A 121,173-nucleotide genomic window follows, 5' to 3' on the forward strand; every position below is an offset into this window, starting at 1 on the left:
TCTTTTTTTTTACTTCTGGCAGGTTCCTTTAGTTTATGACCAGAAGAAAGCCATCAGGACCATTACTGTTTGATAGTAAATTGAAAGTACAGCTCGTAGAAACCGTAGAAAAGTAAGGTAGAGTCGAGAGAATATAGTAGACGAACAAGAGAAAATTATTATTACTTAAGAGATGGATGATAACCAGAATAATCAGCTACCTCCTACAGTTGTTGTAGATCATGATCTTGTTTCTCGTACTATGTACAATTATGCCAAGCACACTCTGACTAGGGTGAATCGAGTATTATGCGACCCACTATTGCTGCAAATGATTTCGAACTAAAGTCGAACACTATGCAGATGATTCTACATTTTGTTCAGTTCGATGGTTTGCAAGAAGAAGATCCAAATACTCATTTGGCTATTTTTTTAGAAATCTACGATACTTTCAAAATTAATGGCGTCACTAATGACACCATTTAGTTCGATGGTTTGCAAGACGAAGATCCAAATACTCATTTGGCTAATTTTTTAGAAATCTATGATACTTTCAAAATTAATGGCGTCACTGACGACACCATTCGCCTACGGTTATTCCCTTTCTCGTTGAGAAACAAAGCTAAACAGTGATTGAACTCTTTACCACGAGGTTCCATCACTACATGGGATCAAATGACCGAAAAATTCCTACTGAAGTACTTCCCACCGACTAAGACAACCAAGTTGAGGAACGACATCTCTTCCTTTATGCAGATCGATTTAGAAACTCTATATGATGCATGGGAGAGGTACAAGGATTTATTGAGAATGTGCCCTTACCACGGGTTACCCTTATAGTTACAGGTTCAAACCTTCTACAACGGTTTGAATCCCTCAACTAAATAGTTGATCGATGTAGCAGCCGATGGTACACTGCAAAATAAAACACCTGAAGTGACTTATGAGTTTATAGAAGAGATGACACTAGATAATTATCAGTGGCAAGTCATTAAGACGAAATTGATGAAAGCAGCCAGAGTTTTCAACTTAGATGAAGTCACCATGTTATCAAATCAAGTATAACTTTTAAATAAAATAATTGATTGTTTATATGTTTCTATGCAGGTACATCTGGTGATGCAATGCGATACCAATGGAGGAGGAATGAATAATCCAGAATGTTTACCCTTCGCTCCTAGCACAGAAAACGAACAAATCAATTATATGGGTAATAATTTTAGGCATTAAAATAACTCTTATAGTAATAATTATAATGCAGGTTGGAGGAACCATCCCAATTTCTCTTGGGGTGGTCAAGGAAATCAAAGAGCACAAGCCCTTCCAAGCTTCCAACAATTAACTTATCAGCAAGAGAAAAAGCCAAACCTTGAAGAGATATTGACCAAGTTTATCTCGGTGTCAAAAACACTGAAGTAACACTTAAAAATGAACAAGCATCGATTCAAGGACTCAAGAACCAAATAGGTCAACTTGCTAAGTTAATCTCAGAAAGACCACAAGGTAGTTTGTGTAGCAATACCGAAAGTAACCCAATGGAGCAGAGTCTTGCAATTACTGTTCGAAATGAAGAAGGGTTAGTTGAATCTGAACTAGAACTGAGGTAAGAAATTATGGTAAATAACGATAAGGTTGAGGTAGGCCACAAAGAGCAAAAGTCGGTTGCCAAAGAGTATAAACCTCGAGTTATGTATCCTAACGCGGCGAAGAGAGACCACACGAATGAATAATTTGGTAAATTTCTCAAACTCCTGAAAAAATTACATATTAACTTACCGTTTGTTGAAGCTCTTTTGCTGATACCCAATTATGTCAAATTTTTAAAGGAGTTGTTGGCAAACAAAAGAAAGTTAGATGATTCTTCGACTGTAGAACTCAATGTAGTTTGCTCAGCCATCTTACAAAACAAACTACCCAACAAACTGAAAGATCCAAGGAGTTTAACTATTCCTTATTTAATTGGTAGTTTGAATATAGATAATACTTTGGCTGATTTAGGGGCTAGTATTAATGTCATGCCCTATAAAATGTTAAAACAACTTGGTCTTGGGAAACCCAAACAAACTAGGATGAGTATTCAATTAGCGAATAGAACCGTTAGATATCCTAGGGGTGTTATTGAAGATTTCCTTGTTAAAATCGATAAATTCATATTCCCCGTTGACTTTGTTGTGTTAGACATGGATGAGGGTAGTAAGGTACCTTTAATTTTAGGCCGCCCCTTTTTAGCAACTGATAGAACAATAATTGATGTTAGTACGAGTGAGTTAGTACTTCGTGTAGGTGATGAGTCGATTACTCTTCAAGCTCATAATTCTGTTAGAACATCTAGTGATCGATATAATTTTAAATCTTCTGTTAATGTTAGTGGCTATGTGGCTTAACCTTCTTTGCAGGAAACCCCTTGAAAAAAACGTAATGGAGCCATGTTTCAGTCAATACGATAGAAACAAAAGGATTTACGATGAATGAATGTTACAAATTGATGAATTAGATGAATGGCGGATACATGTCAAGGAGAAACCGAAAAAACACAATGAAGAGCCAAAGAGACACCATGATGAACATATGAATGGAACAAACTAATTTAAGGTTGGGGCAAGACACTGCTAGACAAAACAGACCCACGAATCTCTCATTCAGAGCTTGATGCAAACAGATCAAACCTATTTACAGTATTGAACGTTTTCCCCTACGACACAGTCGAGGTAACTCATTCTAAATTTGACACATTCAAGGTAAAGAATGCTCGACTCAAACCTTATTTTGGTCATAGAACTGTTAACGAGAAAAATGAGCTTCGGCTCGGCGAACCACCGTAACTGTATGCGTACGAGGTAAGTCGAGCTTAGAATTTAAATGAATGCTTCTCGGGAGGTAACCTGAGTGTTAAATTTTGATAATTCTTGTAGTTTCATTGCATACTTATTTAAAATCTTAAATTTAAAAAATGTGTGTTTTTGACCCACACGGCCTGGACACACGGGCGTGTCCTAGGCCATGTGCACAATGGGGCATTTGACAGTGAGTTACACGGCCGGCGACATGCCATGTGACCCACACGGCCTGGACACATGGGCGTTTCCTTGGCAGTGTAGATCCTGGGACTTAAATTTTGAAAAATTTGAAGGTTACACGGCCTAAAATGATCCACACGGCCGTGTGGCACACACAGCTTGGACATATGGGCGTGTCCTAGGCCGTGTGAAACCTGGAGCTAATTTTTTTAGTGTTAAATCAAGTCAGAAAGTTACACGGGCATGACACATGACCGTGTAACCCACACGACCTCTCACACGGGCGTGGGAGAAGCGAAGAAGATCACACACGGCCTGAACACACAGTCGTGTGAAGACTGGGCTTAATTTTTAATTACACACGGGCTGAAAACACCCCCACACGATCGTGTGGCCTAAACCCTAATATTTCTTTCCCAATTTGTCTTTTTCTTCTTCCTCAAACAAGCCACCCCCTTTCCCTCTCATCACCCACCTCCTCTCACTTCCCTCCATAATTGGCAAACCCCGCCCCCACCCACACACGACACCTCCTCCCACATACGACCCTCCGTCGTAACCCAGGCCACCATCTTCCATCTATCTTTCCTTTTTACCCTTTTCTTTATTTTATTTTTTATTTATTTATTTTTTATTATTTATTATATTATTTATTATTATTTTACTGATTTTTTTGATGATTTATTTATTTATTTTGTTTTATTATTCTTATGCTTAGATATTAATTTTATTTTAATTTATTTCTTTCATTTAGTTATATTTCTTTTATTTTTAGTATTTTTTGACTATTATTCTTAATATTACCTTTAATTTATTGGTATTTTTGAGTTTATTTCTTTTCTTTTCTTTTTATCTTTATTTTTGTTTTTGTTTTTGTTTTAGTTGCTTTATTTTTATTTTCTTAGACTTATTACATTTATTAGACTTATTTTTCTTTTTCTTTTTATGGTTGCTTCTAATTGAGTTGTAATCTCTTACTCTTCTTCATTATTTGTGTTTATTTTCTTCTTAGCTTGCACAGAATCATGCACTTCACTTTCAATTATCTACAATTCCGCTTTTCACCATTCTGGCGATTTCATCCAATATTCAGGGTAATTTTAGCTTTCTCCCTTTCTTATGATATTCTGCTTATACTGTGATTATATCTGTTTGTACATTGAAGACAATGTGCATCTTAAGTGTAGGGAGGTTATTTATATAATTATTAGAAAATCCCTAAATTATGTCTTGTATTTAAATAATTTTCTCACACTTCCATTAGAACGAATTTTTGTTGATGTGTTTTGGATTAATGTGTAGATATTTGTGTATTGGTTTATTTAAACTTTAAGACATGAGAGAATCAAGCATGATAAGTTATTTTTCAGAAATTAAAATTTTTTAGGTTATTTCCCTAAATTGAAGTATTATCTTAAAGTTTGAGATTTGCAAGTTTGACATCAAAAAAAATGATTTTTTTTGTGAGATTTTGAGTCTTTAGAGCATACATTTTTGTTGCTCGGTTTATTATTGGTTATGAGTGTGTCAATCTTATTTGTTATTCTAGAACTTGTTTCGATTATGTATGTCGAGACCACACCTTTGATTTGATATACTGAGATGATAAATGCACTTAGATTTTAACCCACTTATCCCATAAAAAGCCAACCTTCATAATTAACCCTTAGTGAACCTCGTTGAGCCTAACACACTGTTTCTTGACTTACCCATTAATTTTAACCCATAACTCATTTTTTTGTTGAGATTTTTTCCCGGTCTATTGACTTCTTCTTTTTTGTCGAGATTTGATTTGGCTAGTTGCTTAACTATGTTATTCTGTTTGATTTGTTGAATTATTTCCGATTGTTTTAAATAAAAAAATGGAAAAAAAAAATATTGATTATTATTTAGTTCTATGTTGATTGAGCTTGAACAGTTAAATTCATATTTTGAGGAGAAGCTCGTTTTTGTTCTTGAATAGTTCTTGATTTATGCTTGTTTTTAATTTAGCATTTGTTTGTTTTTTTTCTAGTTTGGTAATTTATCAATTCGATCTCGATTATAATCAACTTTTCTTACCTTTCCACACCCTTAACCTAAGCACCGTTACAATCTTTTAAATATCTTTTGATTTGTGTATCATCTCATTTTATAGTGGTGGAGATTTGATTTTCATGCAAGCCTATGGTAATGACCTTTCTTGTTTGACTATCGAGTGCTTATTCGTGAACCTTAAACACTTTGAGTGATTTGAGTGAATCTTTAGTGAGGATGTCTATTCTTGTCGATTTTGAATTAAAGGTAATTACTTAGATAAGGGAAAACACATATGTTTTCATGTTTAAAAATGTTAGCTTGGATTGTTTGAGACTTTAGTGCTCTTTTAGTTGAATTGCCAATGCGTGATTATTTGTGAATTATTTTGAGACATTATTGATGGGAATTACAAGTTGAGAAAAATTAATTTTAATGTGAGTGAGGATTTTGCTTGAAGACAAGCAAACGCTTAAGTGTGGGGATATTTTATGAGCTATAAAAGTAACATATTTTAATCTCATTCCTAATGCATTTTTGGATGATTAATTATGCAAATTAGTGAATTTGATGCTCCTAATCCTTTAAATTCATGTTTCTATACTTAGGAGAGCATTTGGAAGCAAAAAGAGTAAAAAACGAGCCAAAATCGAACAAAAAGAATTGTTTTCAAGATCCACGTGACCTAAGCATTTCCACACGGGCTAGACATACGCCCATGTGCCAACCTGTGTCGATTTCACACCCTACTTCCCAAATACGCAAAAAAAAACCCAAATTTTAGGCTTTCTGAGCATTCTAAAGTCTATAAATACCTATTAGAAGAAGACATAAGGGGCCAAGAAAAGAAGATCGAAGAAAACACTCGAAGAACACCATCAGAATCAACTCGGAAGCAGATCTTCGTCGAGATCGAAAATCTCCTTTTAATTTCTTTTGAAGTTTTATTGAGTTTCTTTATGTCTTGTGGCTATTCTAACTTTGAGATGTTTTCATTCAGGATTATGACCTAATTCCCTAGATACCTAAGGAGGATGAAACCTATGATGAATCATTTTATTTAGTTTATGTTTTTACGCGATAAATACTTGATTATTATTCTCAATTATGTATGTTTATTTCTTGTTTTAATATTTCTGAGATATTAATTCATGTTTAATGTGCTTATTTTAGTGAAGCAAAAGTCTTTGTTTAAGAGTAGATCTAGCATAATTGAGTGGAGTTGCATGCAATCCTAGAAATAAGATGACATAAATCTACCTAATTAGAGTCAAATCTAATAGGGGAATCCATAGATCGAGTTAATGCGACGATAGGGGTTTTAATTAGAAAGAGGTTTCAATTAAAAAACCTAAAGTTAGTTGTTCTTACTCTCGAAAGAGATATTAACATAATTTAGGGATTTCTACGGATCAAGACACAAGTGAATAAATCGTTTAATTCAGATTCAAAACAATAGGTGAAGTCCAGGTGGATTCTTTCTTGGGTATTGTCTATCTCATTGGTTAATATTTGATTATTTCCTTGGTTCATTCTCTGTTGTGTTCATAGTTAAATTATTTTAGTAAATTTAGATTAAAACACATCTCTCCAAATTGTCGGCTAAATAATAGAAAAATGGTAATTACTAGTACTTTTAGTTCTTGTGGATACGATATTCCCTACTCACCATAACTATATTATTGTTTGATAGGTCTGTTTGCATTTTTCGTATTTATAGTTAGTTTAGTGACCATCAATGGTTTATTTCTTAAGAACCACAACCTTGGGTTAAAAATAAAATTATATAACAAACATATAATTTCACATCCATTCTCATATATAACTCAAAACATGTATAAGATCTAAAGAATGTCACTTTCTATGTAATTGAATCATTCAAGAAGAAGATAAATCTATTTTGATTATATGTTTATACTTACAGATAGAACACTACTTGCCTTTGATATCAATTGTTGGAAAAACGAGTTTGGAAAATGCAGCGAAAAAATTTTTAAGGAAAAAATAGAGTTCTAATTTTTTTTTCTAAACTAGAACTTTGTTGTGATATCTAAAATAATAAACACTTAATCAAAATTTTACCTTTTCGATTCGTCTAAGATGAATGCTTCGATTGAGTAGTCTTCTCCGCTATCCTCAAGCTCACGTCTGTCAAGTGTGGGCTCGCTTTGAATAAGGAAATTCTCCATAAAATCACCAGTGGGGTAATTTCGTAATTTCTTTAAACTTTTGGGTCAAGTTTTAAATAAAAAATTATCTCTAAAAATCTTCTAAAATAATTTCTTTAGAAAATTTTCTCTCTACAACTTTCTCTTGAATTCAAGTATGTGAAAAATAATGACCCGTGACTCTCTTTATATAGAAGAGTTTAAAGAGTTCAACTATAATTAAACTTAATCACTTCAATATTAAATTAATATAATACTTATCAAGATAAATATTAGATTAAATTTAATATTAAATCTATTAAATTAATAGAATATTTATCTACAAGATAAATATTAAATTAAATTTAAAATTAAGATAATCACTTTAATATTAAATTAATAAAATATTATAAAAATAAATATTTAATTTAATATTAAATCTATTAAAATAATATTATTTTTAGAATAGTTAATTTGAAATCAAATTATCCAAGAGAGCCCCAATATGAGTGATTCCTCTACAGCTCAACCACCGAAGGACCACCCACTGACAACCGGAATGTTACTGTCGCCAGTACCGTCGTGTCTAGTGGTGCCCTCACAGATGCGACACCCTCACGAATCCTCAAGTCGGTTCGGTCTAGGCTAGTGATAGCTCGACCGGTTCAGTCTAGCCATCGGTTAGACCGTTAGTCCGGTTTCACATACTAGGCCCGGTTCGACCAAATTTTGGATATCGATTTCATTTTTGGGTTCTTGGGCCCAATATTTGATTTCAGGTCAAATTTTCAAGTTCAATTACTCATTGGGTCAATTGTCTAACTTGAAAATTAATTTCTAAAAATATTATACTAATTTAATTTTTACTTGATTAATTTTCCCAAAAATCACTAAGATTTTTCAAAATTAATTTTTTTTTAAATTCTTTAATCAAATTCTCTAGTTGAACAATTCTCACAACCGCCTAATTTAATTCCACATCGAATAAATCGACTCAATTAAATTTTTTCCAAAGTCATAGAATTTTATTCTAATTTAAATGCAGCCCGGTCGAGCTTTTATTAAGCTAGCGGAGGGTCTAATCGGGCTTATACATTAGGCTCAAGCAATTGCATTTATATCCAGAAGCATCGTTTCGATAATTCACAATTTACTTAATCCTGGAGTCAGTCCACAATAAGTACCATGAATGAAAACTCCTTATTGTATACTCTTTACGAAAACAATTTATCCAACTGCTTTGTCTAATGACCTCATCATGTATGTGTTACCCTCATATGATATCCTTGAATCATTTGAGTTAAATCTGTTCACTCAATACAATCTTATTTTATCTCATTGTCAACATTGTGTCTTCTTAATGATTAATATAATCAATGTTAACAAATGACTGTGAGAAATTTCTTTTTTGAGAACAAGCTACTCATGGTCACATTCCATATTTTTAAATCTATACAATGTCAATGATAAGATATTATTAACTCTTTAACCGAGCTATAAATTCCATTGTTTTTAGTAAAGTCATGTCATGCACAAGTTATGTACCCAACATACTGGTTATGGGTTCGATCATTTTTAGAGCATAAGCCTCCATTTATATCAAAGCACATGAGTTACATATGCATGGTCAGTGGCTAACTCAGGATTTAGGTAAATCACACTATGAACATCACAAGTGAATTAATTCACAAATGAAATTAGAATAAATTCATCTTGGGACCAGTCCAATGTATTATTCTTCTAATGAATACATTTATGTCTTGAACCGTGGAGTCAACTACTTCGATAGTCAAGACTAGTCATCTCCCTAATTGGAATTGTAGATGACATAATAATCCTTTTAAATATTTCAATCAAATGCTCACTTTGATTCTTTTACGGGATTACGGACTCGTTTAGATTATCTACTGAAGTAAGTTATTTTTTCACAATGTAAATGTTCTTATAATGCCACTTATTATCAGTTTGAACTTGGACAATCAATGAGCTAATGTTTGCTATCACAATTTCGCTATGCATGCAAAACATGAAAGACAAACACAAAATACATAATAGTGAAATGTGAAATTAACTTTATTTCTTTATTCATCGTTCAAATACATAGAAAATAATTACATGTTTAATATAATATGGGTACATTTCCCAACATATACAACCAAGCACTATAAGTAAATGCCTTTTCCATTCCTTGAAATTAGTCCCATTAAGCATGGGTATAGAATTTGTATTAGCAGATATTGTGACAGTAGAAGATGAACTAGCTAAATATATAACAAAATAGATAAAAACAAGCTCACATGAATTGTAACAGCCCGATTTCGACTATAATCGGACATAGTGGTTTCGGGACCACAAGTCTGAGTCAAAAAAATATTTTAATATTATTTTTTGTGTTTATTACGTGTGAATTTCCTAGTGTGAAAATTTCGTGCTTTAATTTCGTTGTTTGAGTGTCCGATTAAATAAAAGGATTAAATCGCGTAAAATAAAAATTTAATGGTTATTTCTAAAAGGGCTGAATAGTGGTTTTTCTTTTAATATGGAGGTTTTATTTTGCAATTTGACCATTAAAAAGATAGTGGACGACATTATGTGTATAATATATAGTTTTTATATTATTTATAAAGGTTATAATATATATTATATTATAATATTATAATTAAACAAATAAAAGTCACTATCATCTTTTATTTCATTATCATCTAACCGAAACTAAGAAAAGAAAAGAAAAGAAAAGAAGAACAACCAAGCTATTCGGCCATCTTTGAAGCTTGATTTAAGGTATGTTTGGTTTCGGTTTTTGATGATTTTTACGTTTTTGTGATCGTTGCTTCGTGTTATATTTAGCCCATGCTTTAATTTTAGAATTTGATGGTGATTTTGAGACATGCCATTTATGAATACTTGAGCTTGGTAATAGTTGATGATGAAATATGAAAGATATGTGATAGATTATAATGTTTGTTCTTGAATTTTTGATGAATTTGATTATTTTGGGTTAATTTGTAAGAAAATATTTAATTGAGGGACTAAAAGGTGAAATAAATGACATGCAAGGACCTATATGAGTCTAGGGAATATTCGGCCAAAATATAGTGTGGTCAATTTGGAATATTTTGTGTTTTGTACAATTTGGACTAAATTGTAAAAATGTTAAATATCAGGGGTAAAATGGTAAATTTCCCATTTATGTGTTGTTGGACAAAATTGAATGAAATTATGTTTGAATGAGTTCAATTTGAATGTGTTTAGATCAAGAATTAAAGCAATCGGACTTGGATCGGGGGAAGACTAAAGTCGTTGACTAATTGTTCCGTTTCGATTATCGTTGTCCGAGGTAAGTTCATAAGCAAATAGACGTTGTAAATTTTAGATAAATATTAATTTTATATGCTGAACTGAAATATGCAAAATATATATATGTGGTAGCCGAATGTGTATATGTTTAAGAAGCAGGGATAGATGTGAAGGTGATTTGTTGATATTTAGCACTGAGTGTGCGAGTATGAAATAGCTACGGCTATATGATTAGCACTAAGTGTGCAAATTAAATGATGAGGTTGAATAACGAGCACTAAGTATGCAAAATTAAATAATGATGTTAAATAACGGGCACTAAGTGTGCGAAACCGAGATCAATTTGGTTAAGTGAGAGAAGAGCACTAATGGTGCAACTTTATTAATGCTTCGATAAATTATTTAGTACAAATTGTACTGATCCGATGAATGATAAATGTGACACAGATGTATATGTCGGTATAAGTATGTAATATTTAATTAATATATGCTATCAAATTTAGTTGGTTATGTCAATTGGGATACAAAAGTATGTGTATGTGTAAAAAGCCTATATATATATTCGGCCAAAGGGTAAGTATATGTGTGAAGCCATAACTATGTTTTATATGCATTTATATATGAATGAGTACATTCGGTAAAGAGTGGTATATGATTTGAATACTGAAAAAATAACTATGTTATTACTTAATGTATATTCACCAAGCTGAAATTGGTTCATAGTTATATATTTGATATATATAAGATTTGCAAGCTCGAATGTGCATATATGAATATGATTGCATTATTCGGCTTGTTATTGAATTTTTAATGCCATTGAATTGTTTAATTGCTTATGACTTACTAAGTTATGATAGCTTATTATGTATATATGTGTCCTTCAGTTTTATAGATTTTGGAATCTAGTTATGGGCTCGGGGATCGTCAGCGTAGTCAATCACACTATCGTCCGTCCACCGGTACCTATAAAAGTTAAATTTAAAATCTATGGCATGTATAGGCTATACTACCCCTTTTGAATATATTTTTAATGAAGTGTATATATATAATAAGCCATGCTAAAATGGCTTGTTTTTTTTGACATGAATGGTTTCATGCTTTGATTAAATATTATGGTTGATGATTTGGCTATGTTTCTTAAATGTTTGAGACTAATATAAGTGATGTTATGCTTTGGAGGATTTTGAATTTTGATAATTATGAATATTGATTGTGATAGACAAGTAAAGTTGATTGATATGATACGGTATAAGTATAAGCTATGTTTGAAATCATGGATGGAAATATTTTAATTTTCGGTAATTGAGATTGAATTTGAATTATCATTTACTATGTGAAAGTTGTATATTTATTTACTATGAATATAGAGTAGTTGAAATTGGTAAATTGCATAATGAGCATTGCTTATGGAATTGGTCTTGTAAATGACCTTTGAAACATTAAGGATAAATAATACATAGTAAATATATATATATATATATATAGGATCGGTCTTGGTATGTTATGCATGGAATTGTTTGAGTATTGATGAATTTGACATTTGGTTAAAGCATAAGTATTTAAGCTTAATTGTTTTCGAATAAAGCTTGGGAAATTGGTCATATGAATAGTTATTTTATTTATTTGATGAATAAATATTTGTATGCAATTTGATAAGTAGTTTTGAGTGTATGAATAATAATAAGTGAATATACTATGAAATTAGACAAATGCTTATAGCATATTCAGCCCAATGTTTTTATTTGTTTGTATTTATAAGGGTTGATATAGGTACATATGTTAAAATATAATGATTACATGTAAAATAGGTAAAATTTTAAATATGAGTTTTATATACACATTTGTGTCATTGTTGTTTGTAATTGATTTGTTAGTCGAGTAGGTGAAATGAGGTATGACCAAAAGTGGTGTTTGAAATATTCTGCATAATTTTTAATTATGAGTTATGTGTTTACGAATTTGTTCGATGCATGATATGAAATGACTTGTAATAGGTTGATATTACCTTTTTGATTTAAGACTTAGTTGGTTTAGTAGGTTGAACATGTGTATATATATGATTATTCGAATTTGAATTTGGTTCGGTAATACCTCGTAACCCTATTTTCGGCGACGATTACGGGTTAGGGGTGTTACATGAATATTCATAAGTAAACAATAAATTCAAAATAATGGTTAATCTCATCTCAAGATACCGAACACAACATTAATATCAAGTCTTTGGACAGTAATATTAATAGTAAGCGATACTTTCGTTGTAGCAATCAAACATTGACAATAAATTATGTCAAAAAATGAATCAATCTTTGGACTAACTTATTGCTCACATACAGTACCTTATAATTATCACATATTTATGTTGGATCACCGGTATCTAAGATTTGAAGCATAAGTTCGCTAAACTCCTGCACATACTCCCTCACAGTGCCTTGTTGCACAAGCCGACGCAACTTTGCCCGAGCTTCATCCTCGGCATACTCTGGGTAAAACTGTGCTTTGAACTCACATCGAAACTCCTCCCAAGTTTCGATTTCGGTCCCACCACGTCTCACATCAGTGGACCTACGACGCCACCATAACAAAACAACGTCAGATAAATATATCGCAGCAGTAGTTACCTTAGTGACATCCTCTGTGATGCCTTTGGCACGGAAGTATTGCTCGATTCCCTATAGAAAGTTGTCCACATCTCTTGCGGACCTTGTTCCCTTGAACTCCTTGGGCTTGGGAACATCAATATTGGGCTTGGGTGCGACAGCAGCTAACCCACCATTGCCCAAAGCAGCCTTGTAGATTGTGAGTTCACCCTTGAGCTCCGCAATCTCCCCTTTCAAGGCCGCCACCATAGTCTTAATGGCATCATCTCTACCCGTCAACTGTTCCACATTGTCCAACACATACACTTTGAGCTGCTCCTGCATGGACTGCAATCCATCATGGAGCCTATCATCGACATCATCAATCCTCTCCTTGATATCCCCTACGGAATTCTCGAGAGTGACGACACGATCCTCTACAGCTGACAATATGTCCCTCAAGCGACTAGCTTTCCTAGCCCTCCCACGGGTCTCCATTCCCTCAACATTCCCAGCAACATCTTTCGACATCTTTCACGGACTTAGAATTTTTCCACGCGATCCGTGCGGCCTTAGGCTGTTTCTTTGCTTAAAAACGCCTAAGTCAGCCTAACTCGCAATGATAACGGATTCAACAGTAAAAACACCTAAGTCAGCTTAATCTCGCAATGATAAAGGATTCAACAGAATTCCCTCAAGGCACCCACGAAGAACAGCAGAAGAACGAAGTAAGAACGAACTTTGAAAGATGAACAAAAGCAAGAACGCTTGGGAGAAAAGTTTGAGTGAACACTCTCAAAATTCTTATTAACAACTGAATGCATTACAATGAGCAAAGAGGTCTCTATTTATAGTTGAGCCTCAAAGTACATTAAGGGCTACAATTAAAAGTTGTATACAATTAGAACTCTAAGATACAATTAGAAGCTGTATACAATTAGAACTCTAAGATTACATAATCATATCTTCTTGGATCACTTTCCATATTTATCAGGCTCTTGAGATGGGCTTTTAATCTCTCCAGGCAACGGGCCAGTTTGGTTGGGCCAAATGACCTCCCTCAAACATGGTGGATCGCACAAGTTTGTCATGGTTGCGTGCTCCCATGCACAACCCATGACATATACATAAAGTAAAATTAAAAAACCAAAGCAATTCTTATGAATTGCACCAAAGTAATTCATACCAAACCAATTCTTCGAATCATATATATATATATATATATATATATTGAATTCAATCAACATCAATTCTAACATATGTGGAATTTAATCGAAAATTACCAAAATCAATGAGAATTGAAATCACCAAAATTAAAAATTGAAAAACGAACCCTAAATTTTTAACATAAATTTAAAAGATTTAATATGTGTATGATCGAAAACACCAAATCCAAATATCAAATCCATAAAATAATAGAGAATCAATTCATTCTCAATTATTCAACATGGCAAGGTTCAAATACCACTTGTTAGAATCGAAAATAATATCTTATATAAAACTTAATAAACCATAAATAAGGATTTGTCATGTCAAATCATCAAGAATAAATCTAAATGCGAAACGCATCAATTCATGAATTTCTTGAAATCTTCTAATCTTATAGTTTTGATCTTCCAAATTAGCACACAAGTAATTTTGAAAAGGTGGCTATCTCTTTTTAAAATGGGATATTAGAAAAGTTATGTATGTGTAATTAGGGAATCATAACTCTAATATATAACTTTTACACATTAACCCTAGTTTCTAATCAACCAATCATCAATTAGAAATTAATTACTAGAGTATATACACATTTTGACTCATACTTTATTTAATAACTAAAGCCCAATAAACATTAACCAAATTAGACCACTGTTAATTTAGGCTAATCTTTAATGATAGTAAATAATAACATGTAATTACAATTATTATATATGTGATGTTCATATCTTTTAACATTTTTTTCAATTCAAACATTTTTTTTAATATTCTTCATGTCCATTTTATGAGCCATGTTCGAGGTTTGTAACTACTCCTCCTAAGATTGGAAGTTAAATGACAAGATTAAAGAATCTTAAAACACTATTATTCCGTAAAAAGAAACTGAGCTTTCAAACTAGCAACATGGTAGTTTAAGAATCCAATTATATTAGAAATGGAGGTGACACTACTCATAGCACCCAAACCAAAACCCTATAAACACGAAATACAAAACAAGCACTGCATTTGCATCATCCCCACTTAACAATAAAACGATTGACGGTCAATGAATCGAATCCCTTCTGGCCAAACCAAATAAATCAATAAATAAAGGCAAAAGCATAAGAGAGATCCACCCATACAGACTTCCTTTATTTTTATTTTATTTTCCTGTGATTCTATGAACAAAGCAAAGTGGGTTGTGGAAGGAGTGGTTGTTTTGGGTTTCATGGATAAGGGGACTCTAAACTAGAGTGAGAGTTAGAGTTAAGAGTTAGTGCCTTATTGGACTTTTACACATTTATTGGAAAATAATGCATTTCTTTTGCTTTATTTGTAGTGTAATGGAGTGGAGTTCATATTATTACAAGTTTTTAAATTTTATTGGATTTCATTTTTTAAATTTTAAGAATTTGTTTATACAAATTGTTTAAAATTTTTCTTATGGTCTTTCTCCAACACTTCAATAGAAAGATAAAATACGTTTAAGTGTGCTCAAACCTACGTCTTTCTATATAGACAATATTGTTAATGCCAACCAAACTATGACTCAATCGACCTAAATTTTAAGAATTATTTAAGCTCATTCAATTAAGTTTGTGCATATGTTTATGTTCTAATTTGATTTGGGTCAGAATTGGATATTAAAAAGTTTTCAAGTCTAAACTAAAATTTAACTTATTTCGATGATATGTTTCATTGATCATGTTGGTAATTAAACATTTACAAATTTTATATTAATATTCATATTTTTAATGAAATTTAAATTAAAATATATCTTTATTATTTAAATCGAATCTTGATGAAATCAGGTAAAAGTTCATTACCCAAAGTTGCTAATAAAAATATCTAAGCTTATTCACCTCGTGAAAATTAAGTTTTGAGTCTCGTACCTAATTTCAAACTCAATTACAAAAGTTTTGTAAGTTTTGAGTCTCGTATCTAATTTCAAACTCAATTACAAAAGTAAGTTTTGAGTCTCCAACCCAATTTCAAACCCAATTACTTATTTACGAACTTGTGTTAAATTAAAAATTATCATACTAGTTAAAGATAAAAATATATATTAAAAATTTTAAATTCAAATAAAAATCAAATAATATAAGCACATGTATCTATATAATCTATACTATAAATAGAGTGGCTCGTTGAGTTAGTATCACGAGTTACTCTTACTTTAAAAAGTAATTAATATTATTATAAGAGTATTTTTTTCATATTTTTATATAACTTTCGAATAAAACAACTTTAAAACATTATTTAAGAATTGAACACAAGACCAAATTCATATAAAAAACTTTTACCACTCCACTAATAATCATTTTAATATATTTTTATAAATATATTTTTTAATATAAAATATTTTTGTTCGCCCAAATCATGGGTGTGATAAAATCTATTATTATTTAAGTATTTCATTGAGTTGGCATCACCCTTAACCAGATCATTAACTCAATTATGAAATTACGAAATATTTTCTAATTAATTATAATTAATATTATTACAATAACACTTTTATCTTTTATACTTTTATATTATTTTAAATAAAAATTACAAATTCAATAATCAAACATATTTACAATAGTATTGAAATATAAGTTTGTTATACTCCAACTATATTCATTATTGAATAAATTTTATTTTCTTTCACCCATATTGTAGGTGTGACCATTTAAATTTAATAACACAAATATGATAATATCTTATTTTGTAATTTTATCATGAATATTAACGGAATTGAAAAAATATTATATTATACTTTTTTAAATAAAAATCTACAAATAATATAACCAAAATACAAATACAATAAAAGAAAATCAAACTAGTATAATAATTTAGACTAAAACCTAATAACCAAACATATATACTACCAGCACATAGTCTTTGACCAATAACCTCCGTGGCAAGCCTTTGACCATGTCTTTGCATTTTCTTGTCTATAAGAAGGCCGTATCTCATTCAGAAGTGTGCCAACCTAAGAGCGAGTAAATACTCGAGAAGAGAGAGAGAAGATTATGGGAGGCCAAACGCCATACGCAGCTTTGAGGAATATGTTGAACAAAGTGAAACCATACCTGTCAATGGTGTCTCTGCAGTTTGGATATGCAGGGATGTTCATAATCTCCATGGTTTCTTTGAAGCATGGCATGAGCAATTTCATCCTTGCTACTTATCGTCATCTTGCTGCCACCATTATCATTGCACCCTTTGCTTTTCTTCTTGAAAGGTTCCCCCTTCTTCTTCCTCTCATTTTCTTAGATCACACATTGTGTTTACAATTTAGTATATATTATCCTCTTTGAGCACTCACCGCTCCCGAAAGGCTTTATTATCAGAAAAACTCCTATATGTAGAGGTCCTGATTGGTTTAAGTGTTCAGGAACAAGTGAGTTTCCTGCCAATATCACTAGATTGTGAGCATGGCGCGATGTGATGTTGTCCAGTAAAATGAGAATACCCTCTCACTCATCTCACACCACATTCAAAATATTCATTTCTTAAACCCCTAAACTTAATTATCACTGCTTTACATACTTCTTTCTGCAGGAAAATAAGGCCAAAGATGACCCTCCCTATCTTCCTCATGATTGTCATTCTTGGTTTCCTCGAGTAATTCTCTAAAACTCTCTTCTTTCTTTGTATCTCCATATATGTAAATACCTGCATACACACATATACACATATATATGGTTTCTGATCATGAAACTTATTAATCTCCGATCCGAAAGGGCTTTACACATTCATGCAAAGATGATGATTTTTCTTCGTTTAGCATATATTTATATACGATACAATGGAAAAGAAAATGGTATATTGTCAACTGCAAACCAAGAATGCAAAGGTGTAATCGATGTTGTTGATTTGATGAAACAGGCCAGTGCTTGACCAGAATTTATACTTTTTGGGAATGAAGTACACATCAGCAACATATGTGTCGGCTTTCCTTAACATAATTCCTGCTGTTACCTTCACAATGGCAATGATTTGTAGGTGAAATATTCAAACCAATATCCTCCACCTTAAATAGTTTTCAAAGTTCCATTATCTTTGTTCTTTTTCCATTTAGTTTTTTGTATATCCACACACTTGGTATTGGTACTGTCAATAGGATATTGAAGGCATTTATCGTTTTTTAGGTTAGAGAAAATCAATGTGAAGAAGATACGAAGTATGGCAAAGATTATTGGAACTGCAATCACAGTCATGGGAGCAATGGTGATGAATTTGTACAAAGGTCCCATTATTGACTTTGTCAAGTCCGGAGGAGCTATACACCATGGAACTACCACTGAATCTGCAGATAAACACGGGGTTGCCGGTACAATAATGCTTCTTGGAAGCGTCTTTTGCGGGTCAAGCTTCTTTATTTTGCAAGTGAGTCAAAACATTCTAAAAAAAAGAAAGTTGATTAAACTTATTTATGAGCTAATATTGGGTTATGATTTCTGGTTCAGTCCTTCACATTGAAGAAGTATCCTGCGGAACTCTCTCTTACAGCTTGGATATGTTTCATGGGAATGTTGGAAGGTGCAGGAGTGTCCCTGGTTATGGTCCGTGACCTGAGTCCCTGGAAAATAGGCTGGGACTCAAGGCTTCTTGCTGCAACTTACTCTGTAAGTGTCCCATAAAAAACCAAGCAGACACAAGTATACTTGACCATTTTAACATAAATTTGTGATTGATTAGGGAGTAGTGTGCTCTGGAATCACGTTTTACGTGAAAGGAGTCATGATCCGGAAACGAGGACCGGTATTTGTAACATCTTTTAGTCCTCTATGTATGATCATCACTGCTGCACTAGGGGCCACTATTTTAGCAGAAAAACTCCACCTTGGAAGGTATTGAGTTTTGATCTCAAGAACCATTGGATGACTATTAGAGATACCTAATGCAGATAGTGACAGAATGCATTGTGAAGTAGCTTTTTTTGTGGCTTTAGTAACCATTAAACAAAATAGATGTCTTGTTCATCTAGTGGATTCTGCATTGGTTTTCCTTCTGATTGCTCATTTTTGGTTGATTTCAGCATACTTGGAGCCATTATTATAGTCTTAGGGCTTTACACTGTGGTGTGGGGTAAAAGCAAAGATGGGAAAAACACAGAAACTGATGAGAAAAGCAATGGCCTGCAAGAATTGCCACTTACAAACAATGATAAAACAATCAGTGTTGATGTGGGCATTGGTGGAGCTGACAAAATAGTTAACATTCCAACTTCAAAGAACCCTTTTTAGCACTCCCAAGGGATAGAAAATACTATGTAAACCATCCCATCTCTCTCCATCTCAGAGACAAGTATTTTTTAGCTTACTTATCATCTTTTTGCTTGTACTCTATGGTCTTCAAGTTTGTGAAGTAAAAACCATGATGAACCGTTGCAGTTTGCCTATATTTTTGTACAAATATTCTCCTTCCCTACTTCTTTTCTTTAGCTTAAATGTTAAATATGTAAAAAAACCAATCATGAGATGATTGTTATCATATACTCGTTTTAACTTGTTTGTTAATATAAGACATTGCCATTATTATTTTAGATTTTTTTCTGTGTGTACTAATAAACTGATTAATAATAAAGTCCTGAGAATAATATGATTATTCTTAAAAGGTCCTCCTTCAAGTATTATGTGGGTTTGGATAATGATAATGCATTGATACTAATGTGTAGTTAATTGATGACAAAGTGTTGTTATTGACATAGGGATGTCAAAATTGATAAAATTGATACACGAGTATGTGTTAGAGAACAACACAATGGACTGACCCGCTATGAGTATGGTTCTTGGATTATTATGTAATAGTGACAACATTACTCATAGTGATAACTATGTATATGATCCTCAGACTTGAGATCATCATTATCTTAACATAGTGAGTTGTATATTTTGACATAGTCAAACGTCTACCATAACAGATTATACTATAAAGACTGATGTTGGGTATGTCGCAATCTATGTAGAAGGATATGGTTGGTTAAGATAAGATTTGTCCCCCCTACATAATAGGAGCAATATCTTAGGCCTCTTGATAGAGTGAAACTAGAAATGCATTGTCATGCTAGAATAAGTTGATATGAGATATCATACTTATTTGTTTATAGTATACTCAGAATATCAAGAAATATGATATTGGACTATGCAAATGTGATTATTCCATGACTTGTGTCCAATTTAGATATTAAGGATAAAATGATATAATACATGAAAAGATTATCATAGAAAGGTTATGTCGAATCATAAGTCCTTGTAACTTGGGTAGTAATGATGCATTGCTATATGCCACTCATTGCTTGTAGTATTAGAAACGTTCTAGTATTACTACTAACGTTACAAGAACCTACAGGGTCACACCCTATAGTTGAAGCAAAGAGAATCCAAATACATTTGGTATTGTATTTAGTTGTCACATGAATTAAATTAATTTAGTTTGATAGTTAAATATTGAACACATTATATGTAGAAACTTGTTGTACATAAATAGAGAATATAAATAAAATTAATATATGAATTTGATTCATACAAAATATTAATTGTATATAGTTTACCAAATTATTAATATAAATATTTATAATAATTAATTTCGGTCAAAATATAAAAGACATGGAAATTGATATTCTTTAGGAAAGCATATAATTTCTTTTTCTGATTTTCCATCTATTTCTCTAATAATAAGGGAATAATCTCATTTTATTTCTGATATGTGATATCAAAGAAAATAAAAGGAATATAATCCCTTAGTGTATTAGGTCTTGCAATCATTTTTTTCATGTATCAAAAGGTCTTGCAACCGTTTTTTTTTCTCTCTGAAAAGTTCAAGAAAATTTTGTTGTTCGTTCTTTGACTGGGTGGATTACGTAGAGGTCGAGACGTTATTGTTGCAGCTTGGGATTGATACCGTTCAAAGGAATCATATCAACAACGTTGTTCGTCGCTCTTCCAGTTTTGAAAAGGTATTGTTTCGACCATTATTTCAACTCAATTCATTCCTCATACATGGATCCATAGTTGATGATTGCCGAAATAATTTTTTCGCTGCACCACGTGTAACAGCCTAATTTTTAGTAGTATCAGAAACATTGATTTGGGATCACTAAATCCAACAAGTAAGCTTGAAAATTTAATAAATTAATAATTATGGGTCAAGTGTGAATTTAGAAGAACTTTTGAATTAGTGAATTTTGTGATTTAGTGAATTTTGTGATTTAAAAAGAATTTAATTGGTAAATTGGGTTTAAAAAGAGGTATCGAGACCTCGAAACCTTAAGTCAAGCCATAAATAGTTTTATAAATATTTATGGAGTGTCATTGAGTTAGTATAAAAGTTTCGTTAGAAAATTTTAACGTTTGGATAGTCAATTAATTAAAAATGACTAAATTGAAAATAGTGAAAATTTTGTTAAATTGTGATTAAATAGTTTAAGTGACTAATAAAGAAGGATTTAAAAGGCAATTAGGCCTAAAGTATATGGGCTAGACGGTTTGGGCAAGAAAATCAGCAAGAAAATCAGGAGAAATAAGGGCAAAATTGGAAATTTTACAAATTAAACATATAAAATAAAGACAAAATTGAAAAATCTAGAGATATCATCATTTTTCTTCAGCAAAAACACCATAGGAGAGAGTTTTCAAGTTTGTTTTTCATATTTTTCATCATATCGGGAATCTGAAGATAAATGTGGAAAAGAGAAAGTATCAAAATAGTCTCTAAACTTTTACAAATCCTACAAATTGGCCCAGGTAAGTTCATACGGCTGAACTTTTATGATTAATTGTTAATGTGAGAATGATATATTGTATCAATTTGTATATTGTTGTTGAATTATGATTATGGTAAAAATGAGAAAAAAATGAGATTGTTAGTTCAAATTAAGGGATACGCAGGATTGTATACATACGTTCGGTAATCAGTGATGAATTGACGAATAAGTCCATGGTGAATCCATGGTAAATTGTGAAAAGTAGGTATGGTGCTTCGGTGAAGAAAACCATACTGAGTTGCGAAAAGTAGGTATGGTGTTTCAGTGAAGGAAACCATACTGAGTTAAAGCATTGTAGAAGATTCAAGCAAATCGTGGCATCGGGCAAATGATGTACTCAAATCCGTAAGACGATCCTTAATTTGACAAGTATTTATAAGTGCAATTAAAGCTAAATGTTGGAATATAAGTTGATATTTGATATTGAGCTCAATTGAGTAAATTCATTGTTTGAGATTGTGGTTGGCAGGAAATGTTGTATTATACTTTGAAATTTCATGAATGCTATGGTATGTTATTTTATATGAATGTTATTAAACTGAGATAATTGTGAAAATATAAATGTTTGAATAAAAGTTCTAATTTAGTGAAACATTGGATTGAGTACTTTCGTTCAGTGACTCATACGCATTGACGAAAAAGACCATGGTTGGACCATGGCAAAATGTGATATGTGATTTCCGTATAAGACCATATCCTAGATATCGCATCGGTGTGATATATGCTTCCATGTAAGACCATGGCTAGGCTATGGCTTCGGTGTGTGATATGTTATTATGTGCAATACCATAGTTATACTATGGCATTTTAAAAAATGAAGTACTCAAGTCCATAACCGTTTCCTAAATTGATTAAGAAAAGGAAGAATTAGTGAAATTATATATTGTATAATTGTTAAAAGATGTTCGGTAAGAATTATTTTCTATGCCTATGAACTTACTAAGCTTACATAAGCTTACTCCTGTGTGATTAATGTTCTCTGTAGATTGATGTGAAATCGGTGGATCGGATCAACACATCAGGGCAAACTATCCAGATTACTTCGGTAAATTTTATTGTGCATCTTAAGGTTTATATGGAATGTATAGGGTTTAATTGAAAGAAAGTGAAGGTGTTATAAACTTAATTATCAACATTTTCTACTAAAACAGTTTTGGACAGCAGCATTGACATGATTTTCAAAATCACCAAAATGGTGGAAATTGAATTAAAAGCTGAGTGTGATATTAAATTAAACCTGAATGAGTCTATTTTCACATTAAAGAAATAGAGTAAGCAAAAGAGTTGTATATTTTAGATATTTGAATTTTAGTGAGACAGGGTCAAAATAGTTTTTGAAATCCCTATTTTGACTTTAGAAAATCATTAAAATTGTACAGAAAGAATTGGAAGTTATAATTTATATGTAAAGATTCTTTAGTGAGTATATTTTCAATAGAAACAAACATGAATGTTATCTGAATTCTGTAAAATGAGATAATTAATTTTTAGTGAAAAGGGTCAGAGCTGTCGAATAATGAAACAGAGGAGAATTTAAAGAATAAACTGTACTAATTGGCTAAACCAAAAATTATGAAAATTTTATGGTAAGAAGATATATGAGTCTAGTTTTAGGGAAAATTTATGGATCTAAATTTTGAGTTTCGTAACTTGATTTATAATTAAATTAGTGATTGTTGCACAGGTGGACAGTTTTATTATGAATAGTGAAATGAATTGTTTTGATTTGTTTTAGTATTCAGAAAATTATTAATGTTCTCGGTTTGGACCCGAACCATTTCTATTGCATGATTTAGGGTCTTGAGATTCCTTTTTAGGGACATATTGAATGAACGTGAGTGAATTAATTTTAAAAGAAAATTTTTATGCTCCGAACTAGTAAGTTAAGTTAGGTAATACCTCGTGCTCGACTCCAACAAGGGTCTCGGGTATGGGGTGTTACACCATGGGGCATACCGGAAGTCCAACATTAAATTCATCAGATGCTATAACAAAAAGGATTTATGTGAAAACCAAACTATATGAATCAAACAACTAAACTTGTTCCAAGCATCTCAAATAATCAAGGGTCGTCATTTATTCAAATGCATTGGAAACACTTAGCAAAAATCAAATTCTGGCACAAAAGCCCAATCTTATGTGTAAGTGCTTTGAAATAGTTGTGGAGCGGAAAAAAAAAGTACTAACTAAAATATACCTATGCTTGGGCCATTAATTCATTCTTTTTAAGGTTTAGAGAAATGAGTTATAGCTTTTTGTCGAAGAATAAAAATTTTGCGGGTTTCTTTCAATACGAGAGTATTTTTAGAATAATTGCTCGCTTTTGAAAAAAAATGATACCTAATGACTTAGATCTTGGGTTATAGCTTTTGAAGAGTTCATATGGCTACTCGGACCAACAAATGTCACAAAGTAGTCAAATGATAAGTATCAAAGAAATTGGTGAAGGTTTTCGCGCATCTACACTCCAAACTTTTTAACCATGGTGGCATGGACAACCCACAGAGAACACATGGAAAGTTATATTAGTTGCTCTGATAAATTGTTAGGGTTGATTTGTTTTGGAATCAAGTACGAGTCATTTTTTTTTTGAATGCATAATGTTAAGCTTATGTTTGTTGTTAGATTGGTTGACGTGTAATGTGATGTAAATTTTACTATTCTTAAATAATTTTTTTTTCAATTGAGTGTCTTATATACATGTGATATAAATAATAATTTGTGCCTTATTATTTTTTCAAGAATATCTACGTAAACCCTAAAATTGAAACCAAATAAATGAAAATGAATTGTATAATTAAATGAAACTAAAACCAAAAAACAAAGATGAAGTTGAATCATACCAATTGGTGCATCTCTATTTAAACAAAAAAATGTTTGAGTTTATCTAATTAAGTTGCACAATTTAACATTCATCTTTGAAATGACTAAACCCTAAACCTTAAAGCTAATACTTTTCTTTAGCTTAAATTGTCTTCTCCTTGTACAATTAAATGATACTCTAGTTGTTCCTTTATCAGGTACTTTTCCATTGACCTTAAAGCTAGTGCCTTCTTCTTGAATGTTTTCGTTTTGCTTGCATAGTAGGATACTAGGATTAGGCTTTTATTTAATTTCTGCAAATAGTATTGCTATATATATAACATTTTTAGTTTTTGCATTGACGAGGAGTTCAAGTTGATGAAATAATTGTGAATTTGTATACTCAACTTTGGAATTGAGTAATATATTTTTATTATGCTTTTGCTTTGTTTATGTATGTTCCCTAAGGAAAATGGAAGTTAAGTATTGTTTGTTTGGGTTATTGCAGCTTATGCTTCTGTTGAGTGTTTGTTTTGCTGTTCCCTTCTCAAAGTGGCTCATATACATATATATAAGGCACAGCTCGCTGATATGATGTGCTAGGGGTGACTAGGCGCTATGCGTGGTGACACATTATCCTTCTAGGGGTTACACGTGACCCAGATACTCCCCAGAGGATATGGGCGAGTAGGGTAAGGCCATGTGATCTGTTGTAATTCGCTGTAGCAGATTAAACTAGCTTTCGTACTTAAGGAGCTTGAATATGAGCAACTCCATTATGTTTTAGTTAGTGTAACACCCCTTACCCGAGACCGTCACCGGAATCTAGTACGAGATGTTATCCAATTTAACTTACCAATTCGGAGCATAAAAAAAATTGCTTTTAAAATTAAATTCACTGTTCACAACAAAACTGTCTACCTGCGTGACTTTCACTAATTTAATTATAACTCGAGTTACAGAACTCAAAATTTAAATCCGTAAATTTTCCCTGAAACTAGACTCATATTACTACTTACCATAAAATTTTCAGAATTTTTGACTTGGCCAATTAGTACAGTTTATTCATTAAAGTATCCCCTGTTTCACAGCTCTACAGATCTGCCTCTCGGCACTAAAAATCAATTATCTCTTTGTACAGAATACATATAAGGTTATAGTTTTTTTCTTTTGAAAATAGACTCACTAAGAAATCTACACATATAAATTATGATCCATAATTCTTTCTGTACAATTTATAATGATTTTCTAAAGTTAGAACAGGGGACTTCAAAAACCATTCTGACCCTGTCTCACTAAAATTCAAATATCTCAAAATACAGAATTCCTTTTCCTACATCGTTTCTTTCATATAAAAATAGACTTGATAAGCTTTAATTCCATATATAAGTCACTCTCTAATTCCATTTCTACTATTTATGGTGAATTTTTACATTCACGTCACTGCTGCTGTCAAAGAAACTGCTTCTTTGAATTAGTTACCATTTACACATACATAATACCAAAACATAATCTTTACTAACCATTTCAATAGCTAATCTTAGCCATATCATTTGATCATGCTCAAAATGATTAAGACTCTATACATGCCATAGTTCAAACATTTTGAAAAGCACATAATACCGAGATGGCTATGATAGTGTGATACGAGTCCGACGGTCCACTATTCGATCAAGTTCAAATCACTATAAAACAAAGGAAAGAAAGAGATGTAAGCTATAAATAGCTTAGTAAGTTACATGTAAACAATAATTACTCATTTAATAATTAACACTTTTAACATATAACTAATCAAAACATTTCTTAGCAATTTCAATCACTTACACATGCACAATCTTACCAATTCACTTGCATATACATTTTCACACTTAACATTTCATATTCACTTTAATTCATTATTAATCCCGTTGAACAGTTGGAATATACACGGATACGTAGAGATTTAGCACATAAGTGCCATTAATCGATATGTAGCCGGTTACCACCGATATGTAGCCGGTTACCATCGAAATGTAGTGAAGCTACCACCGATCAATAACACCTGAAATGTCCACGGCCCTGCTCACACAAGTCGTCAGTGTCTCGCAACACATGCTAGATCACCCAAGACCGGACTCACTGTAACACTGTAACATCAGTAACATCGGTCTCTAGTGACATGTCACTTGTATCCAATTCTATTCCTAAGTTCAACCGGAATTTACACTTAACACTTTATTACTTGAATAATTCATGAACAATTTTCCTTCCACATTCAAAATTAATTCACATATCAAATATAATTCACAATTTATACAAATATAACTATTATTTACATATAACTTACCTCGGATGCAAAACGACTATTTTTGTAATTTAGTCGATAACTTTCTCTTTTCCCGATCACTTCCACTATTTCTTCTTTCTTGATCTATATTAACACAATTTAATACATTTTATCAACATTTCATTCAAATACAATTCATACACAACATTTTGGCAAATTTACATTTTTCCCCGAAACTTTTCAAAAATTCCACTTTTGTCCCTAAGCTCGTAAAAATAAAATTCACTAAATTTTTAAATTTCAAACTTCACTAAATCATATTTCATGCTCATAACAGCCCTCCATTTCACAAAATCACAACTTTATGCACACTTTACCATCTTTCACAATTTAGCCCTTTTTCAACATTTCCATCAAAATTCATCTAGTAAAACTTGTAATTAACACTTCAAACATTCATTATCTAACATCACTAATCAATTTACAATTATATCATGAATGGGTAAATTTTCAAACTTTAATTTCATTTAAATTAAATAGTAGAAACATGAAATTCAAGCTTCAATAAGCATAAAAATACGAAAATAATTAAAAACGGGGTAAGAAATCACTTACAATTGAGCTTAGGAAGTTCAAGAACCCTAGCTATGGTGACATGAATTTTTTGGCAGCAAACGTCTGATTTTAAGAAGATGAACACTTGTTTTCATCTTTATTTTGTCTTTATTCAATTTGGACAAAATGCCCTTGACCCATTACTTAGATATTTTTCTAGAAATACCCTTTTGTGTCCATAACACTAATTTATGGTCTAATTGCCACATAAACACTTCCAATTTCATGCAATAATTCAATTAAGTCATTTAATCACTAATTAGACACACTTTGCATTTTTTTCAATTTAGTCCTAAAAATTCAATTAAGCACTAAAGCATTAAAATTTCCTATCCATATTTTCACACAATATTTCAATCAATCAGTAACTAATAAAAATTTATAAAATTAAACTATTTCACTTCGGATTTGTGGTTACGAAACCACTATTCCGATTAGGCCCTATTTCGGGCTATCACAGTTAGTTTTTCTATTTTATCTTTAATTCAATAAAAAAATGTTAATTGAGTCATTTTATGACCTTAAGAGGCCAAATGAGGCCTAAAGGTAGGTTAACATACTTAGTAAGTATGCAAGACACCATTCAAAGGCATAGGCTCGAGGTTGATCGTCATGTTGCAACACGAAAGTCCAATGTTGCAACATAGAGAACAGAGTGCCAATATTCCAAGATTGCCTTTGTTGTCACGACACACCCCTGAAGCTGAACCTGAGGCTAAGCAAAATACCTTCGATGTTGCGACACTGGAACTAGATGTCATGACACCGTCCCTGGACAAAAAATATTTACGAGCTGAGGGCGTTTTGATCCACAGAATATATTTTTACGTAAAAACACCAGCCGACCTAGGGTTGATGACAATGACCAACACTAACTCTATAAATAGACTTTTTAGACACTTGTTTATGGATAACTATTATAGTTTAAAATTTTCCTTGTAATTTAGTTTTCAGTTTTCAATTTCTTTAGGCTTTAGGTTTATTTCCATTGGTTTTGTTCGTGTTCAACGAAGAATCTGATTTGTGGATTCAACCAACTCTCTGTGGATTCTGTGCTTTCATCAATCAATATAATCAGGGTTCTCTTAAACCTTATTCTTGATTTGTTCTTTATGTTTATTCTATTTATCAAGTTTATTGTGTTTATGGATGAGGAACTAATCCTCTTAAAGGGATTAGTCAGTAGAGGTGTGATTAACTAATTGCTATGTAGGGTTTTCTTAACAAATCAGCTGTTTGGGAGAGGAAAAACTTAAACCCTAAGCCTGACAAACCTAAGAAGTCATTTAGGTGGGAATTAACCCAAAATTGGTATGACCTATCTTTAAACCCTTTAACCCCAAATCTGTTCGGACTGTGAGGTCGAGAGATAAGTAGTTTTCGCTAACTCGTTAGTTTAGTGGAAGATCAAAAGATCCTGCTAGGGTAACGACTAGTTGATTGAATAAAACCTCGAAATAGGAATTAGTTATGACCACCGAAATGAGCTAATCACCCATGCTTAGATTTGATTTAGTTTAAAGATTAGGTTTTCCGTTGTCATTATTTTATGCATGTTATTTCTTTTATTAGATTTATAGATAATTTCTCTATTTTTATGTTCATCATAATATAATTTATTTAAAGTACTAATTAGAACTATTCTCATTTAGTTTAATATTAATTTAGTACTCGCCTCCCTTGGGTACGATTCTCGGAGTACTCACCTACTTCGTTGTAACTATATTACAACCTAACCCATATACTTGCGAACAACACCTTAATTCCATACATTTAGTTGCAGTATTCACACTCTAGACGTTAGTACATCCGGAGGCTACCACCATGCAAGTGGATAAAACACGTAACGTGCAAGCTCTTGAGGAGCTAGCCAAGTTGGTAACGAGCAAGGCCCTGGCTAGCTGGACCGTACTTGGCCAACTAAGATGAGTGGTGAACACATGTTTCGGGTGAGTATGGTTTACATGGCATGCTCTATATTAGTTGTATAACAATTTGTCCCCTATCTTGTCGAGTGAGAGCTATAAAGTGACTCTTCTAAGACACACTTGCATAAATGAGCCTTGTGATTGAAACTTGTTGTATAGTTTTGGTGCAAATCTTGTCACATATGCTTTGTTATACGGTAGTAAAATAAAGTTGTGTGTAGCTTATTGGTCTTATTTTTTGGAAAAATGAACCATTTTTTGAATCTTTCTTCTTTAAATGATACATGCTTAACACTAGTTTCCCACTCGTTGTTTGAAATTTACCTAAAAGTTTGCGGGATATCACCGACGAGAAGAAGAGTCTTCGTTTATAGGTAACAACCTTCATACTCTCAACTATTATTTCCATTTTCATCTATCATAGTTAGATGTAGAAATGGTTTGGGTGGTCAAAGTGGTGTCGTACCCAGAAGTGGATATCACGATTCCTCAAGCAATTTTGAGCCTTGGGGACTTCTTTGAAAGGTAGATATTACAATACCCAAAGAAGATATCGCGATACCACTGAAGGGAGTCTCCAATTTTCAATATTGTTGGAGGTATCACGATTCCAAGGGTTAGTTATTGTAATACCCTTTCCTTCAGTGTCGTTCTCGCTCGTTTTCGACCTCCAACAAATCCATACACCACTCAATCACACGTTAGGCCTCCCAATGGCACTATTGGCTAATTTGGGTCAAAAAATGGGAAAAAATGAGATATTTTCACTTATTAACTAACGATTCAAAAGTAACAAAAAAGTTACGCTAAAGATGCTATTTTGCTCAAGGAAAAGCTCCTTAAGTATGTGGAAGAGCCTAATTTTCCACATCAATTTTTGGTAGATAAACTCCCCCACACTTAACCCTTTATTTGTCCTCAAGAAAATACACAAAACATGCAATAGAAAAGACAATCCTTGGACTAAATTAGGCAATTAAGTTACATAGCAGCAAAACATCAAACTCTTACAAGAATTACCTCACATGCAACTTAAGAATGATAGCTAGCTAATTTGTTTATTCCTAATGCAAACATTATTAGTTCAGTAAGTTAAAGTGTCAATAGATGTAGAGGTAATTTAAATGAACATATGTATAAATGTTATCCACCAAAATAAATTATACGGATAGCTCAAAAATATTTAACAAGAATTGATCATGTTCGTTCGACTGAATGATAACTATTTACAAATTAAAGCGTTGGTGACTTATTCGGGTCCCAAAAGTCTTCTAGGCTTGTAGCGTTCTGAGACTTGGGATGGTTCAAAGTTCAAACAATGGATACTCAAAATGGGTTCAAGCACTAAAATCGATTGAGCACATGACATTATTCCCTACTCGTCCCCAATGTATTTACGAGTTCACCTCCTTATGTATCCTTCTCTCACCTACCTTATTTCTTCAAAATGTTAGAAGGTATTACGTGAAATTAATACGTCCAAAATTTGCAAATGTGAACCAAAAGATTTAATGTTTGAGCCTACTTTGATTTAGCTCTGGTTTTCTTTATTTGCATTCTTTCGTTCACCCTATTTTTTAACGTACTAATTCACATAATCCTTTCATTTTCTTTTTGCACACACTAAGCCACCATAATGTCTCTACCTATTCCTCAATATCTATGGTTCAACGTCCATTACATAATGCATTTAAAGAACGGGACAGAGAAGGCTTGTGTACTAAACTCATTTAGCTCAAGGCTTAAGATTAAGGCTTACAAGAAAAAGGGTACTTGAGGCTCAAAGATATAGAAACTAGGGTATATAGCAATAGGTAAGCTTTTAGGCTCTAGGCTATATCAAACAATGCCTAAGGTCTTTCCCGAATAAATCACCTAGAACCAATTCTTTTAAGCACACATCTACTTAAACAAACAATTAGCAATTCAAATTATTTATTTGCAAGGATCTGTATATTTTATTCATTCTACGATACATTTTATACATTTTCATTTTGGTTATTGCCTCTAGTCTGTCATACATATTAACCAATTGAACTCATTAGTCTACAATTAAGAGTAAAAAATTATCTAATATCATTCAAATTTTACAAGTTTGGCAATTCTATATACTCATTTGATATCTAACTACTAACTTATTACCTAATTTTAGTCCAAGCACTAAGCAATAACAAAAACAAATATATATATATATATTTGGTTATTTTAAGGTGTCTATTGAGGACTTTTCATTGCCAAAAATGCCCCTACACGGGCCTTGGGTGATTAGCGGATGACTAGTCGCGTAGTGCACATTAAAATAACTAATTTATGAAACAATTTTTAAAGTCTAGTTTTACTGCAAGCATACAGGTCAGTTGTAACGTTTATAGTGTTACAATGAAACACCAAAGTATTTCAAGGATCGAACCCAAAGGAAGAGGCGATTGAGAAATAACTAGCATACACAATAGAAGTTAAGTGGCTACTAATAAGATTTTATATTATAGCGATTCATAAAAGATAAGTTTGTAATAAAATTAAATATTCTAATCTAAGGACTAAATTGCAAGAAATGTAAACTAAATGGATTATCTAGAAATTAACTAATGGGGGTTGGTTGACTTCGGTGTGGTTCACCAAACCTCAGACGAGGGACATAAATTGGGTAAATTACAAAGTGGCTCTATTTTATCTTCCGATCTCAATTTTACCGACTTAGACTGATTAGGTCCAATTTATCTTCCGATCTCGCCAGTTAATCTAGGACTAACGAATGAGTGCGGGACAAGATTACCTTCCAATCTCACTTTTTCTTAATATTCCCTTAGGTGCGTCACTACCTAAGTTCTTAGTTCTATTCATATTAGTCCAATTTGTTACGATTTAGTCATTTGTCTAAAGATTTTAGTTTATTCACATATTCATCAACCAACCTCATTAAGGATTTAGCTACACATGCTCAAAATCAAGAAAATAAACATAACAATAGAAAACAAATAAGTCATAAAAGTAAAACTTAAGAAAACATAAAAGTTAATATTTTTATGCAAGAAAACTTAAATAACATGAAGCCAAAAGCATTTAATAAAGAAATCTAGAGCAATAAATATAAAAGGAATAAGCTTTAATAGATTTGAAGTGAAATAAATTGAAATGCATTAAACTAATGCTTAAATAGTCTTGAAAACAAATTATAAGGGCTAGAAATGTAAATAAACTTTAGCTATAGCGTTAACTAACTTAACTAACATAATTAACATAAAAAACAAGAAGTAAATGCAAGAAAATAAACTCTAATCTAAGGTGGAAGAAGAGAAAAATAAAAACCCTAGAAAAGTGCAGAGAAAACCTAAAGAAAACTAAACCTAAAACTAAGCTAAATGTGTCTCTCTCCTCCTCAGCAATTTTTGGTTGTTTTAAAGAGTGTTTTGATGACTTTTCGGTGTTAAAATTGCTACTACATAGGCCTTGTGTGATTGGTATGTTGGATAGATACAGCTTGCCATTTTTGTCCAAGTTTGTCCCTTTGACGAAAGTGATATCGCGATACCCAGAAGAGGATATCACGATATCTCGGGCAGTGTTGAACTTGGGGGTTTTCTTTGAGAGGTGGATGTCATGATACCAAGTAGGACGTCACAATACCACTGAAAGGTATCATTGGTCTTCTATACTATCTGGGAGGTCACGATTCCAAGGGTTGGATATCGCAATACCCTTGCCCTTGACGTTGTTTTCACTCGTTTTTTTACCTCCGACACATCCCTACATCACTAAAACACACATTAGACCTCCCAATGGCACTATCAACCAATATGGGTCAAAAAATCTCCTTAAGTGTGTCGAAAAATTCTGATTTGCCACATCGATTTATGGCAAATCAGTAGACCAGGTGGACAAAAACTAGCCTTTTTGTCCAAGTTTGTGCCCTAAAAAAAGTGATATCGCGATACCCAAAAGTGGATATCGTGATTCCTTGGGCAGTTTCGACCCTTGAGGTCTTCTTGGAAAGGTGGATATCGCGATACCCAAAGAGAATATCGCGATACCACTAAAGTGAGTTTTCAATTTTCAATATTGTTAGAGATATCGCAATCCCAAGGGTTGGATATCTTGATATCGTTTCCTTCGATGCTGTTCTCACGCGTTTTTGACCTCCAACAAGTCCCTGCACCACTCAATCACACGTTAAGCCTCCCAATAGCACTATTGGTCAATTTGGGTCACAAAATGTGCAAAAATAAGACATTTTCACTTATTAAATAAAGATTCAAAAGTAACGAAAAACTACGTTAAAGACTCTATTTTGCTCAAGGAAAATATCCTTAAGTATGTCGGAAGAGCCTAATTTTCCACATCAATTTGTGGCAGATCAATGCTCATTTATTACCCCAATAATAAAGGCATTTGATATATTCTTCTAGTGACTCTTCCTCCATTTGTTTAACTAACAAAAGGCCCATCGGAGTGCTCATTATCATCCTGTGAGCATGAAACCTTCCCAACATATATCCAAGTGATGTGAAACTTCATATGGAACCTTACGGTAAAGAAAAATATCAATCATTTGCACTCCCTCTCAAAGCTATGGAAAAGGTTTTACATTTTTCTACTTCCGTGGCACCTAAAACATTCATGTAATCAATGTATAACATCAAATGTGCCTGCGGGTCTCTTTTCCCCTCAAAAACTTCCTTTGGGACCCTAAACTTTGGAGGTAAGCCTACAGTCTCAATTTCTTAGGCTAAAGGGTTATTGGAACAAAAAATCCAATCCATATCCTACACGTCGAGATGTAATGCCTGAACATCCCAACATAAAGCATCCACTTCTTACTGCCAAGGTCTTGCACGCACACCATAACCCTCCCCCTGCAAGGGTACAATGTTATTGTGGTGGTCCGACTACATTTTCCTCAACACTTCTTCATTTTGCCTAAACTACTCCTAATGAAAGATTTGTTGTCACTCATACCTCATATTTTGTTGTAGCATTTAACTGCTCCTGATGAAAGAATTGCTTAAACTTTTATCTGGTCCTACAAATTCGTAAGTTATTGAGAGGTCTCTTGATCAGAAGGGTTGGTGGTTTCTTGATCGGAGGGGAAATTTAAGTTGAAAGTTTAATGGGTATCCTATTGGCTTGAGTTACCTAGATTCTCCGGTCGATTGGCAAATCAACTAGTCAAAAAATCAAACTCTCGCGAGAGGTCTTCAGTCTCGTCTCTCACATTATTGTGTGGAGATGGTTGGGCTGAGAATCTCTCTTTCGGGTGAGCTATGTCAACTTTTACTCTCTTTTTTTTATGGCCAAAAGTAAGTCCACACTCACCGCACCAATTATTGAGTGTTTTTTTTTTTGTTCCCTTCTCAGAGTGGCTCATCTACATATATATAAGGCATGGTCCGCTGATGTGACGTGCTAGGGGTGATTAAGTGCCATGCGTGGTGACACGTTATCCCTCCTAGAGGTTGCATGTGTTACAGATACTCCTAGAGGATATGGGCGAGCAGGGTAAGACCATGCAAGTGTTGAGCACACATAACGGGCGAGCTCTTGAGGAGCTAGCCAGGTTGGTAACAAGCAAGGCCCTAGCTAGCTAGATCGTACCTCGCCAACTAGGATAAGTGTTAGAATTAAGTGACCTAAATCCTTATTTAAATTAAATACTGTGGTAAAATAAAATAAAAGTAAAATCCCTATAGAATTATACTTCTTTTATTTTATTTTAGAATAAGGTTTTTTAAACCTTATTAAACTTCATCTATTTGATATTATTAGAATAAGGAGTTTCACTCCTATTAGAATAAGGTTTACAAGCCTATAAATAGGCATAGTCTACTCATCTTGTAATTAATTCGAATTCGACATAGTGAATTTTCTTCTTCTCTGCCCGTGGTTTTTTCCCGAAAGGGTTTCCACGTAAAATATGTGTGTTCTTTATTTTTCTATTTCTTTTTCTTTGCGATATATTGTCATTACCGACATTGTATTTTTCTCAAATTGGTACCCGAGCTTCCGGGTTGTTCATCTCAAATTACGGTAATGACGTCTTTGAAGTACAAAATTTCGTTGTTGGATCGCAACACCAGATTTACGTTGTGACAAATAAAGATGCAAGCAGTTCTTGCACAGATGGACTTAGAGGAAGCCCTGCTAGGGGTAGATAAGATGCCTTCAACATTGACAGAGGAAGAGAAAAAATGCAAGGATCGAAAGGCGTTAACATAGTTACATCTGCATTTGTCTAACGAAATTTTACAGGATGTGATGAAGGAAAAGACCGCCGTTGGATTATGGAAAAGGTTGGAACAAATATGTATGTCGAAAATTCTAACTAGCAAGCTGCATATGAAGCAACGTCTTTATGCTCATCGTTTTGAGAAAGGTGCATCTGTGCACGAACACTTAACAGTGTTTAAAGAAATTATCTCAAACTTAGAGGCCATGGAGGTTCAGTATGATAAGGAAGATCTAGGGTTGATTCTACTTTATTCATTGCCCCCGTCTTATTCAACCTTTAGAGATACGATTTTATATAGCCGTGAGTCTCTCACAGTTGATGAGGTTTATGATTCTTTAACCTCGTATGATAAGATGAAGCATATTACGTTTAAAATCGACTCTCAGGGAGAGGGTCTTATTGGTCGTGGGAGACAAGATCAGAATGTTGATGATGATCGTGGAAGGACACATGAACAGAATCTTCGCAGTAAATCTAAGGGTAGATCGAAGTCTTTAAACAGAGGTAAAACTTCTAACTTCTGCAAGAAGAAAGGGCACATTAAATCTGAGTGCTATAAGCTACAGAATAATATCAAAAGGGAGGCTGCGAATCAAAATGGAAAACAACTAGAAAATTCTGGTAAAGCTGATGTTGTAGAAGACTACAGCGATGGTGAACTTCTAGTTGCTTCTATCAATAATTCTAAAGCGAGCAAGGAGTGGATACTTTATTCGGGTTGCACCTTCCACATGAGTCCCAATCGAGATTGGTTTACAACTTACGAAACAGTGTTTGAAGGTCTTATTTTGATGGGAAATAATGCTTCATGTAGAATTGAAGGTGTTGGAACAATTAGAGTTAAGATGTTTGATGGAGTCGTCAGAACACTTAGTGACGTACGACATGTTCCAGAATTAAAGAGAAATTTAATTTCGTTGAATACTCTTGATTCAAAAGGGTATAAATACACAGCTAAAAGTGGGGTTTTGAAGATTTTCAAAGGATCCCTCATTGTGATGAAAGGGTAGAGAAAGACTGCCAAGTTATATGTTTTGCAGGGCTCTACTATTACTGGTGATGCAGCTGTCTCATCCTCTTCCTTGTCAGATGATGATATTACTAAACTTTGGCATATGCGCCTAGGGCATATGAGTGAGAATGGTATGGCAGAATTGAGAAAAAGAGGACTTCTTGATAGGCAAGGAATTTACAAACTGAAGTTCTGTGAGCACTGCATTTTTGGGAAGCAAAAGAGAGTTCAATTCACCAGAGGAATCCATAACACGAAGGGAACATTGGAGTATATTCATTCTGATCTCTGAGGGCCATCTAGAGTGCCTTCGAGAGGTGGAGCTAATTATATGCTAACTTTTATTGATGATTTTTCCAGAAAAGTGTGGGCGTTCTTCCTGAAGCAGAAAAGCGATGTGTTTTTCACATTTAAGTCTTGGAAAACCATGATTAAAAAACAGACGGGAAAGCAAATAAAATACCTCCACACAGACAATGGCTTAGAGTTCTGTTTTGATGAGTTTAATAAATTGTGCAAGTCAGAAGGGATCATGAGACACTTGACAGTTCGTCATACTCCACAGCAAAACGGTGTTGCAGAATGAATGAACAGAACAATCATGGAGAAGGTTCGATGTATGTTGTCAAATGCCAACTTACCAAAGTCATTTTAGGCCGAAGCAGCCTCTACTGCATGTTTTTTGATCAACCGATCTCCATCCGTTGCTATTGAGAAAAAGACTCCACAAGAGGTATGGTCTGGTAATCCTGCTGACTATTCTGATTTAAAGATTTTTAGTTGTTCTGCGTATACTCATGTTGATAATGGAAAATTGGAACCAAGATCTATTAAATGTGTTTTTCTTTGTTATAAAACTGGTGTAAAAGGGTATAAGTTATTGTGTCCTGAAAATAGAAAAGTTGTGATTAGCAGAGATGTTGTTTTTGATGAAACTGCTATGCTACCTAACTTATCTCTTAAAGACTCTTCCAATAAAGAAAATCAAAAGTAGGTGGAGCATCAAATTAATCTAGAATCTACAACAGAGTCGACTACTAAAGCTAGTACAAAAATTCAAAATAGACTTGCTTCTTCAGCACAATACTCTATTGCCAAAAATAGAACTAGAAGAGAAATTAAACCTCCAACGAAGTATGCCGAGGCTGATCTAGTTGCTTATGCTTTAAATGTGGCTGAAGATATAGATGAAAACTAAGAGCCATCTAATTATTCTGAGGCGGTTAGTTGTGAAGACTCAAAAAAATAGATGTTTGCTATGCAAAAGGAGATGGAATCACTACACAAAAATAAAACATGGGATCTTGTGAAACTTCCTAAAGGTAAAAAGGTTGTTCGTTGTAAATGGGTGTTTAAGAAGAAAGAAGGGACTCCAAGAGTTGAAGAACCCAGATATAAAGCAAAGCTTGTTGCAAAGGGTTACAGTCAAATTCCAGGAGTGGACTTCACAGATGTGTTCTCTCCAGTTGTGAAGCATAGTTCAATTCGAGCTTTGCTTGGTATTATGGCCATGCATGATTTGGAGCTTGAGCAGTTAGATGTAAAAACTGCATTTTTGCATGGAGAACTTGAGGAGGATATTTACATGCAACAACCAGAGGGTTTTACAGTCTCAAATAAAGTGGACTATGTTTGCTTGCTGAAAAAATCTCTTTACGGTTTGAAACAATCACCAATACAGTGGTATAAGAAGTTTGATTCCTTTATGACTTCTCATGATTTTAAAAGAAGTAGTTTTGACAGTTGTGTTTACTTTAAGAAAAACAGTGATGGTTCTTTTATGTATCTACTCCTTTATGTTGATGACATGTTGATAGTAGCGAAAGATAAATGAGAGATAAGAAATGTCAAAACCCAACTAAATGAAGAATTTGATATGAAAGACTTAGGACCAACAAAGAAGATACTTGGTGTGGAGATTCTTAGAGATAGAAAAGAAAGTAAATTGTACCTAAGTTAGAAGGGGTACATTGAGAAAGTTCTTTGTAGATTCAATATGCAGAATGCTAAGCCTGTTAGTACTCCTTTAGCAGTCCATTTCAGACTGCCATCGGCTTTGTCTCCACAATCAGATGATGAGATTGAGTACATGTCACATGTTCCATACTCTAGTGCATTAGGATATCTCATGTATGCCATGGTTTGTTCACGTCCAGATTTATCATATGCAGTTAGTGCAGTTAGCAGATACATGGAGAATCCCGGTAAAGAACATTGGAAAGCAGTTCAGTGAATTTTAAGATACTTACGAGGTACTACCGATGTTTGCTTACAGTGTGGAAGAACTAGAGATGGAGTCATTGGGTATGTTGATGCTGATTTTGCTGGAGACCTCGATAGAAGAAGATCTCTCACAGGTTATGTCTTTACAATCGGATGTTGTGCAATCAGTTGGAAAGCCACTTTGCAAACTACAGTTGCTTTGTCTACCACTGAAGCTGAGTACATGGCGATTACTGAGGCTTGTAAAGAAGCTATTTGGTTGAAGGGACTCTTTAGTGAACTCAATGAAGACCTTCAAATCAATACAGTATTTTGTGATAGTCAGAGTGCCATCTTCCTTACAAAAGATCAAATGTTTCATGAGAGAACAAAACACATTGATGTTCGGTATCATTTTGTTCGTGATATTATTGCTCGTGGTGATATTGTTGTGAGCAAAATTAGTACTCATGAAAATCCTGCAGATATGATGACTAAGTCACTTCCTATAACCAAGTTTGAGCACTGGTTAAACTTTGTTGGTGTTCATTGTTGAAAATAAACCCTTAGGGGGTTTTATGGAAGAGGTGGAGAAACTTGTTCGTTGAGAGTTCGCGATGAAGAACTTGTTCATTAAGATTCCGTGTCAAGGTGGAAATTGTTAGAATTAAGTGACCCAAATCCTTATTTAAATTAAATACTGTGGTAAAATAAAATAAAAGTAAAATCCCTATAGAATTATACTTCTTTTATTTTATTTTAGAATAAGGTTTTTTAAACCTTATTAAACTTCATCTATTTGATATTATTAGAATAAGGAGTTTCACTCCTATTAGAATAAGGTTTACAAGCCTATAAATAGGCATAGTCTACTCCTCTGTTAATTAATTCGAATTCGACATAGTGAATTTTCTTCTCCTCTGCCCGTGGTTTTTTCCCGAAAGGGTTTCCACGTAAAATCTGTGTGTTCTTTATTTTTCTATTTCTTTTTCTTTGCGATATATTGTCATTACCGACATTATATTTTTCTCAATAAGTGGCGAGCACAAGTGTCGGGCGAGCAAAGTTTACGCGGCATGCTTTATATTAGTTGTATAACATCTTCAAATTTTCCTAAATATGCCTCAGATTGTGGATTGATTGTTCCTGATGGGAGCTATGTTATTATTGCTAGCCACTATGTCCAGTGCAGCTATGAATTCGAATGTTGACATTCATGAGGTCGGATAGGTTTGACATAAGATTTTAATACGTACAAGGGAATTTCTTTCCTCTTCTTATTTCCACCATACAGTTGAAGCTGAACTAGCAACAAGGACTCTTTATTATTTACAGAAACGTTTAGGAATGTAATATTTGCAATTTTTGCATTATAGCTTTCATATGGGCCCTTTTCCAATTTTATTTTACAGCAGACCATCTTTTCCCTTCCCATTTTTCTTCCATTCCTTCTCGTTTCACTAATCTTCATAACAAAATAATTATTAAATCTTTTTAATAAATTTGCAAAAATAAATTTCATAACGATTAAATTATTTTCAAGTATCATAAAACTCAAAAACATGTGTCTACATGCCTTTGACAAATTACAAAAAAATTTTAGTACTCCAAGTCTTAACAAATGTATCTAAACTTATAGTTTTTAGGCTAGGTCTCGAGATCCAATAATGTAAGTCTTAAGACTTTGCAAGTTAGTAGTTAAAGTTCTATTTAGAGAGATTAAATCTTGAGACCTGACGCAAGTTAGTAGTCAAAGTTCTATTTAGAGAGATTAAATCTTGAGACCTAACAGCCATGTCTCGCAACTTAAGCTTGCAAGTCTCGAGACTAGTAAAGTCAATAGCCAAAGTTCCATTTTAAGGAGCATATTCTTGAGACTTGTTCATCAAGGATCGAGACTTGCACAAAAAATCTTGAGATCGTCTTATGAGTCTCGAGACTTAGTTTTTTCTAACAGTTATCTTTAACTAAATCTCAAGACTTAACCATGTAGAATGCATTTAATGCACAAAATCAATGCTCCCAACGACTAAAAACTTCCTCCAATTAACTCCAAATCTTTCCAAAAGATCACTCAAATGAAGGACAAAAATAAGCTTACAAAGTTTATTGTGCAAAAATCCAAATCTTTCATTATTATGTACAGACATTAGTAAGTTTATTTGCTATTCTTTCTTTTTAATATTTAATTGTAGTTGTGAAAGTTAAAAATTGTAAATTTACTTTTGAGAGGTCTTTTATTCTCTCTCAATTTGTGAGAAATTACTTAACATTCGAAATAATGTATTGTAAAAGTTATGCCTTCTTCTGGAAAATCCTTAGTGGAAGTGCACAATTGAAGTCGAAACAATCTAAATTCTTGGTATTTTTGTTTTGAGCCTTCATTTTTAAAATATTTTTAAACACTAATTCACCCTTGTTGGGATAATTTGAATAATTATCAACATCAAACATGGGATGGTAAATACAATTTATCCATTAAATGGTACAAATGCAACCGTATCTATTCACAACATTTACATTTCACACCCACGACTTAAATAACCATGCATCACTACAGTTCAGATAGACCTTTTTTTTTTTTTTTTGGTCAATAACTTTCTTTCTCTGCTATAGAACAGTTTAATTCATTCATAGCACCCTCATTACAACTTTGCCAGTTGTGTGAATGCCCATTGCAGCAAGTTTCACTATAGTACGGCTCTTATATAACCTGTCCAAGTCACAGAAAAACTGATTAACAAAAGTTTAATTCATTAGATTAGAAACTAAATACGGACATGGTTAAAGCCTAGCACACCGTGTTTAAATTCTCGACTCTAAATCTAGTGGCACCTAAGAGGATCTGTCGGGTACCAATCTTCCATAACCTAAATATATACAACTTTGCAGTAAAAAGAAAAGATTTCTAAGCTATTGATGGTTTGGTAGTAAAGGCAAACTTAGAGATCCCAGTTCTATGCTGTAGTATAATAGGTGATAATTTTGTTCAAACAGTACTTCAATAAATTGCGTGAATTTAACTCACAAGATAACTAATCAAATGTTTCTGCAAGGAGTTTACATGGTTTATATATAAAAGGCATAGTTGTTTCAACAAATAACAATACTTGCTAAGGTATAAAAAATAGTAAAGATGTGTACGTGTGAGGAGCCATTTATATCTTTCACCTGCTACAAATCAAAGCAGGTGCCATAAATTATCAGAACTGATTTAATCATCCATGCAAAATGTATATTGGACTTTGATCTTCCTAAAAGAGGATCCATAAGCATTGCTACTAGGATCAAGGTTCAACGATGTACACAAAGTTTACACAAGCCTATCCTCTCAAAAAAATAAGGACAAGCATGCCATTCTTTTTTACGTTGAGGGCATGGAATGCGATTTACAAGTACACAAAACAAAGAAGGAACAGCAGAACGTACCCAGCCAATGTAAGTCCCCAAGTTGACAACACATAGAACATCTTTCCAGCATGCCAAATGCTCAAAACCTTCTCCAATTTGCTGACACCTTCTAATGCTTTCAGCATAGCTGCTTATAAATCTCATCATAGTAAGTAAATGCTATATGATACTCACAATTGGTTAGAAGAATAGGGCAAGAGGCATGCTAATTAGTTACAAACTCAATGGAAATCAATGCTATCTGCTGAAATTCATCAGCGAGTTTCAAAATGTCAGGCAACATACTCGTAAAACAAAAAACAACTTTTCAAGTGTCTAAACACTAAGGTTACCAAACATGTAAAGTGGAAGACACATCTGGAAATTGAACACATAATTATAGTATGAAGCAAACTTACTTTTCTGCAGTTCTTCAGGGGTCAAAGTCTGCAATATCAGGATCACAAAACAAACATAAGAACACGGTAAATATAGTAAATTATGAATGGAGAAAAGCCAAACAAGTAGCTAAAAACCTGAGCTTTAGGGTTCGACAAAAGGCATTTTGCCATAAAGTTAGCAACACCATCCACAACATGCTCTTCGCTAACAACAATGTAATTCTCATCGTCAATTCCACTCCACTCTTCAACATTGCTTGGAACCATTTCATCAGTTACCCATACCCACCAACTTGGTTCTTTTTGGTCAACGTTAATCAGAACTTCAGCTGAATGTATATCATCTCCTAATTAAGAAAAAAACAGATTACCTGATCAATCAATGCATACATTCCTAATATAAAAGGAGAAATTTACCCCACCAGATGAGGTCATAATTTATAAGTCCAATTATGAATTCCTAAACATTGACAGGTGCAAATAGTTTATATAAAAATGATGAGAAAAGTAGCATTACTCTGCCATAATTTATTCTATTAAACAATTACAATTAAATTAAGAGATTTAGTATATAAGAACCTGCAGCTTCCTTGAATGGAAACTCAATTTTAATATCGGATTCATTAAGAGATTTGAGTCGGGTCAAAAAGTCCCTAGAATCTACGGTAGATACCAACCGAGCATAAAGCTGCAATTAATTTCAGAAATTAGAACGAAAAAAGAATTAACGCGCACACAGAAAAAAAACCCCTAAAAGATTGAAATTTACATACGTTAGGAGGACAATCGTTTAACAGAACAGGAGATTCAGATAAATTATTGAGAAGTTTGAGGTTCTGTTCCAGTTGATTCCTTAAACGCCGATTTTCGGATTTTAGGGTTTCCAATTCTTTTTGAAGCTCGGAATTGTGAAGATTGTGGGGAGCATCATGGTGATGGTGGAGGTGGTGGCTACATTCCAAGGCGGTCCATGCGACGTCGGCGACTTCGAGGACGGTCTTGGCAACTTCCACAGCTTCATGGCCGCCCATTGATGAAGGTAAAAAATGGAACTTTTCTTCGGGGACTTGAGATATGGAGGAAGAGAGGGGTTGGATGTTGTCGTTTTCACGTTTACGTGTCCCAAATTGCCGTTTCTGCTAAGACCGTCAACCGGTTTCGTTTAAAGCGTTGTTACTTGCTTTGACTCTCTCAGACACAACACCCAATACATTTCACTTTTGCTTCTCATCTTCTATAATTGAATTATTTTCGTTTTTTTACTTGAAAATAGTAAATTTTTTATTATTTATTAGTTAAAAAGTCTTCTCTCCTTCTCAATTTTGAAATTTAATAAATTAATTTTTTTTCTAAAAATAAGTAATTAAGGATAATTAATCACTAAAATTAATATATTTTATTAATTATACATAATTTTAATTGATATGATAATAAATTTAGCCCTCGATATTTATATATTTTGTTAATTTATTCTAAAAATCAATAAATTTAGCCTTAACATTTAATATCGTAAGCTAAATTTTTTAAATAGTGACTAAATTAATTGAATGCATAAATTATGAGATCTAAATTTATTATTATACTAGTCAAATTTATGTAAAATTGACGAAAAAACATTAATATTGTGACTAATATTGTGAGGTCTTTTACTTATTTATTATTGTGTGTTTTAAAAGTTTTTATTATTATTTAAAACTTTCTACATCATATGCCATCTTATATACCCAAGTGTTTCTTAAATCAATTTTTCGATTTTTCTCTATAACGGTTATCCTCTTATTGAGATGGGAAAAAAGACATGTAGGTCATGATATGTAGCAACAATAGAATATTCTCTTAAAACTGCGTTTGTTGTAATATGGAAATTAATTTACATGACAATAGAAGCATTCCTTATTTAAAAGATGTTGATTTTATCACGATAGTCAAATTGAGAATTTTACTTTCATTTCATACTTCATCTTTGCTCCTGTTGAATGATGGAGATCCAAACTTATATGTTTCATCCCTCATGGGATAAAGTGACAATAATACTAAAAGAGGTAGCATTACTGACAAATTTTCTAATAGACAGCTGTCCAATAACGAGAAATTTTGAGTTTAATTAATGCAGGTCCTTGTTGCAACGTTTGGAATAGGTAATATGCTTTTGATTACAAAGGGTTTTGAGTTAAGTTGGACTAATTGAAAAGGTGATTCGGGCATCTCCCACAGCGTGTCACACCATAAGTTTCAACATAATGCTAGAGCTTGTGTACTTTGATTGATTGAAGGTGTCCTGATGCTAGGAAAGTTTGGCTACTTAGTACATACAATGTTACTCCAGCCTTAATAGAAGTACTCCCCATAGCATTAACATTCATCAGATCAGAGATGGTACAGGAATAACTGACTGCAATTCCAGCTAAAGTATCCAAAGCCTCCACCACATAGGATAGATAAATGGCGGGCAGTCCATTATCAGTCCCATTAAAACAAGTACAGGACAAAGGAAAGACAAGGTTCTTCCCCACAGCAAGAACAGAAGGATCGGAAATGGAGTTAGCCTCCCTAATCTCATCAGCTGACTCCAAACCAGCATAAATCGAGTCAGCAATGGATGAAAGCGTGTCCTGTGGGCGATAAACTTTTCTTGTAGAGTTTCGGATAAGCTTTGTTTGTGAGCCACAGAAAAAAAAAATCAAGCTGAAAGCCGTGACATATAAAAACCAACATGAAATATACGAAGTAAATAAAAATAAAATAAAATCCTGGAAAAGCAGAAAAAAGAGAATGGCCTCCTCAGTCTGGTGCCTCTACATTTCACCATGTTTGAAAAAGAAAGGTGTACCAGACGAGCACTGCTATTGCTACATACACTCTTTTGTGTATACTTTTTTTATTTTTGGTTACCCCATTGATTTCATGATAATATGTTGACCAGGAGGAGGAGGATTACTACATTTTCCCCTAAATAGTAATACCCAGAGAGTGCAGCGCCTGCAAATGCAACTGCAAAATCAAGAATTAATGAAGGAAGACGATGGCCATGCAACTTCAACAAGAAGAAGACAATTTATACTTCAGGCGCCTCTTATTGCTTTTTCTTTTCCCCAATTAATTATGTCTACTGCTATTGCAGTCGCAGAGATTGGTAACTCTGTTCATTATATTACTTGTTTCTTTTTTCAATTTTAATTTGTTCTTAGTTTTGATCTTATCTTGTTTCTCTCTCTTTCAGATGTGCCACAAGATTTCCGAGTTTATACTGATGAAGTGAATAAGTTCAAGATTTTCATTCCGCAAGGTCAGTGACTCTTTCCTATATCCATTTCAATGTTTGTAAAATGAAATGATTACTTGTTGCTGTTGTAGATTGGCAAGTGGGAGCTGGTGAACCCAATAATTTCAAGTCCATTACTGCTTTCTATCCAGAAGAAGAAGCCAACTCAAATGGTAATGAATGCTAATCTCGCTCACATGCACTCATTTCCTATATCCATTTCTAGGTTTGCGATTGCATATGCAACAAACTAAAATTGATTGCTTCAGTTAGCGTTGCCATCACGGGGCTTGGTCCCGATTTTACTCGAATGGAATCCTTCGGTAAAGTTGATGCTTTTGCAGACACTCTGGTACGGTTTTTCTTTTCTTCTTGTTTTAGTTATGGAGCTTTTGCTTAACCATGCATTGTTAACTGCTTTTTTCCGTTAGGTTAGTGGACTGGACAGAAGTTGGCAAAGGCCCCCTGGTGTGGCTGCAAAACTCATTGACTGCAAAGCATCTAATGGTATATATATATATATATATATATCACTATTATTATTGCAAGACCATCCTCTTCCTCCACCATGAAAGCATACTTATTCCATGCCAATGAAGTTTAGTAGGATGATGATAAGAAAAAGAAAACTTACTTTAAAAAAGAGAAATTATAAAAGATCATTTTATGTGATGAAAAAAATTAGGGGGTGAAATTTCAGAGATCAAATTTTTAACTACACTTTGTTTCTCTACTTGATTAATTAACTTGTTTTGTTTATCCGTTTATCAGGCTTCTATTATATTGAGTATACACTGCAAAACCCAGGAGAAAGTAGAAGACATTTGTTTTCAGCTATTGGAATGGCATCCAATGGTTGGTATAACAGACTATATACTGTCACTGGACAGGTGAGCTTGCATCAAATATAACACATACATACGATTCAGTTGCTTCCATACCTTCGCTGATCATTTGTTCCTATATACACATGTATGTACGTGTGTTTATATGTGTATCATTTTCCGCATGCAGTTTGTGGAAGAAGAAGCAGAGAAATATGGTTCAAGAATTGAGAAGGTTGGTAGCTTTAATCAAACTATATAGAATGCTACAAGTTTTTGAATCTTCAGTATCTGGTGCATGGTTAACCCAAACTAACCTCGGTGCAGCAACATGATGATTATTGTTGTTTTTACCATAATATAATAATATAAAACTGATGATCTCGTGCCTTAAATTCGTCTTTCAGGCAGTATCATCCTTCAGATTTATTTGACGCAACTCTTGCTGGAAACCAAGCCACTCTCTATTTATTTCTACAGAGAGATCCTCTAAAGTCGGAATATATCAGCCATTTATAAGTCATATTTTGAGAGAGAGAGCTTACATGATCAGGCATTGTCAACGAATGAGATCTGATCAATTCGTACTTTTCTTACCGCATGAGATTTGATAAATTTTTGGTGAAACCAAAAGAACTTTTTCTTTTCGGTAAGAAATCACGAAAATTCAATTTTAATAACGCGTTATCAAACCAAATACTACCCTAAAACATAGATGGCATATTTTTTATTTGATACTTGATTTTAAGGTTTAATTTGATACTTGAATTTGACTTGGCGTCAAGGTTTTTTAACTAAAATACACATGTCAAAAGTTTATTGGGTCACATGATGTCATTTGGTTCGGGAACTAAATTGAACCTTGAAATCAATCTCAAGTACCAAATTAAGAAGAAGAAAAAAACCTCAAATACCAAATTGAGTTTTGAAGTAAAAAACGGATACCAAACTTACCTAGTGGAATTTTAAGCTTTGCTTTGATAGAGTAGAAAAAAAAATTGAAAAGATGAAAAATTGGAAGGGTGAAAAGTAAAAAGATGGAAAATATAAACTTTTTTCCATATTTGATAAGAAAAGAGTATACACGGTGGATTTGAAACCAGATATTTAGCACCTACTGTCCAATTTGTTTTTAGTTAAAAGCTTTAAAAGATCAATCCTATGTCTTAAAAACTTCTGTAACCAATATATTTGATATTACATTTTTAAGCAACATCCTCTGGTGAACCAGAAAGACCAGACCCGATAGGTTCAAAACGAGCAATTCTCTTATGCTGTTCCCCACTAGTATTGTAGCAATAACAAAGACTAGACCTAGCAAAAATTTAATGAACAGAAAAGAAGGCTACTCCCCATTAATTGCACTGAATGAGTAGAAATCAAGTAAATTAACTTACTAGTGCAATTTGAAAGCTCACGGCACATACTGTAATGCAATCATGGCCAAAGTTACATACAATACACAACTGGGACAGGTCAAAAAGTAAGAAACCTTCGAAACAAGGAGGAGCAAACTTACAAGGAGAAGGGTGGGATTAATTTGATAAGCAAAAAAATCATAAGTGCAGTAGGAACAGCAGCAACCAAATTCACCAAAGTTGAAGCATCAGATGTACTTCCGATAGGGGCACCTGCTGGGGCAAGTCCAGGAAGTGACCCAGTAGATGGCACTGTCTTAGGCACAGTTGTTGTGGAACCACCATCTGACTGGGGTGCAGGTGCCGGGGCGAAAGCCGAATCCCGTGTTACATGAGTAGGTGGGGCTAGAAGGGGAGGAAATTGCTGCGGTCCTGCATTATTTAATGGGAATTTAAAATCAGTCAAGAAGCATTCTACGACCATCTGGAAATATTTGTGAAATCAAAACATGAAACTGCTCATGTTCAGCTCCTCAAGATTTGAAGCCGTAAGTGTTGTCATAGAAGCTGAAACTTTCATTTCTTTTAAAAAAGCACCAGCAATGAAGGTAACAAACTGATGAATAAACAAATCATTATTTGTATTTGTAGATGCTAGACAAAAAAAATCTGATAATCAGCACCAGATAAGAACTTCACATTGCATTAGATTGGGGGGAAGTTCAAATCTGTGAGTCACCCTAAAACTAAACAATTTCTTGTCTTGGAGCGTTTTGGAATCAGAAGGTTTTACAAACTCATACCTGGACATCGGGGTTGAAGAGATGATGACAACCTGCAGAACACAGACAAGGTTTAACACAGATGATTGCTCGAACCGTCAATAAAAGCAAGTAAAAGCTGTAGTATACCAAGTGATAATGGTTCCATTAGCATAACCACCATAAGCACAAGAAGTAACATTGCATCCAGCACTACTTTGTTGCACTGTAACATTCCCCAGCTTAAGATTGCTGCTTTTACATTGCATACTTGAACAAGAAACAGCCAATGAAGACGGCATACAGTACAGACTGTACGATACAATCAGTACTGTTAGATTTAGGGAAAAAGAATAATCACAAGCAGTAAAGTCAATCATACAACTAATAAGCTAAGAAAAAGCTCGATTACTTGCGACTCCCGGGCCCACAACTGCACTGGACACAGTGGCTGGCAGTAATAGCATAGCTCCCATTAGGAACAATCATTCCATAATCTGAGGCATATCTAGGAAAATTTGAAGCACAAGCTGCAAGAACCCAAACAAACAACACTTAACTTCCATTGCCTTAGGAAACAGGCATAAACAAAGCAAAAGCATAAAAATATACTACTCAATTCCACCAACTTGTACTCATCAATGCGAAAACTATATGTTAGAGTTGTGTGACTCAAATTCTAAGAGATTACTTGCAAGTCAAGTCAAACAAAATATATCTGCTTGTAATCATTCAAATTCAACATAGTAAATTTTCTTCGCCCGTATTTTTTTTCCGAAAGGGTTTCCAACTAAAAAAAATCTTTATATTATTTATTTTTATTTCTATCTTCTTTGCCATATATTATCATTACCGACTTCTTTGCCATATATTATCATTACCGACGTTCTACTTTCTGTACGCAAGACAAAAACATACAGGAAGAAGGCACTAGGTTAAAATGATTAGAGCATTGCAGAATTCACCAAAACAAGGCAATGGAAAAGTACCTGATAAAGGAACAGCTAGAATATCACCGGCCTTAATAGAAGTACTCCCCATCGCATTAACATTCATCAAATCAGTGATGGTAGTGGAATAACTGGCTGCAATTCCAGCTAAAGTATCCACAGCCTTCACCACATAGGACAGATAAATGGCGGGCAGTCCATTATCAGTCCCATTAAAACAAGTACAGGGCAAAGGAACGACAAGGTTCTCCCCCACATCAAGAACAGAAGGATCAGAAATGGAGTTAGCCTCCTTAATCTGATCAGCTGACACCAAACCAGCATAAATCGAGTCAGCAATGGATGAAAGTGTGTCCTGTGGGCGAGTTTTGTACTTAGTGGAAACGGATTTTCGAATTCCATCAACGCAGGAACAGAGGATAGGTATCTTGAGGAAGAGGTTGGAAGGAAGGATGTGGTTTTCGACGTCAGGGTAAGAGATATCGATGGCGTTAGCTGTTAGGATGGAAATGGGGTCAACCTGGAAGAGGGAAGCAACCTCCGCCACTTTCAAATCAGTGTAGAGATTGTATCCCAGCAAGGCGTTGCAGGAATCGGAGTTTGAACAGGGTTCGATGGTTGATTTTGAAGTTACCAAAGCTACATTGGAGAAAATCATGAAGCATAGGGCAACATAGGAGGAGAAAGAAGTGGGATTTCGGTTAGGCATTGTAAGGTTGCTGGATTCGAGGGGATTCTTTGCTTGTTCCTCTTCGGTTAAGAGCAGGGTAAAACAGAGTGGTGGAAGAATGTAAAAGAACCGATTGAGCTTTGCTTTGCTGCTCAAAGTCACAAGATGCGGTTCTTTCCTTCAGTATGAAACGAGAATTTCGAACAAATAAAAGAGGTTCTTGATCCAATCTAAGGATGGAATGGGGTGGAGTTGAAGGTTGCTAGGGTTTGTTCAGCTGGGTTTTAAGTTTTACCCTCCACTCTCAACAAAAACAGCACCACTCTTTAAACTTGAGAAAAAGAAAGAGTTACAGTAAACAATGTAGCAACTTGAAGGTAAGTTTCAGAATGTTTGGGTTTGGGTTTCTTTGGCGTAAAATGGCTGACAGCAAAGACGAAGTAGAGAGAGAGTGTGTGCGCGTGGAGATGAAGGGGACAAATTTGGAATGAAGTGAACACACACAACACAAGTCAGATTCTCGATCTTGGAGTCTTCAAACTTTATTACCTTTTATACCGTTAAAGACTAATTTGTCCCTATCCTTTTTTTAATTTTAAAATTACTTTATAATGATATTTTACTTTTTAGGGTAAACTTATAAAATATCATTAAATTATTGCTTTTGTTCTATTTTGGTCATTGAACTATTAATTTTTTCAATTTAGTCACTGGACTTTTCTAAATCAAATAATTTGGTCACTCAAAGCAAATTTGGACCTTTTTATTGGTCTAAATAATAAAAATTTAGCCCTTCAATATTTACATATTATATCAATTTGATCCTAAATATAAAATATTCAACAATTTTAGCCCTTAATATTTACAAAATTTGTCATTTTAGTTTGAATTCTAAGAAATAATAAATTTAGCCCTCAAGATTTATAAAATTTGTCAATTTAGTTTTAATTCTAAAATATTCAATAAATTAAATTTTGGTCCTTTACAAAATTAATAATTTAAACTTCTTAACCTATAAATATTAGCTTTAGTTTTCAAAATTTTATAATATTATCCTACTCCAATATAAAATTTTAACATCGTCTTTCAGGTAGTCTATTTTATGCACCCCATTTACCAACCCAACACATGGAGAAGGAGAAAAAAGAATGAAAAGAACACCATATACTAATGATATTTAAAAGGTTACAATTGATGAAGCAAAATTGATTACAAATATCTGATAGAGGCTACAACAACCAACAGCCAACTTATAATAAGAACATCACCAAACGACAAAATGCAATACCCAAAATAGAAAAAAAAGTGTAAGCTCAAGTTGCCATCTTTAGCTTCAAAAAGACATAAAATTATGGGAAATTGATTGTTTAGTTATAGATAAAGTTATGTGAATTTTTTAGAATTCCAATTAAAATGATAAATTTTGTAAACATTGAGGGCTAAATTTGTTGAATGTTTTATATTTAATATCAAATTGATATAATGTATAAACATTGGAGGGCTAAATTTGTTGTTAGATAATAAAAAGTTAAAATCACTTTGAGTGACCAAAATATTTTTATTTTATAAAATTTAATGATTAAATCGAAAAATAATAATCAATGACTAAAATAGAAGAAATACAATAGTTTAGTGACCATTTTATAGTATTACGTTATTTTCTAATGATATGTGTAAAATATATAATCCAAACATTCTGTAAAGATGAAAACAATTCAATTAACTCAACACAAGTGGATATTGAGGTCCTAATGACTACTTTTTAAAATTTCTTTTAAGGATCTTGTACTTGACATGATGGAACAAAACGATTATGTGCCAAATTCATTAATACTTTTTAATGGTGAAGTTGACACCGATAGGCATTAACTTTAGGTAGAGTTAAATTGATCGATCCCATTCTCATATCCTATAAATCCAGTGGTTTCATTAGGAAAAAATGTAAAAATAAAAAATAAAAAATCATTCAAAATACAACTCTCTTAAAATCTTCTCTTCCATAGTCTTATTACAAACATTCCAATAGGCGTAAAGGTTCAGTAACTTATTTAGTGCACATTATTCATAATACATAAGCTAGTGGTATGGTAGATAATGTTATCTTATTGTTGTTTTCACAGTTATTAAATAGATTTTACATATGATTTAAAGAAGATATATTTTTGTGTATGGTTGTCATTGTAGTAAGTTGATATTAATGTTGTGGGTATCATTATTACTATGAAACGTTGAATTTGTTACAAATGTATTATTTCATTGTTGAATATGTTTTATGTATGGTACAAGGAAATTATATTATTGTATGACTGTCATTATAGTAAGTTAGCGATAAGACTGTTAGAATTATTGTTATTAAGATTTGTTCAAATTGTTAGAATTTTTTATAATATTTGACATGTATTATTTGGTAGGTTCAAGATAGCGGATCGATTCTTGACACAATTTTTTTTTTAATGGAGACATGTATTCAACTAATGATGAAGTCATATTCTAATCAGATAGACATTCAACATGACTTTTAATACTTCCTTGGAGAGCATAAACATAAGGATCTTTAGGAAAATGCAAGCTAAAGTATTAAGTACATATCCATCATGAAGTATAGATTTCCAATGTCCAGTAGAAGAGAGTATAAATATATTGAGATGGATCTTAATGATAATGAAGATGTTGAGACAATAGCGTCTAGGCATCGGGAAAGCGAGGATGTTGATGTGGAGTTGTTAATGGAGGTTGAAGATATGCTCAATATTGGGTATTATCAAATTACATGGTCGATTTGCCTATCCCAGTGCCTACATATCGACTGAATGTTTCATCATGTTTAAAAAACCCTAGATCCATCAATAACTGAAATAGATTAGTAATTCCCAGATTACTTTATTGTTACTACATTTGGCATAGCAATTCACTTTACTCTTTAATCCAATTATTTATTTTCTTTAGTTTTTTAGTTAGTCATGCTTAATAAAAATTATTCTTATTAATTGTCTTAGATAGTTTTAAATCAACAACTTGTAGGTTCAATCATCGAAATACTTCTTTCAATAAAAACATTTCATTGTAATTTATTACTTGACTACGATCTCGTATACTTACGGATACGTGAGAAAGTAGTAGTAATGAGTTTTGAGATTTGAAAATTATTTATTATATTTTTGTTACTATTTTTAATTACCACTTTTCACACCAATGAGCAAATTTGACTCAATCAAACTTTTCTAAGCCATTTTGCTTAGAAACTAATGCAAGTTCATATGAATTTGGTGCAGTCCTATCCCAAGAAAGAAAATTTGTGGCTTACCTAGGCAAGGCTTTAGGACCTAGACACACTAATTTGTCTATTTATAAGAATGAGTACTTAGCCATAAACATGACATGCACTAAATGGAGGCACTATTTAAAAGGTATTATCTTTGTGGTATAAATGTATAATAAGACATTGAAATATCTGTTGGAGATAAACATACCACTACTATTTAGAAGAAAAAGAAGGCTAATAAAATTAGTAGATTACAAGGATTATACCATTCAATATAGAAAATGATAAAGTAATGTTGTAGATGCTTTATTCAAATAATATAAAGAAGCTAGGGTTTGCTAAGTTATGATTTCTATATCAATCATTCTTATGTGGGTACATGATATTGAGGGATAGTTCTTCATTGTTGTTGCGGTTAAAAAGCGCTTTTGAGAAGTACTTCAAAAAAGTGTGGTTTGTTAATTTAAAGTATTCTACATTGCTGTTAAAAAGTGTTGTGGGAAGAGTAACACCCCAAACTTGGCCGAGTAAGTTCGACCCGAATTTGCTGTGCCACATTAGCTACTGGAGTGACTCTCTATTAACTCTCAACCTAACCTCTAACACACCACGGATTCACAACATGGAAGTTGTGCTAAGTTTCACACATTGCAGCGGAGTGTCATAACACCATGCATATAATATAAAACATGCGAGCTTATAAAACAATTAGAGAAAATGTTCGCATATCAATTTACAACATCTTAAGGGTTCACAAACATTACTTAATCATAAGTTCGCATAGCAACATTCATCGTGAGTTCACACAATCAACCTATGTTCGCATACAGTAATATAGGTTCACATGCTAACATTCATTATAGGTTCGCTAAATAAACAAACTTCTCAACAAAAGGAATTGTACATGCATGGGTTATCATACTATAATAGAGTTCGCATAAATACATATATGGGTTCGCTAAGTAGTAAAGCTATCGTTAACAAGGGGTACACAAGTAATTTTTCGGAGTCGCAAACATACAAGGGTCGTAGAAAACAATACTTAGCAATAAATCTGACTTACAATTTTTTATAAAAGTTAAGGTAATATAACGTAACACTCATGCATGGAAAACATCAGCTTTAATCATAATAAAAAGATAATTAAATAACAAATGTTTTACTTTAGGGTTCGTAAAATGAAAATAATCTTAAAATTTCAAGGAAAATTATTTTAATAACAAAATTAAATTATAATAAGTCTAATCTCACATAAATAAAATCTCATCGCTTATTTTCCTAGGTTCACCGATATCTATTCAGGTATGAGTCTCGCCAAGTCATCTACCTCGCCAATGCCATCCGCAACTTACTTACCTGCGAAGTAAGATAGGAGTGGGTGAGTTCATTGTGAACTCGGTGAATAAGCAAGAATCAGTAAAGTATGCTTACAACATAGAGTTTAAAACGAAAATAGGACTTAGTCTGAAAATTGTGTTGCGTGCTAGGTTCGGGGTGAAGGTGAGAGACCCAATTAGCAAATCCCTCTTGTAAAAAAACATATAAGTTTGAAAACAGTTTCGCGTATACTTACTGAAAATCATACTTAAAAACTTAGCTTGTACTTTTTTGAAATAAATCATAGAATAGCATGAAACATGCTTACATACTTATCTTATCAAAATGGCTAAGGAACATAAAACAAGTTCTCACCCACACTTATCTTATCAGAATCTGTTGGATTTGTGGATCTCCTTATAACGCCTCAGAATTACTCAATAAGTCATTAACATGTCCCATAAGTGTAGCATAAAGCTAAACACTCTCCTGTACACCACCATGTCCCATTGAATGGAGCATAACTCAACATTCTCTTATATCTACACATGACTCAGGGCCTTAACATTCAAAATCACAGAAAACTTGTGGTGAGTATAAAACTTGAGAATTTTATACTATACTTTTAAAATCACAGAAAACTTATCACATAAAGCTCGCAAAAACATAACTTTTAAAACTGTACTTTTAAAACATGCTTGAAAACATAGTCTCGCATAGGAGCATGAGTAACACATATCTTTAAAACATGGCTTAAAACATATCTTGAAAACAGAGTATCAGAACTTAAAAACAGAGTTTTGTAGGAAAACTTACTCTTGAAACTTAGTTTTAAAAACAAAGTTTTTTTAATAACAAGCGGTTCACACACAAGTTACGAACCCCTGAGCATTTATACTGAAACATGATAGGTTAGCACACTTATGACAATTCTTAACCACTCACTGAAAAAGCTTGAGAATTTACAGAAGTTTTGCTTTGCCTTTATCTTTATTGGTAGATGGCCCGGCTGGTTCGCAACATACATAAACATACAGATTACTTAAATAGACAAAACTTACAGAATTCACACATGCAAGTGAACCTAGCTTTCTGGACAATAAACCCTAACAGGATAGAGGCTTAATTGGTTGCTACGAACTTGATTCAAAATATCAATGAGAGAATTCTCATGGAATAAGGGTCTTGGAAATCTTAAGATACCATACTTGACTTAGGAAATGTGTTACTTGCACGAAAAATATTACTAGATACACCATATCTTTATTTCCTAATTTGAGTCTACCTTTGAATTTGATTGGTGAACCCCCAGTTCACAACTTGACTGGCAAACCCCCATTTCCCAACTTAACCAACGAACATTGGCTTGTCAAACAGACAGGCGAACACGACTTCTGACAAACCTCCTTACCACATCTTTTGTCATATATTTCTTACTGATCTTTACTGAAACTCTTTACTAAACTCTTTTGGCGAACTTTTTACTGTTCATTCTGAAGGGCATCAATTTGCCAAAACACTGGTGAACTCCTTGCTGGTATTCATTTGGTGAACTCCTAGTTCGCTGAAGCACTGACGAACACCTTGCTTGCCGAAACACTGACGAATCTTCACTTGCCAAAACTTCCAGATTCGATCTCGGGTTGTTGAAATTAAAATGTTTATTTTAAACATGATGTTGGGAAGTAAAATATAAGTTAGCTTAAATGGTATTTAAATAATTTAATATACTAATACAACAGTTAATATAAATTATTTGTAAAGTTTAATTTAAAAATATAAACCATATTATAGAAAATTAAGATTTTTTTATTAATTTACATGCTCATCGCTAACTGCTAAGTTAAAACTTAAAAAAAAAATGATTGTTATGGATTCATTTAGTTGTAAAATAAGTATTACGTGACAATCAATTAAACTTTTAATTGGTTGGGATGAAATAAATGAAGGTTTTTGATAATTTACATCCAAAACCCAAAAGCTCTTTTTTCTCAGCTTGTAAGGTTGGGTTTAAAAGCTAATTTGAAATGCATTTTTTATTCCAAACTCGCATTGTTCTTCATTTCTTATGGAACCAAAAGTGCTTTAGGCTCCAAACACTAGTTTGAAATACAATGAGAGCTAGTTCTCTTTTGTTGTTGTGATTGAAATGTGTTTTTTAAAAGTATTTTTTTTAAATGCTTTTGAAGGGTGTGATAGAAAAATGTTACGAAAAAGTGTGTTTATTAATTTTAGTGTTTTAATTGCCATCAAAAATTGCGGGTGAAAGTTAAAATATCATTTTTAATCATGATAATGGAAAGTAAAAAAGAAGAAGAAGTTAAGTTATATGATATTTAAATAATTTAATATAATGATAAATGAAATGTAATTTTAAATAACTTTTAAGTAATTAATATAATTTATTTGTAAAATTGATGATATACAAAATATTTTTAAAAAGGTAAATATAATAAATAGGATTTAAATAATTTAATGTAATGATAAATGATATTTAAATATAATGATATATAAAATATAAATTGATCTAATTTTTTATATATTTTAAATAGTTAATATAAATAAAGGTATTTTAATAATTTTCACTTCTAAACACAAAAGTGAAAAGCACCTAAATCAACTTTTATGAGGTGGAAAATCACTTTTCCACTACATTTTGATTGCAAAAATGTGTTCTTCATTACTTTTGCGGTGGAAAAGCATTTTTAATCAAAAAGTATTTTTTTTACCACAATAGAGAACGCACCTAAAGAATAAGGCTTGATAAAAACTAAAAGTACAAATCTAAGAGAAATGGACAAATTCGAATACCAAATTTATATTTAACTCGAAAAAAACATTCTTTGAGAGTTAGGAAAGGGTAAAAATGAAATTTACTTTGTATTTTAGAAAGCCAATTGGTGGACTGAAGCTTTTAGCATCAGTCAAAATCTCTATCTAGAGCAGCACGTTTATGTCATTGGTAGTGTTCCAAACAACCATCCAAATATCTAGGATGTGGTGAGATTGAAAACCAAAGCAAAATTATACAAAAGATTCTACCGTACTGTGGGTGCAATTGGCGGCAAATTGTTTGCCTTCGGTGAGGTTAAAAATAACAATGACAGTAAAATTGGTTATTGTGGCGATGAGATAGAATACTGGAACAATGAGATTAAAAACAACGGTGATGGTGAGATTGATTACTGTAACAATGAGATAGGATACTATAACAGTGAGATTAAAAACAACGGTAGGATGTGTATTTGAATTTAAACGCGACTATAGCATTGAGGTAAGAATAAAAATGACTATTAAAGACATTAAATTAGAAATAATAATATTCTTTTTATCATTATTAGAAATGATATATAATAAAAGTTGTAAATTATTAAAATATATGAAATTGTAATTTTATTTAATAAAATAATATATAGCATAATATTTTTACGGAAATCATGTACCTAAATTTTATTTCCGTAAAGATGTTGGTCCCTATTATTACATCTGTTAAAAAACATTGCAAGCAATAAGAAAATGACATTTTCATTAAAAATCAATTTACCTTAATTTAAATAGAAAATTAAAAAAACACATGTAGCTTCCTAATTGGTTGTAAGGCGAATGTAACAACAATAGGGACCATTGGTTACGAAAAAATAGTTTCCATATCTAACTAAACAAAATACATTATTTAAGATTCAATTAAGCCTATAAAAGTGGTAAAAAAAGGGTAACCAGGCTATTAGTGTGGTTAGTGGAGTGGTTTGATTTGGGTATTGATCAAGCCACCTAAGATGATTCCTCTTTAATTACTTACCAATTCCCCTTTACGTGATCATTGAGGACGAGGACAGGATACATGGGAAGGTAATGCCATGGTAGTTAACGGAGCTGGGCCAAAATTAACTAAGTCAACATCAAAGAATCAGCTAATTACAGCTCCTGGAAGTAAGGTCAACGTTCAATCGAGTCGAATCAAATTAGGTGAAAAAATTTTAAGTTAATCGAATTGATGAGTCTTATTTTATCATCCTAATTCGATTTAAAATTTTTTCGAATCGAGTCGAGTGAAATGAAATTCGAGTCAAGTCGAATCAAATGAAATTGTGAGTTAAATTAAAACATTAAACATGTCAAATTAAAATCTTGTTATAGTATAATTAAGAGTACATAAATTTGAAACCATATATATTTGAATTTTTCCAAAGAAGAATAATAATAAAATATATATTTTAGTTAGACAAACTTGAATCATTAATTAACTTATTTAGGTCCCAAAATTATTAGTCTAGAAAATTTTAAATTTTTTATTTTTTGAAAATTTTATAATTTTTTGTTGAGAGAGACAATTTTGCTTATTTTCAAACTTGACATAAACCAAAAGGATATTTACAACAATATATTATTTGAATTATTTGAACTATTTAAGTTATTCGAATTGTAAAATTCAACTCGATTCGAACTCGAAATTCGAATTACTTATTCGAGTTGATTCATTCGAGTTGACTCAAATAATTTGAATAACTCGATTCGATTAATTCAAAATTCGATTTTTTATTTTATTTTCTCGAATGGAATGGACTGGAATTTTGTTTCCCTAGCTAGAAGATGAGAAATGCAAGGAATGAATGGGCAAATGGGCTAGGGAAGGAGAAGGTATAATTGGTTAAACTTTCAAATGTTTGCTAAGATAGGTGTTGCAGTATTTGGGCAAAAAAAAAATACATGTTGCAATATTATTTGTGCTTGGGAATTAGGGTTATCTGACAGAGATTCAGCTCCCATAATATGTTATGTAAAGCTGATGTATGAAAAATATTTCATACATGAAATACCACTCAAGCCTATCTTCCTTTTTTTGTTCTAACTCTAAAATTTTGTAGGGTAAATTATAAAAATAATAATTTATGTCTGGTTAAGTTAATGTTTTGGTCATTGATGTTTAATTTGTTATAATTTAGTCATTAATATTATTGATTTATAACCTTTTGATCATTGAAATGTTATCCAACATTAGAAGTGTTATAGAAGAAGTCTAACGAGGCACAAATTGTATTGTTAAATACTAATGTGGCTTTCATGTCATGCCTACATAATCTAAACATTTTTTTTTTTAGATTTAACCTTTTTCACTTTTTTATATTGCTTTATTTCATTTTTATTTATTTTTCGTTTATTTTTCTTATTCATTCCTTTCTCCACAAAGCTCCCAAACACTAACCATTCCCCTCGGCCAAACTGGCCACCGCCATTACCACCTCAAACCATCTCACCATGGTTCACCATCACATTTTCCTTAGCTCTCTCTCGGACCCTTAACAACCATCATCAACCTAAGCTACTCTCAACTGTTAGAACCATTCCACCACTTACAATCACCTCTCCCTTAAAAAAAACACCACTTAGACTCTAAATCTAAGCTCTCTCACCACCATCTTTACCATTTTAGCTCACCCATCACACCTAACAGACCACCACCAAGCTCCACTTCAACCATTCTCACCACCACAGTAAATCCTTTTATAGAACCAATCCGATTACCAACCCCAAAACCAATTATTCGTAAAACCAATAAATACAATCATATTAAAAAAATAAAATAAAGGATAAGCCCCTTTGTTCAAACAATGACTTGCAAATCAATGAAAGGATCATAAAAAAAAAAAGCAAAATAAAGTAAAAGGAAAAAAGAAAGAGGAGACTTATCTTGAATCTACCGTGCATGGCACTTCGAGCATTTATCTTCCAATCCAAATGGTGGAAAGGACGAGCTCGACAAAAGGAGCAACATACTATAAAAACAAGCCAATCTAATGGTCAACGACGACATGGTAGGAGACTATTTCGCTACGTTTATTTTAAATATAGAAAAATCCATGACGATTTGATGAAATGGAAGACATATTCAAAAAGATCATGAGAAAACGAGTTTAGAGGGTGAAATTTGGGCTCCGCCGGCCACCGGTGATGACGACCTGACGCCGGAGTTGATGGATTTTGAGTTTGGAGTTTGGCCATTACAGAGAGTAGGGAGCATTTAAGTTAGAGAGAAAGGGGAAGAAAAAAAATGGAAAAAGGGTAAAAACGAGAGACAAAAAGTTAATAAAGGGATTTAAATGTTAAATGAAGATTACACGAAATCCACATCATCATTTAAGGACAAATTTGTGTGATATTAGATTTTTGTAACATTTTTAATGTCAAGTAACCTTCTAATAATTAAAATGTTACAAATTAATAAAGTTGATGACTATTTTAATAAATTATTTAAATGTTAAATTAATAAATTTACTTTTATGATTCATATAATAAACAAATTTATTTTTTGACTTATAACAAACAAATTTAATTTTATGACTCATACTTTTACATAACAAATAAATTTACTTTCATGACTCATACAAAATGTAAAACATCTAATCCCATCTAATCACTTTCATAGTCTGTACTAACATCAGAAGTGATGTTCAGTTCTTCTATCATCTTTATTTTTTCTTCTTTAGCTCTGTAGCACTTTATCTCCATCTGTTCAATCTTTTGTTCAATACCATCACGTGAGCTGTCAAGAAGTCCAAGCTGACGTATTTTCTATTGCACTGCTAGAAAACCATGGATAGTCTTGTGACCATTCTTTTGAATCTGATATATTTAACTGGTTATCTTCTAATACCTTTTTCAACTATTTTATCGGTGATTCAATCTTTATGTCCCATAATACTAATGTATCTCCTCGGGGCCATATTACTTAAATATAAGCTACTATTTTTATAATTCACTCAATTTTATAACATATATTTGCGGTAGTGTATACGCTATAATCGAAACGCTTATCAACCGAGACAACCTTGAATAAAAGAATACGAACAAAGGTGCCACAATCTGACCGGGCCACGAACAAAGGTATGGACCTTGGGCTGGGCTGGCACTGGCACTGGCGTAGTCAATACATTCAATGCCGTCGGATCTCATCATCATCAGTCACCACCTAGACTCAGCGCGTCACGTTCACGCGCTTCAGAGGGCGGGATTTTCCCTCTTAAACCGGGGCATCCTTTTCTCGTTTCTTCAATTCTCCCTCCCAAAAAGAAACCCTCAACATCCTTACTCCTCCATGCCACTACTGACTTTTTTTCTTTATTTTTTTTTCCCTATCAAACCTCTCTGTAGCATTCCTCCCTAAATGGAAGAGTCCACATTGCAACTCATCTCTGGAATCGGCGCCAAACTCGGCCAACTCGCTCGCCCTAACAAAGATGTCCTCGTCAAATCTCTTCGTGTAAGCATAAGTTTCTTCTTCTTCTTCTCTCTGGAAAAAGGAAAAGTAAATTCTCTCAAAAAAGTCGCTAGGACTGTCTAATACCACTGATTATGGAGTGTTTACAGCGAATGGTTTGGTGCTGATATTCTTATAGTTGATTAAATTGATACTTACGAACATGGATTTACTTCGAAATTTGAATGAGTAAAATGTCGAATATGTCTTAATATTCTATCGAATATATATATTATGTACTTGGCTCTATAGTTCAATGTCTTGGATCATGCTTTATTTAGTTAAATTTACTAATTATTTTTTTCCTCTAAAATTTCGTAATTAAGTATTTTCCTAAGAGCTTCTTTGATAGAATTCAAATTTTTTGAGGAAAAAAAAAACTTCTGTGTGATCTTCCATGTGGCTGAAAATTCTCTTCACAGCAAGTTGTGAGCGCATTGTCACAAATAGAGCAGCCTTCTGTGGTAGAAGTTGCTGCAAAGGCACAAGTGTTGCGAAAACTAGAGGCAGCCACAAAGCCATTGAGGAATTCTATTGTTAAGCACGGTCTACCTAACCATACTGATAAAGATGTTAGACTTTTGGGGGCCATCTGTGTCAGTGAGTTTTTTCGGATCCTGGCACCCCAACCACCCTTTGCAGATAAACATCTTAGGGTAACATTTTTTTCTTTTTGGTATTGTTGTACACCATTGTCATTTCGCTCCTTTTTATCACTCAAGAGTCCAAACTCTTTCATTTCAGGACATTTTTAAACTCATTATCAGTATTTTCTCGGAGCTTGCTGATACTACAAGTGCATTCTTCTCAAGGAGGGTTAAAATATTGGAGACTGTTGCTCGATGTAAATGTTGTGTGATAATGCTGGATATTGGTTGCGATGATTTGATTCTTGAAATGTTTAAGACTTTCTTCTCTGTTGTGAGGTCAGATGCTTTTCTCTCTTTACTTCCTGTATATATATGGTAATTAATTATCTTTTCTTTTTAATTAAACAAATTGTAAGATATTGTGTCTTGAATGAACCTTTTTGTATGATCTCTTTTCATGCAAGATTAACCTACGAGGAGTATTTATTTTTCAATCTATCTTGTTGTATTTGCCTCTGAATTGGAACATACTTTAACTAGAGTTAAGAAAGTGTTACAGTTTTTCCTCCCAATCATTTAATTCACGATAAACAAACTTGAAAAAAGTTCTCATTGCCTCTAAAGTAAACTGTTAATTTTTTTATGTTCTACTTGCCAGTCAGGTTTTGGTAACTTATTTCTGACATTAGAGCCTCCATTATTTATTGTAGCTTTGAATTTTGCATCAACAATTGTACCTTGAATTAACTTAGTCCCTTCTGTATGATCTTTTTCATACAAGATTAACCTATAAGGCCTATATATTTTTTAATCTGTCATGTTTTAGGTGTCTCTGAATTGAGACGAACTTTTTGTTAAAGTTGAGAAAATGTTACTGTTTTTCCTACTAATCTTTTAAGTCATGATAAATATACCTGATAAAAGTTACGGTTCTACTTGCCTCCCAAGTTGACTTGTTAACGTTTTCATGTACCACTCACCATGCAGATTTTATTAACTTATTTGAGAGCCTCCATTAAATTTATTATAACTTTGAATTTTACATGTTTATCTCTCCTAGTTGAATGCTAGTGAAATGTTTTACCTCTGAAATTCTTTTATTTTTAATGCAATCATTGTATACTGTGGAGCATTTATTGCCTCTGCATGTGAGCCTTTTCTTTTGACCCATTTGTTTATTGCTTCACTACTCTTACTGTTTTGACTTTCCATTTTGTATATGCCGTGATGGTAAAATGTCATTTTTCTTTATTCACAGAGATCACCATCAACAGAGTTTAATCAATGATGTCTTGTCTATAATGACTCATATCCTAAATGAGGAAGTATCCCACCTGCTTATGGATGTAATTTTGGGAAATCTTATACAGGAGAGTAAGGTGAGTGCTGGCAGACTTTTATTTTTTGGTTCAAGCGAGACTGTATTTAACTTGTGTACCTGAACTTTGAGCCAAAAAGGGGTTTATGCATTGTTGGAGGAGGCAATATGAACTGATATTGATTTAATGTGTCAATATATATGATATGCATTAGATATTTCCCAGATGCTTTCTCATTTAAGTAGGAGTTGTGTCATTTGTTGGCACGGGAATGTGTGAAAATATCCTTTGAATTTACTTGTTGGTGGCAGAGGTCAGAAACCTCTTATTTACATTGTTAGGTCACACACTCTAATCTCTCATCAGATGTCATGAAGTTTGACTGTTGCTTATGCTCGCCAGGTTGGGATTTTAATTTCGTTTGAGATTTTGATGATTCAAGGTATCCTTAGGATTGAGCTACTGTTTTTTGTAAAAGGACATCACCTTGTCATTGTGTCTATGATTATGCATAGAATTTATTTGCAACTGATGGTGCATTCTGATACTGGTTGCTCTTATTCTGGTTGTCGTACATTTTCAAGTTCAAAGTATTGCATATATACTAGTTAAGAAGAATACTGTGATTATTTATTTTGCAATTCAAATAGAGCTAAAATTTTTTGTTTGTCAGTGTTTACTTCAGTAGCATGGTTGTGGACCATTTTCCATATATCATACTAATACCATATTGTAGATTATCAGCAGCTCGTGGTAGATGAGATTTTTCCATTTATGCATGTAAAAGTGAAAATTTTGAATATTTGTTTACATTAATGTCTGTTATGTAGGATGCCACTTCCGCAGCTTCTCAGCTTGCTGCCTCTGTTATCCAAAGTTGCGCAGAAAAGCTTCAGCCATTTGTTTGTGGGTTTTTGACATCTTGCTCCTTGGATAGAGATTCTGTAGGTAGCAAACTCAAAGAATTCTACCATGAAATTGTGTTAAAAATCTTTCAGTGTGCTCCTGAGATGCTTAATGCTATCATCCCTAGTTTGACCCAAGAATTAATGGTACATCATCCTCATAATGATCTGGCTCTATTTGTTATTCATATTGCTTAAATTGTTTGGATTTAGTATTATGATCTCTTGTTAATTGTTTCCCTACAAAATGTTTTTTATGCTCTAATCTATTAACTTCGAAAATTATTTCTAATTATTGTCGAAATAACATTGTCTATCTACAGACTGATCAAGTTGATGTTCGAATAAAAGCTGTTAATTTAATTGGAAAACTTCTATTACGTCCCGAATACCGTGTTGCACAAAGATACCATGCTCTTTATGTAGAATTTTTGAAAAGATTTGCTGATAAATCTTCCGAAGTTAGAGTTACTGCTCTACAATGTGCTAAAGCTTGTTGCTTGGCCAATCCCTCAGGGATAGAATCTCTTGAACTTCTCCGTAAGCAATTCCATAATTAGTTACCTTGGTTATTGTGCATGTCTTTTTTTCCATAGCCTTCAAATCTGATACTTATTTTCTATCTCTGACTTGCGACCTCAACAGCTGCCATTAAAGATAGACTTCTGGACTTTGATGATAAAGTGAGAATGCAGGCAGTGATTGTTGCCTGTGATATTGCTAGGTCTAACCTTAAATATACTTCACATGAATTCGTATCTGAGTTTACAGAGAGACTTAGGGATAAGAAGGTAAGCTTGTTTTAGGATATTGGTGTGATTAGTATGTTCCTAAAGCTGTGTACCACTCATTTTCCATTCTTGTGCAGATTTCTGTTAGAAAGAAAACCTTGCAGAAAGTGATGGAAGTATATCGAGATTATTGTAACAAGTGTGCAGAAGGGCACATCACAATATGTGATCGCTTTGAGCAGATTCCTTGCAAAGTGTTGATGCTCTGCTACGATAAAGATTGCAAAGAATTTAGGTAGGTATATTTGCACTTGGGCTAAAGAAATCAAAACTTGTCTCTCATAATGTGAAATTTGATGTTTAGGTCCCAAAACATCGAACTTGTTATTGTGGAGGATTTGTTTCCTATTCTCCTTCCTGTCGAAGAGAGGACAAGGCACTGGATCCACTTGTTTTCTCTTTTCAGCCCTTCGCATGTGAAGGCCCTCAGTGCCATTTTATCTCAGAAAAAGAGGTATTTATATTAAATTACTGCTTGAGTGATGGTGGCATATGCTTTATTACCATCTCTTTATGCTTTCAGGTTGCAAACTGAAATGCGGAATTATTTGGTCCTACGACGGAAAGAGAAGGTAGATTGCTTGCACTGCTTTCTGGAAAGTTGTAATGTTTCTTTGAGGGCTTTATGTATCTGCTCTCCTATGACTATTGCTTTCTAATTGAAAAAGGCCTATGTATTACTTGATATTTGCATTTATGTTGCAACCATTACCTATCCAAATATTTACTGTGGTGTGCTTTATTATTGGTCATGGCTTTGGCTTTCTGCCATTCATTTCTTTCCTTGAAATGCATGTAAACATTCCAGAGTTTCATGTCATGAAATGCATGTAAACTTTCTTATTGATGTTATTTCGTTTCCCTTTCCATGACATCATTATAATTGGTATATATAATTAATTCATGTGTTTTATTTTTATTTTTTTTGGGTGTGTGTGTGTGTGTGACACATTTTTGTTCTTCCAAGTTACTGTTTGCTTGGTTTGATTAATAGAGCTGATAAATTCTTATTGCAGGAGATTAATTCAGAGGATATGCAGAAGAAGTTGAGAAGCTCTTTTGTGAAAATGTCAGCTTCATTCCCAGATCCATCCAAAGCTGAAGAGTGCTTTGATAAGTTGAGTCAAATGAAGGACAACAAAATTTTCTCTTCACTGGGTCAGTTATTGGATGAAGTGACACTTACAAGTGCCATGGCCATAAGAGTGCGTTGTTTTTCTTGTTCCTTGTAGTTTACTTAATAAAGACTCCAAAATCACATGTTTTCTTTGGGTGCTTTTGCGTCTTTTTGCATGGTGTAATAAGGTTGTCAGGTTAGGTTTCCACATGTTTAGATGATTCTATAATACTACCTACATAAAGTAAGAGGATTGACAACACAGTAAATGATACTTAAGAGAAGAAGTATTTGCTTTAAAATGTCTTTTGCGTTGGGTTGGACTGCAAAAGGGCATGTGATATGGTAAGAAGCACCTGAATGACTATCGAAAAACAGATGTAAAAAATTTGAAGCTGGATTTCTCCACCCAATTTTCTGATTGTGGTAGAGCTTAGTTGGATTCTGTTTGGTATCTTTTCCTTTCTGTGTTGAGGTCTAACTTTTGCAGTTGAAGAAACCCATGTTGATGCGTTGTATGACATACTTAAAACAGAAATTGGCCCTTGTTTTGACCCACTCTTTTGTCATATACTGTTTTCAGTACTAGAATTTGAAAAAAAATGCTAATTAGGGTAGAAGCGTGGGATTTAAATGGATCAGTTCAAGTTTAATCATCAGAGTATTCCGTGTCATATGCTGTTGGGTGCTGCATGCTTGTGATTACTTGTTTTGTGGTTAATAGGAAGGTTTGACTTGTTTTTGTTGATGAACATGTTGTCAAACTTGCTTAAACATTTAATGTTAAGTACAAAATGTTATATTCCCTTGTTTTCCCCTTTGTATTTCTGGTTCTTTAATCTTCTCTATAACTTGACCAAAATTTTACCTATCCTTTTCAGGATAAACTCCTTAAAGTGATAGGGAATAAACATCCACACTATGAGTTTTTGCAGTTGCTCTGCTCGAAATGCTTGTTTAATATATTTGACTCCGAGCATGTCAGTTGCATTCTCAATCTTATCTCCAGTGGTGGCTTGGAAAGCTATCATTTGGAAGCCTTTTCTATTGAGCTACTTCTGGTAAGAACAATTGCTTCTAATTGAACCTTGATGGTGATCTTTTTTTTCTTCATTTTAAAAGGGGAGCTGCACTCAGAAGTTTGGCATGCATCATCATGCTCAAGTAGAACTTTATTTTTTAATTGGAATATGTGATGCTAGTAATGGTTACTTGTAATTTTCTGTTTAAATTTATATGCAGAAATAGTAATGATGTTGCTACAAGGCTTTCTTGTCTTTCTTGTTTTGACTCTAGCTATCCACTTTGTTTCCTCTACATTTTATGATCATAAATTCACAATCAAAGATTTTCTGTTCAGTAATAACATCAGTCAGTAATTTGAACATTAGACTTTTTTCTAAACTTAATCTTGAAGATACTTCTTAAGGAGAAATGTCAAAGAGTGAATTTTGGACAGAGAAGTAGTGCCATGATAGAAAATTAATTTTTGAATTGCTTTTTAGTATAGTGGTGTTTGGCAATTAGAAAAGCCTATGTCCTGCATGAACATGAATTTGATTGATTTTTTATAGATTTCAATTTTTCTTAAATTACATTTATGTGATACAGGTTATCATCAGCAATTTCCCTTCACTCATGAGGGGTTCAGAACTTGAGTTATGCCTGTTGTTTGAAGAGAAGTATCTGATTCATGATAAGATCATTCAAGTTTTAGTGAAAGCAGGACCTCATATCTCTGTTAAATTTAGGTACTTTCTACCTTTTTTTCTGAGCTTTGCACTTGATATTTATATTAGAACTCTGATAGAAAATGTGTTTTGAATTTCACAACCTTAAATACAATCTGTAGTCTGAAATAGGGATTTAACATTCATCAACGATTTATTATTATTTAAATTCTCTAAACAGCAAGCTGATGTCAAACTAGTTTAGGAGGTTGCAAGTTTCTTGAGTTATTGTGCTGACATTCTAATCATCCTTAAAATTTTTTGTTGGGTTCTATGCAACATGTTTTCACTTTTTTCCTTATCTATGTCCTTCACATGCAGTGATTTTTACCCTGTTTTGAAGAAGATCTGTCTTGAGGGAACTCGCCCTCAGTCGAAATATGCTGTTTCCGCAATTGCTTCACTAATAGATGTATCTGAGCCTTACGTTTTCTCAGAATTATGTGAGGTGTGCTTATCTCAATTTTATTTATTTATATAAATGGAAAAAGAGGATGTGTGCCTGGCACACCAAGTGAAGAAGATGTGAAAAAGGAAAACAAGAAATAGACACATCTTTATTTTAAATTTAGAAACTTGTAAACTCATACCAGTAACCTGAAAGATTAGGCCTCTAACTGCTTTTTTGTTAATTGCTAATTTACTGAGCCGCATTAGTAAACATCAGTTAAATGGAAGTTGAATGTTGTTGTCTTTAGTGCATTTGGATGGAAAATATTAAAATTTTGAAGAATTTTGAAATGAAGTCATTTTAAAATGCATCATTTCAAAATGCTAGCATTTGTAATTGTTCTGTTTGAATAAATATTGCTTAGAAGGAAATTTAGGCAATTGGAATTTCATGAGATAAAAAAATTGTAAATGAAAAATGATAATATAAAAAATAAAAATTTGCAATGAGCATTGCTAGATTTGTAAAAATGGATAGATATTATTACAATATAAAAATAAAAATATGTATTAGGGTTAAATAAAAAGATGTCTTAGTTTTGCATTTTATAGTGGACCATGAGGCCTAAAGTGAGGAGATTTGGAGGAGATTTCAAAACCTCTCATGTTGGAACTTCAATAGGAATTTTGAGGTCCTCTAATCCTTTCTCGAAATTCCTCCTAAATTTTGAAAATCTTTTATTTATACCTAAACAAGTAAATTTATTTATTGACTTCTGGAAACCTTGATTGAAATGAAATATCTTCTCCGAATACCCATCCAAATACACTTCAAATGTCGAAATGGGAGGTGGGATCATAAATTGTAGTGTTCTGTTGTCTTTTAGCGGATAAAAAGTCCAAAGGGCAGCTAAATTTTATTTCAGTTTTACATTCAATTACCGGTCACTCTCCCTTGGTTACTTTAATTTTCAATGTCATCTGCCACCTTTTTATATGGTCATGAGAGTAAGTCAAGTTAGCAATATAGTTTAGGAGGTCTTCAATTAGGTTGGTATCTGTCCTTAACTAAAGCATTTGACAGAAGTGCCAACCTAGAGTTGAAGCCTGATTGTAATTTTGGTCTGTAGTTGGACATAATTTGTATGCTTTTCAAGGCTGAAGAGGGTTGCCTGTGGTAATTTAAAAAAAAAAACGTGTATTGCAAGAGAAAAACAGCTATATTTTCAAAGCACTGATTGATGTGTTTCAGTGCCTTTTTGATGACCATGACAATATTTTATCTGTTCAAGTTCAGGAACTTGTGAATTCTCTACATCATGGGCGGAATACGGCAACGGTTTTGCAGTCATTGGGCTGTATAGCCCAATATTCTGTTTCAACTTTTGAAAATCACGATAAAGAAATCACGCAATATGTGTATAAAAAGATTTTGCAGGTATCTGATTTCTGCTTACTTTGTCATCCTAGAATTTAGTGGCTGGAGCATCTAATTTGCTTTTGGTAGTTTTTATGTGCTGACTAATTTGAAATTTAATCTCTGAAGGCAAAGTCATTGGATGATCCTTCAGTCATTGAGGATAGCTCCGGTTGTACTACTTGCAAATTAAAGGTTAGTGTCAAGAGGGAGCTTTCCTATGTAAAGTCGTAATAATTATATATGTTGATTTCCTCTAGAGTGGAGTTTGATGTTTTAATAATTAAATTTATCTTTGAACTACAGCATTGGCATAAACTGATTTAATGCAAATTTGAGGGAGTATTCAATTAAATGGTGATCAAATGACTGAGAGCAACTTAGGTTCAGCTTGCAGACCAAACAATGTATTCTTATCATGTTTCATAATACAAGAAAATTATTACTGGGAGGATTTGTGGGTGAGTTTTGTTAAGGCAATAATGGTGGTAGTGATTACTTTAGTTGTCTACTGTTTATTACAAGGGTTTTGCTCAATTTACAAGTTATTAGCAAGTTGAGATCATTAAATAATTCATTCAGTTTTTTTAGTATTTCTCTGAAGCAGCAATGATGGATTCCAAAACATTTTATTAATCATACTTCTAATATTGCAAAGGGATAATTTTTTTTCCTGGGCATTGAAGGATATAATGCTACTGTAGCACTTTTCTCTAAATAGTGAATTAACTTTTTAAGTATGTTAAGTCCTTCAAATTCATGTGGTTGGCATGGAGAAAAAGTCCAATAGGGCTGTTTGGGATGAGTGCAAGTCTGGCATTCTAACTTTAACTTTTAACTAGCAGATTAGCTGATATGTCATTTTGTATATTGGTCAACGGCTGCTTTAAGTAAACTGCCACTTGTGCTAAACTGCTTTAACTCTTAAATTCTGAGTCACTGTGATCTTGAGATATGATGGTCTTGTGAAGAACATTTTTGATTGTTCCTATCCAGATTATTTCTAGAGAAAGGTGACATTTAGATATTTTTTTCTTTCTTGAAAGAACCAAGAGACTGTAGAAATAAGCAACTTCTGATTCAATGGCTTATATTTTAAGCTTCAGGTGCTCTAATATAATTTTTTAGATTTTGAAACGAAGCTACAACAATGATATAATGAACTTAGGAGATATTATTTCACTGGCTGGTAGGTCTTTATGGCTAATTTAGTTTGATGACAATCCTTTGCAGATTTATGGGCTTAAGATGCTTGTCAAGAGTTTTTTGCCCCATCGAGGGTCTCAGATCAGTAGACCAATTAATTCATTGTTGGGCACTTTGTTGAAGATGCTTCAGAAAGAGGATGTGCTTGATGATATCATCTCATGGTGCGTTCTAAAAGATTTACATTGTATATTGCCTTACCTCCACTTGGAATAATCTTTACTTCATCTCTTCATACTTCTTGACCCTCGTTGTTGGAAATAGATTATAGCTCTTATGATTTGAAAGTCTACTTTAAATGTGAAGGTCACTGCAAGCAGTTTTCTGTCCTACATAGTAATAATTTGTAATTAGAAAGTGAGAAAAGCAAATCTTCAGTGAGTATTTTGGAGAGAATTAGGGAGAAAATTATTCTACCTTGATTAAAAGCAATCACTGCCCTTTTGGAATACCACTTATGGACTTATTGAGATGGAAAAGAAAAGAACAGATAGGAAATGTATTTATGTTGTGGGAGGGAGTTTGGTCCTGCCAATTATGAGGTAGGGATAGAGTGACATTTTAAGTCTTTATTTATGATGGAGAGTAAGAAGTAATATTGTTTATGAGTTAGATCCCATCTGACCACTTTTACATAGGACCAATTAGCGTAGCTTCAAAAATCTATGATTGTTCTATTAGAGTGTGATTTGGTTAATGAGCCTTAAATGGGACTTTTGCACTTGGCTTATTAGTGAATATAAAAGAACCCTTATATGATTTATATAACAAATAAGATTGTTCATAAACCCAAATTTGCTAGAACTTACCTACATTCTGTCTTGGCTTGTTGTCTAATTTGTTCATTTATTTGAATAGACAAATATAAATTAGTCTAAAGTAAGGTCTAACTGGTGTTGTAGCATTTACCATTGTTCTCGCAAGGATTAGTACCTAAATCTTACTAAGTACTGGGATTCTAAAATAAAAATTAATTAACAAATAAAGTAAAGCAAATGTAGGATCACAACTTCACTTGAAACATTACTTAAAGTTTGTAATCCCTCAATCTTTCTCCTAATTAATGGAGAAGTCAATCTAGAGTTCTAATGTAATTTATACTTAATTTTGAGTTGCAATTAAACCTATACTCCTAACTTGCTAAATGTTTGGGGAATTAACATTAGAATGAAGGATTAGAAATGGATTGTAATTTTGATTGCATAAGGTTAATAGGCATGTTTATTCTATCAACAAATCAATCATGAAATTAATTAAATGTCTTGATGCTATGTTTAATTTTGTCTAATATTATTTTTCCAAGCTTCACCTCAATTCCCAAATCAGTCTGAAAGGATGACTAATCAATTTAGATTTATGAATATCAAATTAGACAAAGATCTCGAATTCATAAAGAAAAGAAATCAAGTATTACAAAAAAAATTCAAGATCCATTGTAATTCTAGAAAACTAATTTAGTTCTTGAAGAATAAATAAAACTCAAAGCAAAGGAGTCCACTGTCATCAACAATACAAAAGAAATAAAAAAGAGAAAAGAGAAATAGAAGGTTGTCATGCTTGAATCACCAAATTGCTAATTCTCTTTAGATTCTTGCAACTTTGTTTGGTTTCACGTAAATTAGTTTTTGAGTAAATTGGTTTTTGAGTAAATCATATTCTCAAATTTCAACACTCCTCTTCAAGCTAGGTATGTAGATGTTGCTCAAGCCAAGCTTGGAATTTATTTCCTCAAATGTTTTCTTGATAAGTGCTTTTGTTAGGGTATCTATAGCTTGCTTTCTTGTGGGAATGTACTCTAGCGATATATTTCTGTTTCAATTTTTTCTTTGATAAAATGCTTATCTATCTTGATGTGCTTGGTTCAATCATGATATGCAAAGTTTTTTGCTATATTAAGAATCACTTGATTGTCACAGCACACTTGTAGAGATAGTGGTTGAAACCCGTAGCTCAATTTACAATCCTTTGTAGCCAAATTCCTTAACAGATCTCGTGACTTAATGCTCAAATTTCCGCCATGGTGTTACTATGAGAAACAATTGCTTGCAATAACTAGGTATTGACCTTCAATCTTTAGTAGACCTTGTGTAATCAGCATCATTATAGTCCATATCTCTTAGTTTTTTGAGAATAGTCCACAACTAGTTGTTCTTTGTAAGTACTTCAGAATTCTATAAACTTCATCTGTATTTTCTTCAGTTGAATCGTTCATGGACTGACTTAGTACCTGTTGGAAAACCTAAAAAATGGGGAAAGAACTCTTATGATCTTCATTGATACTTGGCAGTATCTTCATATAAACTTCCTCTTCAAAAGCTTCGTTGAGAAGCATTTTTCACATCAAGTTGATAGAAGAGCCAGCCAAGATTTGCAGCAAGGGAGAGGGACACTCTACCGTGTTTGGTTTTGTTGTTGGAGCAAATGTCTTGATAATTGATCCCATACAATTGAGTAAATCCCTTTTCAGCTAATTTGGCTTTCAATCGATTTGTACTCCCATTTACATTTCTTCACAGTGAAGATCCATTTACTTCTCGCTATCCTTCCAAGTAGATCTATTTTTCGGGTTCCATTTTTCTCAAAAGCTTGTAGTTCTTTGAGGACAATTGCCTTCTTTTTAGGGAATTCAAGTGCCTCATGTATTGTACTAAGTATCCGCACTTTGTCAAGATTGCTTACAAAGGCAAAGTGATTTGGTGACAACTTTGCCCATGAGACATTTGTGAATTGCATGTTCTGTACAAGCCCGTTTCCCGTTCCTTAATGTTATTGTTCTATCCTTAGGAAAAGATAAAACAATGTTACCTGGTGATTCTTGAATCTAATCATTAGATTCATGGTTTGGGCCAAATATGTCTTGTTTGTACGGAGGTTTTGGTCTTTTAGAATAGACACTAGAGTATGGTTTGGAATAGGCTCTTGAGTGAGGTAAATAATGTTCGGGTTTGGAAGTGACTTCTATAAATTGATAAGACTTAGGTTCAAATTGGGCACTAGTATGGTTTGATGACTACTCAAGAAATATACATTTGATTAACTTTAGAACCAATTTGCTTTTATTTTGCGCATAGATGTGAACAGAGGTTGACCGCTTGAATTTTCTTATGGGTAGAGTACTCTAAAGGTGTATGTTCGGGAATAATTTCATAAAGGACATGATAGGGCATTCTATTTATTTAATAGAAACAATGCATCAAAAACAGGGTTAGGAATAGTAATGATGTTTAGACTTACAATGGATTTTTTTGTAGGATGGTTATAGGCGCTTAAGGGAGATATAGTGAGATAGTGGATAGAGTGGTCATTTAGTGCATGCTTCACGACCTTTTCTAACAGCAATAGGGAGGTAAATGTCGTTTGTTGGGTCAATATATTTTTTAACAATTTTTGTGTAAAAGTGGGTTAGATCTTATTGTGATCTCATTTCCAAAGCCTGAGTTTGATTCTTGAACTTGTGTAAGTTCTAGAACAATCTTTCTCCTTGAATACACTTGAGAAAACTATGGAAGATTTTGAGTGACACTAGTTGGGAAGTGAGATGACATAGGTTAAGAAGCAAAATTAGGTGACTCAAAAGTGAGAGGTTTAAAGGACTTGAGTTCAACAGCATGAGGATTAGGTGACTTAGAGGTGATAAGTTCAAAGGGCTCAATTTCAATGATACAAGGATTAGGTGATTTGGAAGTGATAGGTTTAGAGGGTTTGCATGTTCAACAAGGGATTGAAGTGGTTCAAAGGACTCTCAAATATTATCTTCCATCATTGAAGTCTCCTTTTAAGTTAGGACTTGGATAAAAAATGGTATTTTTTTGCGTAGGTGACACCAATAGAGATGTAAAAAATTATCATTTATGTGGCATTAAGAATAGTTTCCCCAAAATCAGACTTACACACATTCTCTTGAAAGAGAAAAGCATGGGATAGTGTTGAGTAAATGCTCATTTTTTCTCTCAGCTACCTCTTTTTGCCAAGGTGTATTGACACATGATGAATCATGCATAATGCTTTGTGATTTGAAGTATGGTGACAGAATTTGGTCGAAATAAGCTTTACATTTTCTGTCCTAGAGCTTTTTATTCCAACTCCAAAATGGTTTTGAATTGTTGAGTGAAAATTAGGTATAACGAAGCTAACATCAAATTTTTGTTCAAGGAGGGAGAGCCATGTAACCCTAGTGGAAATATTACTATAGTGACAGCAATGAAGGCTAAAACAGGACTGTAGTGCAGCAATGAAGGTTGAAACAGGAGAGAAACAAAAATAGAATGCAACAATGAAGGCTGCTCTTGAAAGAATAACAAATCTCCAAAAAATTACATAAAGCTTTGATACCATGTTAGAGAATATAAGGAGAAAATTTTTGAAATTCTTATTTATCTACCTTCACAGTACATGGTACTATATAGGGTATTGCAAATGGACAAATAAGAATGTAAATCATAATAAAATAATATCCTAATCAAATCCCTCAATTTAAGGGATTTTGAACTAATCTTCCTAACCTATTTCCAGCTCTACACTTTGACATCTATATATAAATATATAGAGAGAGAGTGAGAGACAGAACTACACAAAGGGAGGTAGCGCTCTTCCATTCTTTGTGTTCCCTTTCCCTTGATTATAACTTGAGACCTCCAAGATGGAGTCTTTTTAAGTTCTAAACATTGGGTGTCTGCTTTGATATATCTTCTAATATTTTTCTTTTCATTATTCTTTCCAAAAAGTTTAAGACATATGGATTTTGATTTAGTAAAAGAATGTTCCTGACATGTTCAACATTGTATATTAAAGCAATTATTTGACTAAGAGTCTTTGGCTGTACTAATTTTTTACCAAGATTCAGATGATTTTGCAATTACTGCTGTCAATGCAAGCATTAGTTTTCTTTTGAAATTAATCTGACTCCTCAATCAGTGTATGAGATGTCTTTTCTTTGAAAGAGTAGGTTACATTTTAGAAATGAAGATACACCTGCAAAATTTTATGTGATTATTTCATTTCAGGAGAATATTGGCAACCTTTACTCATTGCTTGAGCATTGGCTTTATGTTCTAATGCAGTGCAGGTGATAGGGATTATATAAGATTGGCTGCTGCAAAATCTGTTCTCCAACTTTCTAGAAGATGGGACCTACATATATCTCCAGATATCTTTTGCCCCACAATTTTGATGGGAAAGGTAAGTAGTTTGATCTAGCAATTTGAATTCTAAGCACTTCTTTCAAACTCCTATTGCTAACCATGTAAAACATGCCCTTTGATTTTAACTTTTTTTGCTTAATAATAAAAGATAAAAATATACTTTGTTTAAAGTGTGCCTTCATTTTTCATGTTTCTTCGTGCGTACCTCAGCTTTCAGTTTTCCTGGAATTGTTAGTAATTGTTCATTTTAAGTTATATTATATCCTTGTATTTCTGGTTAATTACTTTTATTCCTCTCCTATTCCAGGATGATTCTTCTTCTGTCAGGTTATCATTTCTGGATAAAACGTACAAGCTGTTGAAGGAACGAGTTATACCTATAAGATATGCTTGTGCTTTTACTCTGGCTACTGCTGATGGCTTCAAGGATCGACAGCATGTATGCATTTCTTTTTCTTAATATATCTTGCAAATATAATTTGTATTATTTTCTTTTTACTAATTCATACAAGCTGATTCGCTCTTCTAGTCATTCAAATACATGGTGGAGTTTATCAAGGAATACAATAGAGAAGCTCAAAAACGCCGAACATCCATGGTGCAGGGAGGGTCAATTGTAGACTACCCAGCATATTTGGTGGTATTCTTGATCCATCTGCTTGCGCATGATGAAGGCTTCCCACCTGAGGGTTGTCAGGATGAAGCAATCTATGCTCAATTTTGCGGGTAAATGTTGTTCAGAAGTCAAGTTCTGAATTTTGGTTAACCTCAAACCGTACATGGGTGCATTTGCCAACATTGATGATGTTAATTTTTTTTTTCCTTTTTGCAGTCCACTTCTTTTCTTCTTACACACATCAATCAGCTCTAATAACGTTGATGATGATATGGATATTGTTAACGTTGCTGCTTTCTATTTGTATTATATATTTCGTGCTATTAAGAGAGCAAAGGATGCTGTTGATCTTCAGAGAACACCTGTGAGATATTTTTTAATTTTATAGAAATCCTTTATGGGTGAATAGTGTTTTTTGTTTCAATGCAACAAGATGCTTTGTGAATAATAAGGCTATTTCTTACAATGCAGAGGTTGCACTTTCTTGCTGATGTTGGAATTTCTGGTGTAAATTCATTTTATCAGAAAGGCATCTCCTCTTTACCCAGACCAGAAAAGATTTTGCTTCCATCATCACTCTATAAAATAACTCCTATGAAAAATGAAGAGGCAAGTTCCCAATGACATGTTTCCTTTTCTAAATGTAAAATATTTTATCCGAATTCTAATTTAGTTCTTCTATGCAGGCTAATTGGAAATCTTTTACTCATACTTTTGTTGAGAGGGTCGTTCACATTTTCAAGTCTCAAATCTCTCTGGTGCGTATGAAGTTGATATAGGATTGTCATGATTAATATATTGATGAATTTTATATTTGAATGCCATTCATATCAAAGATAGTTGATTCCGCATTGGTTCTGGCAATGTCAACCAATGTACGTTGTTCTGGTAGAAAATTGGAACAATGAACTCTATGTTCTGCATTGGTGAAAATTTCGGATTGTACCAGTTGCACTGTCTTGTTTCACTTGGCCGAAACATTGTGCACCGATTGATGCATTTATAATGTTAAAAGATATAAAATTATTAATTTTTTTTCCGTTTATGGTAATAAATAATAAAACTTTAACATTAGCCATATAAAGTAGAAAAATATTTAAAATAATGAATTTATAAAACAAACTAGAGAAAAAAAAAGAAGGGAAAAAGGCAAAATCTCTAAAAGCTTCACGAGTATAGCTTCATGTGTATGTTTTTATGGAACTTTCATCTTATAAGTTTAGTATGGAATGATTTTGTATGGACTTTGTTTTTAACGTATGGGATGCTGTTTTTTCCCTTGGTTTTCTTGAATTTGTTGGACGGGTTTTTATTTGTGAAGTTTATTGATCAGTATTTTATATAATTGATGAATATTTTATATTAGAAATTTATTAAATCTCATTTATTTTATATTTTTAAATAATTTTTATATACATATATTAAATATTTTTCCAAAACGTCGATAAATCCGAAACAATATAGCGAAATAGATTGGTACGTATATGTACCAATTCTAGTAGAAAAACGGTGTATCCACCGATGCGGTATTCACTATCTTGATTCATATGCCCATGCATGCACACATATATTGGAGATTGTTGATTGCATCTATGTTTCAGCCAGTTGGCTCTGTTCGTAAACGTGGTCGCAAGTGTCATGAGGATGACAGTTTTATCTTGGTTTCACATAAGCATGAAGATTTTTCAACTCGTGGGGCAGATCAAGTGCATAAGAAATCTACAAGGCAGGGTGTCAATTTGGGATGTAGGGGAAGGTGTGCTGTTTCTCCAGATGCACTGGGATCTGTTGGGTCACACAACAAGGATTCTAATGAGCAGGAATATGGTGCATCTAACAGTTCGGAATCAGCTTTGGAAAAAGGGAGGTCCTTTTCTTCACATTCTTTCACTCAAAAACCTTCTCAGATGGAATCAAAAGTTTCAACTCATAAAGTTGAAAGATGTAGCACATCAGACGGAAATGTTGCTGCAGATAAAAACCACACTGCTGGGGCTTCCAATAATTGCAGGGTAAAGTTCAATGCTCCTTTTAGTTCAAAAGTAGTATCTTTCTCTAACTGAGACCATTAATTGTAGGTTTAGCTTTTTTGCGTTTTGCTATCCATATACAAACTGTATATATATTTGACCAATGACTAAGTTCTTTTTAACTAAGCAGGAATCGGGTACCAGAAATGAGGTATTAATTGGGCAGCGGATCAAAGTATGGTCTACCTTTGATAGCTGGTAAGTCAAAGGAAATAGATCTTTCTGCAAGTTTTGCAACATATGCCGGTTTTAGTTTCATTTTGTTTTATCTTTATTTTTCAGTTTCTATTCGGGCACCGTGGATGACTTCAACCCAGAAAACAACACTCACAAGGTAACTGCTTGCACATAATGTTAGTCAATGGAGTATTTGTTCTGTAATATAAATTTTAGATGCTGCTTGGGAACTATGTGAGAAATTCAGTTTAACTGGAGTTGTTGATTTTATTTATTTTGTTGTCTCTAATGTCTTCAAGAAGTAATAGGGTTTTCTTGATTTTGAATTGAATATTCATTCTCATATTTTCTTTTTTCAGTTTATTTATTTTCTTTCTGAAAGAGTTTGTTTTACTATTGTTGACTTTCTTAATTAGCTATAAAATGTGATATAAGTGCATTAACGAACTTCCACACCACACACAGAAAGAAAAAGGAAAGAAACTCAAATGAAAGAGTGACATACTCTGCTTGGCTAAGAGTAAAACAATCCAACTCTTTTGATTAAATTTGTTTCCATGCAATTGACAGATTACATGTGATAGTGGGGAAGTTGAAATATTATGCTTGGACAGTGAGAGCTGGGAGACGATAAGTAACTGTTCTTTGATGGAGAGGGTAAGTGTGAAAGCTACAGTCTTTCTTTTGAGCTTTGAACTGTTGACTTAGCCATACGTTTGTGTTTTGAAGATCTAAAGGAATTGGATTGTGTCCGGTCCCATAAATATGCCAGTCTAGTTAGAATTAGATTTGCTCTTGCCTCTGACTAGAGAACTCAAATTAGTTCTAAATTCTATTATTCTGACTCATTAATTGACGGAAAATTAGCCAACTTGGGAGGAGGGCTGGGTATTGCAGTAGAACCTGGATTTGGTGGCTGCCTTAAATGGCTGATTACCAGCAAACCAAGAAGTTATTGGCAAAATAATCCTGTATCCCTGAAAATTAGAAACAGCAACAAAAATAAAGAATGTTCCCAAAATATGATGACTTTATTGCTGTCAAACCCTACATGATTTTCCATCCAAGCATATGGTTTTTGCGGCATCACTTTCTGATCCTTCATTGTTTGTCTTTCTCTGTGACTTTATCCTACTAATCTTGTTCTGTCCATTTTTTGCATGAAAGGAGGTTCAACCATCAGATAAGCAAAACACCTTGCATTTGCGGCAATGGTGAGTTGATTGTAAAACAAATCGACTATAATGACATGCATCTTACTTTTTCCACCTCCGTGAAATCAGTATTGGACATATTGCTTGTATTATTTCCTTTTGTTAAGTTTATATACTTCATCATGCAAATCAATCTTGTTTTTTTTACTGTCTAGATGTTGCGACTACTGAAGGACTTTTATTTGCTGAATAACTATTGAAGCTATAATAGATATACAAATCAAAACTTATGGATTTTATTCCTCATTGCTGTTTTCTGCTTTCCTTTTGTTGCATTCTGGTTTCAATAGTGTCAAAGACACAGTTGATAAGTTAAGAAGTGATGACAGGCAAGAGTGTAAGACAAAATTAAATATGGAGGATTGTAAGGTTCCTTGCAGAGGTAATTTATCTGTCGCATTTATTATCTATTTTACTTTTCTTTTTCTCCTTTGCAACTCTTGCCTGTTCTTTACATGTGTTGGTCATTAAAGGGCTTTTGTGATATTTTAAATTTATAGAAACGTTTTTAATTTTATGATCCAGAGAAGAAAAAGAAAGAGAGATCCAAAAATTCATCATCAGTATCAAAAGTTATGAATATAGATGAAGATGCTGTAAGTGCCCCATTTATACATTTTTTTCCCTTCTGTTTCTAATATAGGAAATCTTGAAAGACCATTTCTTAGTATTTTCATTCGAAGGAAATATTACCATATTTTCTAAAATATTGGCTGCATTGTTCACTTCACAACATTTATTGTCAAATAAAAGATTGGGTTTTGTTTGGGATTGTTTTAGGTTGCAAGAAGAACACGGAGTAGGAAAGTATAAAGTGGAATCGGAAGGTGTAGTTATTGAGGAAAGTGCAAATGAAATGGCAACTGATTTTACTCACTCTTGCCTGTAATCCCTTGCTACCAATTGGTTTTTATATAAAATATATATATGGTGTTGTTTTATATATTAGCTGTAAAAATGGATCATAGTGTCACCATCTGTAATTACCCTTTTATTTTTTATGGTATACATGTTTTTTGAGGTTGTGGTAGACTTTATTAATTAAAATACAAGAAGATGAAGGCCAGTGGAAACTTGAGCGTCAGAAAACATCCAGCTTTTGATATTGTAATTTTCATAAATTGAAAATGATACGAAAGTTTATATTTTAAAATTAGTTAAGAAATGTGAACTTTGGCTTTTTCTTAGTTTTATTCTTGTTTTAGTGTATATATTGATTAATAAAAGAGTTGCAACTACTACTAAACACATGGTCATAATATTTTGTTAACCGACATAACTATAATATATACATATTTCTTGTTTTAGGGTTAGTATTTGTATATTGGTAGTGTAATTTTTTTATTCTACAACCATTTTAGAAAGTTATGTGTTTTTTTAATAATTACTTTTTTAATATTTAATAGTGGAAAGTGTTGGTATTTCTAGTAATTTTAGCATGGTTTAATTGTTATTATGACCTTAGTGTAATTGCCATTTGAGGTACTTATCAATTTTAAAATCAATTTCCTTATTTTAATCACTAATCAATTTAGTGCATGTATTATTTTATTAATTGATTTAATTTTATAGTACTTAATAATTCAACCTTCTCAATCCGTATTTTGACTTGTAATTGTTTTATTGTAATTATTTTATTAATTTGATTCAAAAATCTAATTTAAAATTGAATTTTATGACACTATTAAAAACCGAGTTGTTACGATATTATCACTTTTCCCTAAAAAGAGTGAGAAGAGCATGCAATTGCATTTCTTCAACAATTAAGGAATAACATGCAATTGTGTTCCTTTAAAAAAAAATTGGAAAGAGCATGCAATTGCTTTTCACTAAATTTGGGAAGAACAAACCATTGCTTTCTGTTAATGTGTTTCCTAAAAAGAAAAAAAATGGAAAGAGCTTGCTATTTATTAAAAAGAAAGTAACAATTAACTTCAAACGTTCTCTAAAAAATGTCTTTAGAACGTATACACTACTAGTAATGGTGACATCAATAAGTTGCTTATCCAACCTTAATATTTTCTTCTTCTTTTTCATTAAAAGAACTGGGAAATATTTGGTGCAATACAAGTGAAAATTTTAAATTCCACAAGTAAAGTTTTAGAAATATATACAATTTTTCACAATCGCCAGACCTTGCCAAGGAAATTGGTAAGTTTTTCCATAAATTTTATTGATTTTTGTTAAAATAAAATAGACATTAAACACCCATTAGTTAATTTGAGGAATTAGTAAGATTTTAGATGAAATTCCATTGATGGTAACTTGAGGAAAATTGAAGTTTAAGGTTCAAAACTCATGCATGTTAATAGCAATTAAGATTATAGTTATTTTGTTAAATTTTTGTGAAAAGTATTGAATTAGACTAGGATTAAGCAAGGATTATATAGTTAAATTATGTGTAATTAATGACCTAATTGTAAGAAATGTAAACTTTGAAGTTTGAAAATAAATAATGGTAGCGGAAGGTCCTATACTATGTTTATAAAGCCAAAATTAAATTTAATTGTGTAAAATTGTGAGTAACAAGTGTTTTGGATATTAGAGTGCTTAGGGATTAAATCAAACAAAAATGCATTCATGTTTATAATGTGTTTTGATATTTGAATTGTGTGATTAATGAATTTTCTCTATTCAAATTTAATTTCATAGTTAAAGACAACGTAGGACCATCCCAAGATAAAGGGAAATCCAAAGCCATCGTCGAATAGATATTTTAGTTTGTGCTCTCATAATTTGAGTTCATTAAATAGTTAAATGTATATGCTTGAATTGCCAAATGATCGAAAATAGTAAACTATCAATATGATTATATTTGAAAGGTACATATAGACTTAATTATGTGATTATGATAATTGGTATGTGATTTGTATATGTTTATGATTGCTTAATATCATATGACGATTGATTATGGAATTTGCATTATTAACATTGTTGGATAAAGTCACGGGTATAGTTCTCTAATGCCTTGGGGGTCGAGAAACGTATCACCAGCTCAAATACCCTGAGAGTACAAGTGTATTTTGATTTAGTTGGTGGGGTCAATGCACTTATGCCCAATTAGCACTTCGGTGTGTATTTAGTGTGATGGTGGATTGATCTGAGTACCCATTCTTATATCCGATTTGGTTAATAGGAGCAAAGATGTAAAAATAACATGTTGAACACATATTTAATTGAAATGAGATATTAATGCTAGTATGAAATATGATTTCGATATGATTAGTCAAATACAAATACTTTGATGGTGCATCAAGATTCATATCTTGTAAACGAGCATCTAAATGAAATGAATATGATTGTACAATAATAAGGTATTTGGTTCCACGGTATATACATGCTAATGAAATTGATAACAATTTAGTTATTAACTAATATATTATGTTTGACATGCTAATGAAATTGATAACAATTTAGTTATTAACTAATATATTATGTTTGACAGGTAGTTGTTTATATGATTTACTTATGTTTATAATTGAATTCGAATTATGTTAGTACCACTGAGTATATTTTACTTGGCGTATAGATTTGTTTGTTTTCGTGTGCAGGTTTCAGATAAAAACTGTAAAAGTGTCGCGGTCAAGCATCCAATTCTCAAGCTCAACTCGGAAGTCATTCCTATCCTATTTTGTATGTATTTATATGTTTTGAGGCCATATGGTATGTACCTAGGTTGGTTGGCTTGTTGCTTAAGTTAGTTTTGATAAGTGACCTCTAATGTTATATTGGTTGAATTTTATCTTTTGATTACTAGTTAATTATGCTTGATTACGTGAGATTGAATGTGCAAATGAATTGGTTTAGTAATGATGTATTGAAGGTTATAATTTAGTAATGTTTGAACATGTTTAGATAGGTTAATTGGATGAATATGTTTAGTGGTACATTTTAGGTATGTTTAGGTTCATTTGGTTAGGCTTTGGACACTTAAAAGTGTAGGATTTCAGTCATTTGGTCATTGAGTCTCGACACAGAAAGAACATGTCTCGAGACTGCTAGAACACATTTCATTTAAAATTTGCATTCAAGAGTTTGAGGTCTCAAGGCATACTTGTATAGTCTCAAGACAATTGTTCCTAGGTCTCAAGACAAAAGAATATCGTAGCTAAATATTTTTTATCCTACTCCAAGTCTCAAGATAGGAACCCCTTATCTCGAGACATTCAAACATCGAAGCAAAAATAAGAAACATGGAAGGTTGGTTTCGAGACATAAAGGACCTTGCTTGGAGCCACAACATTATGTAGTGTCTTAAGACATGTTACTTCAAAAATAAAAATCCCAAAATAATTTATGACTTGTCTTGAGACATGAAGACTCCTGTCTCGAGACATAAATTTAAAATTTAATATTTGAGTTTTGATTTGAGTCTTAACTCTAAAATTAATTCGTATAACCTCGTAAATTGATGAAATGAAATCAATAAGTGTACAAATGCATGCATATGAATTATTTGATGATCGAATTGAATGTATTTGTGTTATAGTAGCTTGAGTTGCTTTAGCAATGTAATATGACATCACACATTCATATTTTATGTTCGGGCCGAATGTAAGGTGTTACAAATATCTTGTTCCTAAATATTTAGGGAAAAATAATGACTTGTTCTTTTCTGATTTTTGTGAAATGCAACAACATTCTCTTTTCACTATTTTAAAGAAAAAATAATAGCATGCTATTTTCAAATATTTGGAAAGAAAAATTGCTATACCCAACTTTTTTTTTTCAGAGAAGAGAAATTCTCAATTTTAAAGAAACATAAAAGTATATTATTTTATGTTTATTTTTTAAAAGCAATTGTATACTCTTTTCATTTTTTAAGGAAAAACAATGGCATATTGGGGCAAAATACCAAAAACAACCAATTTTTTTTTAAATTTACCGAAATGGGCCCGTTATTTTATTATTTACCGGAATGGGCCATTTTCCCCTAAATCGCGTCCACGTCAGTGCGATTTCAGGGGACGTGTCAGCAAATCGCATCCACGTCAGCGTGCTTTATGTCCACGTTAGCAAAGCGCGCTGACATGGACGCGATTTGCTGCCACGTAGTGCGCCCATGTGGACGCGATTTCGCTGTGTTTCTCAGGTTAGGATTTTTAGGGTTTTTAAGATTTTTAGGGGTTTTAGGGAAAAAGTAAACAAATAAGGGATTAGGGTTTAGGGTTTCGTAATTAAATTAAATAAAATTTATTCAAAATTGGATTACGTTTCGTGTTTATGGGTTTTTAAGATTAAATCAAAGCAGGATGATTTATCAGAAGGATTTTTGAAGTCGCGCCCACGTGTACGCGCTTTTGCTACAGTAGGTCCTGGAAAAATAATTTTGAGTTGACGTTTCTGAGCAAATAGTTTAAAAAACACTTCAAGCAGGATGCTTTATGAGAAGAATTTGTGAAATCGCGCCCTCGTGGACTCGCTTTTGCTACAATTGGTCCTGGAAGAAATAATTTCGAGTTGACATTTTTGAGCAAATAGTTTAAAAAACCGCTTCAAGAAGGATGCTTTATGAGAAGAATTTGTGACATCGCGCCCTCGTGGACGCGCTTTTGCTACAGTTAGTCCTGGAAGAAATAATTTCGAGTTGACATTTCTGAGCAAATAGTTTAAAAAACCGCTTCAAGCAGGATGCTTTATGAGAAGAGTTTGTGAAATTGCACCCACATGGACGCGCTTTTGCTACAGTAGGTCTTGAAAAAATAATTTCGAGTTGACGTTTCTGAGCAAATAGTATAAAACAATGCTGCAAGCAGGATGCTATTTGAGAAGAATTTGTAAAATCGCGCCCTCATGGACGCGCTTTTGCTACAGTAGGTCCTGGAAAAATAATTTTGAGATGTTTCTGAGCAAATAGTATAAAATCGCTTCTAGCAGGATGCTATATGAGAAGAATTTATGAAATCGCGCCCACGTGGACGCGCTTTTGCTACAGTAGCATATTTGGGCTGAGGCTATAAATGAGGCAAAAAATGTTCTCAGAATGCATAAGTTATAGCAGAAACAATTTATAGAGGCTAAGAAGGTTAGAGTTTCAAATATGAACGTATTTATGCTGTTATTTACTACAATGGTGAGGTTTGCCACACCTAGAATGGTGTTTTTTTTTCAGAGAATACGGTACGATTGGTTTTTAACCAGAGCATAGATTTGACAGACCTTCGTAAAAGAATTAGGCGTAAAATTTTCGATATGAAGCCAATGAAAGTTCTGACTATTACGTATCGATTTTGTTCTTCTGTTGATCCGGTAACATATGACTCGTTCGACATAAAATGTGCTCGTAGCTTGGAGGCAATGGTGCAGACTCATCTTGCTAGTGGAGCACCTTATATTGAGTTATATGTACAATTTACATCGCCAAATGATATAATTACGACCGGTGTTCGAGATGTATACACGACCCCTGACCGACATTCGGTTAGCGGGTTACAAAACACGGAACAACCTATGTTTGGTAGCGGTGTTGAATGCAATCCCCCGTAAGACACTCTGTCGGTGGATGGGACATGTACGCCTGTGGTTCGATGTTTGATGCTGGAAATACGTACTGGGGAACGACATCAAGTTCTAGTGGTTGGTAATCTACATCCAATTGGGGACGTTATGAAATGCCCAGAAGAAGGGTTGATGTACTCCCTACGACGTCAATCGGTGAGGGGACCTCGTACGCTGCGGATGATTGTAGGTTAGAAGATGACTCCGATGTGGATCCACCTCGAGAGCTCGGGCCTGATGGTATAGAAGTTGGCTTATTTTCTGAACCGAAGCCTATTCCAACAGAACCTAAAGATGCTGAAAGGAGTTCAGATGAAGAAGAAAATCTAATATTCAGAGCATACTCACCTCCAGCCCACATACATAATGTCGATCTGTCTGTAGATGATACGTTAGAGTATCTAAATCTACCACACCGGTTGCGTGATCGTATAAGTTCAGGGCTAGATTCGGGTGAATTTGAAGTTGGTAATCAGTTTACCAACAAGGATAGTTTTATTGGTGCTTTGAAACAATATAGCATCAAAAACGGTGTTAACTACCACGTCGTTAAATCCAAATCTAATAAGTTTGAGGCGAAGCGTGCGGTGCAAGACGACATATGTTCATGGAAAATCTATGCCTCGTTAAGGAAAAGGACAGGGTTGTGGGAGATTAAAAAGTACAAATGTCCACATACATGTGCTGCAGGTACAGTATTGACGGTTTCTGAATAATACTTGTATTATGTAATGTTGCACTATTTAATGTACTCCGTTTATAGGTGTTTCACAAGATCATCCCAAGATGGATTCAGCTATGTTAGCTAGCTTGATACTGCCCACGGTAAAAGCAGATCTGAGGACTTCAGTGCCGGTGTTAATTGCCAATATCTATAGCCAAATGGAGTACACGCCGTCTTACCGCAAGGCTTGGATAGCTAAGAAAAAGACGTTGGAGAAGATGCATAGTGGGTGGGATGCCTCATATAATGAAATATGACAGTGGTGTCAAGTGCTAGAGAGATACGTCCCAGGTGCCATCACAGACCTTAAAACGGAACATGCGTACTACAACGGCCGATTGCTACGTGGATGTCGAGTGTTCAAACGCCTGTTTTGGACCTTTAAGCAATGTCGAGATGCATTTTCATACTGCAAGCCATTGGTACAAATTGACGGTACTTTTATATTTGGTAGGTATACTCATCGGCTATTGCTTGCAGTGACACAAGATGGCAGTGAGAGAATTCTTCTAATTGCATTTGCAATAACACCGAGGGAGTCGTCTGATGTCTAGAATTTCTTTCTCTCTAGGTTAATGAGACATGTGTGCCCCTAACCTGATATCTGTGTTATTTCAGATCGGGGCGCCGGTATACTTGTGATAGCTCGAAATAGGGCCTAATCGGAATAGTGGTTTCGTAACCACAAATCCGAAGTGAAATAGTTTAATTTTATAAATTTTTATTAGTTACTGATTGATTGAAATATTGTGTGAAAATATGGATAGGAAATTTTAATGATTTAGTGCCTAATTGAATTTTTAGGACTAAATCGAGAAAAATGCAAAGTGTGTCTAATTAGTGATTAAATGACTTAATTGAATTATTGCATGAAATTGGAAGTGTTTATGTGGCAATTAGACCATAAATTAGTGTTATGGACACAAAAGGGTATTTCTAGAAAAATATCTAAGTAATGGGTCAAGGGCATTTTTGTCCAAATTGAATAAAAGACAAAATAAAGAGAAAATAAGTGTCCATCTTCTTCAAAATCAGAAGCTTGCTGCCGAAAGTTTCATGTTACCATAGCTAAGGTTCTTGATTTTTCTAAGCTCAATCGTAAGTGATTTCTTGCCCCGTTTTTAATTATTTTCGTATTTTTATGCTTATTGAAGCTTGAATTTCATGTTTCTACTATTTAATTTAAATGAAATTAAAGTTTGAAAATTTACCCATTCATGATATAATTGTAAATTGATTAGTGATGTTAGATAATGAATGTTTGAAGTGTTAATTACAAGTTTTACTAGATGAATTTTGATGAAAATGTTGAAAAAGGGCTAAATTGTGAAAGATGGTAAAGTGTGCATAAAGTTGTGATTTTGTGAAATTGAGGGCTGTTATGAGCATGAAATATGATTTAGTGAAGTTTGAAATTTAAAAATTTAGTGAATTTTATTTTTACGAGCTTAGGGACAAAAGTGGAATTTTGAAAAGTTTCGGGAAAAATGTAAATTTGCCAAAATGTTGTGTATGAATTGTATTTGAATGAAATGTTGATAAAATGTATTAAATTGTGTTAATATAGATCAAGAAAGAAGAAATAGTGGAAGTGATCGGGAAAAGAAAGTTATCGACTAAATTACAAAAAATAGTCGTTTTGCATCCGAGGTAAGTTATATGTAAATAATAGTTATATTTGTATAAATTGTGAATTATATTTGATATGTGAATTAATATTGAATGTGGAAGGAAAATTGTTCATGAATTATTCAAGTAATAAAGTGTTAAGTGTAAATTCCGGTTGAACTTAGGAATAGAATTGGATACAAGTGACATGTCACTAGAGACCAGTGTTACAAGTTGTTACAGTTGTTACAGTGAGTCCCGGTCTGGGTGATCTAGCATGTGTTGCGATACACTGACGACTTGTGTGAGCAGCCCGTGGACATTTCCAGTGTTATTGATCGATGGTAGCCGGCTACATTTCATGGTAGCTTCGGCTACATATCAGTGGTAGCTTTGGCTACATATCAGTGTGGCACTTATGTGCTAAATCTCTACGTATCCGTGTATATTCCAACTGTTCAACGGGATTAATAATGAATTAAAGTGAATATGAAATGTTAAGTGTGAAAATGTATATGCAAGTGAATTGGTAAGATTGTGCATGTGTAAGTGATTGAAACTGCTAAGAAATGTTTTGATTAGTTATATGTTAAAAGTGTTAATTATTAAATGAGTAATTATTGTTTACATGTAACTTACTAAGCTATTTATAGCTTACACATCTCTTTCTTTCCTTTGTTTTATAGTGATTTGAACTTGATCGAATAGTGGACCGTCGGAGCTCGTATCACACTATCATAGCCATCTCGGTATTATGTGCTTTTCAAAATGTTTGAACTATGGCATGTATAGAGTCTTAATCATTTTGAGCATGTTCAAATGATATGACTAAGATTAGCTATTGAAATGGTTAGTAAAGATTATGTTTTGGTATTATGTATGTGTAAATGGTAACTAATTCAAAGAAGCAGTTTCTTTGACAGCAGCAGTGACGTGAATGTAAAATTCACCATAAATAGTAGAAATGGAATTAGAGAGTGAATTATATATGGAATTAAATCTTATCAAGTCTATTTTTATATGAAAGAAACGATGTAGGAAAAGGAATTCTGTATTTTGAGATATTTGAATTTTAGTGAGACAGGGTCAGAATGGTTTTGAAGTCCCTGTTCTGACTTTAGAAAATCATTATAAATTGTACAGAAATAATTATGGGTCATAATTTATATGTGTAGATTTCTTAGTGAGTCTATTTTCAAAAGAAAAAACGATAACCTTATATGTATTCTGTACAAAGAGATAATTGATTTTAGTGCCGAGAGGTCAGATCTGTCGAGCTGTGAAACAGGGGATACTTTAATGAATAAACTGTACTAATTGGCCAACTCAAAAATTCTGAAAATTTTATGGTAAGTAGTAATATGAGTCTAGTTTCAGGGAAAATTTACGGATTTAAATTTTGAGTTCTGTAACTCGAGTTATAATTAAATTAGTGAAAGTCACGCAGGTAGACAGTTTTGTTGTGAACAGTAAATTTAATTTTAAAAGCAATTTTTTTTATGCTCCGAATTGGTAAGTTAAATTGGATAACATCTCGTACTAGATTCCGGTGATGGTCTCGGGTAAGGGGTGTTACATACTAGCTGCATTTGATCGACAGGGAAGCTTATGGTAGCCCACACACCATCGATATTGCCTAAGGCACGTTGCTTCCAACTACTACAGGCAATATCCATCTAAGAGCGAACGAAGACAAGTAATCAACATGGGTATTTAGTCTCTATCTGTGTTCTTTCGTTTGTCAATTTGAATTAGTTGTAAATGAAGAAGTGGTATGTAATATTCGCTATGAACTTATATTGGCAGGGTATGAAATAAATAAAGACCGTTTCCACGAGATGTTGGCAATTTTACGTTCAATTAACGGAGAAGGGGTAGACTACCTTTGTAACATACGTTTCGAACAGTGGGCACAAGCATACGACGGTGGCCTACGATATAGCCATATGACGTTAAACTTGGCTGAATGCATAAATTATGTTCTTAAATGAATGCGTCATCTACCGATAACATCGGTTGTGCGAAAGACATATTTTCGTTTGGCGGCACTATTTCCAAAGCGAGTAGCAAGTTATGCAGGCCAGATGTAGGGAGGCCATGTATGATGCAGTAAGGTAGTTCAAGAAATTAACAAGGCCAAGGCACGGGCAAACACCATGCACACAGTGTGTCACGATCGAGACAACTTATGGTTTCGCGTGACAAAGTTTGACAGACCGCACCAAGGTGTTGTTGGCGGGCAATATCGTGTACACTTGCGAAATAGGACTTGCGACTGTGGGATGTTTGATGTACTTCGTTATCCATGCGCTCATGTTATTGTAGCTTGTTAGAATCTCCGTCTGAATCCGATAAGCTATGTGGACGAAGTGTACAAATTAGAAAACATGTACAACGTTTGGAGACACGTTTTCCCACCGATCTCAGATGAACGTAAGTGGCTGCCCGTATCTCTTGCCCCTTTTAAGTTGTTATCGAATAGAGAATTACGTCACAAACTAAAGGGTCGACCTTGCTCGACTAGAATGCGTAACAATATGGATATCCGAGAAACAGCCAGTCAACAGAAGTTGTGCGGATGGTGTAAGAATCTAGGCCATACAAGTCAATCATGCCCTAATCGTAATAGTTGAATGTAATTGTAAAAAAATTATATTTTTTCAATTATTAATTGATAATTGTATTAATTGTTAGTAAAATTATCAAATTATATCAAATTATTAATTGTTAGTACCACCAAAACATTTTTCCAAATCTAACATTATGTGAATGTAAAATTATTAACGATAATTGTCTTAATGATTAGTAAAATTATCAAATTATATTTAAATTAAGGGTTAGGGTTTTTAAATTAAGTGTTAGGGGTTTTATTTAAGGGTTACGGTTTTAAAGTTAAGGGTTTAGGGTATTTAATTTAAGGGTTATGGTTTTTAAGTTAAGGGTATATGGTTTTAAAGTTAAGGTTAGGGTTTTAAAGTTATAGGTTTATGGTTTTTAAGATAAGGGTTTAGTGTTTTAGGTTTTTAATTTAAGGGTTTATAGTTTTTAAGTTAAGGGTTTAGGGTTTTAAAGTTAAAAGTTATGTCTTTTAATTTAAGGGTTCTGCTTTTAAGTTAAGGGTTTAGGGTTTTAAAGTTAAGGATTAGTGTTTTTAATTTAAGGGTTATAGTTTTAAGTTAATGATTTAAGGTTTTAGGGTTTTTAATTTAACGGTTTACAGTTTTTAAGTTAAGGGTTTAGGGTTTTAAAGTTAAGGGTTAGGGCTTTTAATTTAAGGGTTATAATTTTTAAGTTAAGGGTTTATGGTTTTAAAGTTAAGGGTTAGGGCTTTTAATTTAAGGGCTACATTTTTTAAGTTAAGGGTTTAAGGTTTTAAAGTTAAGGGTTAGGGTTTTTAAGTTAAGGGTTTAGGGTTTTTAAGTTAAAGGCTTAGGGTTTTAGGGTTTATGGTTTTTAATTTAAGGGTTCACGATTTTTAAGTTAAGGGTTTATGGTTTTTAAGTTAAGTGTTAAGGTTTTAATTTAAAGGTTTATGATTTTAGGGTTTTAGAATTTTTAATTTAAAGGTTTAGGGTTTTTATGTTAAGGGTTAGGGTTTTTAATTTATGAATTTAAGGTTTTAGGGTTTTAAATTTAAGGGTTTAGGGTTTTTAAATTAAGAGTTTAGGGCTTTAAGTTAAGGGTTTAGGGTTTTAAAGTTTTAAGGTTTAGGGTTTTTAAGTTAAGTGTTAGGGTTTTTAAGTTAAGGGTTTAGGGTTTTCAAGTTAAGGATTTAGTGTTTTTAAGTTTATGGTTAGGGTTAGGGTTTTTAGGTTAAAGGTTAAAGGTTTGTCAATTAAATTATGCATTTAATTATAAATTATAAATTTATAAATTTTTAATAAATTAGTTTAGGGTTTTAAAGTAATAACTCAAACAAATTTCTATTTTATTACATCAAATAATATCAAAATATTTAAAATATTTGTACAAATAAATTTAAATTCAAAAATCAATGTTTGTGCCCGCCAGATTCAATGCCACATAGCGGCCGTCGACGGTTACGCACTGGATTCCTCCTTTGTCCAGCTTCCGGCGGCGGTTGTGGTTCCTCTAGTGGGGATTTTGGTTCTTCCGGTAGGGCATCTGGTTGTCGAAGTTGGGACGATGAGCCATCTTGATAGAATAGTGAATGTAGAGGTCTTTATATCACCAACAGCGACAGTTTTTGAAAACCATACGGCGGTAGGGATTGGTAAAAAGAAGAGCTCCTTGACGGCCCCTTTAGCGATCCCTTGTGCGTCTCTGGCCTATACATCGGCGGTCCAATCGGCGTAACAGGAAACGAAGCTAAACCGGGCCATTGGCTCCAACCTGTCATAGGACTCGAAAAAGGAAACATATAAGGGTTAGGATACATAAAAGGGCTAGGAAACACACTTGGCATCATTTGAAAAGGCGGTTGCGTGGGTATCATCGGTTGAACTGCTGGGTCGGGTGACTGTGTCGGTGCTATCGTTGGGCCTGGTGATTGAATGGCCGCTGATGATGGGTCGGGTGAATGTCTGGGCCTCGTTGAGGGGCCAACGTCGTCGTCCTATCGTCTTGGATTTAAAAGCCCGCGTCTTTCCCTTTGGACACGTAATTGCTGCTGCCTCTCCTCTGGCGATAGTAACTATGGCTTGCCATGAATCCTAAACCATGGCATGTATTCCGGCACGCATGCTAACTCCAGAACGATGATCGGTTCCTTAGTAGGTATATAATCATACCGATCTTCCCACATTTGGATCTACTCGGACCAGAATCTCGACCAATCTGTATTCAATTGTCGAATATTGATTTTGTGGTGATCGTCAAACACTTCAAGTTCCACGGGAATCGGTTGTCTACATCCAAATTGCCGTAACACCCTGTCTGACTGGTGCATCTCCATGGTCGCGTAGTTGATCAACGCGACTTTTGCGTGCCAAGCATTTGGATTTTGTAAGAACTCATCCTAATTATCGCCAATTGCGGATCCTCGTATGGTGTCCATTGAAACTATATGAACATGATAGAAATATTAGTTATATACATAATACTAAATACTAAATACTAAGTACCAATCGACTAGCGAATGATGGAAATATCAATTTTATGTAATACTTACATGTGCTTCCGACTGTTGGTCTAATAGAAGTCGTATATCTTCAAGAGAGGTAGGTAATCGAGCATGACTTGCCGGATGGTTCCACCTAATTAAATAAATTTTTAGCATACTTTTATTTTTAAAAATCTACATAATAATTGTAAAAGCTAATATAAAATTTACCTCATTATGAGTGGGAATGTATATGGGTGGTCCACTCGAGGACGTAGAAATGGAAAGCGAAACCGTGCCCATGACTGCAGTAGTGACAGGCAACCTCCGATTTTTACTTTCTTCGGTCGTGTCGCCCCGCACATCTCCCGATATAACGTTGCCAAGACGGCAGACCCCTAACTCAATTCACCAGCTGCTCTAAAATCAACGAGTTTCAGCAACCATCTTAGATATACGCGGTTCTGTGAAGAGTCCGGCATCAGATAACCTCCAATTAACTGAAGAATGTATGTCCGAGCATATCAGATTCTTTCTATTTCGGTTGAATCTTCATCCAAATCTGGGATTGTGTCTCGTAACCAGCCCATCTCGATCTTACCTCCGTCCATTTTCTCCGGAATAACGCCCAAAAGCTTGTAGCACACCGCTCCCCAATCGCTAGATTGGGCAGACCCGGTGACTGGGTACCCGTCCACCGACAATCTCAATTACAGACTGACATCTTCGAAAGTGAGAGTGCACTCTCCACATGGAAGATGGAATGTGTGCATCTCGGGTCTCCACCTCTCGATCAACGCACTGATTAGTTTCAGGTCCACCTTGCATCCCCGGCCTACCGTCGCCACGTGCCAAAAACCCGCTTCCCGCAGGTAGTTCTCTACAAACGGTGATGGAGGAGCATGCATATTCCGGATATTGCATTCCAATATCCGATCTACAGACTTTTATAACAAATAATAAATTAATAATTATCTAAAAATTCATAAATAAAAAATTCTTAAATAATATTTAAAAATTAAATTTAACTCTTACCATTTTCATTTGTTCCACCGATATGTGCTGCTTATCAAGACGAGTCAATTCTCCGGCCATTGCTGAAATCGTACAAATTTTTACGGTTTAAAAAAAAATTTAAAAAAACTTTTTTTTAAAATTATTTAAAAATAAGGATTTAAGAGAAATTTAAGAGGAACTTGAGAGCAAATTGAGATTAAATATGGATTTGAGAGAAATTTGGAACGGATTTGAGAGCAAATTGAGAGGAAATTTAGAGGAAATTGAGAGGAAATTTGAGAGAGGATTAGTTTGTGAAAAAAAAGGGGTAGGGGGTATTTATAATTTTTTTTGGACCATTGGGGGGGCAACGGTCAAAAAAATGACCGTTGCACTGTTCACGCGCGGGGCAAATCGCGTCCCCAGGAGCGCGCTACACGTCAGCAAATCGCGTCCGCGTCAGTGTGCTTTGCTGACGTGGACACAAATCACGATTATGTGGACGCGATTTTCTGCCACGTCAGCAAACCGCGCTGGCGTGGACGCAATTTGCTGACACGTCCCCTGATATCGCGCTGACGTGGACGCGATTTAGGGGAAAATGGCCCATTCCGGTAAATAATAAAATACCGAGCCCATTTCGATAAATTTTAAAAAAATTAAGCTTTTAATAATAAATTTCCCGGCATATTGTTCTTGATTTTTTCTTTTAAAAAAGAAGTAATATTATGTTCTTCTCATTTTTTAGAGCAGCATGCTTTTTCTAACTTAAGCTCTACCATGTTATTCTTGAAAATTTTAAGGAGAAATTCTAAATTTTCTAAGGAGAAAAGCAACATGTTTTCACATACACTTAATTATATGCATGAAAAAAAAACATACATGCATGAAATATAGAAGTTTTCATGCAAGAGGATACAAAATGGGAAACACATTTATCTCTTTTCAAAGATAAATAAAATTAGGTTTTAGGAAATTAGACTTCCAAGGTTAATAACAAAGTTAACTAGGAGCAATTAGTAGTGTTGCTTCATTTAACATCTCTTCTCGAAGAACAATTACAGTTCTTATTTAGAATAATTGTTATTCAAAACAACCGTTGTTTAAGAATAGTTACGTTCGGAACAATTATGTTTAGAACATGGATTCAGTTTAGAATAGTTGTCATACAACGTAGCTTTCGTTTGAGAACAATTAATATTTGAAACAACTCTTATTTAGAAGAACCGCGTTTTAAGAATAGTTATATTCAGAGCAACCATAGTTCAAAACAACTTTTATTTAAAACAATTGTGTTTTATAAGAACAACCCTTATTCGGAACAAGCATTTTCAAGAAAAATATCAACATAAAACAACTCTTGTTCATAATAATCTCTACTAAAAATAACTTTGTTGAGAAACTCACATTTAGAACATGTCAGAATAATCTTTATTCAGGAACAACTCTCATTTAAAAATAACTTTTCTTTAAAAATAGGTTGCATTCCAAGAAATTTTTTACGGAAGATGTTTCACATTACAGTACTTCACCAAAATAGAAGAAGTGAAAATAACCTCGGAACATAATAAGATTATTGAGTTTTCTTTCACTTTTAGAATGTTTTAGAGAGCTTGATTTGATGAGTTAAATTAAAAGGTAGTTAAGAGATTTTCTTTAAATTTTTTCGTGTAACATTGAGTATTTCTCTCTTATTCTTTTAGAAGCCTATTCACTATTCACCAGCACCAGTAACTTAAAACTTTTATTAAAATAAAACATTTATACCTTATGCAACTTACAATATTCTTCATTACTCGTATTTAATGGTGAGATTTATTCTCAGTCACACAATTTTGCTCCACCTTGCAAACCACCGTCCGTCGCTACACTGCATTACAGGATCTACTCTAATATTTTCTTTTGCCTTTTCTCAATAAATATTATTCCACTTATTCTCTTTACCATAGATTTCTTTACAAAGTTAAAACATATATTCCTTTCCAAAAACAAATTAGGTGTGCTTGAGAGTAGATCAATGCCCCTAACTTAGCTGATGGATAGCTATCCAAAAACCCTGTCTGCCTACCCCCTACCTATTATATTGTCCAAATCGATATGTTGGTGGGACCAATCTCATGATAATCTTTACTTAACTTCCCCCACAATATAAGCTATCACACACCAACTCAACTCTTTCATTCTGTGTTAAAAAAGAATTTTCATATTCCCTCCTCTAATTGCTCCCTTCTTTTACAGTAGGAGCCCCATAGCATGATGAAGGGGTATAGGGAAGACAATTCATGCTGCTATTTCCATCCTAAAGAAGTTGTTATTGGGGTTTGCCCTCTGTGCTTAAATGAGAGGCTTCTTTTCTTAGCTTCAAAGCAAGCCCAACGCTCTTCATCATCCACCTGCAAAAGTAGCCATAGATTAATTCATGGTGTTTCACTAAAGAAACCTCCCATTAACCTCCCCAAGATCTTTGCTTTAGGCTCACTTCTCAATCGTCTTGAGTTCAAGCATTGCAAATCTGAAAATTCTGATGCTCATGATGCTTCAACCAGTCAAGAAGGTAATACTCTTTTAATTTCTCCCCCTCTGCTCCTCCTTTTTTCTTAAGTACTTGGTTCAGATTGTTCAAGCAATGACAGTATCCTTTTTGTTCTTGAATTCCCATCAACAAAAAGGAAAAAAACAGAACTTAAATCAAAACATAATATTAGAAAGACATGCATCACATGCATGCATGTGTGTCTTTACTCTTTATGTTTAAAATTATAGTTTGGGTAGTGACAAAAGTGTGGTCAAAATATGGTAAAACTGGAAAATAGATTTTTTTTTCCTATTTCCTTCTGCTTGCTGTAGGTATCCTTTTTCCAATGTTTCAAAGTAAGCAGCTTCCCAACATAAAAATGTGTTTAGCATTGTATGTGTGTTTTACATGGGAAAAATCATGGAAAAAGTTTTATAATAATTGAAAAATATATCAGTTTGGAAACAATGAATGCCATTAACAATAAATCCTATGATTTTATTCATGTTCTGACCATATAAAATTTTAGTAAAGATGGCTTTCCTTTTATATTATTTTCCCCTATTTTCAGGCTATGCTTTGTACATTGCTTTAGTTTTGCACTCACTGTTAGTATACAGCTAACTAGCTACAAAATTTGGTGGATGTACTATACTGCATACACTTTACCATAAAAGTAGTTACTTTATCATTTGCTTTTCTTTTAGTACTTTTACTAATCTTCCTTTGAAACCCTTGTTTCTTTTGTAGATTCCTTTATCTCAATTAAGTTTGAAGAGAATGGTGTTGGTTCATGGGACAAAGGCACAGTTTCAAAGGTCTCTCTTGAGCATTGCAGTATGTCATGGAACCCCATTAAGGATACCAATAAGAGTGTGATAGAGCATGCCAAACCACGAGCTTCGCTTAGATGGCGAAAGCGGATTGGCCACTTATTCCAGCTCATGAGGTGGAAGAGATCCAGCAAGGTAGAAGGAGTGAAAGTGATGAGAAGGAAGGGGTGGTGGATAAGGAGTCTGACAAAGTGGACCAAAGAATAAAGACATCTTTTGTATAGAAAGGGACACCTAAGGCTTTGCTTTTCATCTTCCTCCATGCCAATTTGTGCGTGTGTGTTGGGGCTCTCATATAATTGAGATGGTAAGAGTCAAAATATGCTTTATCACCCTAACATGCTTTGGTTTAAAGTTCTTTGGCTGCTGCTTCTATTATACTCTTTTTCCTTTTTCTGATAAACTGAACCAGCTGTAAAAGGATTATTTGTTTACAATGAGCCACATTCCTAATACAAAAAAAAAAGAAGAAATATTTGTATATTTTGAAGTCCCCATATCATGTGCCTAAAGTGAGTAACATTGCAGCATAATTTCACAAGGGCCAAACATCAACATGCCCCCCAAAATATAATGCTAAAACTTGTCTTATTGTTGTCTTTGTGGGAGAGAATATCGTTCCTTCTGAGGAATTATATAAAAAAAATTGATTTTATATATATTTATTTTTATTTGTAATTAATTAGGTTTACACTTTTAATTTCATTGTTTTATATTAAATATAGAGATAAATATCAAAACTACACATAAATTTCGATTTATTGTGCAATGTGATATATGAACCTTAATTTTGTGCAATTACATATATAAATTTTAATTTAATTCAAATTTTAAGAATTATCGACATTGTTATCCATATAATACCATTTTATGTTTCAGGAATTTTGACACTATTATCCACGTAATACTATTTTATGTTTGCATATGGAATAATTATATTTATTTAACATGAAAATAATAGTTGTTTTTATTTTTTAAAATTGTGTAAATTAAATAAAATTTTATTTGTGTAATTAAATTAAAATTAAAATTTTTAGTATATAATTATACTAAATTAATGTTTATGTATTACATTACCTATGGAAATTGAAATTTATGATATATGTTAACTTAACTATATATATTCAAGATATTAACATTAAGCAAAAATAATTTTTTAATTATTACTTAATTTTATACATTAAATAAGTGTTTAAATTAATTAAACATAAATTTAAAAAACAAACAAATCTATCAATTCAATTAAGTCAACTAAGAATTAATAGTTGAATGCCAAATAATCATTTGCTCAAGTAGTGATAAAAGTTCTTGATAATACAAGATTTCAAGTTCAAAGGCATGTTTTAACATTTATTTTCTTCTTCAAATCTCATGAGTTATTTTGTGTAGAGTCATCAAATCTTCTAATGCCCCTAACATGTTTCTTGGACTTGAAAATTTTCATAGTTGTTCATGGAGATTTCTGCCCCCACATGCCAGCCATTAAGTTGGTGCAAAGTGGCCAAGCAGGCCCCTTTGTTTGTTCAGAAAGACCCTTCACTATAATTTGTCCCAAATTGTGACTCTCACCAGCAAAGGGACCAGTGCAGTCAGGACCACAATGGTACTATTGAGAAAAGGCTAAAATGGAGTAGTCGAAAATGACAAGACATAAATCTTAACCCCACCGCCCCACATTCTTCTCCGCCATTATCAAAGAAGATGATGAAAGAATCATGGGTTTCACTAGATATTTTCAGTCAATATTGAATTGGAAAACTATAGTGGCTATTTAATACAGTATACATTAAGGTTAACATTTTAGTCCAAGTTTCAACTTCCATTTTTACTCATTTCAATCACCAATGAATTAACATTTTCATTTGGAGGTGACCTTAAAACAAAGAACATGGTGTGAACCAGTAAAAGGGCTGCAGCTTTAGTTTGTTTGGTTTCAAGAAGCCAAAGGGAGGGCTAGGCTAGGCTTGGCTTGGCTTTTCTTTTGCTAGCTTTTCTCAAGTCAAACAAAACTTTAGAAGAGGCACCTTGTTCTGTCACACCTCATAACTCCTATCCAAAATTTTCATAAATTATGTATGAAGGGCGTTAAAAGCTTTAGACAAATGCACCTTTCAAAACTTTGCTTTTTTCTTTAACACACTTTTTTTCATTTCAAGCTTGACTTCTTTATTTTTCTTATGGATAATTATTTTTAGATATTAAAGATTGGCTTATGATCCTTTAGAAAATACACAAAGAACCCACTTTATAATCTGCCTATACCAACCTATGGTAAATAGGACCCTTGAGGCCCAAAGACATTGCCAAGGACAAAGCCCAATTGCCAGCGAACTATCCATAGTTTTCACTCCCCGACTATCATGCATGGCAAAGAAAAGATTGACACTGCCACGATCCCGCAAGTTTGCACGTTGCCCTACGAAATTAGATGACACAGGACAATGAGAACTAGCCATTTCCATGCACTGTTTAGCCCTAAGTCAACATCTAAGTAAGATATAATCTTAGATATCTATCCTCATCTTCTTCCCCATCTAGCTATTACTTTGGTCCTCCCTCTCTAAATTTCCTCGAGTCCCTCGTTGACTTAAGCATCAGATAATAACTGGGCTAGAATTTTTAAATTGAAAAAGCAAGAGGATTGAGTTTTTAACTTTAAAGTATAGGGACTAAATCTCAAATTATGGATAAGTACGAGGACTAATATCATATTTTAACCTTTTTTTATTTAAAGAAAAACAGACTTCCCTGTGAAGCTGTCTCCAATGACCAAATCGTGTTTCAACAGGCCTTTCTTTCTGAAAAAAGAAAAAAGTGAGAAGAGAAAGGAAGATTTGATAATTTGTGTGTGCTTCAAGATCTGCTCTATATCCATCACATGGTTTAACATAGCCAAAATACTAAAGTAATTCCAAGATTCAATTCAATGTCCCAAAAAATACTTTCATTTCAAAAAGATATTACATGACTATGATTACATTTAAGTTTGGGTAGTCGCAATAGTTTGCTCAACTCTTTCAACAAACACTCCAAATTTCTTTCCCTTCAGAATTTATGTACACGAGTTACCATGAAAAACATCAAAGAATGACTCAAAACAAGCTATAAACAACAACCACACAAGGTAACTCTCAGTATAATGCACGTGGAAGACCATAAACGATATGATCACATAAAATGCGGAGTACCAAGTTCTTGAGCTGACGAGGGTTGTAGGGCACGGATTCTAACATCATATTTTCTATGGCTAGAAACTTCATTACAAGGGGATGAATTGGATTTGTCTAATACAAGAGGGTAGCCTGAAGTTTTTTCATCATAAGCATTTCCAATGTGGTTGCCACACTTGCGGCAAAGAAGTTTGGTTCTATGGCGGAACAAGCCCCAAGAATGCCTTGAAAAGTAAGGAACACATTGGAACTCATCAACTTGTGTAAATCTGCTCTCATCTATACTGAAGAATGATATAATCCCTCGCTTTATAGACTTTCCATATTTGGAGCCAATTGTTGTGGTGTTTCGACTAGAAGAACTCAGGTTTAGCTCATACCCACAAGAGCCACAGCTGCAAGAAAGAATTGTTTCGACCATTTTATATCTTCAAAAAATGTAATGCTAAGAAAACTATTATGCAGTGTCTGAAACTAAAGAGACTTGGCAGTTCTGTACATACATTAGTTATCCTTATGTTGCTTTAGAGAGGGAGACTAGAATTTCAACGAGTGTTCGACGAAGGCATCATAATTTGAAATGATGGAAGCATCTAAGGAGCTTTTCTGCTAACCGACTCTTTCTAAGTACTAATTGCAATTTCATGAAAAAAAATAGAATTAAAAATTACTAGGACTATAATTCTCAATGTCAACTACTCTTTAAGAATTTGTAAATTCCAATTTCATGAGCTAAACTAATAGGAAAAATCCTAAAAGGCTTTTGATCAGCTAGCCAAATAGAAGTAAATTAAAAACAAAATTCCCAGATGAGTTCATAACCTGGCTTTGATAATCTAAGTCAAACAGCCCATATCTCAGTTGCTATCAAAGCTAAGGAGATCAGGTTATAACTCAACAAACCATAAAAATTGAATCTTCAGATGTTTCATTGCTATGCCTATGAAGTACCAGCTATGAAGAAAGCCAGAGAACTTGCGGTAAAGTTACCATAAATGCAAAATAAATTAAGGTTACCATAAATAACCAGTTCATTCCACTAGCACCCTAATAAACCTGTAATATAAATAAATTAAGGTTATTCGGAGTCGGATGTGAGTGACACATAAGTATGTTTTGGACACATATATGCTTAATGTTTTACTAAGCTTTTCCATGTATTAACAGAATCTCTGGAAGATTGTAATGTTTGTATATGCTTAATTTAATTCTCAAAAAGATTTTCTTCTCATCAAAAGCTCATTCAAAATTCAGCTTTGTACTCCAATCAGCAGTTAATAATGAACACTTTATTAAACTAAACCAGTCCCCTGGTTTACAATCAATGGAGACAAAAAAAAGAGAGCAAAAACAGAAACTTTATTTAACACAATTAGGCATAGTCAACGCAACCAATTACCATCATTTAAAAAAAAAACCCCAAAATCAATAATCTCGTGACAAACAAAACCCAGAAATGAAACTTCAAAATCTTAAAACATGGAATTAAAAAAGAACAGAAAAAAGAAAGAAGGAACCGGGATACCCAGAAACCTGTAAGTTACATGTCCTAGAGAAGCAGGAGAAAAGGAATAAAGGAGATTCCCGTTGAGGTGTTGAATATGATTCATAAAAACCGAATTTTCCATTATTCCTTCTTCTTCTCACAAATCAACAACTCTGACGAGGATGACGGTGCTAAAGAAAGACCCAAGTTTTTAGTAAATAAGTGCTGAGGTGGGTTAGGAAGGAAAAAAATTGTCCGCCTGAGTCGGGGGTGGCGTTAACGGCTCAATTTTCAGGGCTTTTAGTTAGGAAAATAAATGGAATTAACAGTTCAACAATCTCGTTTTGAGGGTTTTGGCTTTTAGCTGTGGTTTTCTTATTGATGACGTCGTATCTATATTCGCTAGCATTGCTTTTTTATTAAAATATGTGGAAATTGCAATTGTGGCTTTTGGGCGGTTCATGTAAGTTCTACTATTTCTGAATTTTCCTCTCATTCTCAATTCATATTTTTATTATATATTATATATTAATAAATAATTTTAAAATTTATAAAAATCTATAAATAATAAAATTATAATTCCCAAATTATGAGGAAAATCTATTAAAATAATTTTAAAAAGAGTTAAAGTTTTCAAATTTTAAATTTTTCAAAATGAAAAATAAATTTTATATTTTAAAAATTAAAATTAAAAAAAGTTATGAAAAACTCTTCAGAAAGATTTTTTTATAATTTATAGAGTTAATTATACCCAATATTTCTTTGTTAAATTTTAATATATTTTTATTTTCATAGAGATAATTTTAATTACTTTTAAATTTTGAAATGTTTTAATTAAATTTTAAATTAAAAATTAGGTTCTTTTATCAATTTAGTCGTGGCTTTCAACGTTAAAATCTAGCTTGAATCAAACGTAGTTCATTTTAAATATGTATGGAGTAATAAATATTTTAAATATTTAATGCCAAAGCTTACTATTATACTTATGGAAGCACTTAATTGGAACAATATTTTAGTTTAAAGATTAAATTTGAATGTTTAAAGTTTTAAGAATTAATTTTAGTTTGGAGATGTTTGGTGTAATTAATTTTATAAATTATGTAAAAATGTTTTTCATTTATTTCAAAACCTTTTTGAATTTTTAAAAGTTTTAAAGTTCTTTTGAATTTTAAAATATATATATTTAAAATTTTAATAAATATATTTTTATATATGTTTTAAATTTTTAATAATTTTAAATTATTTATCAATGTGACAAATAAGACAAAATATTATCATGTCAATAATAAAAGGTTAAAGGTCAATTTATTTCAAATATAAGCGACGGGTCAAATTGAATAAAAATACGAAAATCAATGACTTAATTTGTTTTTACACAAAATTAGCGAAAGAACTATTTTACTCCTTACTTGATTGTATATGGATTATTTTATTCATTTTAAATAAAGAGATTCAAAATATAATATAGGGTATAATATAAGGAACACTATACTAATTTTAATGTATTTGATGATTTATATTAAATTTTATTTACTGAAATCTTTTAATAAAGTTATTGAAAATCTAAGTTGTCTTTTTACATAAAGTCATATTTCTATTGATTTTGTACAAAATATTATTTTAATCTTTCAAATAATATAAAATATTATGATAATATGATTAAAAGTGTGATATGAATAAATTTTAAATTCAAGATTTATAGATATTCAGAAAGATATTTTATTCAATAACTATTTTTCGAAGCTCTTTTGGATTATTTCTCAAAATATGGCTTTTTACAACACTATACATAAGTGTTGCGTTAAGTGTATTTAAACGGTCGGTTTGATTATTAATCGATTGAACTAACATTAATTAAATTAATTGAACTGTATTATCCTTTAACAGTTAATCAATTAAAAATTTTTCAAAATAAATTAACTGAACCGAAATATTTCGTTAATTCGTCGGTTAACTAGATTAATCGAAATTTATATGTTTTTATCTTTTAGTTTAAACAAGTACAAAACATATAAAAAAATACATTGAGATTAACGAAATATATGATTTTGTCTTGAAATTTAACCGAATTAACCAAAATTTTATGTCTTGAAATACTACAAAATTAAAAACAATACATAAATTTTGAAATTAACACATAATATTAATTATTAAATTTAATTAATTCGGTTAATTTAGTTAATTACCCAGTTTCAAATCAAATTAACCGATAACTAAAATTCCAACAAAACATTAACTGATCTCCAACCAAACTAAATTCGATCACCGACCAATTAACTAAATTAAATTAACTCAATCAATTAATTCAGTTTGAACACCCTAAATCTATTGAGTGTTAATTTCCTATAGACTTTGTGCCCTCAATTTGTGAAAAAGTACAAATGAAGTACGTAGAGCCATAGATATTGAGGTGACCCTCCATTTATTTTTATTTTCTTTAATTTATTTTAATATATTTATTCCATCACATATAAGCATCGGATAAAATTATTAACAAATTTAAAAACTTTTATTAAAATCACATTAATTACTATTTGGTTATATTTTACAAATAAAAACTTAGACAATTTATTCACAATAGTATAATCAAATTGTAATAATATTAAAATAATTAATTGTTTAATAATATATTATCCTATATCCTAAACCCGAAATTCCACGTGTCAAAGTCCTTGCTTTCATTTTAACTGATCGACTTCTATGTATTCTTTAAACCTTAAAATGAAACTTTTGACTAACACTCGTCAAATTATTTATTCCATCATATATAAGCTTAAATCCTTTATCGAGGTCAAGAATTTCAACTCAAATTTTAATTTCAACTTCAACCAAAAGAAAATTTTGACTCTCCTAATTCAAATGCCTTTCGTGAAAATAAGCTTCCTTAATTATTGAACCATCAACCGTCTATAAAGACATCATCTAGGCTATCATAAATAGTGAAATATTGCTTCAAAAGTCATGGAAGACCATGGCCACCAAAGAAATTGTATCCACGATCATGTTTGCAAATGTAAAGGAACTCCAAAATTGCAAACCCCCAATTGAATGTCTAGTCTAATCAAAGTATGCAACATTTTTCTAAGCATGCATACCGAAAGCATCCTTAGGGTGATCTCGTAATTACTATGGAGTGGAGGCGATGGGGTTGGTCCATGAATTTTCTTTTCTTTTGCCGTATTTCGCTCAAAGAGTTGAATAGAGATAGTGCATCGAGCTGTTCACAATGGCCAACTTGATCCTCTTCCCCAAGGATCTCAGATGGGAAACCTAGGGGAGCTGCCGACTCCAAGCATTAAAGTTCAGACATATAAATTGATATAAATGAAAATCTTTTATTAACAACTGGGCACGTGTGGATTAAATTAACAAATTAAAACGCAATGTAATCCATTGATGCCAACGAAGGGACATGAGAAAAAAAGGGAGAGAAAAGTACGAGACTTTAATTACAAATTGCTTGGGAAAATCTAGTCTTCTTCCGCTTCATCTGTAACAAATTTACCAGTCCCAGGATTTATAGCAGCAAAGAAGAAGAAGGCAACGTTGAACAAAACAAGGGGTTCAATGTCGCTAATAGGAATCCCTGTCTCAATGTTTAACTGTGCTAGTGCTCCTTTCCCTGTTATAATTTCTCCTATTAATGAGAAGGCAATCCCCAGCTGAGCCAATCTTCCCACAAACAGCTCATTTGCCTTTGTGAATCCAAACAATGGACCTAATGAACACAAGCCAAAAACCACTTTTAATTACCTTATTTTAATCTTTTTTTATAAAGTGCCAACGTGTGATTCATTGTACAATGTATAAAATACCTCCTTCCTTGAGACCCAATGCGCCCCTGATGCCCTTCCCAGGAGGGATTACTGCCCCTTCAATGCCTGTAGGAGGCTCGTCGACAAACTTACCTCGGTCGCCCAAAGCTCCGATTGCTCCGAGGAGGGTGAAAAGAATGAAGAAGAGAAGAAGGGGTTCAGCTTCATAAATTGGAATTCCTGTTTCCAAGTTCAACTGTGCTAGAATTCCTTTCCCTGTTATTGCTTCACCTAATAAGGATGCCTGCATAGTTTATAACAGCACACCATAACCCCTATGTTCTTGTGCTTGCTACAAGCAACATTGGTAATTAACCCAGGTAATTAACAAGAAAATACATAAAACTTAGACCAGTTTAAGTGCTAATTAACCAATATTGGTTGCTTGAAAAAGGAAATTACTTACAGCAAAGCCAATCATGGCAACACGTCCAACAAAGAGCTCATTTTGCTTGGTAAAACCAATCCCTCCAGAGGTGCCAAAGATTCCATCTTCAACCTTTGGCTTTGGTTTAGGTGCAGCCTTAGAAAGTACAAAAATTGAGTATAAATTAAAGTTCAAGTTCAACTTAAAACACTCATTATAAAATAACCCCCCTCCCCCCCCAAGAAGAAAATATAAAAGAAATTACCTTCTTAGGAGCTGCTTTGGTCTTTGGTTTGAAGAGTGCAAAAGTGGTGAAAGCTTTAGATGATGAAGCAGCAACAGTGTTAGAGTGTGGATTGAATAAGAAATGAGAGGAGGGTTTAGGCTTTAACCCTTGAGCTTGAAAATGGAGTAAAGTGTGGTCTCTCTTCAAGTTCACAACATGGCTGGTTGAAACGCTGGTACTTGACATTACCAGCATTGTTTGAGCCATTGATTAAAATTTCTGAGATATGTTTGTGATGGGGAGAAAAGTATATATTTGGTTTCAAAACCTAATATTCCTTTTGTTTTTAGATTAATGGTTCAGATTTCAGATTTGTGCTTATAAAAGGAAGGAGATGTGGATGTGGTGCGAGGGGTGGTGATGGGCAATGAGAGTGCCCACGTCGTTCCTTACATGTTTTTATGGTCGAAGATAATTTCATGCACAAATTTACTAGGCTCCATCCACTGCACTGTTTTCAACACTACTTTTACCTCTCTCACATTTTTCTTATAAGCAGCTGCCTCCATTTTCTTAAAAAGGATGAAGTATGTATTTTGACTTTGACTTTGACTTTGACTTTGATATTTTCTCACAATTTAGTATCTAAATTATTTTTTCCTTCATTATTTTAGTATTTTTTTAACATCATTAAATGTAAGACAAATGACATTTTATGACAGACAATGATGATGTGATCATTTAAAAATTATTTTTATAAAATGTTTAAAATTTATAAATATATATAATTTAATATATTATAAATAAAATATTAGTATATTTTAGAAATTAAAAATTAAAATGTTGTTTTTTTGGATAGTAAGAAATCTAATAATTTCTTTTAAAAATTTAAAACACAAATTGTAACTTTGAAAATTGGGTAAACTACAAAAATAATCATTATGTTTATTTAAGTATACGTTTTGGTAACTGATGTTTCAATTGTTAATTTGGTCGCTAACGTTATCAATTTATAACAATTTGATCACTATGTCGTTAATCGCCGTTAAAGGCGTACAAAAGTTAGACGTGGCACAAATTGTGTCATTAAATGTTGACGTGGCTTCCACGTCATCGCAACGTAATTTAACCCCACCACTATTATCATTAAATGTTATCTTCATCCACTCACCCTCACCACTACTATCATCACCATCATAACCCCACTAGCCCCTTGACTAGCATCTTCATCAACTCTCAAACTAACATTCTCATCACCAACTCATGATCACCATTGCTCTGATACAGTTAAATCTAGAAAACAAAAGAACAGGAGAATAGAGAAGAAAAAAAAATAGAGCAATGGGAAGAAACATAAATCAATTTTCCACCCAAATTATGCATAATTGGTCCTCTCTTTCACCAGCTTAAAAGAGGAAACAAAAGCAATAGTTATTTAGCTGGTTACAATAGCTGTTAGTAGACAGCTGGCAACCAACTACAAAATGCCCCGTTTACTAAAAGATTAAATTCACCATTTAACTAAAAGACAAAACGCACCATTTAAACAATCTATTACCCTCCCCTAAAACGCAATGCATGGTAACGATAAATAATAGAATTTTAAATTCTCCCATAACATGCTCTTCCTTCAACCCGCTTTCGGTTTCACTGGCACCCACAACCTATCCACCCTTACCTCCATTGCTCCACCCATCACCATCTCTCAAACTCACGTAATCCCAAATACCAACAATCATTTATCATCAAGCAACAAAAAAAACCAAGAAATTCAAAAAAAAAAAGAAAAAGGTGACGATTTCGCTACAAATTTGGTAGTTTCCAAGATGTTTCAGAATGATTCCAACAGTGAAGAAAGGAATTTCGACGTGGAGAACAACATACCTCGGCCTCGGGGAGTCGAACAACATACCTCGGCCTCGAGGAGATTCAATAGTATTTGATTATTAGAAGGGTTAAGGTCCAAAAATAGGTTTCGAGATTCGAAGATATTGAGTAGCTTTTCATGGAATTTGACTTAAGAAAGAGAGTGAGGAAGTGTTGTGCTCTTGTCTGGAGGTCTTAATTGGCCGGAAAGGTATTGACGATCGACGGAGTAAGTGAAGACTAGATTAGGGCTAAAGAAAAAGTATAAAATAAAGAAAGAAATAAAGAAAAATGAGACAAAAATATGGGAGAGAAAAAAATGGAAAAATCATAAATAAAAGATAAAAAAAAGTGGTGAGACTCATAATAAAAAAGCTTAAAAATTAAAGACATACAATTCAAGTAAGCTTTTAGCATGTGGGGTGTGCCTCGTATTCTTCTCCCAATTAAACTCTGATTATTCTATGGATATTTTAGTATGATTAGAACTCTAATATTAGCCTATTTAAAGGGATCTTGTATCCTTGTTCTGAGATGCTAATCAGAAAAAGGGTTTTTCTTTGGAGGCGACAAGATGTAGCCGCGTGAATTTTGATGAGAGTTTCGTGGTAATTATAAAGAGTATTTTATACCCCTTTTGTGAGTACCTTATGAGATTTAAAGTTTTCTTTATCGGCTTGCTCTTTGAAAAGAGAGCTTTGTTTTCGAGGTTTTGGGTATTGTACGTTTAGTACATTTAAGTTTATTTCCTTCATGTTGTACTCTCATTTGCTTACTCATTTAGTGAAAAGTCGATACCTCTTTTGCCCGTGGTTTTTTTCTCTTTGAGGGTTTTCCACGTAAAATGTCTGTGTTCTTTCTTCTCCACTTTTACTATCTCATTGTTTATACAAGTCGATCCTCAACCTAACGTACCAAAGATTTCCATTACACTCTAACGATAGATAATGGTACAATGACTAAATTGTTATAAATTGATAACATCATTGACTAAATCGTAGTAATTGAAACATTGATGACCAAAACATAAACTTAAACAAACATAAGTGACTATTTTTATAGTTCACCCTTGAAAATTCTACCCTCCCTCCCCAAAATGATTGTGCTTCTTCTTTGTTCATCTTTTTCTCGAGCTTCTTACTTTCATCTTTGATAAAAAATTTAAAAAAACTTTGTAGTTCTTCTTCTTTACTTATCTTTTTATTGTGCTTCTTTACTCTTATTCCATCAAAGTCATCTATGCAACCTTGACTTTCTTTTTCCTGGATTTTCAATTTCATGCCATGAAACCCTTCTCTTCCACATTCAAATAAAAATCCACTCGAAAAAGGTTTATCTTCAACTTCGTCACTACCTAACCCCATAATTCTTCACAAAATTTCACCCTTCCAAAACTCTCATTCTTATAGAATTGATTTTTTGGGTTGCTACTATACAGAATCACAAAATAAATTACTGTGGGTCACTCTTTTTCTAGCATCTTTATAAAAAATCAGGTAAAAAAATCTTCAAAGAACTAATAAAGAACCGATCATGAAACCAAAATCTTCAAAAAACCCAAAGTTGGAAATGTGAGTTTTCTTATTGTTTTCATCATGTTTTTAGTATCTTTTAAGTATTTGGTACCATTAGAAACCCTAATTTGCCTTTTGATTGTCTTCAAATGTGTGAACGTTTAGAGTAAAAATCGTGCAAATAAAATATATATAGTTAAGTGCGGTATCTACAAGCGAATAAGTCAAATTGTAATATATAAGTGTTACAACATAACATCACTAAATATTCCAAGGATCGTACCCAAGAGATTATAGATTGGAGAATTTTTGTAACACCTCTTAACCCTAAACCGTCGTCGGAACAGGGTTACAAAGCATTACCGGATATATCAGACAATCTACAAATAATTCTTGAATAAATAAGAAACTTATTATAATATGATCATAATTTCATATAAATATTTTTATTACTAATTGACTTCAGTTTTTTTTTTAAAAAAAAAACTCAATATAACCCCTTTATAAATATTTAACCTTCCCTGCAGTTTCAACCCTCAACCAACTCGAAACCAATATCATAATCCATACAATTTTGTATTCAAAAACACCTAAACATATCTTAAACATCAACTTAGTAATTTACTAAATAAATATTCGCATATATTGTTTAAATTAATAAGCTTTATTCTTTCTATTTCAACTTGTTATCAAATATACCAAATATGTTATGATAATTCTATTTCCATTTCATTACACTAAGTATCAAAATATCATTTTAGTATCATTTTCAACCAAAAGCATAAGACATTTTCAAGTGACCAATATAACACCTAAGTACATGCCACTTTACCAAAGGAAAGATTACATCACCAAATTTTGCACTGGAGTCGGGATCGCTCTGGATGCTGAGCCGAAACTTTAATTTCTACTAACCTGCGCATGGAAACAACCGTACGTTGAGTATATCATACTCAGTGGTATTACTATAATTCAAATTATAATATAATAACCAAGTAAATTAAATCATTTAACTTTAAAAAATTTACCAAACTAATTCTTATTTAACTTTCTTTTCTCAATATCTACAATTCAATTTGGCTTTCAATAGTTAATATCATACACTATCACATTGAGCCATTATTTATCTCATGAACATTTAGTTCATGCTTTCTATTCATATTTTCATATTCAATTCACATTTCTAAATTATATTCCACAATCACGTTTCTTTTCAATGGCTCAACTGATTCATTTCATTCGATTTAACTTTTCAATTAATTACCCTTATTAACAGACTCGGACTTTGGCGGATACACGGATCTAACCAAACACACCAGATTGGCACCTAGTGCCTCATCGGATAGTTCGAAGCAAAGTTGACACCCAGTGTCTCATCGGCCTAGCCGAAGTAAAGTGATACCCAATATCTCATCGAATCTATCCGAAGTAAAATAGTGACACCCAGTGTCTCATTGACTCGAGGTCGAAGTATCCCTAAACTCTTCCAATCCTATGGTATGCCAACTATATCCGACTCAGCTCGGCTAGTTAATAGGGTTTCCAATTCTCAATTCAAATTCACTTTCATTTCAAATTTTACTTTCAATATCAAATTCACTTTTTCATTCACTAATCAAAATTCAATTCAATACTAACACATATTTCTTATTCAATTCAATTTTCTAATTTCAATTCAATAAAGTTACTTACCTCAATATTTACTTACCATAAATTAAATAAATTTAAAATTAATATTTAATAATGAATAACTTGAATTATAGTAATACAAACCCGCATTTCGCGATTACTCCTCGATAACTTTTTCCTTTCCTTTCGGTGTCGATGTCTCGGGTTCTTTGCTAGCTACGAAAATTAAAATAATTTACAATCATTAATATATCACTAATTTACATTAAATACTAACTTTCTATTTAACTTTCACTTAAATTCCAATTTTAGTCCTAACTAAATTCATCTATTTTCCCATTACAATTTATATCTTATTCCTATCCAAATTCCATCTAAACTTAAATTTAACTATTAAACTTTCATCATAATTTCATTATGTCAAATTTTTCAATTTAGTCCCTACAACACAAATCTTATAGCCTAGTTTACAATTTAATCCTTTAATCAATTCTAATCAATAATTCTATCAAATAAACCCTAATTCAATCATTTATTCAACATGAACCCTACTAAAAATCTACTAATTTTCAAAATTTCAACTTAAATTCAATAATATTCAACTCTAGGACTCCAAAAATATCAAAATTATAAGAAAATGGACTAAATTAACTTACCAAATTAAACCCCAAACTTTAAAACCCTATTTCTCCTTTCTTTCTTTCCCTTTTCTTTTCTTTCTTTTCTCCCTGTTTCGTTTCTATTATGTTTCTTTCTATTTCTTTTGTTTCCTTTTATGCTTTCATTTTACTTTAGTTTAATAATTATTATTTCTTAAATATTAAGTAAATACATATGTATTTTACAATTGTATGTATATGATTTATTGTAGCTTGTACTTTCTATCACCATACATTTGTCAACTTATTAATTTGTTCATAAATCCAATAATATAATATCAATTAAATAATAATAAAATAATTATTATTATTATAATAAATATCTATTTAATAACAATATAAATATTACAAATGTACACATATATATTTTACATTTGTATTTTATCATCACCATCCACTTGTCATAATTTCAATTTATTTATCATATAAAATCTTTTACTAATTAGTAATAAATAATAAAATAACTTTTTACTAATTATATATAAATAATACAAATGTACTCATTTAAATTAATACACTTGTATTTTTTTTACCTTACACTTGTCTTTTCTTAATTTATTTCATAATATAATAATATAATCAATTTAATTTATAATATAATAAAATAATAAAATAATAATATATTTTATAAATAAACAATCATAAAAATCAAAGATTTTATGCTTTGCGGCCTCATTCATTAGAATAGGCTTAATTTCCTATTTAGTCCCCCTTATCTTCTTTTAATCTACAATTAGACTTTCACTCCTTATTCAATTCAGTCTTTTTTCCTAATATCTATTAACTAAGCTAAATTCACCCAATTTGAACCTAATTAAACACTCAACTAGACTCATGATTACTCCTAATAATTATTTACGAACTCGGTTTACTAAGACAGAGGCCCTATAACTCATTTTTTCGGTGCCTGTGAATTTTGGGTCTTTACTATTTTATTATTAAATTAATTTCCAAAAATAATTACTAATCTAATCGAGTCACGAATTAGTAGTGTGACTCCAAATTAAAGTATTTATTAAACTAATTAAATTAATTAACCTAATGGAATTTCCTATTCCTAGTGTCAACGATGCGAGCTCCTAACCTATGATTGATTAGCAGACATAAGATCAACTTGCTTTAGTAGTTGTAATTAACTTTAGAACTCGAGTTGTTTTTAGTGAATTAATTTTTAACTAACTAGTATTGCCTCTCAACCTTTACTAATTAATTAATCAACCAATACTCACTTATCTCTCGACCTCACTTTCTTGACCAGGATAAATTACAATTTACTCGATAACCTTACCTCTCGATCTCGTTTACCTAGATTACTTCCTAGATCGTCAATCTTAGGGTTTAAACACACATAATTTAAGCCAACTAATTCTATGGGAAACCACTCATTCATCAGTTAATTACTCTCTAATAAGTTAATCAATTCTTTAATCGAATCATGCAATATATAAATAAAGCACAAGAATTTATCCTAATATTCAGACAAATGTTAATTAATTAGGTTAACGAAAATATAAATAAAAGAATAAAGGAAAGAGGATAAAGAGAAAGCTCATGAATAAATAATTGGAAGCGTTGTTTCAAGCAATCTCCGCTTGTAATTGTCTTCCCATCGAAATAGGATTTTTTGACAACGGAAACATAAAGTAAAACTAAAGAAAACTGTTTAGCTAAATTGACTCCCTCCTCCTAATGGGGTTACAATAACCCCCTCATATAGGCTAAACTTGATGTGTTATATGCCTAAAATACCCCCAATATTATTAAAGTTTAATTAATGAATGATATCTTAATAATCTATCAAATTGTGACTGCTTATGTCAAAACATGTCAGCATGACGTCATGACATCGGGTTCCTCCACATCGCGACACCGGCCTGGTTTCAGCCTTGGAAGCTTCGAAGTTCTATGTCACGACATCGGATGTCTGAGTTGTGATACGCCTATTGCTTTTTGCATTCTTTGGCTTGAAATGACACCCTACACACTCAAGTAGCCTACTAGTCATTCCCGATGCCTGAGTTGGCCTAACGGGTTGTCGAAACACTAAAACATGCGTAAAAACACTTATTTTGTAAAAAAAAAAAAGAATCTAAGTTAATAAAACTGAAAATGTAATAAATAAATATAAAATGGCTAGAAAACAAACTCGTTAAGTGCCGAAAAGTACCTAAATTTCCACTACAATTTGTGGCAGGTCAAATACCCCCACACTTAAGTCGTTGATTATCCTCAAGCAAACAAAAGAAAAATAAAAGAAAACAAGAAAAACACACACGAAAAATAAAGTACTCGAGCATGCTTTGTACACGAAATTGAATCAGAGAATATAAACAAGATCGTGTAGCTAAACATGTAATTCTAGTACGATAGGTAACTGAATCATGATTTCTAAAGTTAGATAGGTTAGTTCGATAAATTACAAGGCAAACAAATCAAAGAATGTTAAGCATAGTTATCCATCAAAACAAATATACAAATATACATTTATGTTCAAAGAAATATAAGTGGTAAGAAATTTTAATTCTCAGTTCAATTTTCATCCATGCAATGTATCACCTAGGTCATATAGGGAGAAGTGTTTGTATAGGGCATATGAATGCGTGCGAAGGGATTTGAACCACCAACTTGAGGTTTATAACCCACTTATCTACAAATATGGTACCATAAGGTACCCTAAACCTGAGTCTTAAATGCTACCATGGTTCCAAGTAGGTGGGTTATAAGCCTCGAGGTGGGGGTTGGAGTCTTCCCGTATGTAAGTGGGCTCCACAATTATTCACATGCCTTATACCAGCACCTCTCATTTGAGTCTTACAGATCCACCAACTAAGGTGCTCCTAACTCCATGAATCAAGCCCATCGAGCAACCACTCACAACATGCAAGCCTTGTTAGAGTATGGAGACAAAATCCCCACCGAGGTACAATCCCCACCTTAATGGGAAAGGCCACTTAAGGGGTGGTATAAGTGCAACATCGACACTGCTTGTTTTGTTCAGAAGAATGTTACGACCTTCGCGGCTAGGAAGGAAAGTTTGTCAAAGCCCTGTCGAGTCCTAATGATTCTTTGTTGCCCCCTCGACTAGTAGAGGCTTTTGCTATATGAGATGTTTTCTCTTGACTTCGTGGCTTTGCCTTTGGTTCAATCCTTGTGGAGTTGGACTCATTACAGGTGATTAATGCTCTATTTGGTGTTTCTACTGATGTTACTGAATTTGGGCTATTAACTAGGATAGTTTGCTTCTTAAGATGCACTTTAGTAATTAACTTTTTCTTAGAAGATAAAACGGCTCATAGTTTAAAACAAGTAACTTTATTGTATGATCAAATTGTCAAGTGGTTTAATATTTTGGAGTCTATTAGGCTTGTTCTTGATGTTGATGACGGTGCTTCATGTGCCAATGTAGTAAGGGAACATAAGATTGAGTGTACGGAATAAAGTTTGTCTACTTGGATTCAGTGTTTTGTTCCTTATTGTTTTGGCTTGAGTTTATGATGTTTTCTTTTGTTTTGATTATTTCTTTAAAAAAATAAAATAAAAAGAATTATCAACTAATCTATTTAGTTATTAATTTTAAAAATTTTAAATTATCCATTCTCAAAATCATTAAGTTAAAAATTTATCCAAAAGTTTAAAATTAATTAATTTTAAAAAATTAATCTTTAAATAAAATCTATTAGTCCGAAAGCGCCGTGAAGAGCAACAAATGTCCACAGGCCACTTAATAGACACCAACGAGTCAGGACCCGATAGAACAACAAAGAATTTGCTAAACTATTAGCAAGGTAGAAACTGCGGCGGTTATATCTACCATAACCATTGTAACCCAGTGGCATGGGATAGAACAAGATAAAAATTTATCCAAAAGTTTAAAATTAATTAATTTTAAAAATTTGATCTTTAAATAAAATCTATTAGTCCGAAAGCACCGTGAAGAGCAACAAATGTCCACAGATCACTTAATAGACACCAACATCAGGACCCGATAGTAACAACCAAGAATTTGCTAAACTATTAGCAAGGTGAAACTGCGGCGGTTATATCTACCATAACCATTGTAACCAAGTGGCATGGGATGGAACAAGTCCCAACTTGGACCTAAGGGGCAGTCTGGTATCTACGCGCGTAATATAAGACCAAATGAAATGACCGAGGTCTCGTTATTCGATCCTTCCTTCCGACGAAGCATTGTCTAAACAAATCACAAGAACACTTAGCGAGATATGGCAGCGAGCAGTGCAACCGGAGCCTCCCCGGAGGCGCCTAAGATAGTGTGGAACGAGACCCAAAGGAGGTTCGAGACTGAAGACGAGGAAGCCTACATAGAATACGTGTTAAGACATGATGGCAAAGTGATGGACATCATCCACACTTTTGTCCCTTCTTCCAAGCGAGGCATGGGATTGGCTTCTCATCTCTGTGATGCTGCCTTCCATCATGCCAACTCTCACTCTTTGTCTATTATCCCTTCATGCTCTTATGTCTCCGTTAGTCCCCTCTCTCCCTTTCTCTCTCTTTCATTTCATGCCTTTTGTGTGATTGTTGACTTTCCCTCCTGGGTTTCTCAAATCTTTTAGGAACCCTGAAATTTTTGCCTGCTCTTACTGTATTTGTATGATTTAGGAACTCTGATTGCTGTTACCGTATTTGTATGATTTAGGAACTCTGATTTATACTTGATTAATGGTAGCTCGCTCAATTATTAAATAATTTCATAGAGATCTCAGGTTGGAACCTGGACATAGCATTGTTATTGGGAGGAAGTCACGAACCCTGAAAAAAATTAGTTTTCATAGAGGGTAGAACAGACATGAAGTACCCTTTTCATTTGAACCAAGCGAGTGATGCAAACCAATTACCATTTTCCATCCAAAAGCTTTCTTCAAGAAATTATTCAATTTCGGTCATAGGCTTTAGCAATAGCATTTTTATGTTACCTTAGGTTGTCTTCTAATCAAATCAAATCAAATGATTAATTGAAGCTGAAATCTAGGTAAAGGGGTTTCTGTATAGCAAAATCTTATCTACGTGGTGGCTAGATGATGATCCTCTTTCATACTTAAATACCATATGATTGAATGCAATGGTCTCTTTTGCTTCTTAGACAAAGTGGCTAAAGTATCCCAGGCTTGAGAAAAAAAACAGGGGTGTTGTTCTACTTCGAGAAGTGGTATTGTTAGTGACAATCATATATGTTTAACATCAATTGCACTTCTGGAGTTAAACTACAGGGTTAGCAAATCTTATGATGCATTTAGTGTTGTGAGCTTCCTGGTGTCTACAAAAAAGTGACATTGGCTCACGCTTCTGTCAATAATTTTGTGCTTCTTTGGATGATGCCGTTCCTTCAGTAATTGGTTTTTCATTTGTAACTAATCTTCTTCGAGAGTTTCCTTTTACAAATAGGTTTCCCTAAGTTGTTAAATAGGGGACTCTTTTCTGCTACAAAGTACATGTGTTCCTTTCTTGATGAGGAAATGTGAGATAATTCAGTTTGAAGCTGGAATTATCTAATCCTTGGGATAATTAGGTGCCTTTGGATATGCTTTGACATCATAATTTGTGAACCATTCTACTGAGGAAATATATATTGCTTTGAATTGTTTCGTTCTCGTATAGTGCTGTTGCTTGTTTATGTCATGGTTCAGAAGTCTTTTCTATACATTCGATCATATGTTTGATTTGCTCTTTTCAGGACACTTTTCTTCTACGGAACCCGTCTTGGAACAGTCTATTGTACTCAGAAGACCTGAGATCCAATATCTAAATACCTTCATGTCTTTGTTGTTGTGATTATGCTGAAAGATAATCTACTATATGCATCAACATCTCCCTTTGATCGTGGCATATACTCTACTTTCAACCAAATGATAATTTGGTGTACTCTTGCAAGTAATATATTTCGGCAACACTTGTATGTATGCAATAGCTTTTGCATTTGATATTGACACCGTTCGAGTTTGGTAACTTTAGTGAATCTCTACTGCCTATCTGAAAGCTAATAACTTCCCTTTCAATAACAAATGTAAGTAGGTGCATAAATCCATGCATTTTGAATCTATGGTCCAAGGCATGAACTTAGTATAATCTCATGAACACAGATGTGTTTCTATATACTATAAATGCCAACTGCTTGTTTGGAGGAAATATGGTATTACTAGGAATACTTCGGGGATGTGCGAGTCAATTCTAACATACTTATTCAATATTTTAAGTATTATATTTATAATACGTAACAAGAAACAAAACCCTTTTAGAAAAGCAATCAAACTCCAATCAAAAGAATTGGTTCTCTCCATAAAAGAAAACCACTATACCTCAAATCGACATAGAATGAGGCACATGAGAAACGCGCAAGATAAATCACTAAGTATGAAGACATCTACCAATGTAGTCACTGACGTTACCTTCAAACAGGGAACGAGCCTTAAACAATCAAGATCAAGCCAACCAAAGCCCGAGAAAAGTTACACTTTCCTCAACTAAAGGGGCTGTGAAGGTTGGGGAATAAAACACTAGCAGACCATAAGATGATCCATGCCTAATCAGAAGAAGCCTATGAAGCTAAGAATGCCCACACCAAGGAGAGATCGTCTGCTTCAAGGCTTAAGAAGGCACCTTATGTACCCGCTGGCCACCTCCCAAGCCTCATATAAGAGCACAACACTTGCCACTTTCTAAGCCTCCAATGGGAGCGCTACGCCTGGTTCTCAAGTTGCCACCAAATGCCCCTCTTGCAAGTTCAAGAAAGGAGTCCAAGGTGCCTGTAAACCGTAGCTGCATGCAAACCACGAGACAAGCCCTCCATTGCACCAAGATCTCACGCCCAAGTAACTTCGAAATCATAAGCCACAAGACCCTCACACCCTAAGAGTAATTTGAGGAGTTCAAGAATGTTTACAAGTCACTCAGAAACCCAAGATTAGGCCTCTTCACGTGTCAAGGCTTTCCGACGCCTAACTCCAAACTCAAAGCCTACAAGCTCCCTTCACCACCTATAGTTTCTCTCCCTTCAAAACCTTGAGCCAAGACGTTTAGATCCCCATTCTTGAGGAGCACGAGGAGCATACCTTGATCGTCTCTCTTGAACTTTC

The 121,173-nt window shown here is 33.1% G+C and overlaps 9 protein-coding genes and 1 non-coding gene across 16 annotated transcripts; 5 read left to right on the plus strand and 5 right to left on the minus strand.

Annotated features, from left to right (window-relative positions):
• Positions 1-702: 702 nt before the first annotated feature.
• LOC128032684 (small nucleolar RNA R71) lies at positions 703-809 on the minus strand. Its single transcript, XR_008188948.1, has one exon. It is a non-coding gene; the product is annotated as a small nucleolar RNA R71 (small nucleolar RNA).
• A 16,405-nt stretch (positions 810-17,214) lies between these two features.
• On the plus strand, positions 17,215-19,627 carry LOC105786154 (WAT1-related protein At4g08300). Its single transcript, XM_012612475.2, has 7 exons — positions 17,215-17,440; positions 17,761-17,823; positions 18,088-18,204; positions 18,351-18,588; positions 18,669-18,827; positions 18,901-19,052; positions 19,241-19,627. Exons 1-7 carry the CDS (start codon positions 17,229-17,231, stop codon positions 19,446-19,448), a joined length of 1,149 nt encoding a protein of 382 aa, XP_012467929.1. The 5' UTR covers positions 17,215-17,228; the 3' UTR covers positions 19,449-19,627.
• A 21,844-nt stretch (positions 19,628-41,471) lies between these two features.
• Positions 41,472-44,014, minus strand: LOC105786155 (uncharacterized). Its single transcript, XM_012612476.2, has 6 exons — positions 43,583-44,014; positions 43,389-43,497; positions 42,945-43,156; positions 42,828-42,855; positions 42,448-42,556; positions 41,472-41,731 (listed from the first exon to the last, which is right to left on the minus strand). Exons 1-6 carry the CDS (start codon positions 43,838-43,840, stop codon positions 41,650-41,652), a joined length of 798 nt encoding a protein of 265 aa, XP_012467930.1. The 5' UTR covers positions 43,841-44,014; the 3' UTR covers positions 41,472-41,649.
• Positions 44,015-45,474: 1,460 nt separating this feature from the next.
• On the plus strand, positions 45,475-47,575 carry LOC105786156 (psbP domain-containing protein 3, chloroplastic). Its single transcript, XM_012612479.2, has 9 exons — positions 45,475-45,633; positions 45,733-45,942; positions 46,030-46,095; positions 46,164-46,244; positions 46,341-46,423; positions 46,503-46,578; positions 46,843-46,961; positions 47,086-47,130; positions 47,303-47,575. Exons 1-9 carry the CDS (start codon positions 45,582-45,584, stop codon positions 47,327-47,329), a joined length of 759 nt encoding a protein of 252 aa, XP_012467933.1. The 5' UTR covers positions 45,475-45,581; the 3' UTR covers positions 47,330-47,575.
• A 350-nt stretch (positions 47,576-47,925) lies between these two features.
• LOC105786157 (lysM domain-containing GPI-anchored protein 1) lies at positions 47,926-51,141 on the minus strand. The gene is made up of 6 exons (XM_012612480.2): positions 50,004-51,141; positions 49,427-49,544; positions 49,165-49,326; positions 49,057-49,088; positions 48,415-48,685; positions 47,926-48,209 (listed from the first exon to the last, which is right to left on the minus strand). The coding sequence occupies exons 1-6, from the start codon at positions 50,671-50,673 to the stop codon at positions 48,101-48,103; spliced, it is 1,362 nt and encodes a 453-aa protein (XP_012467934.1). The 5' UTR covers positions 50,674-51,141; the 3' UTR covers positions 47,926-48,100.
• Positions 51,142-62,207: 11,066 nt separating this feature from the next.
• On the plus strand, positions 62,208-82,141 carry LOC105786158 (sister chromatid cohesion protein PDS5 homolog B). 4 transcript variants are annotated; one of them, XM_052634740.1, is made up of 31 exons: positions 62,208-62,471; positions 62,891-63,124; positions 63,213-63,394; positions 64,317-64,437; positions 65,208-65,429; positions 65,606-65,822; positions 65,928-66,073; positions 66,151-66,308; positions 66,378-66,527; positions 66,597-66,645; positions 67,090-67,278; positions 68,072-68,251; positions 68,802-68,941; positions 69,242-69,368; positions 70,608-70,748; positions 70,857-70,922; positions 71,961-72,097; positions 76,994-77,111; positions 77,382-77,513; positions 77,604-77,800; positions 77,907-78,054; positions 78,162-78,299; positions 78,377-78,448; positions 79,292-79,702; positions 79,851-79,918; positions 80,003-80,054; positions 80,468-80,554; positions 81,065-81,111; positions 81,441-81,493; positions 81,637-81,707; positions 81,892-82,141. In XM_052634740.1, exons 1-31 carry the CDS (start codon positions 62,376-62,378, stop codon positions 81,922-81,924), a joined length of 4,182 nt encoding a protein of 1,393 aa, XP_052490700.1. In that variant the 5' UTR covers positions 62,208-62,375; the 3' UTR covers positions 81,925-82,141. The 4 variants fall into 4 exon arrangements, with proteins under 4 accessions (XP_052490700.1, XP_052490702.1, XP_052490697.1 ...); XM_052634742.1 differs by having other exon boundaries at positions 81,068-81,111; XM_052634737.1 differs by having other exon boundaries at positions 62,209-62,471; positions 81,068-81,111; positions 81,402-81,493.
• A 15,862-nt stretch (positions 82,142-98,003) lies between these two features.
• LOC105786159 (uncharacterized) lies at positions 98,004-101,150 on the plus strand. 2 transcript variants are annotated; one of them, XR_008198680.1, is made up of 3 exons: positions 98,004-98,553; positions 99,265-99,654; positions 100,794-101,150. XR_008198680.1 is itself a non-coding variant. In XM_012612482.2 (2 exons), exons 1-2 carry the CDS (start codon positions 98,253-98,255, stop codon positions 99,552-99,554), a joined length of 591 nt encoding a protein of 196 aa, XP_012467936.1. In that variant the 5' UTR covers positions 98,005-98,252; the 3' UTR covers positions 99,555-99,830. The 2 variants fall into 2 exon arrangements, 1 of the variants encoding a protein (XP_012467936.1); XM_012612482.2 differs by lacking the exon at positions 100,794-101,150 and having other exon boundaries at positions 98,005-98,553; positions 99,265-99,830.
• A 1,124-nt stretch (positions 101,151-102,274) lies between these two features.
• Positions 102,275-104,416, minus strand: LOC105786160 (uncharacterized protein At4g08330, chloroplastic). 3 transcript variants are annotated; one of them, XM_052634752.1, is made up of 2 exons: positions 104,051-104,390; positions 102,275-103,147 (listed from the first exon to the last, which is right to left on the minus strand). In XM_052634752.1, exon 2 carries the CDS (start codon positions 102,936-102,938, stop codon positions 102,516-102,518), a length of 423 nt encoding a protein of 140 aa, XP_052490712.1. In that variant the 5' UTR covers positions 102,939-103,147; positions 104,051-104,390; the 3' UTR covers positions 102,275-102,515. The 3 variants fall into 3 exon arrangements, 2 of the variants coding, with proteins under 2 accessions (XP_052490712.1, XP_012467938.1); XM_012612484.2 differs by having other exon boundaries at positions 102,275-102,912; positions 104,051-104,389; XR_008198684.1 differs by having other exon boundaries at positions 102,767-102,912; positions 103,021-104,416.
• Positions 104,417-107,318: 2,902 nt separating this feature from the next.
• LOC105786161 (photosystem II 22 kDa protein, chloroplastic) lies at positions 107,319-108,770 on the minus strand. Its single transcript, XM_012612485.2, has 4 exons — positions 108,451-108,770; positions 108,225-108,341; positions 107,819-108,062; positions 107,319-107,721 (listed from the first exon to the last, which is right to left on the minus strand). The coding sequence occupies exons 1-4, from the start codon at positions 108,676-108,678 to the stop codon at positions 107,474-107,476; spliced, it is 837 nt and encodes a 278-aa protein (XP_012467939.1). The 5' UTR covers positions 108,679-108,770; the 3' UTR covers positions 107,319-107,473.
• Positions 108,771-118,155: 9,385 nt separating this feature from the next.
• On the plus strand, positions 118,156-120,046 carry LOC105786162 (acetyltransferase At1g77540). Its single transcript, XM_012612486.2, has 2 exons — positions 118,156-118,566; positions 119,775-120,046. Exons 1-2 carry the CDS (start codon positions 118,303-118,305, stop codon positions 119,844-119,846), a joined length of 336 nt encoding a protein of 111 aa, XP_012467940.1. The 5' UTR covers positions 118,156-118,302; the 3' UTR covers positions 119,847-120,046.
• Positions 120,047-121,173: the final 1,127 nt, after the last annotated feature.

This window comes from Gossypium raimondii, chromosome 1 (genome assembly GCF_025698545.1).
Source record: "Gossypium raimondii isolate GPD5lz chromosome 1, ASM2569854v1, whole genome shotgun sequence".
NCBI lineage: Eukaryota > Viridiplantae > Streptophyta > Magnoliopsida > Malvales > Malvaceae > Gossypium > Gossypium raimondii.

What these genes read in the sequence shown, in the direction of transcription:
- LOC105786154 (XM_012612475.2), top strand. Translation starts at nt 17,229, where the DNA reads ATGGGAGGCCAAACGCCATACGCAGCTTTGAGGAATATGTTGAACAAA. An exon ending in ACAATGGCAATGATTTGTAG is followed by an intron (nt 18,205 to 18,350) that starts GTGAAATATTCA and finishes ATCGTTTTTTAG; the next exon opens with GTTAGAGAAAATCAATGTGA. An exon ending in CAAGCTTCTTTATTTTGCAA is followed by an intron (nt 18,589 to 18,668) that starts GTGAGTCAAAAC and finishes TTTCTGGTTCAG; the next exon opens with TCCTTCACATTGAAGAAGTA.
- LOC105786155 (XM_012612476.2), bottom strand. Translation starts at nt 43,840, where the DNA reads ATGGGCGGCCATGAAGCTGTGGAAGTTGCCAAGACCGTCCTCGAAGTC. An exon ending in TGTCGAACCCTAAAGCTCAG is followed by an intron (nt 42,856 to 42,944) that starts GTTTTTAGCTAC and finishes CTGATATTGCAG; the next exon opens with ACTTTGACCCCTGAAGAACT. An exon ending in CCCTGAAGAACTGCAGAAAA is followed by an intron (nt 42,557 to 42,827) that starts GTAAGTTTGCTT and finishes ATTTATAAGCAG; the next exon opens with CTATGCTGAAAGCATTAGAA.
- LOC105786156 (XM_012612479.2), top strand. Translation starts at nt 45,582, where the DNA reads ATGGCCTCCTCAGTCTGGTGCCTCTACATTTCACCATGTTTGAAAAAG. An exon ending in CAAGATTTTCATTCCGCAAG is followed by an intron (nt 46,096 to 46,163) that starts GTCAGTGACTCT and finishes TTGCTGTTGTAG; the next exon opens with ATTGGCAAGTGGGAGCTGGT. An exon ending in TGACTGCAAAGCATCTAATG is followed by an intron (nt 46,579 to 46,842) that starts GTATATATATAT and finishes TCCGTTTATCAG; the next exon opens with GCTTCTATTATATTGAGTAT.
- LOC105786157 (XM_012612480.2), bottom strand. Translation starts at nt 50,673, where the DNA reads ATGCCTAACCGAAATCCCACTTCTTTCTCCTCCTATGTTGCCCTATGC. An exon ending in TCTAGCTGTTCCTTTATCAG is followed by an intron (nt 49,545 to 50,003) that starts GTACTTTTCCAT and finishes GGGTTCTTGCAG; the next exon opens with CTTGTGCTTCAAATTTTCCT. An exon ending in TTAATCCCACCCTTCTCCTT is followed by an intron (nt 48,210 to 48,414) that starts GTAAGTTTGCTC and finishes AATTTTTGCTAG; the next exon opens with GTCTAGTCTTTGTTATTGCT.
- LOC105786158 (XM_012612481.2), top strand. Translation starts at nt 62,376, where the DNA reads ATGGAAGAGTCCACATTGCAACTCATCTCTGGAATCGGCGCCAAACTC. An exon ending in ATTTTATCTCAGAAAAAGAG is followed by an intron (nt 66,528 to 66,596) that starts GTATTTATATTA and finishes TTATGCTTTCAG; the next exon opens with GTTGCAAACTGAAATGCGGA. An exon ending in TCAAGTCTCAAATCTCTCTG is followed by an intron (nt 78,449 to 79,291) that starts GTGCGTATGAAG and finishes TCTATGTTTCAG; the next exon opens with CCAGTTGGCTCTGTTCGTAA.
- LOC105786159 (XM_012612482.2), top strand. Translation starts at nt 98,253, where the DNA reads ATGATGAAGGGGTATAGGGAAGACAATTCATGCTGCTATTTCCATCCT. An exon ending in TGCTTCAACCAGTCAAGAAG is followed by an intron (nt 98,554 to 99,264) that starts GTAATACTCTTT and finishes TTTCTTTTGTAG; the next exon opens with ATTCCTTTATCTCAATTAAG.
- LOC105786160 (XM_012612484.2), bottom strand. Translation starts at nt 104,145, where the DNA reads ATGGAAAATTCGGTTTTTATGAATCATATTCAACACCTCAACGGGAAT. An exon ending in CTAGGACATGTAACTTACAG is followed by an intron (nt 102,913 to 104,050) that starts GTTTCTGGGTAT and finishes TCTTTCTTGCAG; the next exon opens with CTGTGGCTCTTGTGGGTATG.
- LOC105786161 (XM_012612485.2), bottom strand. Translation starts at nt 108,678, where the DNA reads ATGGCTCAAACAATGCTGGTAATGTCAAGTACCAGCGTTTCAACCAGC. An exon ending in CCAAAGCAGCTCCTAAGAAG is followed by an intron (nt 108,342 to 108,450) that starts GTAATTTCTTTT and finishes GTACTTTCTAAG; the next exon opens with GCTGCACCTAAACCAAAGCC. An exon ending in TTGCCATGATTGGCTTTGCT is followed by an intron (nt 108,063 to 108,224) that starts GTAAGTAATTTC and finishes TAAACTATGCAG; the next exon opens with GCATCCTTATTAGGTGAAGC.
- LOC105786162 (XM_012612486.2), top strand. Translation starts at nt 118,303, where the DNA reads ATGGCAGCGAGCAGTGCAACCGGAGCCTCCCCGGAGGCGCCTAAGATA. An exon ending in CTTCATGCTCTTATGTCTCC is followed by an intron (nt 118,567 to 119,774) that starts GTTAGTCCCCTC and finishes TGCTCTTTTCAG; the next exon opens with GACACTTTTCTTCTACGGAA.